A 144,179-nucleotide genomic window follows, 5' to 3' on the forward strand; every position below is an offset into this window, starting at 1 on the left:
AAGATTTGGAAACCTTGATTTAATAAAAAAACATATGTTATATTTATAGTTTAACATTATTTTTGTCTTTGATTAGTGCATTTAGAATAGTGTTGAAATCTGCTGAGACAATATAAGAAAATATGTTAAGTAAATACATTATTTTTGAATAATTAAACTAACCTATAGTAATTTAGATTTAAAATAAATTGAAAAGCTTTATTTTCAACGAATGAATATTTTTAAAGGAAATATATTTTAAGTCATACAAAAATGGATTTTGAATGCAGTATATGTTTAGATAATTTGTTTTCAGTAAACACTGATGTTTCTGTTACGCAATGTGGTCATGTTTACCATAAATCTTGTTTAGAAAATGCAACGCAGATTAACAAAAGATGTCCAATATGTAATACTGAAAACATAAACGTTGTAAAGACCATATATCCAAATGTCTATAAAGAACTCAATTATAGTTGCTGTTCAAAAGATACAAAAGAATTTATTGAAGAAATTTAAGACAACGAAAGAGAAAAAAGAGTAATATTTCTAAATATGATTAAGAAACTAGACAAAGAAAACACAAGTCTAAAAGAAACTAATACAAATTATCAAAACAACCTTAAAAGTGTTAAAGTGTTTCTACAATGCTTCAAGAAAGATATTAAAAACCTGAAAATAAAAAACGGACTAATCACATCAGAGAAGAATATCTTGTTATCTGAAATAAGAAAGTTTGACAATGGCAATGAAAACGTAACCGAAATGTTAAATGTCAAGTATGGAAAACAAATTGAGCAAGATTATCGTAATGATAATCTTTCTGGCGAAAACTTTTATGATTAATGTAATGATAGTTGTTGTAGCGATGAAACTTATTTTTCTTGTAATGATGATTGTTCCAGATGTAAAGAATCTTTTGTAAATAAAGGTTCGTTAGATTTGTAAATATATATAAAAAATACTTATTTTAAATTTTTACTTAGCATTTTTTAGTACATCACACCTAGTTATTGATTACTAATAACATAAGTCTAATAGCCGCTTTTATTAATAATAGTTTTGATTTTGTAATTAAATGATTTTTTGTAAGCAAAATAACTTTTGATTATTAATATGTTTCTCTATTTTTTCTTAACAATTTTTACAGAATTTAATAGCAGTAACGAGAATGACTCTGGTGAAAAGAACAACAAACTGCAAAGTTTTGATGACAAACTGAATATAAGTTTACTTGATAAATATTTAAAAAAGAGTATTTTACACGAAGTAAAAGAATGTTATGTCACCAGTGACGATGGTGTCCTTGTCATAACGGTGAGCGATGACGTCACGAAAGTGAGTCTGGCGTTCTACGAGGATGACGTCAAAGTTGGTGAGGAGAATGTGTTCGAGAGTTTGAACGCCGTGAACAGGATCAGACTGTACCCCCTCATGCCAGTTTGTTTAAGTTTATATAAGATAAATTTAAGGTAAAAAGCTAGTTATTGAAAGCATCAAAATGTTATATGTATTTAGAACAAAAACAATCTGTATTTTTAAATGCTACTGTACATTTTCCCGTTTCACTTCTAACTCATGCAAGGTGTTGAGTAAAAAATATTTTATAAAACACATGAAAGTTATTATTACCTTCAAGTTTTTTTTTAATAAACGTGGACAAAAGAATGCATTTTTATGTCTTTATTGTAAAATTAATATTTGTCTCACTGCTTAAGCTGGCTAATCACTACTTCAGTTTTTAGTTTCAAGTTAATCAAACTGTTCTACTCAAGTCTTGCATCAATAAAGACAACTTTTAAATGTTTATACAGAGACCTCATACAAGATGGTTGCCAAATTTTACTTCAAAGACAACCGAGTCCGCTCCAAAGAAGTCTCCTTCATGACGCAAAAGAAACTACAAGTTGAAATGTCAACTGAGCAACCATCAACAGTTTAAATGTCAACCGAAGGCACAACAGTTTAAATGACAACAAACCAAATAACAACTCAAGGAGAAATGATCTTCGACCTGTCGGTTGAAAACGTCACCGATAGCAGCGCAGTAATACTGATGACAAATAGCAATGACGTCAGAGCTGTTGACGTCATATTCGCGTCATCGGTGCTTCCCCAGCCCATCAGGCAACGACTAACGATGTTCAAGAAAGTTAACGTGTTCCGGTCCACATAGTTGCCTCCCGGTAAGGTTTTGATTTGTTTAGTTTAATTTTAAAAAATACATTCTGTACGTATACTATTGTATTAATCATTAGTTATATATTAGCTACCTTTGTAAAAAAAACTCATTTTTAGGGCACTTTACAGAAGTTAGAACTTAAATGTACGCTAAAAAAATTAAAAGCGTAAAACTTTACACACTACTCTTGCATTTTTAAACAATGGTCAATTTTTAATAAATAAAATTTACGTAAAATAACTCTATTTTTCTAAACATTAAAAAAGATAAATTCGAGGTGTTAAATTCAAATTTTCAAGTTTTTATAAAAGTATATATTTTATATATATTTTTTTATTCCTAAAGGTACTCTTTACAATGTCGACGATGTAGGTGAATTTTTTGACGAAAGTTTCCAGAGAAGAACAATAGAGTTCAACACTTTTGAAGGTAATAATGCATTTTAGACGTCTGTTCTCTGTCTTTATTATTTTTATTCACTTATTTTTGTTAGACACATTACCATTATTGTTTTTTTTAACTTGGTTTTTTTTAGATAAGTCACTTTTGATTATGACGTCACAACCAAGATGACCATCACATTCTACTTCTTGTTGCGCGAAGTGAGGTCATCAATGGTGAAAAATTTCTTGAAGTCGAGTGATGACGTCGTGAGGTACGTCGTCAAGCTGGCGATGGTCAGTGATGACGTCACGGACGAGAGAAAGGAGAACGTGATCGGCAGGGAGATAGAGGAGATGCTCTTCCAACTCACTATGCTTGCTATGTCAAGGTGACCTTGAAGTATATTTTTATATTTTAGGAGACTTAAGACTGTCAACAACAACTTCAAAAGATTTATTTTTAAAGCTTTTTGAAAAAAGAAAATGCATTGCGTACTTAAAGTTGAAAGTTATGGTATACTATCAAAATCCACCCGCGTTCAAAATCCACCCGATCAAAATCCACCCGCATTCAAAATCAACCCGATCAAAATCCACCCGGTTCAAAATCCACCCGATCAAAATCCACCCGGGTCAAAATCCACCCGATCAAAATCCACCCGAGTCAAAATCTACCCGATCAAAATCAACCCGAGTCAAAATCCACCCGATCAAAACCAACCCGGTTCAAAATCCATCCGATCAAAATCCACCCGATCAAAATCCACCCGAGTTAAAATCCACCCGATTAAAATCCACCCGGTTCAAAATCCACCCGATCAAAATCAACCCGACTCTAAATCCACCCGTTTCAAAATCCACCCGATCAAAATCCACCCGATCAAAATCCACCCGGTTCAAAATCCACCCGATCAAAATCCACCCGGTTCAAAATCCACCCTATCAAAATCAACCCAACTCTAAATCCACCCGTTTCAAAATCCACCCGATCAAAATCCACCCGGTTTAAAATCCACTCGATCAAAATCAACCCGAGTCAAAATCCACCCGATCAAAATCCACCCGATCAAAATCCACCCGAGTCAAAAACCACCCGATCAAAATTCATCCGAGTTAAAATCAACCCGAGTCAAAATCCTACCGACACAAAATCAACCAAAGTCTAAATCCAACCGAATCGAAACAAGCACCTTGTTTATTTATTTCTTTTTAATTCAAGTATCATTTAAACAAATCTCACCACTCTAAAGTACCAATCTTAAACAAGTTTTATTCAAAAAACACTTATAAAGTCTTGTATTTTTGTCCCTTATAAATTGACTTAAGAATATAAAAACTGTACTACAGATTGAACTTATTTTGTGAGGTTTTTTGAGTTGTTATTTGGTATATTTGCTTATTATAAGGAATTTTTGACAAAAATTATTTTGTTTTTTTGATTACTGAATATAATTTTGAATAGCTACAGCCGGCAAGCAAATTAAAAGTTTTAGATTAGACAATTTTAAATTTAAAATTTAAACGTTAACCAAAAGAGATTAAATTTTATAAAACCACTCAATTAATCACTTTCAAAACTGGCCTTAACCTATTAATAAAATTAATAATACGATTGTTTAAGTTGATACAGTCTGGTACAAAAATTTATAAAAATAACTTATACTTGAATTTAAACTCTCTTGTCTGAAATACATACTTTTTTTAATGAACCTATGTAAAAATAGAACATTTTAATAATAAATTAAAAATGTTATAAGTTTTTTTTCGTAATATTTGTTATAAATATAGTGTCATTTCTAAAAAACTCAACTTATTTGTTTACTACTACAATTCTAAAGTATATAATTTCCCTAGCTCAAGTCTAACTACTAACTTTTTTAGTTGCAATTTACAAGCTATTTGAGCAAACTCAATGAATTGTAGAGTCGATATTTGTTTTATGTAAAGGACTTTAGAATTCATAGAAAAATGTTTAGCTTTTTAATTTGTACTATTAGTTAAAAACTAGCAAATTAAGTTGTTATCTAATTAAAAATAACTTATAACTTTAGTTACTTTAGACGAAACTATTTTTAGTTTTTTCAAAAATAGATGGTTTATAAAAAAAACATTTAATAAAATAAAATTCAATTAACTTAAACACTTTGAAAAAAAGATAATAGCAGCTAAAATTATTGTATAAATTAAAAAAAATAACTAAAAAATATTTGTAACAAAAATTAGATAGAAAACAATAAAATTGTTTTAAAACTGTTATTGATTTCTTACATATTCCTCATTTATATTTTTAGTAAATTAGTTTTCGTATTTTTATATTAAAATTTATGTTCTGTTTTTAAAAATACTAATAAAAGAAACGTCAATAAATTGTTTACTAAACGACAAATAAAAGCGCTCAAAATATTTGGTCCTAATTCCTCTTGCACGAACATACCTTAAAGTTATCGAGTCGCACACCAAAAATATCTTTTAACGTCTTTTCCACGTCAAAAACAATAATGTTTAAAATATAATTAATAGGTGATAGTTTTTCCAAATTTAACAAAGGATTTTTATTTTATTATCACGTAGCAATTTTATATTATTCTTTATCTATATTTTATTTTTTATAAACACTGTTAGTTGAAATTTTTTATATAATAAAATATTGTATGTAATACTATTTTGAAATTTAAGTAAAGCACAAAACACAAAACTTTTTACATCAAAAAAAAAAAGCTCAAAAATTTTAGATTAATATTTTAATTTTCTTTTTGTAACATTTAATTAACATTTTCCATAAATTTACATTATTTGGTATTTGATTTTTGTAATTTTCTTTAGCTTAATAAATGTTATTAAAGATTCTTCTAATTTATAAACTTCTATAGTTTGGATATTTTAATTTACTATGAGTTATCCTTAGTAAATATTTTTATTTAATTATGATTGACTTTGGGAAATTAAATTAGAAGGAAGTTTAAATGGATTGAAACTGAGCGTAATTCTTTTTTTATTTTTTTAACTTCTTTTTTTAAAAGTAACACCAACACTACTAACATTAATAAATTACAAACACTTTAAATACTTGTAAAGCTACTATGAATTTTTTTTTTAATGCTGTTTAATTATATTGTTTAACTTATTTTTTTAATTATTTTATTAAATAAATTAAAATTTCTTTCTTTATAAATACTTACACTTTTTTATACCAATAGTTGTTTAAACATATAACTTTATTCAATATTACAAAATTCTATTAGAAATTAATTCTTATTTCGAAAAAAAATGAACTCGGGTTGATTTTGATCGGGTGGATTTTGAACCGGGTGGATTTTGAACCGGTTGGAGTTTGATCGGGTGGATTTTGACTCGGGTTGATTTTGATCGGGTTGATTTTAATCGGGTGGATTTTGAACCGGGTTAATTTTGAACGGGTGGATTTTGAACGGGTGGATTTTGACTCGGGTGGATTTTGACTCGGGTTGATTTTGATCGGGTTGATTTTAACCGGGTGGATTTTGAACCGGGTTGATTTTGATCGGGTGGATTTTGAACCGGGTTGATTTTGAACGGGTGGATTTTGACTCGGGTGGATTTTGACTCGGATGGATTTTGATCGGGTGGATTTTGACCCGGGTGGATTTTGATCGGGTGGATTTTGAACCGGGTAGATTTTGATCGGGTGGATTTTGACCCGGGTGGATTTTGATCGGGTGGATTTTGACTCGGGTGGATTTTGATAGGGTGGATTTTGATCGGGTGGATTTTGATCGCGGGTGGATTTTGATTGCGGGTGGATTTTGAACGTGTCCCGAAAGTTATATAGAACTTGTTCTTAATTAAAATTCATAAAAATCGAATATAAAGTAATTACAAATGAACTCTTGCTGTAATCTGTATATAAAATCTTTAAATTTCAAGTTTTAACTATACCAATCAACTCAGCTGTTTTAGTTTTTGTAAAAACTATTATCAAAATTGCCTTTTTTGTGGTAAAAAAGTCTTCTGAGTGACCTTTAATTGTTCTAAGTCAACCTGAGTTTTTTCAGTCCTTAAAAAAGTTTTTATTAAATTACAAAATTACTAAAAATCTAGAATTCAAGAAAAATTGCTTATAAAATAACAAATTATTGCAGCAAAAACTAATACAAAATCTAAAAAATACTGTCCTGAGATTTTTTTTTAATCTTAAAAATATCATAGGAATTTACTAACGAAACAAATCTATGCTAATTAAGACTGAGTTTTGCTTGCTGGTTAAGACAAAACTTCAAAATACCCTGAGTATTATGATTTCAAAAATCGTTAAGTTTTATCTATCAATTTTTAAAACCAAACCTATAAAAAACATAATGACTTTTATAACCAGAATATACAAACATACTAGTTTCAGGGTGACCACATATTAATAAAAATACTTACTAGATTTCCTGATTTCTTTAAGAATATTAATTTCCAGGTTTTGTGTGATTTTTATTCTTATGTATAAATAAAATAAAAGAAAAGACAAAGTTTTTAGGATTAAAAAGTGGCCTTATAAGTTCTGCTATGCTACTTTAAATATTGTTGTACGATAAACAAATTCTTATTAGTATAAAATGTTTTTTATCTTTTATTATGAAACGGTTTAAAATTTCAGATTGTCCAGTTTTTTTGAACAAAAATTTATGTTTTTATTTCTTAAATTAAACTTTTTTATAAAAATATTGACCCTTTAGTTTTACAAAATATTAAAACAGATCAGTTGAACTTATTGATGAAATAAAAAATTTAAATTACATTATTTTAAAAATGAATATAATTTTTATTAAAAAGAGTACGCTTGTAAAATGGGTTAATGCTTTTGTGAGTATGTACAATGTTTTTCTTTAAAATAAGGCTTTCAATGATTTCAAAAAAGTGTTTTCCTGAATAAAAATCAATAATAAAACTCTAATTAATTATGAAATATTTTTTACCAAAATTTCTCGAGGTGAACTTAGAAGGGGTAATTAAATCAACGATTTTTTATTCCATTGCTAAAGTAAACATTTACAAATACTTAGGATTTATTACAGAAACTTTTGCAGCAGTTTAACAATTTTTTTTTCAATCTAAAAGTTTATTTTAAATTTTTTAGTTTGTGAAACTTTTTGGGTCTTACATATGGTTGACTGATTATAGAATCTAGGCAGTTCTACATTTAAAAATTATAAATTTTTCAAAAGTATATATCGAATCAACTAAAGTTATAAAAGATATTCGGAGTAAATCATGAACTTAGAAAAACAAAAATTAAAAACAATTATGAGACATTTGAATAAATAAAATATAGAAATAAGTAATTTAACTTTTGGAATTTACAAGAATTTATGTTAATAAAAAAAAGTTTTGTAGTAATCAACTTTATAAGAAATAAATAGCTCAAAAAACTAAACCACCTACAAAAAAATAATTTAATATGTCTTACGTTAGATTATTCTACCTAATATAGCTAAACCTATAACAATATGACAATTGATGGTAAACAAAATTTTTATATGGCTCCATAAAAAAACATATTTTAGCTATGGAGTATGTGCAAGCCTAAGTAACTGTTTTATAAGATATTAAGTTAAAAAAACTGCCTAAAATTGTTTTGTAGTTTATGATTTTTTTTTCTTGAACTTGTTTTTTTAATTCTGCAGCCTTCAAAATAGCATGATGTAACGCTTATTTAAGAAAGTAATTTGACACTGGGTTGACGTATTACTTCTGCCACGAGTCCACAAAGCTGTCCGAAAAAATCTTATCTTTATATAAATTTATACTTATGGAATTATTATATAATTAATATATTTTTATGATGTATGTAAAATAAAATAAATGTGCACAAAAATTTGCAATTGTTAATAAATTTGTCTCACTACTTAAACTGGCTCATACTTCAGTTTTTAGTTTCCAGCTAATCAAACTGTTTTACTCAAGTCTTGCATCAATACAGACAACTTTTAAATGTTTATACAGAGACCTCATACAAGATGGTTGCCAAATTTTACTTCAAAGACAACCGAGTCCGCTCCAAAGAAGTCTCATTCATGACGCAAAAGAAGTTACAAGTAGAAATGTCAACTGAGCAACCATCAACAGTTTAAATGTCAACCGAAGGCACAACAGTTGAAATGACAACTCAAGGAGAAATGATGTTCGAACTTTCGGTTGAAAACGTCATCGATAGCAGCGCAAGCATACTGATGACAACTAGCAATGACGTCAGAGCTGTTGACGTCATATTCGCGTCATCGGTCCTTCCCCAGCCCATCAGGCAACGACTTACGATGTACAAGAAAGTGAACGTGTTCAGATTCACATCATTGTAAATGTTATAAGTTATTATCCATTAAAAGACATAAAATGCATTTTTTATCTATAAACTTAAAAAATTGATGATGATCAAGCTTACCATATTCCGATTCAGATCGCTGCCTACTGGTATAACTTTTATGATAAATTTATTAGTGTAATAGTTACAAAAATTATAATATAATTTCTTTTACTCATATACTAAATATTTTATTTATTTTTCTTCTATAACTTGCAACAAAGCTAATATTTATGCAAATTAATAGATCTTTCAAAGCATTTAAATGTCTAAAACTGAGGTATTTTCAGTAAAACTTCAAACATATTTCATAAAAATTCTTATTCTTGATATGTTCCCAAAAAACCTTTGAAAATAGTAAAAAATTATAATTTTTATACTATGTGTGTTTAAGTTTCTGCTTGTCTTACTGTTTTACTCCATTACGTATGGTTCATACACACTATACAAGACATTCAAAAAATAATAATTTTGTTATTGAAAGACTTAGAACACAATTTGGCCTAAACTCCTTCAAGTATTTGGGCCCTAAGTTGTGGTCTAGTGTTGTAGAAATTTTTAAAAACCTAAAAAAAGATCAGTTTAAATATAGTTACAAAAAATTCTTGTTGAGCCAGTATACTGAGTAGGTTTAGAGTGCTGTGGTTGAGTATTTTGTGTTGTATGCAGATTTTGATTAATTGCTTTTGGTTGTTATTTTTATCTGTTTCTCTTAACATATGTATGGTCAATTTTGTTTGTGTCTACTCTGATCATGATTAGCTGGTTTTGGTCTGTTGATGGGGAAATATATTGTATGGTTGTGCGTGATTGTTTATTTGCTACTATCCAATTTTTTTTTATAATTATTTTAATTTCAATTTGTTAGCTGTATATATTAATTATTATTGCATAAATATAAGTTTTTTTTCTTCTTCTTACTTTTATTAGACTAAAATTAATTCCACCAATACAAGTTTCAGAAACTACATTTTTCTTAATAGTTTTTATTTATGTTTTATTTATTTTATTTTTATTTGTTGTTTTTTTCTGATTTAGCTTAATTTTTAGATTTTTTTTCTTAGTACCATTTTAGTAAATTAGATAGTTATCAAGCTTTAAGATAGTTTTTAATACTAATGTATTCATTATAATTCTAGTTTTATGCATTTGCTCAACAACTGATTGTGAGTTCACTATGGTGGCGGTAATCACATGATCGGATTGCTGGTGTGATTTTTTTGTTGTAGCGCCGGTGAACACTTACTTGGGGATTTGAGCTTCATGATATTCTCACACTTTGTGGTTTTTAGTGTTGAGATTTTAGCCTTGTGAGTGTTCTCCAAATAGCGTGTCACCAAGGGCTTTTTTTATTTGTTTAAAAGATAGTTTTTGTTTATTTTATTTTTGAATAGTTAAAGTTAAATATTAATGTGGCAGGTAAAATTACATATGATGTAACACACTCACTTTTCCCTAGAAAACGTTTATTGTTGCAATGGGTAGAGTTTGAGACTGATTTTTTTTTTACCATAAAAAAAAAAAAATAAAGTAGTTTTGTTAATTTTGGTATCTGGTGTTGTTAAAGAAAGGTTTCATTAAGTAAAATTGAAATAATTATATCTGATTAAAATACTACAAAACATTTTTAGGAATTTAATAATTATTGAAACGTTAAAGTTTATCTATTTCTTTATAGTACGAGTTTAAATTTGAAGTTGTTAAACTATATTAAAAAAAAAAAAAATTGTATAAACCAGTAATGCTCTTTAACAAAAATAAAACTATATACTTAAGGCGTTGACTAATAGCTATTTTTGCAAAAGTATAACTATCTGCTTGAATGACTTGTATTTTTTTTATTCTTACAATTAACTTCACTATAGTTCATATATATAATAAGTAGTTTTTAAATCACCAAACTAATAAGAAAACTCTGTTTATTAATTGATTTTAGAAAAAAAGCGAGATTTTTTTAAATTATAAAAAATAATGTTGAATCAATTAATAAAAAAATAAAAGATAAAATTTTCTAAACAAGTAAAAAATAAATTGAAATTTTAACAAGGTTAGTACGTAAAAAATTTTAAACTAGTTTTGTTTGTGCTGAATTTTTCAAAATAAATGAAGTTGGCAGCACATACTTCATAAAAAAATAATTAAAAACAAAAAAGGCACATCATATACTTTTGGCCCGGAAATTACAAAAACATTCAAAAAAGTAGCGATGTTTTAAAGATAATTAAGTTTTAAATAATATAAGGTATTAACGAAATCGAAAAAAATAAAATTTGTTGAAATTTTATAACAGTATGACAAAAGTAAAACACACTGAAATATAGTAAAATGCTGTTAGATGAATGTTTATAATAGTTTTGTATTTTTATTGTACAGTTTTTAGGTAGACTTAAAAGCGCTAAAATAGAAGTTATTGAGGTTAAAAACAAAAAATCTCATAACATGTTCTATACTAAGAATACTTTCAAAAAGTAAAGTTATTGAATCTAACTAAAAAACAGTAAATTTAAAATAAAACTTATAAACGTTGAAAGAGCGATTTAAAGTTTTGCTATGACGTCACAACTAAACAACTAGGACTTTTCAGAGCTCTAATAACCATTAGAGGCCATCATAAAAGCTCAAAGGACAAAAAGGCAAGTTCTTGGCACTGCGGCCCCGACCGTAAACCTTTAACACATTTTTATATAAAAAAGTACCGTTGACGAGACGCTCGTTCTGAAATTAATAAGAGAATAAATATTTTTGGAAGAGCTACTCAAGACCGCTTCTTTTTCCTGTCAAGTTTGTCTTCAGTCGTCCTTGGACGATTCCTTGTTGTACTTTGTCATCAGGTTTTCCCACTCAGGCAGCAGGTAATCGGCGAAAATCTCGTTGTCGACTTTGTACGCGTTCAACTCGCTTGCCAAAATCGCTCCTAAAAGTTTTAAAAATACTTGGATGAACGGTATTTTTTAACAATATGTATATTTAATAGCATTCAGTTCGTCTTTAAGAGTTAAATGTATCGAAAATAGGCTGTATTTAAATATTGTATAATAATAGGAGGAAACAAATAAAAGACAAATCTTTTATCAATACAATCGACTAGATTTTAAAAATATTTTTGTAAACCTTTTTTTTCAAACTCAAATAATTTTTTACAATACAATTATAGCAATGGTGTTATTTTTTTTCAGAAACATCTAAATTTTTTTTTTTAATAAACTGAATTGAAAGTATTAAGGTACCTAAAGTCTTAAAACTTTTTTAATTTTTATTTTCTACACTAAAAAACCTTAGTCGTAGGTTGGTTGCATACAAAGAATAGAAGTTTGTAATAAAAATATTAAACTAAATACACAAAAAAATAAGTTAATTCCAAACCTTTAGTCTTAGGTTGGTTGCATACAAAGAACAGGCATCCGTTGTAATCCACGTGCAGCTGCAATGTGACGTCACAATGAGGTCTGACGACCTCTAGTGGACATCTTTCAGGTTGGGGAGTCAAGTCGAGTTCGGTGGACAGTTGGATCTGGTATTTGACGAAGGACACCGCCCATACGTTGAATGTTTGCAATCTATTAGAAATAGAAAAATACCTTGTAAATAGTTTTGTTTAACTTTGTTTCAATTAAGTTAAATTAGGGCGATGTCGCCAAATTTGGGGCTGTCAAGTAACCAGTAAGGCGGCAAAAAAGTAACCAACTAGATATCTAATAAAGAAGGCGAATAATTTTAAACTTCAAATTTTTCTCAAGAAATATAAATCTCTCCTTTAGTTTAATAATTCTTAATTACAATTTCAAAAGTGTAATGTTATTTTCGATCATGGATCTAACTAATCTGTAAAAATTTTGAAAAACTTTAAGTAATTTTTATTTTTTACTAGTAAGTTATTAAGTGAAACATTTTAGAGTGTAGTTATACATATCTCTGTAATTAATTATTATACTTTACCTCCACTTATTGTATTGTTCTCTCCATTTGTTATTTTCATCATTTTCTGTGTACTCTACCATGTTTCTTGCGTTCGGATCAACTTTAAAAAAACAAACATGTTGAAAACTTTATTTCTGCATACGAAAATAAGTGCACGTATAATTTACATTGAAAAACTATTATGATCTATAAGCAAGCAAACTGTAAAACAACAATAAAATAAAACTTACAAAAAATCTAACATACAGTTGAAAACTTGTATTTAATATTTTTATTTACGTTTTTGCTTATTTTTAATAAACTCACAGTCGATGGTGCTGACTTGTTTTTCTGCTCTCTTTGTGACCATTCCGTTAGTTCTAGCAACCAAATTGAAGTTGTACTCTTGTTCTGAAATAAAAAGCATAAGTTTTTGTTTTAGTTTTATGATGGTAGATAGCTAGCGTTCTAAAGTATTTGCCAAGATTCTGCAACATACTTTCTTAAAAGTAATTTAAACTTTAGTATGTTTGTTTCATGGATGTTGATAAATTCTTAAGTTTTGGTATTAAATAGATACAAACACAGTATACACTTTAACAAGAAAATTTTGGTGTATGTTGGTATAAACAAGCTTATGTTACTACTATTTGTAAAAATAAGTATAATCATTTACCAGGTTTGAGGTCATAGAAACAAGCGAACGTGAAAGGTCCTTGCATGGCGTTCAATGTTTGGAAGTCGTCGGAAAATCCTTCGTATGAGTTCAAACTTGCTCTGTCCATGGATACTGTGAACGATTCTTTGGCGTTCTGAAAATAAATTTGTATCTAAAATTTTTCAAAAATATTCACGTAAATTAAAGAAAAACAATCAGAAGACTACACAAAGTATACTTGTGCAAAATACTAAAAGTAATTTACTAAATAGTATACTTTAAAACCAAGTATTAAACTTAATAAAAAAAAAACCTTTTTGTTTCTGATTCTAACACACGCAGTTTCATCATCTACTCTAATGATTTCAAAATCATCTGTAAAAAGTTTGTTACTTATCACTAGTTTGTTACTTATATTACTTATGTTCAAACCAAATGTTTTGTTATATTAGCCACGACTTAATGATTTCTAAGTTATTCGACGTTTATTTACATTTCTTGGAAAATAATAACTAAGTTTTTAAATGAAATCCATATAAGTTTCAGGATTAGAAGTTGTTAATAATTTTCTAGTGTATAAAATATTGTGAATCAATGTTTCAAAGCATTCCGAAAACTTGTGTAAAATACATAATACCTACCAGCTTCAGTTGCAAATGATATTTTTTCTTCAATAAAAGTTCCATCCATAAATGCTACTTTAATTGAAGCAGTGAAGTTTGTGCCTGAGAAAAGTTTTTTTATTTTTAAGAACTTTTTATATACGAAAATCATTTTAAATAAAATAATTTGGTAAAATTTTAACGCATAATAAAGTTATCATCAAATATTTAACTTGTTATATCTCACAAGTTATATAAATATACAGCTGGAAAAGATAAAGACTAAAATATATACTAGTTGACGTTTCCATAAAATGTATCAATAAAATAAACTTGATTAAATTTGCTTTCTTTGTAACTAAACAATAACTGACTTTACTTTCAAATTTTTTCTACTTTAACTAGTACAAGTGTTTAGATTACAAAACACTTTAACAAGTAACACAACTCACTAAAGATTATTATAATTTATACTTTGCAGCATTGTTACCATATAGTGACACTTCAACATTATTTTTAAAAATTTTATTGAAAATACTTTATATTTACACAAATGTTATTTTTTTAAAACTTTTTAACAATATCGTTACGCAATATTGACCGCATTAATTACATTTTCGTGAAAATATTTCAGTACTTCCGATTGCGCAAGACAGTTTTTTAATATAAGAGTTTTTTGAATGCCTAAACTTACCGCTTTAACCAGTAGCTGTACTACCGCTCGACATTGAAAGTTTAAAAAAGTAATATAAAAAGAGTTTAAAGTTGTTCAAACTTAAATAGCCTAAGCTAAAATTGAAATGATTAATACTTGATAATGTTTATATGAAAACCAACATATATTAAGTAAAAATGAACACAAAGTAAAAATGTTAAACATTTATTCTCTGAAGACTTTAATGTAGAAATTTTTACCTGTTATAAATTTTTACTACGCAAACACATAGCAAATAGTAGAATGCTATTTTACAGTTATCCTTGTTTAACTTTATAAATAAAAACAAAAAACTTCAAATATTTCATCCTAACAAATTCTAATACCAACCGGAAGCAAGAGGTCCGAGTTTGACGGGGGTCACCCTTCCCACCCTAGCAACCGTGATGACGTTCGGTTGCGTGGCAACTGAGCTGAACAACGCCACCTGGAACGTTGTGGCCGAACCCTCGGGCGTGGTGACCATCAGTTCCGCTTCGCTGGTTTCCACCCTAGTGATTTCAACTGTGACGTCATCGTATGAGTACGAGGAAGTAGTTTCCGGTTCGATGGTGGTTTGGGCCATGGTTGTCATTTCTATTTGTAGAAAACAAAATATATATTATTCTATTTATAATAATCAAGTGCGCTCGTTATAATTTTCGCTGGATGCAAATTGTTATTTTTTGAACCTTAAATCATAAAAGAAAACCATGACCGTAATACTTTGCGAAACAAAACTAATAGTAATCATTGTAAGAACTTTATAAAAAAGGTTGATAACATAATGATATGTAATATAAAGTATCATTTACAAAGCAAGCACTTCAAAATATATCAATAAAACATCATAATACCTGGATCAAATTCAGTAGTGAAGTTCTGGATGACTGTCATTGAAGTTTTATCAAACTTGTTTGCTACCAATACGACACGGTACCTTGACCCTTTGAACAAACAAAAATGAATTAGTAACAACTTTAAATTTGAACAAACGTAAACTGAAATTTCTTTAAATTAAAGTTTAACCTTAAAATGCAAAGCTGAACTTAGTTATCAAAAAATTACTTCAATTTTTTTCGTCAGTACCTTTTACAAAAAATATTTAGAGTGACTTTATAAAGTTGTCTTAGTAAGTAGTAAACTTCTTTGTTAAATAGCTTCAGTAAAATCAAGCTAACCATAAGTATAATTGATAAAAGTTTTTAGTGAAAATAGTAAAAATTGGGTTTTTGTATCACATCAAAATAAGTACTATTATACAATTATTTTGAGACATTTCTTTACATACATAAATTGCTGTATTTGATTAAAAACTCTTAAAACATTTATATATTTTCTAATAATTTTACACAAACCATGATTTAGAGGCCTCAACTCGAAGGTGGTTACTTCGTCCCTCCTTCTGAAGCTCATCTTGTTCGGTTGAGGGTTTTCCCCCTTGTACAAGAACAAATCGAAATGGTCCACGCGATCGTCGCTGACAGCCAATAAGGTTGCTTCATTCATTCCAATGTTGACAACGCGCATGGAGAACTGAATTTTTATCAAAAGTTTTCGATAAACTTTAAGACATACTTTATTAACAATAACAATTACGATTCAAATTATACAGTTTTAAATAATTTAGAATAAAACAAAACCAAATATAGTGGATAGCCTGATCGAGTTAAAAGTTTTCTTGTCATTTTCAATAGCTTTGTTTTTAGATTGCTCAATAAAACTTTGCCAGAATAAGCTAAAGTTTCTGATGGTTTTTCAAAATTTTCATTTACAAAAATTATCTTCTTAGAAATTTACGACAACTTTATAGTTCTTGTCAGCTGAAAGAAATCTGCACATCTAAGTGTAAATTTAAAACTTTCAAACTTTGACTTACTCAATTTATGATCAGTATTAAAACTTGGCGAATATAATCTTAAGTTATTTACAAGCTTAAAATGGTTTTTCAAAAATTTTATTTTATGAACTAACTTCTTAGAAATTCACTCAACTTTTTAGTTCTTATAAGCTTCTTTTGTTTTAGAAATTAAATGTAAACTTAAAACTTTCAAATTTTTGAAATCTCAATTAATTATCAATATTAAGTTAGAATCAATACTAAAAAATCATTAAGAGAGCTTGATAAATTTCGTCGATTTCAGCATTTAAAAAAATGCAAATTTACAAACAAACTTAAACCTCGATCTCTGCAACTTGAGTTGTTGGTTGCACAGTAGTGACGTCATCTTCCTCAATTACGCCCTCAGTGGTGAAATTCAATTTTATTTGTTTTCTGCTGAAATCGGTGAAATACCCAACTATTTCAATTTCGTATGTTGTTCCTGAATTGACGTTAATAGTTATTGATATTGACGTCTTTAAACTAAAAATAGTTTTACTTTTTCGGTTTGAAAATAACATAGCTGCATAGAAATGATTATCTGATTAAGTTATCTAACAATTGGTACATTCTCGAAGTTCGACTTAAACAATGACTAGGAATACTATAAGCTGTCATAAAATATTTATTTTTTACATTGTTTAAGAGAAACTAAAATTATTTCCCACCAGATTTTAGTTGCGAGATTGTCTTGTCAACGAAGTTCTGTCCCTGCAACATCCTCACTCTCTCCGGTCGGGGGAAAGCCCTCATGGGATCATCTATGACGTCATAGACGAACATTTCAACCCTGGTGACGTCACTTCCGCCGAATATCATCAGGTCCGCGTCGTTTTCTCCAACACCGGTGACGTCGACGAAGAATCTGAGCAAATAAAATTGTTGATTATTAGAGAACAATAATGTATTGGAAACATAATTGAAATCACTCAGTGTTAAACTGTTTAGCACTTTGTTGCACACCAGTATTAAGAGTTCGAAGTTGTTTTATGTATAGAAAATTTTACAATTTTACAAAATGTTTAATATTGATCAGTATTTAAGTATAAATATTTTACTATCACTCTTGGTAATTAGATTGAATTAAAATCTAAAGAGTGTTTTTTTTGTTTAAGCTACCTGATATCCATCATGTTTGTAGTGACGTCATCAGGTGCATCAGTCACGCTTCGGTCCTTCAAAGTGGTGAACCTGGTTTCGGTTGTCATGGAAACCGACCTGTCGCTGAGGAGGCTTCTCACTTCAACAGTGTACTTCGTTCCTGAGTAAAAGTGAATAAAAAGGGTTACTTTTGCATAAACTCTAAATTAATTTTCGATTCTGATACGAAGCTTATCAAACAATATTTTTTTGTTTTACTCGTGACAGGCTGACAATAAAAAACTCTCATGTTTACCTTATAATTTACAAATACCATCTCACCTGCCGAAAGCGCGTCGAACAAAACCATTGTGACGTCACTGTCCCTCGTTACAAATCTCCTGTTGGGAAAGTAGCTGCTTTCTTCGAACAGCATGACGTCATATGTCATTACGTCATCGTCCGAGGAGAAAATGACAAGTCTGGCGCCATCTTGCGTCACTTCTGTTACCTGCACAGCCAACTGTCCGCTAGACGGCGTGGTTTGCGGTTGTTGAGTTGTTTGTGTGACGTCGTCGCCGTTTGTGACAAAGTCGAGTTCTCTGACGTAGGTTTCGTCGCCCATGGCGTACACCTTCAGCTTATAGCTTGTTCCTGAAAATTTTTCGTTGATATAAGTTTAGTTTTAACGAAAGCTTGTGCATGTGATAAATAATTATACGAAAGTAATAAGCTTATAATTGTGGGAAACTTTTTGTAAAAAATGCAGTAAAAGCTTGTTTTAACTAAACTCTAAAAAAGAAATTTTCAAATTAAAAAAAATCCTAAAGCTACCTATAAAACTGTTTGCAGCTCGTCAAAATTAAGTTTCTTCATTCGTACTAATTTTTTAACTAAAAAAAACAACTCTCAAACCTGGCAATAGGGGTTCGAGGACGAACTGGCTGATCCTGCCCTGCCTTGGGAACATTGACTTCCTGATCACAACTGGGGAATCACCCAGATAGTACTCGAGTTGGAAACTGTCAAAATTTGCGGAGGAGTAGACTGCTAACAGGGCGGTTGATGAGGAAACGTTGAAAATGAAGGGTTCGAACAGTTGGAGGAGTTGGGTTGTTGTGGATTGTGTTGTAGTGGGTTCTTGAGCTGTTGATAGATGTCATTGTTAACAGTTAAATAACTATGTAGCTAACAAAAATTTGTCAATTTAGAATTGTTATTTCTTATTATACTTTTATCAATCGATTAGTCAAGAATTGTAGATCTGTAGATAGTTTTAAAAAGATTACAACAGATAGCTTTGTAAGTATCTAGAAACAACTTTTTACACTAATTCAGAAGTATATTCAATTACAAACTAGTAGGTCTTGTGGTTTGTTGCCTGGTCGTTTCCTGCTGAGTGTACATGGCTTGTTTTGATTCGAATGACGAGCTCTCCTTGCTCATAAACACGCTTCCGTCTTTCAAGTAAGCTCGCACGAATATCGTGTACCGGGAACCTGTTACAATGTGAGGTTTAGTTAAGATGTTCTTTTTTAGTTTTGTGCTAATATTATTGGATATACAAAATTAAACTTTAGTACTCAAATAATTCTTTAAAATTTAAGTTTTGGTCTTATCTAAATAACAGTTTATAGTTCATCAAAAAATTTTTATAAATCTAACTTACTTAAATAAACTTCATAAATACTTATTTCAACAAAAAATACGTTTTCTACATAGAATTGACAATAATATTATTTAATTAACTAGCTTTTGATATAATGTTACATTATGGCTTATTTTGAGTAAACTGTTGATTATACATTAGCTAGGTAAAGAAAAAAATGTTATAAAAAAGTTATTAAATACTTATTCAATTTAATGATTTATAAGCATATTTAAACAATATTGTTACAAAAGCTCTCAAGTAGTTGACAAAATATTTTAATAAAAAACCATTTCTACCGGATGTTTACACAAAAGTTGATATTTAAAACTCATTAAATTTGTGGTAAACGACACAAACTTTAGCAAAACTTTTCATGTATTTTGAAATTTGGTGTACCTATAATTTGTACTTAATTACATAAAACACCGCATATAAAAGTCTCTAGGCAATATAAAACTCTTTAACGAGAATTTAAACTATGCGTTGGTATTTTTGCAGATTTTATATTCTCTTAAACTTTAACAACTTTTTTTTCTACTTTGCTTTACTTAAATTTTTTTCGACTGTTTCTTCAAAAATAAAACGTTACGATTTTAAATTTTGCTAGATTATATAAAGTGGTAACTTTTTTACGTGTTTTTATTATTAAAGTGCGATCTTTAATTTTTTATGAAGTATAGTTGTTATAAAAAATAATTGTAAAATTTTTTAATAAATTCAAAAGTAAAACCCAAATGTCTAATTTAAGCCTCTTATGAATTTAGTTACAACTATAACTTTGTTTGAATTCTAAAATCTAATGGGTTTTTTTTAATTACCTAAACCAAACAATTTACAAATACTACATAAGTTTTGGTTCAAGAAACAAACAAGCTTAATCGATACTTAAACTACAAAAATGACACTTCAAAAGGCAAAATTACTAATATGTTACTTAATTAAAATATCATTTTTTCAACTAAAAAAACATAATTAAATATCTAAAATCTTGTTTTGAATTAAACAGTAATATGTATATATATATATATATAGTTTACTCACCAGGTCTCAATGGAGAAAGTGTCTTTTTAACGACAGGAGCCACCCTCCTGTACGACGTGACGCTCGGCACGGTGACGTCATCTTTGTACAGCATGACGTCAAACGACGTGACGTCATCGGAAGTGAACACGACGACGTCGGCTTCCTCTGACGCGACCCTCATCACTTGGACGGTGATCATTTTGGTGGATTGCTGGGTCGATGGGGTGATTGTGACCGGTGCAGTGGTCGGTTCGGTTTCTTCTGTTGAAAAAATTGGTTTTGTTAGATCGTATTTTGAGGTTTGTTTTCTTATAACTTTTTTTTCAGCTTTTTATAAAAGCTTTGTTTTTTAGTTTATGTCAAATAACATCTTAAAAACATTGTTAAAATAACAAACATATTTCTACCTGCTTCTGAGGTCTCGAAAAATTGCTGTCTTGAAACAGAAGTTCCATCAACCATTAAAGCTCTAACCATCACTCTGTAGTTGGTACCTAAAATGAGAATCATTTTAGTATATTGTCGTGTCATATAGCTGTAGTTACTAACTATAACATTTAACACTTATTAATGGTGTAAGTTTTATTTTTAAGTTGGCTATTTTTAAAATATTATCTTTTGATATCTAAACAACAAATAAAATAATATTGAACAACTAGGTAATCTTGCTGAAGTCTTTTTCATAGGACAAAAACTTATTGTTTTAAATGTAATTTGGTGTCTATTATAGACATTATAGAACTTTAAAATTTTTAAGGTAGTAGTTTTCTAAAAAATTAAGTAAATAAATCCAATCTACTGTTAATTTTCAACCTGATTCAAGCGGTTCCACGGTTGCCATGGTAACAGCCCCTGTCCTTGGCAAGTAGACCACGTGGGGTACCGAAGAGTTGTGGTACAGTTGGACCTCGTACATTTGAACCTTGTTTCCTCCCATGAATGCCATCTCGAAACTGCCGAAATTCAAAAGTTGAGTACTTAAAGAAAATAAAAAAAGTAAAGAATTAGAGATATTTGAACCTATCAGTTTTCGTATTATAAGAACTATCTGAAAATTTGTTATAAATTAAGACAATGAAAAATTTACAATAATTATGATTACAAGTAAACTATGTAAAGAGACGTATGAAAACATTTTCTAGTTTTCCTACCAAAAAAAAAACTGAACCATTATCAAACCTGGACTCGCTAGCTCTGGTCACCTTGAAGTCGAATATGCCCTCCAATCCGTCTTCAGAGGTGGTAATTTCGACGCTTGGTGTCGTGAATGAGTCGGGTGTTTCGGTTGTCATGACAACCTGACTTCCGGTGGGGAAGTTTTCGAAAACGGTGCCATCAAGTGACTTCTGGTCATCAGTTCCTGAAAATCGAGATGAATTGTTTTATTTAAACAAAATTGATTTTTGATTCATAGCTGTGATTTGTAGTTATCAAAACTTAATATATGTTTGTTTAACTAGACTTCATCGAGTTGTTCATCAAGAAAAAGTAATTTATTTAGTTTGAAATTTTTTACACTTTTATTTACTCAGAATTAAAAAAAAGTGCTTAAGATATTTTCTTAACAGTTTAACAAGTAATCTACCGCTGTTAAAGTAATCAGTAGTTTATTTATACAAATTTTCGAGTAAGTTGTTCTATCTTAGGAAATTAATTTCCAATAACTTTTAACTTTTAAACATATTTGAGTTCTCTTAACGTCAAGTTTCTTTTTGCTTTACATTGATTATAAACTTTAAAAGTTTTTATAAAACCAGGGTGTGGCAAGGCAAGCTTTACATTATTTAATATATCTTGCAAACTTTTCATGTTTTAATTTATCTTGCAAACTTTACATGTTTTAATTTATCTTGCAAATACCACAACACACGTTTTTATACTTAAATTATTTTCTTAATTTAAGTATATGTAAAGCAGTTTTATAAATGAATTATAGTTTTTGTTATTGTTTTTTTTTACTTGTAAACTAGTAAGTTTGTAAACTATAATTTAGTACTTCAAGTAAATATAAAAGTTAAAATTTTAAAGGTTTCAAAATAATGACTGTAGTTTTATGAACTAAAGAGACATATTTTATTAATGAAAAAAGTCAAGGCAAGTTTAAGAAAGTTTTGGAGTTAGATAATAAGGAGGTTTATTTACTGAAACTTATAATTTTAGTTTTACATTAAAAACCAACTTCATATTGGTTTTTTAAAATATTTACAAAAAAATACGCCTGCTATTTTAAGTATAGGAATTTAATTTATTTGGATTTAAAAGTTTTAAAGTTTTTAAGTTTTCTTTAAAAACTTCAACTTATATAAATCTTGTGTTGACGTTTTAAATTTTTGATATATGAAATTACTAAAAACAAATTTATCTTAATCAGGATGTTTTCACTATAAAGGGTGTGACCCTATTAGATTTACATACTACTAACTTGACTTAACATAAAAACAAGCTTAAACGAACTTTAAACTTTCTAAGCAAAATATGTTAAGAATAAATTGTTTAATTGTTGCACGAAATAGTTTACTTGTTAAATACTAAACAATGACTTGTATTGTTTTTTTAATATCTGCTAATTATTTTATTAAGTAAATTATATCTAGTTAGTTTTGTTTCATAGTTTATTTATAGTATGAGTTTAAGTAACTAAATTTAATTTACAGTAAAAAACAAACTATCTTTTTGCTTATACTATAATACACTTGTAACTTGATAGTAATTGTGTACTTAATTTGTAGCTCAAAAAGTCAACGCACAATTATTGTTGTTCTGAATTTTTAAAGCGTTCCAATTTGAATTATATGGAAAACTTCTTTATGTATTGCTAAGTATCAGGAAAAAGTTTTATTTTAAACTATTTTTAAGAACTCCTTTTTCCACTACTATTTATATGCAAATTATTTACCTGTAGTCTCAAAGAATGAAATTTGGCTAGAACTTGCAGAACCATCAGATACAAAACCTCTGACTCTAACTTCGAATTTGGTAGCTGAAAAAGTTAAACTAATTAGAATTTATATTTTATATTTTAACACAACGTTTCAAGCATAAAAAAACTAAAAACTATTTCATACTATGTTTATTAAAAAAAAAATTTAAAGCTTGTGTTTTTAATTTATAAGCTACTAAATACTAAATTAATCATGAATTTTTTAACGTCCTTTACGTATAAGGTAAACTTGTTAGCAAGACAATTGTGCATTTAACTTGACAAACCAAAGTATAAAGCGATTTGTAGTTATTCGTATTTACTAGTAATCAATAGTTAATAAACCAACCTTTAGGAAGCTTGGTGATGACGACTCTCGTCTTGTTCTCTTCTTTTGGCGCGAAAGTGACGTATGGGAATATGACGTCATCGGCGAACAGCATCAATTGGTAGTAGTACAGATCTTCACCGCCATCTAGCGTCACAAACGCGGTGACGTCATCGATTGTTGTTTCGACTGAGAACTTGTCGTCCACGTATTCTTCTGTTTGTTTTTAATGGGGGTTATTAGTTTGTTATGTGTTGTAAGTCTTTGTTAAATCATATTCTACCTAGTTTAAGGCAGTTCAATATTTATGTTAATTTTGTTATTTTAGTTATGTTGTATACATAAAATTGTTTTACAATTAAATATTTATAAGAAGTTGTTGTCAAAATATTCTTCTGTTGGTGGAAGTTTATTTAGTTGCTAAGAGAATTAAATATTTAATGTTCTTTTTACTCTTTTACTTATACTTTATTTAATTTATTGTGAGTTTAAATATAATTTAATAATTACTTGTATCTATTAATCTTAAAGTTGTTCTAAGTTGTATAAAAATTTTGATTTAAAGTTTATGCTATTGTAGTAACTCAAATGACGAAGCTTATTTTCAAAGCTTTTATTTTGAACTTTTGAACGCACATAGTCATTTTTATTTTGTAGTAAAAGAACTTAAATTTTTCAAGATTTTTGTGTTAAAACTTACCAGTTGTTCTGAAGTGAACTTCTTGTTTCTTAAATGATTTGTCGCTCATTACAACTCCGACTCTCACAATGTACTCCTTGTCTGTTAAAGTTATTTATGAATGAATAATAAAACTATAAAGAAATACAGGACATTAACGATTTACAGTTTATAACTAAACACATATTTTCAAATGCAAATGAACTTCTTAGTGCCAAATAAATATTATAAATTTTTTAGCTTTTCAAAAGTTATTTTAAATAACAGCCAAAACTCTTGCCTTTTATATAAGTAGAATAATTAAAAACCGCACCAAATAACTTGTTATCAAAATTTTGATATAACTCACCAGCAAAGAGTCCTTCGAAATCAACGAATTCTTCCTTCGCCTTCCTGCTTACGAACCTCCTGTCAACAACAACATTCTCCCCGTCAGTTATTGACACCATGTAGCTGATGACGTCATCAGTGGAAGTGATACGCATCCTCACACTAGTGCTTGTGACGTCATACACCACCATGGTCACGTCATCTTCTGTGACGTAGACGGTCGTGTGGTCGACTGTGGTTGGTTGTGCGGTGGTCGTTGTTTTTCGAGAAGCTGTTGAGTTGTTTTAGACTTTTATGTTTATGAATGTAAATTGACGAGGCTCTATTAAGTTTAACCTTAATTTTGGTACGAAATTTTACTTTTATTGTAAAACATTTATTTGAGTATAACTAATTTAATCTTACTGTTTTATTGGCTACTTTACTTAAAAAACAAAATCCTTAAAAGTTTAAAGAAAGAAGTTTTAAACTATTTTCACCTGTCTTGAAAGGCTTAGCTTTAGTATCCACGTTTCCGTTATTGTCCGTTGCTCTGACCAATACAAAGTAGCTAGAATCTGATTAAAATACGTAATTGTAAAAATATAAGTCTTGTTTACATTAATTCTAAGATTTTAAACATAAAAGCTATAACAGTTTTTTTTTATTAGAACTTTTATTTAACTTTTTAGTTTTATTTTTTTTAATGATATACAGTGTGTTTTTATTAGTAATTGTTTGGTAATAAAAAAATTAGTAATATAAAAATTTACATATATCAAATAAAAGCAAAAACTATTCTAAAATTTAACCAAGTTTAAATATTATTACCTTGTTCGAGGTTGTCGATCTCAACTTGCGTAGTTCCACTCATCCTTTCGACAGTCATGTTCCTCACTAATTGCGAGGGACTCTGAATGAACACGTCATATTTGACAACCCTGCTACCGCCCAGTATGACCAGTGTTGCTGATACATCGGTTACTTGCTCGATTTCGAAGCTGAAACCATCTGATAGTGGTGCTGTTGTCATCTCGATCGTTGTTGATGGCATCGTTTGTGTTACAGTGTCATTTCCTCCGACTGGTGAAAATTGAATAAGTTTAATAGTTAACTAAATAGTTTAGGGGATTCAGTTTTAAAGTTAAACTTTTTTTTAAATCAATGATATCTGATATTTTCTATTATTTAAAGTAGTTTATTTTGAAAATTTTCTGGATTAAATAAGTTTGACAATCAAAACATGGTTTTAACAGGTTTATTTTAATCAGTTCTATCTTAAACAGCCGTTAAAGGTTTGATTTTTTTTTCTCCGAAATAAAAGATCAACGTGCGTTATATTAATCATTTTACTTGTGAATATTATCGTGGTTTGTTCAGTCGAGGTCGTTTGTTGCTGAGTTGTCATTTTTGAAGTTGAAGTTTGCGGTTCAGTTGTAGTTTTAGTTGCAAACAAGTTCCACAAAATTTCCATGAAATCACTGAAATTTGAAGCGAAATTTTGAGTGCCCTTTTCGAGTGAAGTGATTACTGTTCTAGAACCTTCTTCAGTCATTGGTTTGGCTGTTTTAAAGGCAACAGTCGTTTCTTTACTAGCAGTTGACATTTCTCTAGTTGTCATTCGGTCAGGTTCAGTTGTAGTGTCGTCATAGAAAGTTGTGCTTTCCTCTGAAAGGCTGTCTTTTTCTTCAATTCCAGTCGTAGCATAAAAACCAGAACCTTCCGTTGTAATTTCTTCAGTAGGTTCAGCATTCAGTTTAGTAGATAGTTCTTCAGCAGCCTTTGTAGAGTAAAAGCCGGAACCTTCTGTTGTCTCTTCCAGAGAGTCTACTACGGTAGTCTCTACAATTGCTTGCTTTGAAGTAACTTCCTCAGTAGAAGTTTTTATTTCTTTAGTAACTGCTTCAGTGGATGAAGTTTCTGCAGCTACTGTTGTAGATTTAGCTTTGTCGAAAAGATTCCACAAAATATTCATCACTTCTTCCAAATCGTAGTCAAAGTCCATGTCTGAATCCAAATCGAGATCAGTTATTTTGGTGTTTGTTTCTTTAAACTTCTGAACAGTTTTGTATATTTCCGTGACAACGGTAGATGCCTCGCTAATGTCAAAAGACGTGGGTTTGGTTTTGGACTCAGTGGCTAGAGTGGAAGCTTCTTTAACACTTGTGGTTGATTCTGGATCAGCAGTAGTGGTTTCGGATTCAGTAATTTCCCGAGTAGCTGTGCTTGAAGGTTCGGTCGTCACAGAGCTTGTTGTGAGTTCAGGCTTAGCAGTAGTTGCTCCTGATGAAATAATGTTCTGAGCCAAATTCCACAAAAGTCCGAAAAGCTTATCTTTGATTGACTGTTTAGTTGTTGCGTCGACTGTGGTGTCAAAACTTGTTGCGGATACAGGTTTAGTAGTGGGAGTCTTTACAGTAGTGCTCTTACGAGTCGTATCTTGATCTGCAGTGAAAAAAAGTTTATCAGTTGTCGCTTCATCTGCTGTAGGTGTAATATCTTGACTATTAGTGGATTGAGTTGTTTCAGCTTCTGTTGTGTGAGCTTGAGTTGTTTCCTCTCTTGCAAGAGTTTTCTTTATAGTCTTCAATGCTTCTCCCAAGTTCCACAGCAAGAACTGCTCATTACTGCTAGGCATTTCATCAGTAGTTGATTCAGGTTTTCTGCTCCCTATCAAGTCTGTTATGTTGTTTATTAGAGTTTGGAGGTCTGTTGCTAAAATAGTTTTCATTGTAGTTGAGTATTGCTTTTCAGACACTTCTGTTGTTTCTACTGGTGCACTTTCAGTTGATTTTGGTGATTCTGTATAATGTTTTCTAGTTGAAACATATTTCAAAACAGTATTAAGTCCATGCTTCTTAAACTTTAAACAGCCTCGTGCAATATTCATTCGATTTTTTATACTCTGGTTAGCTCTTTCAAGAGTTAAAACGCAAAAACAATGGCTACCTTGAAAAGCAGGTAATTTTGTAACGACATTAAACAAGCTTTACTTTCTGTCAATGCTTGGTTAAGAAGCTTTTTTCTTCTTCAATCCAGATTTTAAAACAACATACAAACGGCCTTTTGAAGCTCATTCAATATCAGGAGTGACATATCAATCATAAACAAATCAGTTTGATTTATTTAAACAAATCAAAAGAACTGTGATTAAAGTTTTGAATATTTAATATATATGATAATAACTTGCTAATAATTTCTTTGATTTTAACATACGTAATGCTTTAAGAGTAATTTCAATGTGTTCTATTATAATGATTGTTTTAAAAAACGTTCTCGGATGAAAATTTTGTGCTTGTAAACAACTTAAAGTGACAATGCTTGGTAAATCGAATTAATCGTGATAAATTATGAACACTTTAATAATTCACTTTTCAATCTTTATTCAATGAAAAATTTGCAAAAATACACAGCTGAAGCAGCATAATACGTGCTGTATTGTTACGCAGAAAAAAAAAGAAATTGAAATAAAATACCTTCAGTTTTGAATGCAATGTTTCTGGATATTAAAAGTCTTCCATTTGAAAGAGCTCTTCCAGACATCATGTATCTTGTATCTGTAAGCATAAGCAAATTAAAGTTGTATACAAATACTATCTATCGTACATAGTTAAAGTATTAAGATAGCACTACAACAACATTTAATATACAATACTAATTTATACAAACTATACAACTATTAAATAAATTGATTAAGATTAAATCTTAAAATGCTCTATGTAAATGAATTTTTGAATTTTTTAACTAGAAGACTACTTAATAGACAACAAGCTACAAATATTAAAACAACATAAAACAACGAGACAGACATAAAGTTATAAAATTAAAATGAGATATGGAATATGCTTAAAAAATAAGGATCACAGTGAAGTTTTTCAAGTTTTAAATCATGTTTACACAACCAATTAAAACAATGGATACTTTTAAGTAACTTTCAACACAAGTTAACAAACCAGAAGGAAGATTGTTGAACAAGAGCTCCATTGAACCGGCGCTCTTTGGAACTTTGAACACCTTCGGAACATTGCTTGGAAGTTTGTACAAGTACAACTCGTAGCTGTCTACCTGATTGGATGACTTGAGTGTGAACACCACGCTTGATGACGTCACGTTGCTCTTTGTGAACTGGAACTCGACTGGGAATGTTACAGGGGACGGAGTTGTTTCTTCGGTAGTGAAAGTTGTTTCTGTGTGGAGTTTATTTATTTACATTGTTTTCATATTAATTATTATTACTTGATAATAAGTGTTTATTTATTTTAAAGTTACCGGAGATTGAGTGCCTTGCTTTGTGGTGAAAAGTTTTTTGATTTTTTTTAGTTGTAAGCAAAGTATAATTTAATGTATTTGATAATTTAAAATACTTTGAAAGAATGCATGCTTATGTTTATGCTTATTTTATTTTTCGTTTTAAAATATCTAGAAAAAGTAATCATTGGTTGGTTTAAGTACGTATGAGCTGCAAAAAGAATATAACTAATAATATATAAAACTGATAATATATGAAAAATGTTTTGGAGTCGCTGTTGTTTTTGTGAATGATGACGCCAAAAAAAATCTATTAACTAACTATAACAAATCTATGTATAATGAGAATCATAAACATATTTAACAACTTACCTGGTGTAAGAGTTCTGAAGAAGACGCTGTTAGAAATAACTGATCCGTCCTTCATTACTGCGTCTATTGTGAGCTCGTATGATGTGTCTGAATAAATAGAAAATCAACTTCTGTCTGATTTTTATTTCATAATAAAAACGTAAAAAAAGTATTAGTCTTTTAAATTTAAGAATAAAAGTTATTCAATACCTAAAGTGTTTGTTACTTCAATGAAAAACAAAAGGTACGTTAAACTCCTTAAACTATTTAGTATTGTTCTTATAACGCTTAAGAGATAATAAAATTTCTAAAAACTAATAGATTGTTATAAAAATTCCCAATAATTGTATTAGAGTTTTGATAATAAATAAATATTTTAACAAACCTCCGGGTAGCATAGTAAGTTGGAAGAGCATCTCCTCTCTCTCCCTGCCGATCACGATCTCCTTTCTTTCGTCATTGACGTCATCACTCATCGCCAGCTTGACAACGTACCTCATGACGTCATCACTCGACTTCAGGTAAATTTCAACCATCGATGACGTCACTTCGCGCAACAAGAAGGAGAACGGGGCGGGAGTGACGGTCATCTTGGTTGTGACGTCATAATCAAAAGTGGTTTCTGACGTTTCTGTTGTTGGCAGCTCCGTGGTGGGCGTTTGAGTTGTTGGAATCTCACCTACAGTTATATAAACAGACCTAAAGATGTTTTGTTGAAAAATCTATAATTATTTAATGTGTAAGTTTGGTCATTTGACAAAATGTTTATGAAGTATTCATTACTTAAGAATAATATAAACTAGTCTGCCAACTTTGAAACATCAATCAAAAAAAAAATTTCTTTAATAACCAAGAAAAAACAAAAAATATTACTGAAGTGTTAATTTACTTTCAAGAGTGTTGAACTCTATTGTTCTTCTCTGGAAACTTCCGTCGAAAAACTCAGCTACAGCGTCGACATTGTACTGAGAATCTGTAATTTAGGTCAAGTTACAAACAGACCAAGAATAGGATTTCTTTATGAAACATGTTTGAAGTTATACTTAAAGTTCCTAAAGTTTGAGCATTTAAATGTTTATTTAGATCTATTAATTTGCATAAGTATTAGCTTCGGTGCAAGTTTTTAGAAAAAAAAGAAGTAAAAGCTTCTGTTTATGAATAAAACAAAGTATATTATGACTTTAGTAAATATTAACTTAATGGAATTATTAGATTAATTTCACTATAAGGCAGCGATCTGAATCGAAAAATGTTAGCCTTCTTGATCATCATCAATTTTTTAAGTTTATAAATGATCAAACTGTTTATGTCTTTTAATTTATAATAACTTATAACATTTATTATTTTAATTATTCACCAGAAGGCAATGATGTGAATCTGAACATGTTCACTTTTTTGAACATCGTTAGTCGTTGCCTGATGGGCTGGGGAAGCACCGATGACGCGAATATGACGTCAACAGCTCTGACGTCATTGCTAGTTGTCATCAGTATGCTTGCGCTGCTATCGGTGACGTTTTCAACCGACAGGTCGAATATCATTTCTCCTTTAGTTGTCATTTGGATTGTCGTCATTTCAACTGTTGTGCCTTCGGTTGACATTTCAACTGTTGATGGTTGCTCAGTTGACGTTTTAACTTGCAATTTCTGTTGCGTCATGAAGGAGACTTCTTTGGAGCGAACTCGGTTGTCTTTGAAGTAAAATTTGGCAACCATCTTGTATGAGGTCTCTGTATAAACATTTAAAAGTTGTCTTTATTGATGCAAGACTTGAGTAGAATAGTTTGATTAGCTTGAAACTAAAAACTGGAGTAAAAGCCAGCTTAAGTAAAGGAACAAATTTATTAATTATACAATGCAGACACAAAAAATGTTTTTTTTTTCCGCGTTTATTATATAAAAAACAAAATAAACATGAAGGTAATAACTTTTATGTGTTTTATAAAATATTTTCCACTCAATACCTTGCATGAGTTAGAAGTAAAAAATAAAATGTACACTAGCATTTAAATTTACAGATTGTTTTTATTCTCAATACAAATAAAATTTTGATGCTTTAAAATAACTAGCTTTTTACCTTAAATTTATCTTATATAAACTCAAACAAACCTGGCATGAGGGGGTACAATCTGATCCTGTTCACGGCGTTCAAACTCTCGAACACATTCTCCTCACCGACTTTGACGTCATCCTCGTAGAACACCAGGCTCACTTTTGTGACGTCATCGCTAACCGCTATGACGAGGATGGCCTCGTCACCGGTCACGTTGGCGGCCCTGATGTCATAGTCGGTCATTTTGACTGACACTTGGGTAGTCTTGTCGTCCTGAATTGTGGTTGGCTGGTGGGTAGTTGGTTGCGCTGTGGACACTCCTTGAAAAATTTAAGATGTTTTGGTGACTTTTGAATTAATTTCTACATATCTTTACTTAAATAGTTGTAACTATATGCTTAAAATTAAATTTTTAGTACTTGTTATCCTAAGACAACAAAAATACAGTTAAGAAAAAAGAGTTTGTTATATACCAACAAAAACCAGTCTATGTCATGTCTACAAGTTTATTTATTTAGTTATTAAGCTTTTTTTAAATGGGTTGTTTGATGATTCGTATAATAACTTACTATTAGACTGAAATTTAACTTCTTTTGATTCTGAGCTTCCGTCTTTCAAGTAGAAGATTGCCTTCATTGTAAAGTCTGAATCTGTTTACAATATAAGGATCATAAAACTGTAATCTCAACCAACCTTAGTTTAAGTGTTTAATTATTTATATAAATATATTTTTTTAAAATATGTACTTAAAGTTTTTGATAAAAAATAAGTTTAGTTTCAACAAAATCATTAATGACTTAACCATATGAAAACGACTTAATCTTTAAAATAAACAATGGTTAAAATTGATGAAACAAGTTTTAAGTCTATTTACTGAATAATAAAAAAAACAATAAAAATACTGACTAGGAGGCAGAGGCGACAATTTGATGTTGTTGATCTTCTTGAACTCCGTTAGTTTGTTCTCAATGGGACTATCCAAGTAATCCGCCATGAACAGTAACGTCACTCTGATTACGTCATCATTGGTAGTCATGACGATGATGGCCGAGTCGTCGGTGACGTTCAATAAACGGATGCCGTAGGTTTCCGTGGCAGCATCAGTGGTTGTTACCATGACAACGTTTTCCATGGTCGTGGGCTCAGTTAGCATGTATACGATTGTCTCAAATGATTCGGTTGTCTCTGAAGATGTTATCTTTTCAGCAGTAGTAGATCTCTGTGTTGTTGATTTCTGCGTTGTAGATCTTTCAGTGGTAGATTTTTCTGTTGTCTTTTCATACGTTTCTGTAGTTCCAGGCATTTCTGTTGTTTCTGTTCGTTCAGTCGTTGCTTCTTGAGTTGTTGATGCAAAAGCGGTGCTTGCCACAAGTTTTTCACCTGTTTAATAAAATTAAACTTTTAATTATTATTTTATGAACCTAATATTTGAGTCAAACTGTTTACCAGTGTGCATGATTAGCATATCTAACCGAAATGCTGATATAACCTAAAAAAAATAATAAAAACAATAAACAAATTAAAAGTGTTTTACAAGAACTATTACTTAGATTATCTATTTACCACCAGTTATAAATAAAAACCTAGTTTTCGCAATGTCGTAAAACAGTAAACATCAAAGTTTCATATGCTGATCTCGGATAAAAAAGTAACAATAAACTGCTGATTATACACATATCACACACATGCTTACCTTGTGTCTTGAACTCCAAGTCATCGTACAGATAAGAACCGTCTCTGAGTTTGGCCTCTCCAACTATTCTGAAGTCACTTCCTGCAAAAATATATTTTATCAGTCTAAAAACTCTTTTCGAATGAATCTAGCATTTTTAAATAAAAAAAGGCAATTAATAAAGAAACACCTTGTCTTTATTCGTTCAGCTTATTTTAACTACTCATTTTAAAATTAGCTTTGATCAAGCTTTATTGCAAATGAAAAAAGTGATTCTGCTTATACTTTTTAGTTCTGGTTTGTACACTTGATTAAAACCGTTTTATGCAACTAAAAAAAGCTGTATGGTTTGAGTTAACAGTCACAAGCTAAATCTAACACAATTTTTTTATTTAACTGAGAAAAATAATAATACTGAACCTTGCGGTAATGGGGACAGTCTGACGTTGTTGACCCTCATCACCTGGTCAATGTTGAACACGTTGGGCTCGTCGGAAGTGGGCACGTAAAAGTACAGTTTGATGTCAATTACGTCATCGCTCGTCACAATGGCGATCATGGCGTCTCTCTCGGTGACTTCCTTGACAGACATTTCGAAATCGACCCTGATTGGTGTTTCGGTCGTTTCAACAGCATCTGTTGCGCTTTCTTTCAACTCACCTGATGGGATAATGAAACGTTACGTCTAACATAATAGCTATTTTTTGAAACAAAAGTAATAGTTATTATAAATGATTTTGATAGTGTGATGTAAAAACGTAGGTAGAAAACGATTGTTTTATGCTTTCCATAAGTTGTTAATGACTTAAGAAACTTCTTAGTTTACTGTAGTATTTTGTAAAAACAAACGTGTACCACTTTTTTAGTTTTAGTTTGTGTTTTATCTTACAATTAAGCAAATAGCTAACTCGGTTTTTCAGTTGTAAATTGCTTCTGAGTAGTAGATTCTTTCCGAGTAGAAAACTGTTCTTTTGTAGTTACTTCTGTAGTGAAATCTTTCTCAGTAGTTTCATCCATTTCTGTTGTCATTTCTGTAGTCATTTCTGTCCTCATTTCAGTTATGATTTCAGGATGTGTCATAATTTTGAAATCTGTTGTCATTTCAACTTCTGTCGTCGATTTAGACTCTGTAATCGGTTCATCTGTTGTTGTTTCACGCTCTGTAGTCATTTTAGCTTCCGTAGTAGTTTCTTTGTATGACGTAATAATCTCCATAGACGGTGTTGTCATTTCCATCGGTGACGTAGTTCCTTCTGCTGACGTCATAGACATTGTTGTGCTCTCAACTACAGGCTCGCCTAGAGAGTAGTTTATATTTCAACATATGTTTTACATAACTTGAAAAAAGTTGATCATAAATGTTTTCTTAACCATATTTGAAAATAAATAAACTATACGAACTCTCAAGTGACTAGTATATATATTATAATACACTAATTTTGATCAAAAACGTTTGCTTAAATTATTGTTTATATAAATATAAAGCTTTAAGGCAGCCCGACTTAAATAATTTGTTTTGTACTTACTCAAAGTTGAAAAGAATATTTCTTGCGAAATTTTGTCTCCGTTTTTCAAAGTTGCTTCTCCTACGAGTTGGTAATCAATACCTGAAAGAAATGAAGAATGTTATACAAGTTTTATAATTTTTGAACTTTTAAAATTATTTACCATTTTTGAGTGGTGAGAGCACGACCATACTGAGCTCGTCCTGAGCCGACACCTGTTTGAGTTTGATAAGTTTTTGCGTAAATAATGAGATGTTGAAAAAATAAACAATTTTTATCATAGAGGTAGTCAAAAACAAACAAAGGCTTTAATGCATCCGCAAAAAGACATGCAGTTTTTTAAATACTGATTTTTTTTCAAACAATTTTTTCGATAATCAAAAAATTAACGTTTTATATTCATTAAATAATTTTAGATTGTTATTTAACAACAACTATTAAGCTGAGTGCTTTTAAGTATATATAAATAAATAAATATATATATATATATGTATAAGTAATCGACCCTGTAACCGAACGGAATCGCTCCCTCCTGGTGGTACAGCAGAAGTATGACGTCATCGACCTCGTCGGTGTCGACTCTGACGTAGACGGTGGCGCGGTCGTGGGTGACGTCATCGATCGTCATCGAGAAGCGGTCGTCCGTGACGAGCGGTTGGTCGGTGGGAGGCGCTGTTGTGTCGAGGGTTTCGGTCTGTTGGGTGGTTTCATCCGCTTGCGTCGCTTCTGAGTTGTAAATTTAATTAATTAGATTAGAAAATTGGAACTTTAATTCAGTTTATATTTTTCCATTAGATGCAATTAATTGTTTTTAATACTAGTTTTTTCAATGTTTGTAAATGTTATTCGTTTTGAATACAGTATTGTTGCTACGATTTGCTAAACACCGTTAAGCTGAATAACTGTAATACAAATATTAAGGTGTTACAAAATGATTGAAATAGATTAAAACATAGATTGAAATATAAAGCAATGTTAAAAAATAACCTAATGTAGAAGTGATTGACGTAGAAAATTCGATTTCTTGGGAGAATTTAGTTCCGTTTGTAAGCTCAATTTCAGTTACTAGTCTGAACGAAGTCTCTGTTGAAGTTTTAAAATCACTTTAGACTTCATAAGACAACACTACAGAAATTAAAAATAACAAAGTAATATATCTCAAACTATCTTAAACATTAGCAATCAGGAAAAATCAGGAAAAATCAGGAAGTTACCTGCGGAAAGCCATAATTGACTATCAACAAAATACAGAATACATAAACAAAACTTCTATGATTAATTATATTACCTTAGTTTCACAAGTGTAAATATTTATTCTAATTTCAACAATTTATCATACAGCGTTATATAAAAAAAAATTAAATTTAACCTGCGGGAAGGGGAGCCATCCTGATGACCTCCTCGTCGGCCGGATCGCTCTTCGAGTTGACGCTCGGATTAGGGAAGTTCCCCACGTAGAGATAGAAGGTGACCATTTCGACCATGTCGTTGGTCCGCATCACCAACACCGCCTCCATGTTCGTGAGCGTGTCGATTATGATGCCGAATATCTCCTCAGCTGTCATGCTGGACACCTTTTGCTGTTGGGTAGTTTCCATGAACATGTCCTGGGTGGTTTCCACAAACATGTCTTGGGTGGTTTCCATGACGATTCTGGCTTGCTGGGTGGTTTCAGGTGCCTGGGTGGTTTCTTCCTCTGTGGAAACCTCGGTGGCGGCCTGAGTTGTTATCAGGATTCCAATTGGCTTCACAGTTTCTTCTGAATTTGACCTTTCCGCTTGAGCGGTCGCCATTGTTGTGCTACTCACTTCGATCGGTTTGACAAGTTTTCCTTCAGTTGTCACTCCTTCGCTTGGCCTCATCGTAGAAGCTTCGAACGATTCGGTCGATGATTCGAAAACTTCCATTGTCGACGTCACAGTGGCTGTTATCTCCTTCTCCATCGGTGCTGTTGCTTCTGTGGAGAAATGTATTAAAATTATTCAAATATCAGTTTTTAGTTTTTGAGTTTAAGTTGCCTAGTTTTGTTGCCTAGCTATTAACCAAAAATATTAACAAAGCAGACAAATTAGTTTATTGTTTGTTTTTTAAACTTTACTCAATCTTAAGTTTAGGCGCATTCAATAATATCCGCTAAGCCGTTTAAATTTTAATAATAACTTTAATCTACAATATACAACTTAAGTTATTGAAATTAATAAAGATATTGAAACCAACCTGATGGTGTTTCAAAGGAAAAATCGTAAACCGCAACTTCGGCTCCATTTCTGTTGTAACCGAACACTTTGACTCTAAATTCCATTCCTGTATGTGGTTTTTAACAAAGATGAAACGTGAGTAATTTAAGTATTTACTGGATTAATTTTAAAAAGTTTATATACTTTTTAATTTAATGACACACTTAAACTTGAAAAAACAGGGTACATAAAAGCAAAGAAGGTTTATAAAACAAATAATTTAAGTTATGAAAATTCTAGCAAAACAAAAAGTCCAATTGAAATCCTTTGAGCATTAAGTTTTTACCGTGTAAAAGTTTATTATGATATTAAGAATTTTTTCGTGAAAACAAAGCAATTATAAATTAAGGTAAAGTTACTAACAATTTTCTAGATAAAAGCAAAAGCTTCACTGAAGTGTTTGCGATTGACTAAGTAGCATTTTACGCAACATACACCATTTATTATTATTTATTATTAAACTTTCTGACAACATTTATTCAACTAAATAATAAAAGTTCTCTGAATACCAACCGCTGATCAGGGGGCTCATCTTCAAAGTCGTGACGTCACCGACCTTGTCGAACTCCTGGAACTGCATTTCTCCTCCCATCCTGACCTCAACCCTGTATGACGTCACGCTCGAGCTGCTCTCGATCCTCACTTCGGCCGAGTTCTCCGTGAGATTTGTGACGTCAGCGCTGACGTAAACAAACTCTCTTTTGGTTGTGACGTCATCGGGTTCGGTTGTCGCGTCGTCATCGCTGACAGTCGAAGTGAAGTCTGTTGTTGAGACGTCGAAACCATTGTTGTCTGTCGTGACGTCAAATTCTGTTGTGACGTCAGACTCTGTTGTCGCCGTCGCTTCGGTGGTGAAGTTCCTTCTTTCGCCTTTGTTGTTTTGTAAAATCATAAAGTATACAGTTTGTATATTGTTATTTAAAATTTTAGTTTTTATTTTATAAAAACATCTTAAGACAACGGATAAAACTAAATAAATTTAATTCCAAAAGTTTTTAAAATCTTTATAACTGTGAGTAATTTTTTCACAATTTAATAAGTTACCTTCAGTACTGAAAGAAATCTCTGCAAGTTTCAAACCATCTCCGTCTTTGTCATTTCCAATTATAATTGCGGTATAATCGGTTCCTGTTAATAAAAAAAGTCTTTATGATTCGCCAGCTAGAAATTTTTACATCGTATAAGCTTATTATAACCTTTTTTTAAAGATGATTTTTAACATTTTAATATCCTCATTTATGGAAGAAAGAATTAAATAAACGAAAAAATTAAGTCATATTACGTTTAAAGCGCAATTCAAAATCAAGAAAGCACCATATATTAGAAAAATACTTTGTAAGATAACTTTGGTAATGCCTTTACGGCTGGGTTATATTAAAATAAAAACTTAAAACAAAAATATATTAACAATTCACCCAAAACTTCAACAAGACTTAATCAAACTATCTTGAAAAAATGAAAACATTACAGAGAAAAACATCTAATCAAGAAAATTGTACTATTTATTTAAATTTTTTCTAAAACTCACAGATACCGTTATAATATCCGAAAGTAACATAAATTTAAAAAATAATTCCCCTAACCTGAAACAAGCGGTTGCAGCAACACCACGGTGGGCCGGTTGTCGTTCACGCTGGTGAAATTCTGGTCCCCGCCCCGGTCGTTCAGCAGGTTGACCTGGAACTCACGTATGTCCTCACTGCCGAATATCAGCAGCAGGGCCGCGTTGGGCTGTACCATGGAAACCTGGACGTACATCTCGGTGGTTGCCATGGAATCCGGCTCGTCGGTGGTGGGTGTGGTGGGTTGCGTCGTCACAGGTTTCACTCCTGGGGATTTTTTTATTGGTATAATTAAGAAGCTATAGTTTTGTAAATTTCAATTAATTTAACTACTTGGATTCTTTTGAACTTGATGTTTTCATATTTATTTGTTAAATAAGGGTTTGTTTTTACAGACTTAAAGATTTTTTGTTAAAAATAAAAGTATATTTTCAATGGGTTAGAGATTTAGTTTTCAATTTTAAAATTTCTACTTTAGTAAAAAAACTTGTACGGATATATGTGACACTGTTTAATTTAACTTTTTTACTTAAGTATATTTGTTAAAGTTAACCTTTTGTTTTGAAGTTTACAATCTGTCTTGCGACCTCTTTACCGTAAAATCCGAAATCTACGTCGTCGTAAGCAAGTACTTCGATAGAGTAGTTTGTTCCTAAACAATAAAAAATAAATGTTAGTAATTGAGTAATTCAATAGATTAGTTTGTTCCTTAACAATATAAAATAAATCATTAGTAATTGATTACTTCGATAGAGTAGTGTGTTCCTATATAATAAAGAATAAATTAATTATAATTGATTGATTCAATATAGTAGTATATTGCTGAAAAATTAAAATTTAAACATAAGCAAATATGATCATTTATGGAAATATATTTGCGTATGTTATTTTTTCAAGTAAAGTGTGTGCTACCATTCTGAAGCACTTTATTGTAAACTATTTGTTGTACTCAATTGTTTGAAGCACTATATTACCACTATAAGTTCTACAAAAAGACTATAAAATATCATATAATACTCTACTAATCGAATTATTGATAACAAATTTACTCTATTGTTATTGTTAACTAAGTAATATATTTAAACCTGAACCAAAATACTAAAACGATATTATAACCAATTCATACCTGGTTGCAGCGGAGGCAGTTTGCTAGTTATGACGTCACTGTACTTCGAAACCTGCCTTACCATTGGTTCCTTAACACCCTCTATGTAGAACCTGACCAGGAAGCTCTTTACATTCCTACCTGACAATATGAAGAAGTCGGCATCGTTTTCCCTGATGTTGTCAATTTTTACTAATATGGAGTTGTCTTCGGACGGTTGAGTTGTTTGCGGGACATTTGTGGTGGGTTTCGGCGCTTCGGTCGTTTTTACCGGTTTGACACCTGCAAAAGTTAGTAGATTAAAAAAACATTATTCACTTCTTTTTGTAATTAATGTTTATATGTTTCTGAGTTTGTTTTCTAAGCTCAGGTTACTTTAATGTCCTAAAGTGTGATACTTTCTATAAAATCTTTTAAGTTTTTACAACGTCAAAGAAATAAACGAATAAGTACCCATGGTAACGAAGCTGACCCATTCTTTGGAGACTACTTTACCGTTCATACCATAATTTACATCATCGAACCCAAAAACTTGAACGGTGTAGTTTGTCCCTGTTTAAAAAATGCTTTAAGATACTGTTACGTGAATAACACAGTTTTAAAATAAAAACATAAAAGTAAATTGAGTAAAACTAAATTTATCGAAAGTTTTATAAATAAAAACAAAGTTAGTCGTAACGATTAGTATTTCTTAAGCAAAAATAATTATTGCAATGCAAAAAAAGTTTATGAAAAAGAAAACTAAAATAATTAAAAAATACTTCAAAATCATTTAAAACCAGTTCAAAAATAAATTTTAATCAGGTGCAGAGGGTTATTAGTTGTTATAAAAAATAAAAAAAAACAATTTTTACCAGGTTACAAAGGTTTATTAGTTGTTTAAAAAAACAAAAAAAAAAAGATTTTAACCAGGTTGCAGGGGTTTATTGGTTATTAAAAATTTTTACCAAGTTGCAGAGGTTTATTAGTTATTAAAAAATAAATATAAATTGTAACCAGGTTGCAGAAGTTTATTAGTTAATAAAAAAAAAAAAATTACCAGGTTGCAGGGGTTCAATTATCTTCATACCGCTCGCCTCACTCGTCTTCTCGACCCTCATCACTTGCGGCATCGTGCTGTCCTCACTATAAACGTACAGCTCGTAGCTCTTCACCAATTGTGACGACACGATCATCACGTCCGCGGACGTGTGGTCCACTCGCGTCATGTACGGGATCATGGAGTAGTTCGGCTTCTCGGTCCGCTCTGTGGTTGGGAGGGGGGTGGTGAAGTCGATCATCATCTCTTGAGTGGTTGCTGACACGTCTGCGTTTATTATTGTGGAAATTAAGTAAAAATAAATTAGTTTTTTTTCTTTAACTTGTAAAAGGTTATGTGCTTCGACGTATATTTGTTTGCTTTTTTGTCCATAAGTAAACGAAAGTTTACTGATATTGAGAATTATTTTTTTAAATCTTTTAAATGATGATCTAAACTTAAACTGCTTTTTTTGTTCTCTTCTCGTTTGTATCAATATATGCATGCAACATATTGAGTGGTGGCGGACACGTCTGGATTGTTGTAAGGTTTAAGTGAGAATAATTTAGTGCTTTAGCTTATAAACATGGTTCTATGCTTTGACGTATAATAATTTGTTTTGTTTTCCTATTCAGTATACAAAGGTATACTGTTATTGAGAATTTGTGTGTACTTTGTTTTATAAAGTCACTAATGGTCTTGTTTTTTAGTTTAATGGTATTGTTGTATCTTATAAGCTTCGTATTACTTTGATTGAAAAGCATTTTGAAAAATGCTTGTATAAGTGAAATTAATTATGATTTATTAATGCAATCTTACCTTCCTTAGCGGTGAACCTGATTGTTTTCATTGCGATTTCGTTTCCGTTCTGCTTCAACTCGTCATTCGCGAAAACAGTCACAAAGTACTTCACGCCTGAAAATAATTCAGTTCGTTTAATTTCAATAACAATAATTAATAATTTAAAACATAAGTTTTATTATTATTAATATTAACAACAATAATAAAAAACTAAAAAAAAAGGCACAAAATAACCTTTTCTAATCTATAACCACCTAAAATCTTAAAAAGTTAAATGAACTATGCTAACATACACGCTGAACTTTGCTTAAAAAACGGCAGCAAGCAAAAACACGATAAATTAACCTGGCGTGGCGATATCGATCTTGACGATTGTGACGTCACTCATCTTGTCCATTGTGATCGACTCCCCGTAATCGGTGAAGCTTGACACGGAAATTTCAAAGCTCCTGACCGACTCCCCGGCCAGTATGAGCATCTCGGCGCTTTGCGATCCCACGTTGACCATCCTGAGCTGGAGGAAGTCTCCGGGGATGGTTGAGGTCGGCGGTCGCACGGTCGGTGACGACGTTCCCAATACCGGGTCTGTGAAGTTGTGATGTTTTTTGATCAATTAAAAAACAAGTTATCTTTAGATATATTGGGCAGGATAAAGTTTTATTTTTTGTTTAATTTGATTGCTGTTGTCTATATATTTTTGTTACACAGTCATATCGTATGCTAATACACTAGTTATAAAAAAAATATAAATAAATATATTTGTTAGTCTGCATGTTTTTACTTCATTTGGTGTAATTTAAGATTTTATTTTGTTACTATACAACTATACCTACCATTCGTTTGGAATTGCACAGAGTACTCATCTACGAAATCTCTCAAGTCGTTGACGTAACCACGTACAACTAATAGAAAATTGGTGGCTGAAAAAAAAGTTTAATATTTGTACGGGAACATTTTGCTGTTTCAATAGCGTTTCAGAATCTATCACGTATATTACAACTCAACTCTAAATTGCATTTAAGTTTTAAAGTTTTTTTACAAACTCAAATTAGTCTAGATACCAACTTTATAAACCGTCAATAAAAGTTACGCAAAAACTATCTAAAAACTTTTTTATTTGTTTTCATTTTTTTGATTGAATATTGTTACAATGCTTGCATGCAGCTTGTTTCGAAAAAGAATTTCGAAAAAAGCTGTCTTTGAAACAAAATACAGTTTCTATCCTGAAGTATCACATATAGTTTTGCTACACCAACCTGCGTCAAGAGGCTCAACTTTGTAGTAAGTGACTTCTCCGATGCGGGGAACCACCTTCTTTTGCGGGTACTCGCTATCGCCCTTGTAGATCAGCACCTGGTACTCCTGGTAAGTCTCCCCTCCCAATATGAGGATGTCAACGCTGTTCTCTTTGACCATTTCCACCTGGCGGTAGGAAAATTAAATTTGTTAAGAAGATTCCGTATGGAAGTTGTTATTATTTCGACCTAGATATACGGAAAGTGAGTTTGGTCAGAAGTATTTCAGGGTAGTTGTTAATATAATTGCATTAATTAATTCATGTAAGAAGTCTAAAGACAGTGTGTTGGAAAAATGTAGTCTAAAGTAAAGAAGCAATAGAAATTTTAAACAATGGTGTGTTTTACGCATAGTTGAAGCTAGATTTTAGATTATTATAGAACCAAACGCAAAATTCACGGCTTTTCAAACCTGTACTCTGAGATGCTCAGCCTTTTCGGTTGTTGCTCCAGTTTGAGTTTTCATAGTTGTCTCTGGTGATTCTGTTTTAAAATAGTTAGTCATTTACTAAATTTTTATGCTTTTATTTTAAATTTAATATTTTATGTGTCTCAACGAAGCGTATGTGTTTAATGTTTTTCTGTAAAAAACGACAAAGTTTTAAGAAATTTAAAATACAGTGTTTTTAATTATTATGTATGTTAAACTACTTTAGCTTATTTAGTTTATTCAAGAATCTTGTTTTATAAAGTTTAAACATACAAAACTTTAAACAAAGAATTAAACGAACCATCAAATTTTAATGTGTTGAATTCAACAGTTAATCTCAAAAGTTCGCCCTCTTTGGTTCTAGCTTCAACGGAAACCATGTAGAATGTATCTGAAATATTTTACTTGTAAATATATATATATATATATATATGTGTTCCCGAGAACACAGCTTTTTTAAGTCAGGTAAGATATTTAGAGAGATGATTGAGATTTAAAAATTTTGATATAAATATACTATTGAACTTAGATGTAGTATATATAATTTATTTTAAAGTTTAAATGCAGTTTATATAAAAAATTAAAACCAATAAAACATTTTTATCTGAAATATTATACCAGTTTTTACATAAATAGCCGCACAGGTATTTCTACCAAAACAAATTTCTGTTATGGCTCATAATTAAGTAATTATAAAAACACTTTTTGTAATAGTTATCGAACAAAAATAGTATGAATTAAAACCATTTGTTTACTACTTTAATATATATACTTCTGCATTAATTACGAAATATAAGTATAATAGAAACTACTTTTACTGAGCTTGTTCAGTACAACACTATAATACCATGTTAAAATCTACCACAGAAAAGCCCATTACTATACACTCAATTAGATAAATATGTATAAAAAAAAATTTTCCAACCTTTTTTGAGCTCATACAGTATGAGACTTTATTATCACAATTAAAGAAAATATCTTTACTATAAACGCAAATAAATAAATGTATATATAAATTGTTAAATCCATCAAACCTTTTTTCAGTTCGTTCAATATGAGCTTCATCACCTCCTCTTTCCTGTCGAAACTCATCTCCAGCACTTTCTCCCTTCCCCCCTCCAACACCTCCAGCTTCATGGTTGTGACGTCATCGGGTGACGTGATGGCCAACACCACTTCCTCCGATTGCACGTTCATCACCTGAGCTTTAAATGTTCTCATCTGCCTGGTCACTGTAATGGTCTGGTAAAAAAATGTTTGTTAATAACACTTTAAATAAAATGTTTTAATATTTAAATTCGGTTTTTGTTTGCGCTTTGAAAGTTTTTAGTTTTGAGTTACTTTGGTAGTCTGTGTAGAAAATTCGTTTTAATTTTAATAACAATTTGTATATTGATCTAGGATGTTTTATCGTATTTGTTTTTTGTCGTTTATGGTTGTATTGTTTGTGTTCAAGCTGCTTTAAGTCATTTATGTTTATCAACATAATTGACGATGTTAACGACAAGTAGAGGTTTAACTTTGTCGGTCTAGTAAAGAAAAGCTTATAAACATAAGATATATAACAAGCTGAGTTTATTTTTTTCACGTAAAAACTAACTTCTTCTGTGGTGGACCTTTCAGGGCATTCATCGGAAGTGATGCACCTTCCATCATGCAGGACCGGCTTGTCATCGGGACACTGGCACTTTGACACGAAGTTGAAGGTGCACGCGGGGTTGGGGACTTCGCAGGTGATCGTGCAAGCCGTGGCCTGGTTCGAATACACAACTCCCTCGTTCTCACAACCTAGAGAGTTGGTTTAATTTCAGTTTACTTTAAATTGGTTATTACTTTTCTTAGTGATCTAGTTATGAACATTTGATAAAAGTATTTCTTGCATTAATCAATTGGTTATTACTTTAACTCTTATTCCATTATAAATTATAAAAATCGAATTTTAGCCATTATAATTCAGTATGCTAGCATTTAAAACACGTAATGTTTGCCTTATGATCTATTAAAAATCAGTGTTTTGTATATTTATTTTTATATTTCTCAACTCTCACCTTCACAATTGGGTTCTACCCCGCTGAAAGACATGCTGTCAGGATAAGGAGTTCCTGTTTTCGGGTTGACGCACATGCACACTGTTCCAACCTGTAAATAGTAAATATATATATATTACTAAACAATACGGAGTTAGCATGCACACTGTTCCAACCTTAAAAAATAAATTTTTACAACATTGTTTTTCAAAACTCAAATTTTTTTTATCACTATTGTAGTTTGTATGTTTGTATACGTTTATAAAGCTCGAGAATTTACACAGAAATAATAAATGAGTAGCACAACAATATTTTGATTGTTAGTTGTTTATTTTATTACTTATTTCAATGTTACGCAAATAATTTCTACCTGCTGCGTTTGACCGCACTGTACAGCTTTGTAGTTTCCTGTTTCGTCACAGTCAGGAAGCGTCTGACCAGGTTGCAGGTCTTTACTGACTACGTCATATATTTGCTGGCACGTCATACCTGTAATCAACACATTATGTTATTAGATTTTATTTCATTGACTAGGTTGCAGGATTTTAGATTATATTTCTTATTTTACATTATTAGTTCGGGGTTTTCGCTAATTACGTCATATATTTACTGACACGTCATATCTGTTGAAGTGTTTTTTTTTGCGTATTTTTTACTATCAGTAATAATTTTAAACTGATACATTGTTTGCTTTAGAAATATATATTTCAAGTCAGAATTTTCAGTCAGTCTGTTTTCTAAACACTTTTAGCTAAAATAAGTAGAAATTTGCTGTTATTTAAACTCGTACAGATAATTGATCACCTATTTACATTTTAACATCAATATCAGATATTTTTATTAATTGAATAGTAAACTAAATGTATAAGTCATATAAATTTTTCTTAGAATCTAATTACAAAAATTAATCTACACTTTATTACAAAACAGCTTAGTATGTTAATTGTAAACAACTAAGTATAATTGATAATACGTACTATCGGATTAAATAAACAAATACTTATTAATCATACTTTTGACTGGGTGTGCTCGGTTCAAATATGATTTGTTTTGCTATATTTCAGAAAAATTAGCTCTATATAGGTTGTTGCTAAAATACAATACTGTTACGTATAATTTTATAACAAACGTGTGTAACTGGTTACTGATAAAAATAGGCATAAATGAATAGTTATTTTTATTAAAAGGAGAGTTTAATTTTAATTTTTATAGGTTACAAACACCACTAATTATAAACTATATCTTAAAGGTTAAAACGCAACCACCCTTATTATAAATTTATCGAAATTACTACACATGTTCTTAAAACTGGTTGGTACACATTTTAAAATGTAAAACTCTATCATAAAATGCTAAATTTTGAGTGATTTAATGATATTTTTCGTTCGCAATTACAATTTTTTTTATTAGAAGTTTAAATATGTGAAACTAACTTGATCCGACATTAGTTGTTTCATTTAATCCTTCCATAGATGTAGTTGAATCAAATGTAAACATATCTGGTAAAAAAAACTTCTTAATTGTGGGTGCATGAAACATTAGACTATTTTATAAAATAAAATTTATACTATTAAACTGCTGTTTTTTTTAAACAATTAACATATAAAAGTAGATGAAAATTTTATATAACTATAAAAATATTCACTGTAAATAACATATCTACAACAAACACTTTTTAAAATATTGTTTAATATAAAGTTTTAAAGCAAACAACTTCCAAAATGATTCATAATCAGTATTCTTAAATTATTCATTTTCTACTTAAACTAAGGTGAGTAACCATAATATTATTAATACCCTTAAAGTTAAATATTTTCTTTTATACATATAATATATGGGTTTAAGTTTAAGTTTAAGTAAAAAAATTTAGACAATTTAAAGACTATTTATTTACCTTGAGTAAAGTCGGTTACCATTTTTGGAATCATTGTTGTTGTTTGAAGTTGCTTGTAAGCTTCATAAACGTCTATAAAAGTTTTAAAGTTATTGAAAAAACTAATGTTTTATAATACTTTTCATAAAAGTTTTACTAAAGAATGTTTTCATTAAGAAGCAATCAATTGTCACTGAAATTATTATCTGATTGAAGAATATTTTGCTGAGCTTAAACCGGTCGTGTTATTTACTACGAATAAAACTAAAACAGTTTTTTAAGTTGAATAGTAAAGTTGCTACATTAACTACAGTTTTGATGATTTTAAATGATGTTTGCATTATTATTTTATTTAAAAACATTTTTATAAAAACTTAATTACCTCACTTTAATTACTTATTTAATTTACTGTAAGCTATACAAGGTTAGCTAAAATTGAGCAGTTTTTTATAAAACTGTCAATTATATAAGTATATATGTATATATGTATATATATATATATATATATGTCAACTAAAAAACTCACCCTGGCAAGGAATGACCCTTCTGCTCCCGTATGGAGCTTCGGTGTTGGGAATCTCCCTCCCTGTGTTGATATCCACACAAAAACAAGTTTGAGTGAACTGCAGGCACTGCTCGAATGCGAAAAGTCCATTGTCGTCGTTACATACGGGGTACTCCGGTCCGTCCATGGGTCGCTCGGGACTGGCGATGATCTTTCCGACCTCCATGAACTCACGCTGGCACTTGGTCAGGTCTGAAAAAAAAGTAAATTAATTTTAAAATTTAGTAAGACAGTTTCTGTCTAATTTGTATAGGTATAATTTTGTAATTTGCTTAGTTGGTTGCACTTAGTAAGGTATATGTAAAAACAATAACCCACTTGAAAAATCCAAACTTTTTTTAAAGCTAAGAAGTATTATAAACAAAAAACAGTGATCAGCAGCTGGAAACAACATTTGTGTACGTATTTAGTCATGTACTTATGTTTAATATATAGTTATGAAAAAAGCATTGCGTAAGCTTCTCATCGTTGCAGCCTTTTTCTCAGTAACAGTTTATGGTTGTTAAAAGAAAAACTAGAATAAACAAATACGTATAAACAAAATAAACTCACACAACATCTCCCCATTGCAGTCTTGTTCTGTGCCCTCAGTTCCTGGCACAGTGTCACCCAAGAAAGGCTCAACGCACCTACAAACATTCAAGAAGGTAAAATATTTATGTTAACCATATTAATAAAAAAATACAATATTTTGGGTTATTTACTTTAACAAACAAAGTCCATACTAATTCTTAAAAAGTATACTTAAACTTGTAAACTAGTTAATGGTTCTACGCACCTGAAAACACCAGTAGATGTTATAATATTTATAATAAATATTATTGAGAAGTAGTATAACTGATTTTAAGAATATTGATATTTCTTTTGTTATACATAGTGTATACTAACAAGAGCATTTTACAAAAATGATAAAACAGTAAGATCTGAACACGAACCTGCAAACGCCAGTAGTATTTACTACTGTTTGTAATATGTATCCAAACGTACTAATTAGTAATACTATTTGATAACTTTAATTTAGTTTTTATAAAATTCTGTACATAAAAGCTTCAAACCTGCAAACACCAGTGGCGGGGTCGCACTGCTTGGCCTGGTAGTTTCCTGATGACGCGTCACACTTCCTCGCGAACATTATGTTGGTTCTGGCATCCACAAACTCCTTCTGGCAGTTTGTCAGGTCTGAAAAGGATGACGTAAAAGTTATACATTGTTGCCGTTATAAAAATATTCATAAACCCTTACATTGGTGATGGTGTAAAATTTTTTTGTCATTTATAGATATCTACAAACCTTAACACTCATAAAAACAGTAAGTTATAGAACCCTAATTAAAACATTCAAACCTTTTCTTAATTATACAACCAAAAACCTTTGTAATTACTATTTTAAAGAATTATAAAAAATAGTTTAGTATGTTGCCATTTAAATAAAAGCATAATTCTTTTATTTTAATTAAAAAATATTTTAATCAGTCGCAAACCTTCGCAATCGTACCCAACTTGGTTTCTTTGGTGGGAAGTTCCCGGAATTTCAAGTCCCTCTGGAGTTACGCACCTACAAATGTAAAATTATTTAACACTTATACAATGAAACTTAATACTTATGTGCTGATGATTGTAGTGATAGGCTGCATAAAACTTGTTTTTATGAATGTTCATTTTAAATAAAATATTTAAAGGCCCATCCAAGCGGGCTTAGGAAAAGTTTATTTTGTTGAATAAATCTTATATATACAACTGGTTTCAAAAAGTACACTTCAAACAAAAAACAGTACAATTATTTCATGTAGCGTGTTGCTACAATTTACAGCTATTTAAGTTTGAAAACTGGCACAGTGAAAATTGATTTAGTTAACCAAATCTAATTCTATTTTAACAAACAAATATGTATAGTTTATAAGTTATATTGGATATTGACTCCTGAACACGAATGGGGCTTTATTTCTACAATATAAAATAATATAATTTATATAAACAAATAAATATTAACCTGCACACGAATGGGGTGCACTGCCTGGGTTGGTAGCTGCCACTAGCGGTGCAGTTGGGCAGCATGTCGAACAAAGCCTGCCTGGTTTGTGGGTCCTGGATCTGGCTGAGTTGGCGCTCCAGCTCGCGTCTCTGGTCCGCACACAGGGGCTCGGTACGCGCTGTTATAATTGGTTATTCATAAACCAACTAGTGAGTAGCTAGTTAGTTTCGTTCAAGTGTATGGTTTATTCCCGACTTCGTTTAATTTACTATGACTCTGCTGTGTTTTTATCACACTAGATAAAAGTTTACCGGAAGTTTTTAAATATTTAGTTAATAGATGCGTTTTTTTTTTTGTTTGCATTCTGTTTAGTATAGTGATATGTTTTATATAAAATAATTGATTACTGTTCAGCGTTATTTTTTGCGTTTGTAGTTAACTAGTCGTAACATTGTTTTCTTAAATATAAAATCATGTAATACATTTAATTTATAATATTTTTACTATATCTACTTTTTTGTAATTAACAACACAAAGCTATAAAAATAAATGCGGTAACACATATAGTTCATCGATAAACAACAAACCTGGTTTTGTAGTTTCCACTGCTTGGGTTGTTTCTTCAGGTTTTGGTGTGGCTTCCCAAGTGATGATAGCCTCAGTGGCAAACTCAGTTGTCAGGATTGGCTTAACAGTGTTGTACAGTTCTAAAAAAATATTATATTGACCAGTGTAGTTAGCAAAATTTTATAGTTTTAAAATATATTTAGTTAGATACATAAAAGTAGTATTAATAATTCAGTTACACAATGTTGTCTAATTCAGAAAAAAATTCCAACAAAACAGACATATAAATAACTTTTAAGTTAGATAAGAATTCAACTATAATTTTCTAAACTCAAACATAAAACCTTGAGCATGTTAGAACATCCTCAAAACTACTAAACTTATACTTGATGCAAAAAGTGAGAAAACAATAAACAAAAAAGTCAAACATACATTGAAGGTTAATGTATATTAGTTTAATGAAACAGTTATCTCAAGATTAACAAACTAACGTTCGCAAGTGAAAGATCTTGTTCTTCCCTGGGGAAGTTCAGTGTTAGGAATCATCATCCCTGTTTTGATATCCACGCACCAGCAAACATTTGTGAAGTAGTTGCACTGTTGGTACTCGTATAAACCTGTTGATTTGTTTTTATTAATTGTTAACTGTTTTCGTTCAAACTTGTTGTTAAGGTTGTTTTATTATAATTAATAATTATTTTCCTAATATTGTGTTGGTGTTGGCTTGCTTACAATTATAATGAATCGTTTAAACCTGCGGTTTTATTGGTTAAATAGTATTTGTTATTTTTTATTTTTTTCTATATTTACTCATTATTATTGTCGTACAAAATATGTTTTTTTTGTTTGTTTATTATTATCAGTTATAATCACACATACTTTTCTTTAGATTGTGTTATAATTTTTTAAACTAAATATCGAACACACCATGTGTAAAATTGCATGGTGGGTTAATAGTACAAACAAGAACATACCTGTAGTTGCATTGCACGATGGCACGTTTGGTCCGTCCATTATACCTTCGTTCTTGTTTCTCAGGATGAGGTCTGAGGTTTCGGAGTACTCACGTTGACAGGCGGTAAGGTCTGGAAACATTTGGGATTAAGTACTTTAATTTTTTATCTTTTTGGGTAAAAGTTGCTTTTTTACTTTTTAAACTTTTAAAGTGTGCTACTTTTTTTGCGTTAGAAGGTAGTTAGATATGGAGAAAATTAAAGTAAGTAAAAAGTTTGGTATAAAAATATTCGATATTGTTAATATTCTGTAATCAAAAGAAAATCTCATTAGTAAAACGAAATGAGACAATTCATATGACTTGCGTTGAAAATTGATCGGTGAGGTCTGTAGTAGGAAATAGTCACTTGAAACCAAGCTAATAAATCAGAATGTCAAAAATACCTATAACTTTGTATATTTCAAAAATATAAACCGAAACACTAAAGCCTTAATAGTTTAATTTAAACATAATAATTCACAGTGCTCTTGTTTACAAGCCTTCAAATCTATGTCGAGTAATTTAAATAGTTAATTGATAAGTTTACTATCTCTCTAAAACTAAGTGTATTATTTTCTTCTACAAATAGATTGAAATATTTATTGGTTTGATTGTAGAATACAAACAAAAAGTAATGTAACACACACTGTTATTTGCATATGCAATATTGTTTTTAATGAAAACAGATTAGATTGACCTTCGCTTCAAAATAGAGCTTTATACGTTCCTATAAAATTTTAATAAGCTCTGTTTTATGTCAACAACCTTAATTCAATTATTTAAATATTTCCTGATGTTTGTAATTGACAAGGTTGTCAAAAGCGAATTAATCTTAACGAACTTTTATCTCAAACGAACACTGTTGCTCATTTTTTCTTCAGTTAAAAAATTTTTGTGGTGCACCGGTTTAACACCATCCTGTTTATATTGAGATTGACTTGTTTTTAACAAAAAATTTAAGCGAAGACTTCTCTTGAAGCTACAAACTTTTCCAAAGACAGTGACTTTGGTTAGTTATAATTTAAAAGCATCTGAATAAATAGAATAGTTAAAATAAAAAACTTGTTAAATTTTATTACTAAAAGTTACGCTTCTTAAAAAAAACATTAAAAACATCAAAAGTAATCTTGGGTCAGTGCATTAAATGCCGTTAGCGTAAAAAACGTTAATTACTTAATTTAAATTTATTGTCATTTCAACTGTTAATAGTTTTGTTTAACGTAATATGACATGTACTTAACTAATCCAAAAGAGCTTATCTTATTAACGTTTTGTCCAAGTCTTGTCTTACGCTCTGCTTTATCAAAAAAATTAATTGAAGTATATACTTGACGCTGTTAAACAATTTTAACATCGGTCGTCTTTGTACACCATAAATTGGTAAAATTGTTCATACAAGATATACATTCTAATAGGTGTAACTGTTTTGAGATGTAAAACATTTAACGTTACAACCGAGCTGCGGATAAAATTAATATACTAAAACAAAAACTTTTTTTGGGAAAATGTAAATGTTTTTCTAACCACTACAATCGAGTTGTGGGTTGAAATACCCGGTGACGTTGTTTCCTGTGACGTCATACGGCGCAACTTTCCCGGGAATCCCCACGCCGCTTTCCGTGGCGACGCACCTGCACACGTCATCGGTCTCGTTGCACTGCTGCGACGCAAAGTGGCCGCTTGGGGGCGCGCAAGTGGGAAGGAGCGACATCATTTGTTCGGCGCGGTCCGGGACGGTGCGGATGAGGTTGGAGGCCTGGTCGCGGTACTGGCGTTGACATTCCGTGAGGTCTGGTTGGAAAAATAAAAATAAAAGTTAAATACACTATTTAGTATTTATGCATAGTGAACAAAACTAGTTCTACCTTATTTTACAACAAAGGAAAAGTATTTTGACAGTTCAATAATATTACAACCTTCACAGGTATAAAAAGGGTGCTCAGTAACATGTTTAAATAGCTATTAAACAAATATTCAAAACAGTGCAACCTTAAACGTTTTTTCATCAGACAAAAACATTAAAATAAACTAAAACAAATAGTAATGTAAAAGGCAAACCTTCGCAATCGTAGTTGTTCATGTAAGGAGGATGCTCCGTGAAGGGGATCCTAATCCCCTCGGGAGTCATGCACGTGCAGTTGCTGTTGAAGCACTGCCTCGGCAGGAACATGCCCTCATTGTCGCACTTGGGTCCGTACTGCTCGACCAGATTCGCCAGCAAGGTGGCGTCATTAATTGCCCCTCCTCGCATGTTGGCCATCATCGCGTTGGTGGCTAAAGTGCACGGTCCCGGTACTGTGGGGGAAAAAACATGTTTTTTAACATGACTTTTGTTGTTGTAAAGTGAGGGCATAGTGAAAGCTTGCAGTGGTTTTTGATTTGGAAGAGTGCTGTACTTAAGGAAAATAGCTAAAAAATGGTCATTTTAAATAAACGTTAACACTTGCACACACTATTGCAAAAAAAAAATAGCTTATTATGAAAATACAGAAATTTGAACTGTTAAAGTCTCATATTTCAACTGTCAATATTAACTAGACCTTAAAATCCACTAATGCAAAATGTTTTAAATTTAAATTTTACCAGTATAGTTTACTTACCTTGCGTAGTTGCTTCTTCCGTAGGTTGAGTGGTCATTTCTTGAGTTGTATATTCGAATGTTGATTGTTGGGTAGTACCACCAAATAAGTCTGTTAAATTAGATTGTTTACATCTACAAATATCAAGTTGCTTCTTTTTAACTCTTGTAGCACAAAAAAATAGCATTTTGTGCACCTGAATTCGAAACTTTTGTACATGATTACATTAACATACGTAACATGACATTTAAAAAAAAAAGAAAAAGCTTTATTTCTTGTATTGTTTATTCTATTATACTTTTATCATTATGATGAAATGTTTCAAAACTCTCACTTCCAAAGTACATTTCTCCGAAGTCGCCACCGTAGTAATCCCCATCATAATCTTGGGCGCACTTCTCCATACTGAGTTTGATGTCGTCAATAGCAACAAACGATCCCGCGTCCAAACCGCTGCTCTCCCCATTTATGCGCACCTAGTGGTTGAAAAAGTTGTTGAGAAAACTGTTTCTTTAGTTCTAATCGTTTAAAAAAATTTGTTTTTTTTCAAACATAAAAAATCTTTCTGGTGTTTTGTAATAAACTGTAATCTGAGACATAGCAAATTTATTTCTAGCTAAACAATACAAACATATTTCCAAATCAAAGCTGTTTTTACAAAAACAAACCTGAAACTGCCTTCCTGGTCCGACGTAGTCCTTCATGTTGATGTTCTGTTGAACCCACTGTTCAGGGTTTTCCCCGGGAAGCACCATTGAAACAGTGGTGGGGGGAGTCCCGTCGGTGAATACGACCTCGACGTTGATGTAGACGGATCTTCCGTTGGCGATTGCCGCAAACTGGAGGCACGCTTCGTCTGTAAGGAGAAATAGTTATGAAGATGGGAAAACAACTGGTTAGTGTTTATGAGATAGTGTTTTTCAATTTGATATAAAACACATGCTTACTCTTCTTCTTCGGTTAAGCGTAATAGTTGTTACTTTTCGAGATTAAAGTTGATTTATGGCAAAAAAAAATCTTTTATTTTGTCATTAATAGTTCAGGTTAACAAAGCTGTTATTAGTATTTTTAAAAACTAAAACATTATTTAAACATTGGTAATTAAATAGTTCTAAAATTATACATTAAAAGTTATAATTTAAAAATTACCTGAAAATGAAGTTTTTGGTGACGTCATAATTGAAACGGTGTCTTTGTCTGAAGGCATCATGACGTAAGCATACCTTCCAGCTGCAAAAAAAAACTTAATGAGTTACAACAAAAACTATAAGCAAGTCGTACATAACAAATAAGGAATTGTTCATAAAACTTTTTATAAACTCAACATCACATGTTATATATTATATTTATGTCTGAACACGAATTAAATTTGATTGTAGTTCAGCTGTCGAAAAAAGAGATAAAACTTGTTTTTAATACTTGCTAGAATACCAACAAAACTTTTAGTGACTAATTACTTTCTTTAAACAAGTGAAAGTTTATTTATCAAAGTGACTGCAAATAGTATGAACCAAGAAAGTATTTTTGTAAAAATTTAAAAGGCATTCAAGCGTTACTTGTAGTACAACTTATGAAAACTACTCACAATTATCTTTTAATGAACTAACACCAGTTTATTCGTAAATGTCAATGATAAACTGAACATACATTTATATAGTTCTTAATACAACTTACAATTGTCATTGGTTGAATTGTCACCGCTTGGGCCATTCATAATTTCGTCCCTGGTAAACTGCCAATCCACGTTACTACCCTGCACTGATTTGTGCTCCCAGCCTTTAAAAAATAAATAATTGTTAGTACTTGTAATCTAAAACTTTCAGTGTACTAAATCGTGCTTTGTTGAGTGCAGGCTAAATTCAGTTTTTGAGGTGGTGAAGAATTTCAAGTTTTGTTAAAAGTAAGAGTTTGCTAATTTACGTGCATTTTTTAAAAGAGCGCATTTATTTTCGCTTAAATAAACAGCAAAGTATTTCAAACTTTTAAAAAAGCTACGAGGTCAAAACAAAAATGTAATATACTATTTTATTGCAACTAAAAACATTTAATTTACAAACAATTACGAGTCATAACAGTGAAGCATTTAGTTTTGCTTAAATAAATATAAAAGTGTTTTATCTATGGAAAAAGCTATAAAGTCAAAATAGTAATTTTTTAAAATCCAAAACACTTATTTTACTAACAACATTAGTCATAACAGGGAAGTAGTAGTGATTGTTTACAAATAGTGGCGCTACATTGGTACTTACAACAAGCTTTAATACAAATACAAGTTTCTTACTGATAAAATAAACTTTAAGCTATTATTTCATAAATGACAAAACTGTTCTGTTGAGTTTTATTTTCATTAAATAAACAAACTGGCTTAATCAAAAAGACTATATACCTTATCATAAAAGTCAAAATTATATTAAATTTTAAGTTATTACTTTTTTTCTCTTGTTTCAAAAATAATTTTAAAGTTTTTACTTCATAAATAAGAAAATATATACAAATATATTCTTAGCAGATTGTCTTCTTAAGTTACTATTTTAATGTCAGTTAAGTATAATTTATCATACACTTCGTATGATGCTTAAATAAGATATGTTGATGATTTATCTAAATTTTAATTAAAGTGTATTTAAAACTCTGGTACTGCGTTGTTATTTTTTCATGTTACTGGGAACTACAGGGTTATTTCTCAACACAAAAATAAACGTTAAATCATCAGATTTTTACTGTGATGTCATAAGCCTTGTGGTAGGGCAATGAATTGAACGTTTGTTAACAAAATCAATTTATATTTTACAGGTGAATGCTTAAACATTTTTACTTTTACATTAAACTTAAGCGAACTCTGGCTTCTTTTACTTCAACAAACGTATCTTACCTAATGGTATCAGCTTATTTTAATCTAAGAGAATTATCAAAGGTGTATAGCTTAGAAAAAACTTTTATAGTTATTGTATCTAAAAGAAGTGACTGTTTTTATTTTTTTAGTTCAATTTACTTATCTTTTATGCACTTACTTGTAACTAATGGCGCTACTAGCTTTGCTTATTGTTTTTTTTTGGTATAACTTGTGATTATAATTAAAAAATAAAAAGTATATTAATAATTTATTTTCTTTTTTTTTTCATTTGGTTTATTTTACCTGCGCACATGGGTATAGCTTCGTCAAAAGTGCAGTCGAAAGAGTCCTGTCTGTTGTTGACATCGATCGCATACCAGGACACGTTGAATCTGTTCTGCTGTTTGTTGAACGCAGATTCAGAGTAGAACTTTATTCTGAAACGTTTAGAGTGTAAGTTATAAAGCTGTTTAATAAAGTATCAAATAAACTGCTGTTGTGCAAATATATTATTCATTTTACGACAAAATAAAAACACTCAAATTTTTTGGTTCTAGGAGTTGGTGCACGAAAAACCTTTCGTCTTCAAACGCCTTTTCTAGGACTACTAAAATCTTTAATATAAGATAAGAATCTAATAGTAGAATCTTTAAGATAAGATAAGAATCCAATAGTACAATTTTTAAAATTGTATTGACTTGTAAAAAATCTAAAAGTTTTTAGGTTGTATCACGAAACATAAAAATTAAAACAAAGTATGAACTAACAAAAGCTTGTTGCTGAAAGTGTAATCGGGGTAGACGCTTTGAGCAGCACAAAGTTTTTCGCCGAAATCTTTTTCAATGCCTGTGTATGAAAACTGGAGGTATTGTTTCGTGCAATCCTGGAAAAGCTGTCCCTCCAAATTGATGTTGGCGTCGAACTGCGTATTATATTTGTTTTAGGTAAAGTTAAATAAACTATTTATTACCATTTTTTAAGCTAAATTGTTTTAAGTATTTAATAACACCGACTTTTGCTTGCAAAAGATAACAATTTTACTGCTAGATCAATTTGTTTATTTACAATAAGAAATACTCCTGGCATTTATGTTCAATATTTTACATTTCTAAGTTTAAATTTGCTTCGAGTTTTAATTAAAAAATTTATTGCTAAAACTAGAAAGCTTGTATATTTACAAGATATTACCAAAACTAGTTTAAGTTATGTTTTTTTTCAAGACTAGTAAAAATGTCATAGTCAAAAGTTTATGAAGAGCTACTGTTTAATCTCACTGTTTTAGTTAATTAATCGCTATTGTTCTAAACAAACCTAAGTAATAAAAAATAATTTTAGCTTCAAAAGTGACCAGTTCCTTTAATCATAATTATTAAACGTTATTTAAAAAAAGATTACTTTTAAACTGTTTAATTAGACTTAATTAAACTAAATTGGAAAGTTTAAAAGTTTCACTTAATAACTCTTTGACTGTGTAAATTTTAATTTGTCTACTTTTCAAAGAAAAACTTCAGAGAGAAAAGTCACCTAATTTAAAATTCGTGACCCAATATCTAATTTAATTTATTACCCTAATGGCTTTTATAACTTGATTTTTATGCTAATATAGTTTTACAAGCGAGGTTTTTTTAGCTATGCGTAATTTTTTTCTATTTGTACATCAAAGTGCTAAAACAGTGATAACTATCATATTGACAGCAATACAAAATGTTTATTTCTTTTATTATTACATTAGATTTGCGCCTAACGACGAATTACTATACTTGTTTTGTTAGAATGTCTTTAGTAGCTATTATTATGTCAATATATTAAATTTTTGTATGAAAATTTTTAAAGTTACTATCGAGATTAATTATCAAGATTAATTATCAAGATAAAGTATTTGCAATTTTTCTTAAGTAAAGTGTTTAAAAGCTTAAAATTATCAAAACTCTTGTTTTATAACTAAATACAATGTCTTTCTATAAACTGAAATCACTCTTGACTTAAAAAATCGCATAGAGTCGTGTTTAAATATTATAGGATAAAATAGTAAATATTTTCCAATCCAAAAGTTATAAGCTTGTAAACAAAATGTTTACAAAAAAGCTGATATTGTTTCACTGATAAAAAGAGTTTGTTTATAAAAAACAACTTTTTATTTTTTTTTGATAAAAAAGGTTAGTTTTTTGTAATTACAACTTAAAAAAAAAAAGTTACTTAAAGACATTTAATTATGTTCAAGTAGAAGTCAAATTTTATCAAAGACTATAACTTTATTTAATTTGAAGTTTATCACTTATTTGTCAGCTTATAACGTAACAACCGAAAAAACACATTTAAATTCAAAAATTCGATGCGGTTCATCGTACGTCAAGTTTTTAATATTTTTTCATAATTTTGTTTTGGGCGGTAACATTTTTTTTTATTCCGTTGCTTTTTAAACATTTTAGCATTTTTGCATGACAATTTTATTTACTAACATCATTATTACTAAAACGATTTGTGTAGGAAACAAAAAAAAATTTTTTTGTACAAATTAAAGTTTTTTTTTTAAATTTAAATTAGTTTTTTTTTAATTTTTTTTAGTTAGTTTAAAAATTATTAGGTTTTTGATCTTTTTGTTTAAGAATCTAACGTTTTTATTATAACTGTTGAAAACAGTTTTTCTCAGAAGCTATTAAGACAATTAAAAATAAAAAAAAGGTCAAATACGGTTGTCTTCTCACAATAAAAAAAATAAATGCATTAGAGATGTAATGTGGATACAGCAAATAATACTTCAATGTGTGTTTAAATGTATGTGTAGATCATTTGAAACTAATATTTTATCTTTAATCTTTTTTAACTGTGCAAACCTGACTCACATTACAGCGAAAACATATCTGAAAATTTAACATAAAAAACATATAATGATTAAAAAAAAGTAAGCTTTTTTTGACTATATAAATAATATTGGGAAGAAGCACAAAACAATCGACTTTCTGCTCAATTAACAAAAGGTTCGTTACCAGAATTTAACTGAATTGAAACTTTAAGTAAGATTACTAGTTGTCTAGATAAATTTTTGAAAAATTCTAAGTTTTTAGAATATAAATACTCCTAAATATTTAGAAATTATTGAGACACAGGTTCATCCTTTGTACTTTTGGGCGGTAACCTAGATCGTTGCAAGCAATTTTTAAGCGTAAAAACGCATAAACACAGCAGGAAAATTCAAACATAGCGCGTTATGAAGGCATGGTATTTTCGCCTTAGGGAAATTCTTCAGTGCTGCGCCTATTTAGAAACGCACATAATGTCTCTGTTGAAATAGAAAAATTTTTGTGAGGAATTTTAAACATTCTATTGTGCAACATGTACAAACACCGCAGTGTTTCTATGGAAGTTTGAACTTAAAGTAGGGATTGTTTCAGAAAGTCGTGTAAATGTTTGTGTTTTCTATTTTCGTAACTTTATATTTATCACCAAAATGCCTTTGAGATTAGTAAATACTTTTTATCATACGTTATTTAGGTATTTCAAAACATACATATACTTCCTAAAAAATGATTTAATTATATTGTATTGTCTAATAAAGGGCCGCGATAATTGTAAGTTACTTAATAGTCGTGTGAATTTTTGGCTCTACGTATATTAATCTTTTTCCATGTTTATCGGTTGACAGCCACAATACAAAGTTTTGCGCTTATTACTTAGTTTCAATACTTGACTTATCTCATTAATCTTTATATTCATGTTTGTTCTAATTTAGCTTTTTTCAATTATGATATGGAGCCCTTTTTATTTAAGGTACAAAATCAACCAACTTGTGAAAAAATTTATGCAAAATAAGCTTACACTTGAAAATTTAACTTGCGAAAGCAAACAGCCTTTACAAAAACAGAGAAATGTGTAGCAATAAGCCACAAAAATATTTTAAAGTTCCGACTCCTACAATTATTGCGTAATAAAACCGTGTCAAAATTTTCCGCAAAGTATGAAGAAAATTAAACAATTTTGCGTTACAAAATACGTTTTAAGGTGTCTTGCATCTATGCGAAATTTTATCGAAGCATCTTGTTCTTATACGTGTTTAACCGCGAGTTTGTTACTAGGGGTGCATGCTTTACATACTCGATAACAACTTTTGTAGACAACTTTGTGTTTTCGTTGAAAACTATAATAAAATTTGTAAAAGTTGTGTGAAAACTGAAAATGTTTATACGAATTTCGTAAACTCTGTTTAAAAAACATGGTAATTTTATTTTGAGGACAAAATACAACGTTTAGTTTTATAAATATTTTGAAATTACTTATACGGAAAGAAGTGAATAAAATAAAAAGCACATTGTTTAACGAAATTCTTCTAACAACTTTTATTTTAGTAAATTTATTTTTTAAATTATAAGCTCATTTGCTTAGCAACGCACCTGTTTGTCTCATATAAGATTAATGTTTAACAAATGTCATAAAAAGTTAATACAAATAAAACTTTATTATAGTGAAATACTTGTTCTATTCTCAATTCACGTACAAATTTGTTTTATGTTTATCATATTCACTAACTCATGTAAATGTTTTTGTGCAGCTACGAACGAAATGAACTTAAGTCTTTTAACTTAAGTGTTTTTAAAATATTTATTAGTTTTTTTTCTCATCTAATTTTACTATTTTATACACTAACTCCAATAACGGATCCTTGCGCAACTTCGAGTTCAAACACGCAGTCCTTTCCTCCTTGTTGAAGATCTCCGAAATCCTCAGCGGTGATCGTGCCACTGTTGAACCCACTCCTCCTGAACCTGCACTCCTGAGAAGCTGTAGCTGTTAAAAATTATTAAGTTATTTACTGTAAAACTTTGTTATAATATTAATATTTCAAACTTTTTAAATACAATAAAACTCGGGATTAATGATTCACAAGTGTCTGTAATCACTAAGACGATTTCGTTTTAATTTACTACTAGTTGAACAAGTTCACTTTGTTTGAATATAACTGATTGACAATTATTTTGCTCTTACCTCTTTCTTAAAGATCAATTGAACCTAAGTGTTGTTTGAGAACACTTTTTCAAAAAATTTTATAACTAAATTGTAAAAAATCCCCCTTCAAGTTTTTAAAAAAGTTAAGCAAAGTGCAACAAACAGAAAAGTGTGATAAGCACGTTATAAAAAAATTGTGTGTTTTAGTATAAATACCGCAAGGTGTTTAAATAAACAATTTCGTACTACTGTAGTATTGCAAGATTTTATTTTATTTATGTGGTAAAAGTTTTATAGATGCTCAAAAAAATTGAAGTTTGTTTTAACAACATTTAAAAAAAGATCCAAAATCTTAACTTTAGTTTATGTTTCATTTTTTTAAGTGAACAAGTTTACTTGTTTTCGTAAGGCTTGCTAAGAGATATACAAACACTGTTAAAGTTGCTGCAATTAAAAAATCTGTTTATTTAGTAAATAAATTAAATTTAATAACTCACTTTGTTCCACAGCAGTAGTCGGTTGAGGGGTGGTAGTTTGCACCAGTGTGGAGAAAATTTTACCGTCGGAAGTTTTTTCACGACCGTCTTTTGTCGAAAACACCCGTACCATGTACTCAGTATCTGTTATATATTTCATTAAACAATGCTGCAAGTGTTAATACTTAATGTGATATAAGGCATCTGTGGTGTGCGACTCGATAACCGAAAGGTTTTTTTTGTGCACCAGGTTTTTTAGTGCAAAATATTTTGCGCGCTTTTTTATCGTTTAATAAGAAAAATATTTGATAGTTAGTGCTTGTTTTTTCTTACTGCTTTGTACTTGTAAACTTTGTTGCCCAGCATTCGTTGTGTATTTGTTTTTTTCAGTGAAAACTTTTTTGTTGGGGTATTTGTTTTGTAGTTTTACCTTGTAATATTAAATTTGTTACTAAATGCTTATAAATCATAAATAGTCTGTGGATACAAAGCTTGATTTTTTACATTTACCACAATACTTAAAAGGCATTTGAAAATGTATATTAGGATGAACTAGAATAGTTTCAAAAAAAGTTTTAATCTTAGTCTTAGTAAATGCCTGAGCTCTTACATGATTACTTATGTTTCTAATTTTAAACGAAGTTTAGTATGTTTTGCTGATGTTTTTAACAAAACTTCATAAACATTTGTTGCTAAATTTTGTTAAATAAACTAAGATTCTTTATTTAAGAGAAGAATTTTCGAGTACTTAAACAAATGATTTAAACTCTAATAAATTGAATCAAATTTCTGTTGAAATTAAATGAAGACAATAGTTATATGGTTTTTATAATTAAAACTCGTGCTGTTGTTTACAAAAAAGTATTTGTTTTGTCTTTTTTTGGTATTTGCTATCTTAGGTGTACTAAACAAAGAAAGAACAATGCCCATGCAATTTAATGATTGTTTTCAACTCAATTGACTTGTATTTAATGTTTATAAACGCATGATATATAAATAACTTATTAATTATGATGTGACTAAAACCGCAACTATGCTTATTGTCGCCTGTAAAATCTTTTACGTTTTTGTAATTTGTCATAACAGATATATTTTCAAAAAGGTCATAGTAGTTTATTTAAAACTTATCGCAATCAATTACAGGTTTTAGTACATCAGAAAAAGTTTATCAAAGTTTTATATAAATATATCAACACAAAAAAATTTGCGCTACATAGTAAAACGTTATCTACAAAGTTAATCTAAAGTAGATAGCTAATCAACAAAAATATGTGACTTTAATTAAATCTACACTTCTACAAAAAAATCTATTGTACTTTTACTAACCAGAGTTAGATAGCAATTTTTTTTACTTGACTTTGTCAATTATTAAAGTTAATAAACAACTTGCATCAAGTTAATGTTCGCAAAGGGAACATTTATTTGAATAAACAAAGCAAAATTACAAAATTATTTTATTAATATTTTACTTGAGTTAGTAGAAACATACAACAAATGATGAGAATAAATTAATTAAAAAGCACCTAAAGAGTTAAAATGAAGTCAAGTTTTAAAAGGATTAATTAAATATGTAACATCTGTTTGCACAAGAAAATAAAGCTACGATTTGTTCTATATTGTCTTGGCTTCAGTAAAATCAATAAGCCTTTACTATAAATAATAAACATAAATAATAAAAATCAACCTGGTGTGAGGTTCTCAAAAGAAACTTGGTAAGTGACGTCGTTGAACCGGTTGTTAATGGCGGGCCTGACGACTTCGTATACTTGCGAACCGGGCGCGTACCTCTCAATTGTCACTCGGTAGCGCTGCACGCCCGTAACACCGATGAATTCGATGTCGGCACGGTCGTGGTAGGACTTGATGGTGAAGTCCTCGACTATCCTGAAGTCGGCGATTGTGGTTGATTCGACGGTTGTTGGGCAGTCGTAGTAGCTTATGCAGCTGTAAATTAAGTTGAAATGTAACTGATGTTTTTTTAACGAAGATTCCATTAAAATTGAGTCAACAAATTTTGAAGCACAACTTTATTAAATTCATTTATAAGTATTTGAACAGAGGTATTTGTTTTAAATTTTCTTTTATCAGTTTTAAGAAAGCTTACATTTACGCATACAGTAGAAAAATAACAGAATCATTTCAGGACATGTACATTTGGATTCACATGTCTTAATCATAACTACTTCTACAAAAAACTCAAAACAATACTCAAAATCTCAACTAACGCTCCATTATAAAGCACAGGTAAATTCTCGGGGTAAGCAAACTAAAACTCGCATACCTAATGTTACTATATATATAGTATAAAATATATTACATCAAAAATCTCAACTTACGTTCCCTTGTACAGCACAGGCAAGTTTTCAGGACAAGCACACTTGGGCACGCAGGTCTGATCGTCGCACACAGGTCCGGTATCAGCATCATCGCACGTGAAATTGCACGGTGATGCGCAATTGTTGAACACCAGGTTGGATGGACAAGATTGTGCTGTAATGTAGTAAAAGTAATGCTTTGAAACTTTTTGTGGATAATTTAAGTTATAGTATTAATTTGTGAAGTTTTTTCTAGGCAAAAAATAAAACTTTTGAAGTCGTCAACTTTTTGAATGTGTCTCTAAACTAATTGACACTTTGTGAAAAGTAAGTTACGATTAGCTTCAAAAAATAGTCTCTAATCGTAACATGACAATTTTATACGAACTTGAGGTACAGTCATTTAGATTCTACATAATTTGAAAATTTTAATACAAACCTTTTTCACACTTAGCCTCATCGCTCCCATCGGAACAGTCTTTCACCTGATTGCAAACAAATGATTTCGGAAGACACAATCCATCGCACTCGTGTTCATCAGATGTACAGGCTGTATAATTGATATAATAAAGTTTTAACGTATCACTAAACATTAATTAAAACAAATGATTCTGGTAAACACAATCCGTCACATTCGTGTTATTAAGTGGTAAGAGCTGTAATTTAAAATAAGTAAAGGTACTGTCATACCAAATGCAAACTTCTTATTTACTTAAACGTGTTTGCACAAACCGTCATATTCATAATCTTCAGTGGTACTTATTTATTTAAATTCTCTTTAGCTCTGCTTGCTACTACTTTATACTTGATTACAGTACGTAAGTCGAATAACAATAAAGCAAAAATTCCTAAATAAATTAGGGTAGGGTATTTAAAACCTACTTTTTATTAAAATTAAAAGTTAATATATTTTCACGCCAAATTTTTTATGAAAAACTGTCTAAGCTTCTACACGTAGAACATTGTAAAGTTTCTATTTGTTTCGGTTAATACCTACCAATGGTATCCAGGTTGAAGTCGTAGTTGTCGTAACCGTAGTTACCGTAATCTCCCCCCTCCGTATTTTCAGAGGAACTTTTGCACGCTCCATCACTCAGTTTGATGTCGTCGATTGCTAAATCTGATTTGTAACTCTTTCCGCGTTGACCGTCGAATCCGAACTGTTTGGAATTTTTTTTTAGTTTGATACATACTCTTATTTTAGGTTGTATAACTTTTTTTGTATTAAACTTAATTTGATCATGTTTTTATCTTAACTTTTTTAATCAAAATTTGGACATAAACAAATACACTAAAACAACAGCTGCTATGTCAGAATAAATAAAAAAAGAAACAGAAAAACAAACTATGTTCTACACTACACATCCAAACTTATCTACGCCTAGGTTTAACTAAGTGTTAATTAAAGCACTTTAAGTTGTTTGATGAAAATAAGGTTTATGATACAGCTGCTTCCTAGTCTCTTTTAAATTGTAAATTTATCCTTATTTTAAACAAAATATTGAAAAATAAAAATAAGTAAAAACAATTTTTAACCTGCACTCTAACATTATTCTGCTCAGTAGTAACTTTAGCTTTTTTATAAACAAAACTACATTAGTATATAAACTAATTATTACCTGCACCCTAACACTACTCTGCTCTAATAATTTAAATCCTACCTGCACTCTTGTCATGCTCTGCTCTATAGTGACTTCCGTCTTCTTCCACTGTTCGCCCGTCACCTCGTCCGTGGAGTAGATGTCCCTGGTCTCGTTGTTTCCCTCCTTCCTCTCCATCACGAACAACCTTCCTCCCAGGTTTCCGCTGTCGTCGTTGTCGGCCCGGTTCAGAAACCAGAAGGACAAGCAGGACTCGCCTGTGGAAGAAGTTAAGAGTGAAACAGTTTTTTTAAGTTTGTTTTTTTTTTAATTTGGTCTCGCCATTGGAAGAAGGCGAAGTTATTAAAAAGAGGTTAGAAAGTTTTAGAATAAAAAATATTTTAGAATGTTTATTCTTATATTTTTAAAATTTGAGATGTTTTTAGATGTTTAATAACTTATTTATTGATACAATATGTTCATGGACTATAAACTAAAACAGGCAGATTTTGAAAAAAAGGATTCGCCGTTAGAAAGTTTCTTAAGAGTGAAGTAGTTTTCTACGGTTTACATGTACGCTAAATTTTGTTTTAACTTTGTATAAAGACTTTTTTTGAATTTTGCTTATGCGAGTTAATCTAGTATTAACTAGTTGACGTAAATTATACAACTAAAGATACTCAACAACTTTAAAGTTTAGTACAAGACAATTAACAGGTCTTAATGTAAGATTTAAAGTTTAAATAGTCTATGTTTTAGCATTATTATGTATAAGTTTAGAGACTGATACATAAATAAATTTACCTTTCATCATAACAAGTGGAGAATACAGGATTGCATTATCCATTGGTTTTCTTTTTGAAGCCTCGATAAAAGCATATCGTCCCTCTGTGAAAAAATTTACAAATTACAAACTACTAGAAGTAATACAATATTTATTTACAGCACAATACACCGATGCTATCTTGTAATTGCCGACACTTGTAAACTTTACACATAAATACTGAAATTCAAAACAATAAACGCAACCGTTAACATCAAAATTGTTTTATGCATAGTTTCAAGTTTTACTAAAAAAAGCGATAAGTCTTGTTTCATGCTTGGAAAAGTAGTCAAAATCGTTTAAAATAGTTTGATTTTTCTTTTAGTATTTTTGTGCAAAAGTAAAACGCTTGTTAAAGTAAGCTTTTCAATTTGGCTTTAACGCCGAATGTGTAATTTACTTTAAACCATAAAGTCCTTAAATTTTGTTTATCGTGTTTATTATTCTCTTAAAACTGATTTTTGTACCGTACGTAACTTAGAACATTGTTTAATTTATACCTAACTGTGTTCGATTTTTTCTTTAAAGCTAACCTTTAGTGCCAAATGTGTGGTCAACTTCCGGTCCAGTGTATTTAGAAGGGGTCGGTCCTCTGTTGACTATCCAGTCCATTGAGTCCTGGGAACTTTGTGTGTATCCTAAATGAAAATTTTGTATACAGAATGCATCATGTTGCAAGGTCAAACACTCATAAATTTGTGTTTAAAATAACGCAATATACCTAAACTAATAAAGTAGATATATTAAATAATCTAATATTCATAACATCATTGCCAACATTTTACAGTTTTTCTGGTTTACTTAAATTTTGATTATTTAAATTTTATACTACTAAATTCTAACCTGGACACAGTTCCAATGGACCATCAAAATCACAATCGACGGTTTTCGGCAGATCTTCAGGTCTGAAAGCTTTCCATTCGATCACGAATCCTGATGCAGTGACTGAATCGTCAGAATTGAAAATAACTCTGAAGTAATAATAACAAAATTAATATGTTACAAACATTTTACTTTATTTCAATTGATAATAGCACGATTTTTATAACTAAAAACTCCAGTTAAAGTGATTTAAATGAATAGTGAGCACTTAAGATAGTTACGAAATACATCACCATAATTTAATGTTCACTAGTTTAAAAATTACAACACTGTAACTTTAAGTTTATAATTGTAACTGCAAAAAAGTTTGTTGATTTCGTCATAAACAAAACGTTGATATAATTATCATAAGAACAATCTAAATTTACTGTCTTTTTGTTTTCTACGTATGTGTTTTTATGGAACAATGCTTAATTTCTTATTACATTGTAGTTTTCAAAGAATTAATTTAATTATAGTTTTAGTTAGCTGTCTTAAAGTTTTGTTAAATTATCATTGAATGAAGATTAACTTATATGCTTTCAAACTCTTATGTAGTTCTAAAACATATTATTAAAAGACTAAAATTTGTGGGAATACTAGCAACAGACATTAAAAGATTTAAGCGAACCGCAAAACACATTCAAATAAATCATGTGGTTTTATAATCTGATGTTTATTAATAATTAAATTTTTATAAAAGCAAACATTGAACTTGCGGTTGTAATTACTTCTTGCTATTCAAATGTACAAACTAGTAAAATTTTAATCCATGAAGCTAACTAATAATGCAATATTTCTGCTCTTTTTTTGTTCAGTAGTTAATAACACGAAAATATCATGCTATAAAGTGTTGACAGCTACAATAAATAACTTTAATAATGCTGATATATTTTTTGTTAAGTGCAAAATCAGCCACCAAACTAGCTTAATGATTGTTTAAGCTGGTTTACTACATAAAATCAGGGTTATAGTTCGTTTAAAAAACTAAATTTTAGTCACTTTTTATTGTGGATGCATCTAGTAAGTTAATAACTGTGTTACCTATTAAGTAAATCTTCGAACAATAAGTTGTTATTTAGAACTTTAATACATTTTTATTTGTTATAAAATACCTTATTAATCGTGTTTTATTAGTATAAACTCCACAAAATTTGATGAAAAACTAAAAATTGCTACAAACAAGTTTATCCAGTTTTTGTTTCATAGTTTAACAAAAACACATTTATCATTTAATAAGAAGTCTGAATACACCACACACACATTTTGAAAACGTTTTAAGTTTTTTTTTTCTGAAGAGGCCCAAGTGGTGTTATAAAAACACGTTAACCTAATCAGAAAACCACAATATATTCTAAATGTTTAATCTGCTTTTAAATAAGATTAAAGTGCGTTTAAAGGGTTATATAAATAACATGTGGTGGCATTTAATGTAGCCGTTTAATTCGTAAAACCATGTAACAAGCTTATTATATTTTCACATAATAAACACTTTACTACTTCTGGTAAAGTATGATATCTTAGTTTCATACCACCATACTAGCTTATTAATAATTCAAGCTGGCTTACTACATCAAATCAGAGTAATGTTTCGTTTACAAAACTACAAGTTGCAAAACTTAATAAAAGAGGTTATCTAAGGTTAGTAGTAATAATAAAACTAAAAACGCTTTTTTTAAAATATGTTAAATTATTTTAAGTAATGAAATAAACAAAAAGTTTTAAATGATTTGTATTTTGAATATTTAAGTTAATTGCATTTTTAAAAACATACAAAATCAACATAAGTATAATTATACAAAGTTATTTAGAGCATAAAGTTAAACGAAATGTTTCTATTATTTTGCTGAAAACAAAAACTGGTTCAACTACAATTGTAAGAAAGTAAGAAATATCATAAAACCATGCAACGCCCTTCTTATATGTCTTTTGATATCCGGTAACCTCAAAATGTATCTCTTTGTAGTAAAAAATCAATTTATTTCACTTGTAAGTTGCAAAACTGACCTTGTTTTGAAAAACTGAAGGATGTTAATGCTTGTGGTGTCAATATTAGTTTTTAATTGAACTAACTTCTGATAAAAAACTTACCTGAAGCGTAATTTTGTTACGTACTTGAAAGTTAGATAACTATTTTGGTAATTTAAAGTTTTGTTACTGTTAACATTTTTAGTTTTATCTATAAACTTCTTTTTTAAGTTTGTCATGCAAAAGTAGTTGATAACTATATCCAGTTTGTGGAAATTGCTTGAGTCAATGGACTTAAAGTAGGTCCTAAAAAGGTTATAAGTGGTATGCGAGTGTATGGTAGAATTGCCACAAAAAAAAAAAAAAATAATCACCATTAACTAAAAACATAACTACATCAAAGCATGTCTATCAGTTTTTTGTGAATATATGATTGAATTATCGAACATAAAAGAATAAGGTAAAAAACTTGATGCGGTTATACCTGTAGTCTAGGAGTATATTGTACAGTAATCGAATAAATATAAACTTAAAAAATTAAATGAAGTAGTTACCTCAGAGCTGGTCTATCAGTTGTCTGTGAATATATGGTTGAATTATCGCACGCTCTGATGACTTCGTTAGCGTCGTTGGAGGGCGCAATCGCGATGAAATCCGTGCACCCTGATTGGTCCTCTGGCTCCATATCCATGTATATCGACTTGAACTGTAAATAAATTTTAGTATAAATATATTTAATCATGTATATTGGTTTGAACTATGGATAACAATAACAATACATCCATATAGATCGACTAGACTAGAACTGTGTTAATAAATATTATAGTTTTATATTCAAGTATTGAATAGTCATTTAAAGTCAACAAAAAAACAAAACAACATCTATTTGGTTTAAAATGTAAATTAGATCAAAAATTTGGTTTAACTTAGTTCACTATGAAGCTAAAAAGTACTACTTCATACTATAAGATATTTGTGTTTGTAATTTTAAACTTAATACTTGAATGTATCTATTGAAATTAATAATTGTTACTAATAAAAACAAAAGTTTTATGAGAAAACTTTTTAATAGTAGTCAGTGTATAAATACATAAAGCATAAAAATTATATAGTCTGTGAACTTTATTTTTTCACCAAAATGTAGAATTTCACAATCTTTTGAATTCGTAAGAACACAAAGTGACAAAAGCAATATATGTTTAGTTAAAAACTGGTTTGAACTATAATTAAACTTAACATAAACAGATGACTAAATTGTGGAATAAAACCTCATTAAAGGTTGTTTTACACGATAAAGTGTATTATCTAATAATTTAAAATAAGCGTGAATTGACAGGGTTTTATGTTTACAATTAGTTTTATCTCTTATTCGGTAGTAATTTACTACAGTTTCTGAAAATCGAGTTTACCAATGTTTTTTGGAACTAAAAGAAAGCTATATAACATCTTTGCAATAAAGTTAACAAAATTCATGTGAAACTTAATTAAATAATGCATAAAACAAGTTATACTAAAATTTCAAGTTTTCAAGTAAAGTTTAATAACTTCGTGACTAATGTATAATGGCAAAACAAGTAAGTTTAGCATGTAGTTGTTTAAATCATAATAAACTTTACACTGATAAGAACAGTGAAAGCGTAGTTATAAAAATGTAAAAAAAGTGTTTTATGATAATGAAAGTGCTTAGTCTTAAAGAGATTTTAATAAAATATTCATAGTAAACTACTAAAAGTATCCAAAATCGTAGATATGCGATATCATACGAAGTTTATTAAAATTTTTAAATAATTAAAGCTACACAAAAACCTAAAACTAAATACATTTTCTAATTTAAAACAAAAATACGCATCACTATCTAACTATATAAGTACTATACTTTAACACTATGCCTGCCTGCATAGATAAGACATCTAGCAATTTGACATTTTGATGTAACCATTTGAAGTATTTTATTTTTAAATGTTTAAATTTTATTTCAAAGATTATAATAAGTATACGGTTAAAAATCGGTTACCTGGCATAATAAATACTTAATATATATATTTTTTCAAAAACTCACAAAGGTAAATTACCCATAGAATTTATATTTTTGTTTATTCAAATAACCACATAAATGATTTCCGTATCTTTGATATTTGTTAATATTTCTACAACTCACAGAAATAAGGTATCCAGCTGGGGCGATAATCTCGTATCTGCACTGCTGGCCATTTTTGTAATTGTTTAAGGGAAATCCCGGACTTGCAATGCGGCCTTCTAATTGGTTCTCATAAATACCGCCGCATGTTCCCACTACGTCGGCTGTAAAAAGTTTTAATCGGTTTGTTTTTGTATTCATTTAGTAGAAAATAATTAGAGAAAAAGTAAAATACTGTTAATTATTTATATATTATTATGGACTAAAAAAACTTTTAGTTAGTTGTTATCAAAGAAAGCTATATGTGTAAACCAGTCTTAAAAATGAAATACGACAAATATTAGATAACTACTTTATAACCTTTATAGAACTTGTAAAAAATACTAATATTAAGTTTGTTGAAAAAAAGTTCTTTACACAGTTATATTTACTAATATACTCAAAAAACTTGAGTGCTTATACTTTGATTAAACATGCCTAACAAAGGTTTTGAAGAGATTTGAAAACTTCAACCAAGGTACATATCTAGCATAAAATTACATGTAAAACATAATATTCTAAATACACAAACTAATTTTACAAACCGGTGTATCTGTTCCTATATATATAACATGATGTATCCTTGTATAAAAAACAATTACAAAAGTTTTTATGTTACTGAATAGTATTTGATCGTAAATTACCATATAAGACGTAACGTACGTTTTTAGCTAAATTTAGAAAAATTTAAGAAAAAAACAACTTTCATTAGGTCTGCTTTTGTGACAATTACTCATTTGTTTTTCCCTTTAAAGTTCAAAATACTTTGAAAGACAAAAATATGTTACAACTAGTCTTAAAACGTTTTCTTCTATATTTGGGTAAACTATAACCAGTAGAAGTTTTATAAAAATAGGACAAACAAAAATAGCATAGTTTAAAGTAAACTCTTTTTCGCTAACATTGATAAAAATCAAACATTTTCTATTTTAAGTTGTTTTTGAGCCTTAGACAATAAATTCACTTATTTTACATGGACCTTTGTACACCATGAAGAACTTTATTGTTTAAAAGTACTTATATTTGGTTATAAAATATCTAATTTTACATACTACTAATTATGTATGCGTGTTAATAATTAAACTTGTTTAGATTAATCGCTTAAAGAATTAAATTACACCAAGAAGTTATTTTTCTTATAAATAAATATCTATAGAAAATTAGAAACTATTTTGTAGAAGAGGTTTATAAGTCGTCGAAATGTAGAACTTTATAATAACAAACAAGTGTATTTTTTGTGAAAGTTATTTAAGCAGGGTTATTATTATTTTTTTGTTATGAAAATCTAAAAAGAAAAATCTAATTTTCAGAAAAAAACTTCAGTTTATTTTTGACTTCCTCTGAGACAATCTTAAACCCTTAATAATCCGTCCTGCACACAGTAATGTCAAAACTCAAACAACAAACTTCAAACGCTGGTTTATTGAGAGAGAAACTACTTTCGGTCTTTTAAGGTAAACACCATAAGTCATAAATTACAAAACCAAATAAAGACTTCATTCTTGAATTGTTGCACAAATGTACGTAAGTAGAAATGTATACGCCGATATTGTTTGTATATATATAAACAGTTTAAATTTTTATTCTAAAATTAAGCCTTATTAAATTACGTGCTGTATTATCAAAAAAAAACAAACTTTAAAAAATAATCTTACTTTTTTGTTTTTGTTTCCAAACAAAAATTAAGTAGAACTGTTTATTAAGTGAAAACTAACAAGCAAATATTTTTCCAAACATGGGTACATACTAGTTTTAAAATTTAGATTTAACTTTTTATATTCAATAAATTCTGAATATAAACTAACGTTTTTGTGCATATATGGTCGAAATGATTGTAGTTAGGAGAAGTAAACTTATTGCCCGCCTACCCATGACTGTGGGGGGGTTTTTCATTGTTTACTAATATTAAATTAATTCTATCTGAAAAATAGTTAGTGTGCTTATTATTAATTTTTTATTTATTTAAAATAAAAGTTAGTATAGTTAGTATTTTATTAATAATTTTGAAAATATTTTACATCATTTAAGTATGTAGTTGTACTAAAACGCTATATTTTATTTAAACTAAATAGAGAAAATAAAATGTTGTTAAAAAATTTTTAAACAAAAACAAAATTTAAAGGAGGTTCTATGTAAAACCATGTAAATAAAACTAAACCTAAAAATATTTTTAAAGACAAAAAGCTGTATTTTGTGGATTTTACTGTCTGTTTGTTTACTTTCGATAAGTGTAGTAATTTACAAAATATTTTAGATAAAAGCAAAATTGAGATTTACGATAAGACAAAAAACCGGGTAATAAAAAAAAAATCTTTTCAGACAGTATACTTAATGAAGTAATATGTTAAGCTGAACAACTTTTATGGAAACATAATAAGTACCGAACAAAACAAGTTTAAACTAATTTTAAAGAAAGAACATCAAGAAAATTCAAATTTTTCTTTGTCTTAATTCGCGAGATTTTTACAAAAGTTGTTGATTATTTCCGAATCTGTTTGTAAGCAAAAGTTTTGTAATATAAAGCAACTGGAAGAATGTCATAATCAAAAAGCAAAAAAAAAAAACAATAAGATAGAAGTTATCAAAATAAAAGTTTTGTTTTAATTTTCTAGGACCTAAACATTGTTTCAGTACTGTATTTGTAGACAATATAAAGTAATATAAAACACAAAACTTTTAAAACACTAAAAATTTTCATGACACTTTTATGTGAAAAAACCAAGTCTACTTATCTATCTACTATTTAGTTTATACAGCACTGTTAAGCACAAGTCATTTAAGTTCAAGACAGGTTTTCCAAACAAAAGCAACTGAAATTCAAAAAGCCGACTAGTAAATTCTTGAGAAATCGTTTTCGGTGACAAAAGCGATTAATAAACAAGTGACACTCAAAAAACTTAATAAAGTTTACCTTCAGTTTAATTGTGTGTGTACAAAAGCTAGAAATAAAAAATCTCAGCGTTAAAAGATAAAGAAGATAGCGTCAAAATGAATAACAGCTGTTCTCACTTAAGACAAAAAATAGCATGAAAAACAAAAAGAACTCAAAAAGTCATAAGATAAGAAGTAGCATGAAATTTTCAAAACAATAAATCTGTTTGTTTGTTGAAATTTAACCGTTTGAAATCTATTTAACTTGTGTTGCTAACCCTCAGGCACATTTAAAACTAAAGCTAAGATTGTGTTTAGTGTGCTAAAAAATCACTTTTAGTTTCGGTTTAAACAACGATTGTTATTAATGACATAAATAAACTTTCCTTGGAACTATTAGTACGTTAAAATTAAAGTTTTGATTTATTTTTAATTTCAATATAACCAATACTAATTGTGGTGCATTTAATTTAAAACATTTTTTCGTTCACCTGTAAAAATTCAAAGATAAACAAACTACAATCTTTAATTGTTAAGTGTACATTAAATATAAAAACTAATGATTTTTTAAAACTAACCTAACTAGCTATAGAAGTTGTTAAAGACAAATGTTTCTTTTTATACTGTTAGATTCAATAAAAAAATGCAAAAAAAATTAACCTTTTTTTAAATGTAGTAAATAACAAAAATTTTTTAATTTTTTAGATATATGTTATATATTAAACAAAAACTTTTTAAATCCAAATACCTAAGGTTTTTATTCAAAAAAAAAAATTAACAGAATTTAATAGAGAATGCTAATATTACATTGAACTATAAGTTTCAAATGATTTTACTTTAAAAGGAAAAAAAAATGTCGAACTAATACGTTACTGGACAATTACGTATTTGTAATTACATGATTTTGAGTAATATTTACATAACCAGGGTTATAAAAACACCGTTCTTAATTAAAATGAGATAGTAAAAAACCTACCCAGTTTATTGATATAAATTTAAATTGTTCCCTTTCAAAACATTTTTATTTGCACTTTTACACATTACCTATCATATATTTTCCTTTAAACTCAACAGTTATTGATTATACAGTAATTAATCTTTATAAAGCTTAAAACGAACTTGACATTAAACTTATAATCAAACTGTAACTAATTAAAACAATTATTAGAGGTTGTTTATAATACGTATTTTTAAAATCCCATAAATAACTGAATAAGTACATGGAATAGCTGTACAAAATATAAAAGTTTGCTTGTGCTAGTTAAAATCAGATAAATAATACTTATTTTATCAAGATAAACCGACGCAATTTTGCGCTCGACAAAAAATAGATTATCTTGTAACCATGAATAGATAATCTGTCTTCAGTATAATAACACCTAGTTCTGCGTATATAATAAATTATCTTTTAAAAGTGTGGTTGTTTGAGTATACTTGTTGGATATTGCAGTGTTGTAATAAAATTGTAAGGTTTTAAAAGATATAACAATTTTTCCTAAAGTAAATTTGATATTTTAGCTTCAGTGTACTTTTAAGTAAAAAAGTAATATAAGTCAATAAAAACCAAGTTTTGTAGTAGACTTAACTTTAGTAGTAGAAAAACAAGCATTTTCAAGTTTTAAAAGCAAACTATGGTTTTTGAAATTATGAAAGTTGTTATAAAGTACGTCTAAAAGCTTAACTTCTAAAAGGTATAATCACAAAAATAAAACTTATATTGTTAAACTAAAAACTTTTATTACAACATCAATGAAACTCATGTGTAGTTAAAAACCCTTCTGTGTAAGTCTTCGTGGGAAAAAGCAATTTAAATGTTTACAATTTCTAGTAAGAAGAACTTCCCTTTGATATAACCGAAATTAAATAATTCGATAGTTTGCGTTCGTTGCAATTTCGTTGTTTGATTTTGCTTAGTAACAAAAAACGCTTGAGATTTAATCAAACAAAAATGTTTAGCGACTTAATTGTTGCTTAGAAACTAACTTGTAACAGATTTGTAATGATCTTTTATTTTTAGCTCAACTTTACTTTTAAATTACTCATTAATAAAAGAGTAATATTAAATTGGAAGTTTTAACCTGAACTCTCAAACGATAAAAACACTGAAAAATAACACAGCTGAAATAAAACAAGTTTTTTTTAAAACAATTAAATTAATTTACACTATCAAAACTCGAGCTAAAAGTAGTATAAAGTCAACCGTAACTGTTGCTTAGTTTAGAAACCTTTTATGTTTACTAAGCCTTCATATTAAACCATTTTTAAACAATATGTTTAATTATACGTAGTAGCAAACATATATTAATTAAATTCTACCTTATATCTTCTTAAAAAATAAATATTTTTTGAACATGTAACTACTTGAAATAAGAAGAAAACAACAAAAATAATGACTAAGAAGTAAACCGAAGACTATTATAAACTTTTTTCACACAATTCGTTATTAATTAAACTAACTTGTGTTTTTGTGTGTTTCAAAATTAACACATAAAAACACATGTTAAATTGATAAAAAAAGAGTACTTTAAACATTTATTGTTTCATATTCTAGTAAACTTGCTTCGCTAGGATTTTTATTAGAAAACGGTTAACCTAAAACTTACAACATCAATAATAAAACTATAATCATTAATTTTAACAAGCCTTACACATAAACAAATTGTATTATATTAATGCTGTTACAAGCAAATTTTATATTCAAATTTAACACGTTAACTAAAAGCTTTAAAACAAAATTCCATCTAAGTAAGATATTAATTTTATTTTTTTTAAAAACAAAACACTGAGTTTATTAAAACAAGTTTGTATTAACCTATAAAAATTTGTTTCAGATTTTGTAACTTTAAAATGAAAATTCCAAAAGTAAATTTTGAGTATCAAACAAATTTTAAATCTGTTTAAAGTTTATTAAAAAAATTTAAGTTTGCTTTGTTTTAAGGTTTGTTTTCTAGTTCAAAAAATAAGTGTAGCAAATAACAAAAGTTTATAAAATATAAACTGATGTTAGTTTCTTATCAGACTGTCTTCAACAAAATTTAACTAAAAATTCGGAAAAAAGCTAAATACCTAAAAATACTTATATCTAACTACTTTTCTAAATATACCAACGGTAAAATTTTTTAAACATTTTTCTTATAATCATAAAATAAATTGTATTCAAACAAACAAAATGTAAACATTTAAAGTTCTAAAATGTAAAAAAGGTAGTAATCAGATTTATTTAAGAAAAAGTAATAAATTTACTTAAAAAGTAACAAACAAGTTAAAAGTTTCTTATTACTTTCCAAAGTCTCATTAAAAAAGACTACACCCTTCTAATGTAATTACCAAAAAAAAGAGAACAAAAATTCATTAAATTCCACAAAGCATATATAAAATTCGGCATTTTATTTGGAAAAAGGCCTCAAGCTAAAATGACTACTTCGAACATAATGAAGTAAAGTGTTAAATAAGCTTTATATCTGACCGTTTAATTAATAAAAAAATTGTGTATAACATAGAAACAGAAAACTTTTGCAGTTTTTTTGGAAAAACAAATTTGTGTAAACTTGTCCATCAGAAAAATAAACAATAAAAAAGTACTGCTTGTTAAAGAATAATTTTTTTGTTAAGTACTCAATTTTTTACCAATTTGCTTAAATAAAAAAAAAAAACACTGTACACTTTTCACATTTGTTACAATAAACGACTTGCTGTATAAAATAAACACTTTAGAAAATAATTTTATAAAGTAAGTTTAGTTTCTCCGTAAATTATTATTCCTAAAATTCTGCAGCACACTTGTGATAGTATTTGTACAATTTTAATAAACTTCTGACTTTAATAAAAACTAAATAAACAAGCAAACTAAAACAATTTTTTTATCGAATATCTTACAGCCTTACATCGCAATGCCTCGACGTTACCTCGCTAAACCGCCTGGGGCTACCGTGTTATCGAGAAAAACGAGAGAACGGTGGTATGTAGCAGCTCTCTCGAAATAGAACAATTCTCTCGGATTACCTGCTTTCAGTTTTATATGTTTGTTTATTTATTTACAACTCTAAACGCCGGCTTTGAAGCGTTCAAACATTCGAGATTCGATCAATCGTATGTAGTCCTTGTCAAGGTCAAAAATGAACTTTTTTCGCAAAATTTTAAACTTAAACACTTTTTTAGTATGTATTAGTCCAAGCTTAAACTTTAACAGGAAAACTTTTGTGTTCAAACTCGACCTATCGATTTGTAATTCTTCCGTAAGAGTCAAAAATTGGCTTCGATACGTAAGATAAGCTTGGTATAATCTTCATGTTAGGGGATTTAATTTAAGCCTATTTTTTTTAAGTTATCTGGTGTTTCCGTTCAGGGTCAGCTTTAAACTCTAAAACCGGATTTAAATTTATTGGACACTTGAGTTAACTCTGGTCTGAAAATAAAAACTTATGAGATTACTTTAAACTCTTATTTAAATTTTGTTATAATTTTATACTTGATTTCTTTTAAAATTAATCTAAAAAATTATGAATTGTCCTAACAAACTTTAGGTTTTATCGAAGTTAACGAAAATAATTTTATTCTACTCAAAACACAGCTTTAACATAAAACGTGTAACAAACTGACAAAGTTATGTTGTAAACTTTGTGTATTTTGAGATAGAACTGTTCTGAAATTAAGCTAATAAATAAATGTCGATATAAAAATGCTTCACAAATGGTTATAACATCTAAAATCAGGGTTTAACTAGTTTTACAAAAATTAAATTTTGTCAGTTAAGTGAAAAAAATCAACGCTTAGTTTTAAACACACAGTTTAAAATTCTACTTGAAGATACAAACAAGCTGTAAAATCTAAATATGTTTTATTTCGATTACATCACGTATTTCTTACACAACAAAAAACATAACAAAAAAGTAAAGTTGAAATTATTAGCTATATAATATCTAAAACCAGTTGCTTTTACCAATCATTGACTTGAGATATGACAAGCTTATTGTAAGCTTTCTTTAACCGTAAACTATTTTTATTGTCAGAATTTTAATATAATTTTGAGTGCTTACTTTAGAAAACTTGACAAAGTTAGACCTCTAAAACAGTTTTACTTTGATATTTTTCATGAACCTCATACGGTGTTTGTTTACTCAAAGATAAACAGTTAAGAGAATAAACTAGATATATTTCGCATGAAATATTTAAATTGGTATATATCTCATATGCATTATTCATTAGCAACTTTGCTTTTTGAATATTTCGTCATTACAGCTGACACTCCGGTTAAAAGTCAAAACTTTTAACTATTAAGTGGCTTAGAAGATGCTTATACAAATATACACTTGTTGCAAAAATTACTTGGGTTTTTGCTGTGTGTGAGAGAATTAAGAAAACTTTAACTTTTTTGTTTCAAACTATTCTATTTAATATTCACTTGGTATTTACTATTCTAAAATTTTTAATAATTCAACTTAGTATACATAACAGATCACTTGTAAATATCACGTAATAAAGACCGTAAGAACAGTCTTGTTTTAAAAAGTTTAATGAAATGATAGTTCGATTCTTAAAATTAAATAAGAATAAATAAATAAAAACATATATACATATTATTTTGTTTTTAAATTATATAACGGTTTGTAAATAAATTAGTTTGATGTTGACAAAAATAAACTTTGTTTAAATTAGTAATGACTAACAAACTATAAATTATTAAAGGTACAAACCTATTTATCCAAAGCAAGTAAACACAAGTATTAATTTACAAAATTTTCAATTATATAAAAACTTGCAAGCATTGTAAGCAATAATTAAAAATGAAAATAAAACGTTTAATTTGTTAATACAGTTGGTTTGTACTTACATTTAGTCAAAATACTTAAGTACATCGTTAAAAAGTATGCTTAACAAGTATAAAAATACTTAAGTACATCTTGAGTATGTATAAATTATGTTTAAATCTTGACAAGTATGTTTTGGTTAAACTTTAATTTAAAAATCACTTATATTCGGGTTTTAAGTAAGTTTTATTAAAAGATTATTATTAATCAAAAATAATGCTAAATTAGCGTTTATAAGAAAAAAAAAGAATTAAATACGTATAATTAGGCTTTTATAGATGGGTTCTTTAGGCTGAACTTTTAAATTATATAGTAAGTTGTTGAAAATTTGTAAACAAAAAAAGTCCACTGATCAAATTAGTTAGGTTAGGTTTTTAAGCAATTTTTATTACTTTATGAGTTTTAGGTTTACCTCGAAAATTTTATCGTAATTCTCAAATCTCAAAAATATATAAATTGAAAAAATAATTTTAACTTCGTTTTTGAAATATTTGTGTGCAAAACATAGTTATGTAAAAAATTATTTGCGGTTTATAGGTTGAAGTTAAATAAAATATTATTTTAAGTAGTTTGAATTTAGTAATAGAAGTATAGAATAAATACCAGGTTTTTTAACTTTAAATATAATAGTAAAAACGTATTATTGCTTTACATAAAACATACAATAAGCTTTTTGTTCAACTTTTGAAATCTTAACAAATTAATTTTTTTTTTTGGAAATAAATTTATATCAAAAGTACTTTATAAGAAAAACTTATAACGTTTTATATGTTAAATGTTATATGAGTTGACTTTGTTTTTAAAAAATAAGCTTTAAAAAAGCTAAAAAATATGTTTTGCTTAATTGTTAATTATTAGAAACAGTTTTATAGTTAATAAAAAACAAATTTAAATCGTAATATAGTCAGTATAAGAAATTGCTTTAGTTTTTGTTTTTATACTATAACTAAACAATCAAAACCTCGAAACATTAGTTACAGTTCAAATTTTATTTAATACTATATCCTAGCTTATATCACGCATAAAAACATCAAGTTTATGAATTGAGTCTTTTTTTAATACAAATAATTCTAAGATGAATTTTGTTTTATTTCAAAACTATATTTTAAAATCGACGAAAAGTCCTTAAAAAAGTATTAAACGAACAATATAAGAAAATTTAAAACTCTTTGAAAATTAAGTGCATTGAACGATAAAAAAATCAAATCAAACTAAGATGTTGATTGTGTTAAATATAAGACTTAAAGTTGTTTATTATCTCTTAATCTTTTAGATCTTAAGGACTTGTAAACTATTCTGTGTATATTAAGCAATTCAGTTGTAATTTTAGTATTGATAATTTTCCTGATGATTAGAAAAAAAACTGTTTATTAATAAACAACTGCGCGTTATCCAACTTTTTTTTTTGATTTTACTGTTTCTAACAATTGCGAAACCTACTTAGCACACTTTTAGTTAAATTTACTGATTTTCTTAATACTTTTCATACAGTATCAACCTTCACGAAATCACCACGACATTTCAAAGTATGCACGTATCATCGTAGGGCGTGTCATTAACTTCAATATCTCCGTTGGCGGTTTTTATGAAATATTTTCGACGTATTCCTACGAATTCTCTATTGTGGCTTCGAAATAAAAATTTCTATACATGTCGACTCTTTAGCGCGTCGTGTGGTAAAATAATAACAGTATGTAAAAAAGATTAATAGAATGAGTTAAAAGTTTAAGCTATTTGATGTTCTTTTAAATAACTACAAATTAAATGATTTAGTCTGTTTCTATTCACCTATTGAGTTAATAATATGACAAATTTAAAAAGTAACAAATTCTACACATGAAATGACTTTATTTGACCAAAAGACGTTTAAAAACACTGTTTTGAAAAAAAATCATAAGCTATCGCAAACACAGTAAAACTACAGTGAACAACAAAAACAAATAGGTGCATAAACTTTAAAAAAGAAAACCTCAGTAGAAAGTTTAATAAAAGTAACACTGTTGTAATTGCTGTTCATTTAAGTTGGTTATATCGAATTCATAATTAAAATTAAATGATAGAATTAAACATCAAAAACGAAAATCATATTCATAGTGATTGTTAATATGTTGCAAAAAATAGTTGTGGCACATTAAAGTGAAGGGCAGTCTAGTTCACACATTGGGTCCACGTAAGAATCGCAGGTTGAACATCTCGAGTATACTGAAACTGAAAAAATTATTAGATTGAAAAATATGTATATGTTGCTATGAGTTCTAAGTAATATAAATATTTAAAACCATAAGTAAATTGTTACACTTGGTGTATATAAAAACCTTTTTAAATAAAGTTGTTTACTAAATTAATTTGTGCATAAAGGTCAATAAAAGACAGATAAAGCATGACGTTTAATCGCAAAAAGATTTATTAAAACTTGGGAGATTCATTTGTTTAAAGTTTTTCTGTGATCATTTTCTAGCTTTTAAAAACGTTAACATAACAATAGTATTATTATTATTACTAAGTGACTAAGTCTTTAACATTGTCCTACATCAAAACAATCACAAAAACTTGATTATTAATTGGTTGTTTTATAAAATTGTTACCTGCTTTTTTTTCTAAGTCGGGATAAAGGTCATGACTTAAGAATTACATAAGTACAAAACTAAAGTATTACCATACTTTAAGTATGTTGAAGTGTAATAAAAAACAGTAAAATTTAAATACTACTTGTTATAGAATTGAAAGTTTTTAGTATGTGCTAATAACCTATAGTAAACTTATTTTTATGATACTGTGTCTGTAAACGGTTTGTTTATAGCTCATAAAATAAAGCTAGTATATGCTACAAAACGTAAACTTCTGAATTTTTTAGGGTTCGACAAAATATTGATCGCTAATACTTTACCTAAAGTATACTTATTAAAATCTTTTTATCTTAAACAAATATAATAAAAAATAAAAGCATACTTTTAGTTTTTATATTCGTTTTTTAATAAAGATTTGATTTATTTAATAAAATGCTTCAAATTTATCGCTTCGGAAAATGCTTTAACAATTGTTTAAACGGTTTAAAAACCATACATTTATAAACAAAGTTATTGAAGAGTTTCAGTACTTTAATTGTCGTACTGAAACAAAAAATGTATGTAATAAATCAAAACTTTTGCTGACTCTATATAGTTTGGTATTTAATTAATGCCATAAAAAAAAAATTAGTATACTATACCAATGGATAAAAACTTCTTTGCAGGGTAGTCGAAATAATATATATCCATTAAATTGATACAAGTTTTTAAGATTAAACATTGTAAAACAGCTATAAAGCCACTATTAATTTTGTTAGTTAGGTAAAATTACTTTAAGCAAACTAATTGATGAGCTACAATTGATAGAAATATTCTTCAAGCAACATTTACTATTCATAAACTCTTTATAAAAATATTTTAGCGTTAAATTATTATAAGCTATCTTTAGTTATCTAACAGATACCAATTTTATGTGTTACAGAAGAATAAACTCAAATATGCTTTAAGTTATCTTGTGTATGAATCAGCTAAGACTTTTATAATATTTTTAAAACTAAAATCGGTTCCAAAACAACAGACAGAGTGTTTACTTCAAAATAGTGCCACAAAAGTATGTGTTAGAATCAATTATAAGTTAAGTGAAAGTTTTTCACTTTTTATTGAATTTTTGTTTTAACTACATATTTTTTGATAATAAAAATTAAATAATAATACTTCATTGTAAATAGAACTAATGTTTTAAATTTTTAATTACTCTTTTAATGTACTAAATATGAAGTATTTTAAATAGCTAACAATAGATTTTCAATAAGTATAATTTTTTTACAAGACTTTACATTTTACAAAACTTAAATAAAGTATTTTAAAAATGCTTACAATTGAAAGTAATATCGGTAAAAAGTTTAACCTGATAACCTTTAATACTTTAAATTACAAAAGTTTTCTCACCTTTTATCATAAGTAGGACTTCTGTTGCAGTCATACTAATTTATTAGCTACTACTAAAACTATCATAGAATTACAACAATTTGAAATTATTATTATCATGATTTTAAATACTCACCTTTATTGTAAGTGGGACTTCTCTTGTAGTCGTACTTCCCAACTCGCTTGCAAACTCCGTACTTGATTTGCTTGTGGACATCTTCTGAGAAACATAAAGTGTCGATGTACTGGTTCAGTGCCCTCCTCAGTTGCGCTTTTGCTTCCGGTGTTAAGTGCCAGTGCTGTTGGTAAATAAATATTGTTTTTTTAGCTAAACTTATACTAATCACAAAGTAATTATACTAATTTGTTTTAGCTACGACTTATTTTATTTTTATTTTAACCGCTTGAACCTAACATGTTTTAGGGTTTTCGTTCATAAGTTTCCTAAATATAGCACATCTATAAGCTGTGAAAAGAAACATTGTTTTATATGAGAAACCTTCATCTGGTCTAACCCAGATTTACTTTTAATTAAAATCGCCACTCAGTCAAAAGTTATTTTTATAAATTATTAGTTAGTCCTATATATTTTTAGTAACATCTGAGAAAAAAATGAAAGCATTTATTTTAAAACCAGTTTACGCATTTATAACAAAACGTTTAAAAGAAGTACTAAGTTTTGTTTTTAGCTATAAAATTTAAACTATTTTGTCAAACATTGTATTTTTTACTGAAACTATTTTTATTACACTAAACTACTTTTGATCTTGACAAAACAAAAAATCATTTAAAAGTTTTAAAAAATAAAGATATTAAGAATTACTTTTTCATTGTTCCTTTTCTGCCAAGTCGCATCAGAAAAATTCAACAACAAAACCAAAACCAAAGCTACTGATACAAACTTCATAGTTAACTGTACTCAATAAAATTGTATTTGAGTGATAAACTTTAAACTTGAGTGTTTTATAAGAAACTTGTTCAAACGTCGTAAATTTAATTTTTTGAGAAAATACGTCGTAAAGTCAAGGAACGTGATTAGATTTACGATTTTGAGATTAAACAAGTTTTATTTGCATTGTCTTTACATTATAAGGTTTACGACTTGTTTTATTGGCGTATTTTCGCTTGTACAGACTTGGCAAATAGTAATCTCGCGTGTAAGCTTTCTTGGAAGTTTTTTATTTGTTTGCACTGAGATTTTAACTTTTAAAGTTTGAATTTGTTGTTTATTGTTACAATTAAATGTCTCCAGTTTTCCTAAATCAATAACCAGAATGCCAACAAGCAACTTTGATTAAAACTTTGATTAAACTCTTTTGTTTAGAAGTGTGTTTCTCATGATAATGATACAATTATATGACGAGTAATTGTTATTTTCATAAACTTTTTCTTGAAAAATTGCTTTTCTTGTTAACAAAAAATTATCAAATTTTCTGAATTCTTCAAATTATCATAATGCTTGTAATTTTTTATTCCTTTCTTAAGGCTCTTTATGCCTTTTATCAGTTTTGGTAGATGTGTTTAGTCGTCTTTGAAAACAGTATACAAGGATAATCTATAGTTTGTTGACGTTTTAAAACTTAAACAGTCGCATTAAAATGTTATGTTTAGTATTTTAAATTTATTTTAAAAATATCACCTTTTATATGACAACTGTAAACGTTTTAGTTATGTTTTAGCCTAAAGTTGTATAACAAAATTAGTATGTACCATATACTTCTATCAATTCTAGTATACAATTTAATTTTTAAATCGATTAGCACAAAAACGTTATATAAAAACTACACAAAAAAATGTTCGATGCGTTACAGTTTCGAATTATAAAAGGTTTGTTAAATTAAAAGTACTTAAAAACATAAATTTAAGTAGTTATTTTTCATTTATCAGTTTCTGTAGTTACAAATTTCAATGCCCATTAAGTGTTTATACGTCACATCTGAACAATGTACCAAATGTGACGTCATAGTTGTTTAAAAAATAATTTGACCTGTAATAAATTAAGGCACGAGTTTCGCATCTACATCAAAATTTTGAATGAGAAATCAGTTTAAACCTTTATAAAAGTACTGTGCAAACTTATGAATTTATCTTTAAAGTTTTCTAAAAAGTTGATTAACTTTTTTAAAATTTATTTAAAGGCTTTGAAGTTAATTTATAGATAATTTCAAATAAGAACTTTAAAAGTTTAGCAAGTTACAATAATATTACACCAGGTGTTGAAAGTTAAATATAACAACTGAAACTGTACATACAGTTAAAGACAACCTGTTTGATTAGTGTATTTATTGCAATAAACAATTTAAATTAATAAAGCTCATTAGTCTAAACGAAATAGTTATTCAAAACTTATGTTATTTTAACATAAACTCTCTACGTATCTATTTATTAATACTAACGGTCATTGATAATTGACTTGATTTTTTTTGTAAGCTTATCACTTACATACGAACTTCAAAAACGTTTGTATAGTATTTATAATCGATTATACTTTTAATAAATTTGTCCTACAAGCTGAGTTATATAATTTTTGACCGATTATAAAATCAAAGTTTAGGTAAAAAACCGTGTGTTTTTTTTAATGAGAATAAAATAAGTATGCAGTATCTAAATAAGTTTTAAAACGAAAAACCACATCTATAAATTTATATCGACACAATTTACTTAACACTTGAAAAGTTTATGTGCACATGCGAAACAGTTAATACATATTTTACTTTGACGCTTTAAGCTTGATTTATTTCCAAATTACAATTAGGTGTTTGTATGTATTTGTATATAGCTTAACTTGACATTTATTACTAGAATAATTGACTACATATACAAAAACAAACTTAACGCCTTTGTTTATTTGTTGAGAACAAATATTTTTTAAAAAACTAAATGTTATTTCAAGTAGCTTTTTATAACTTAAGTCCTAAATGAGTTCTAACTAAAAGGTTTATTTAAAAACTTTTGTTTAGCTTTTTACTGCTAAAAAAATTTTTAAGTTACAAAACAATTTTTTCATTAGTTTGCACAAGTTTTCTATTTTATAAGTTCTAAAGCTAAAAAATATATTTTCTTTTTAATAAAGCTAATAATGAACCATATTAACAAGAATATTAAATTTTAATGTCATGGCAAAACTATGAAAGTTTAGTTCGTTGTGAGGCCAGTTTAAACATTATACAAATATTTTTATGATATTGTCAACTTAAAACAGCAGCTATTAGTTTTTTTCTTCTTTATGCAAAGATGAAAAAAGTTATTAGCGCAACAGATTATTTATGTTAAAGATAAAATAATTATTTTCAATGACATGTAATTAAGTAATTCAGTTTGAAGAAACAGTTTTTACGTACCTGCTAATAAGAAACATTGTTTTTGACCAACATAAAACCTTCTATATGACTATGAGGTGTTTAAGCTGTAGAAGTAGATTTGTATCAATCTACTTAAGATAAATATGAAATGGCTAATTTAGTTATTATTTTATAATAAAGTTTACAGTTTATAGCAAATAATAAATTTCATAAATAATAAACGTTTAAGATTCTCTAAGTAACTACTTCCTATAAAGTTTAAATTAACTACAAAACTTTTTTTAATGTTACAAGAGAATTAAATTTCGTATTAGTATATATTATACTATTAAAAAAGTTACATTATATAAAACTTATGAAGCTAAAAAATAAGTTTTTTAAACCATGAAAATATTCAAAACCTAAGTTAAATTAAAATTGGCAATTCTATGATCAGTATTTTTTAATTGATTTAAGTGTTATTACGTTTATTTTGAGTTATATTTAAAAACAAAATTATTTTAAAATGTTTTAAATTTAAGATTTTTTTTTAAATATTATTATTTAATGCTTTTATTTTATTAGCTTAAAAAAAATTTTTCAAATTTGATTTAAATATTACAGATTATTATACCTTTTCTTATTGTTTATTTAAAGACATTCTTTTTGACGGGTCAAATATGCACGAAGACGCTTGTGCATGAAACACGAAGGGTTGTTTTTGCACGAGAGTAAAAAAAAAAGGTTAATAAAAAAAAAAGAAAGTATAAAACCAAAAGACAATCAAAATAAAATCGAGTGATTATTTATGCTAATGTTATTTTATAGCAATTTTTTATTTTTTCTTATTTACTATCACTGTGACCCGTAACCCTTAGAAGAAATAGAAAATTTCTAAAAAATAAAAACATTTACCGACCAAGGCTTAGAGGTAACAATGATAGACAAAAAGATAAAATACCTTGAAAAACTTAGAAATCAAAAAGATTTTTAAACCCGTGCAAAAATGTCTTTGTGCACATTAGAAACCTACCCCTTTTTGACACATTCTACTAACTAAATTTAGATCTTAATGCTAGTTTTTGCTATAATGAATTGATTTTCGTTAGCTTAAAAACCTTTGTACTTGTTGTATTTTTATATTTTAGACAAGTAGTATTATTTCTAAAAATTTTTCAGAACAAAATAGAATTCAGATAGTTTCTTTTACTTTAAAATAAAACTTAACCTGATTTACTACTAATAACTTTAAAGTTTAAACACGTTATACTAACATTGTTACAGAAGATGTTTTTCTACGAAAAAAATTAGATGTAACATTAAGTACTACCTCTAAGTTAAAGTTTACTGTTAAAATTGCCTTAATGGTAAGAAACAAGTATTTAAACTAGATAATACTAAACAATTGTAGAGGTTTTAGTCAAATTTATTAAATTCTACGATCAGTAAAATTCGTATGCGTTACAAGCCGAAAGCAATATCTAAAAATATCCAATAATTAAGTACAATTTTGATATCTGGTTCTGAGAAAATATAAGTCTAGGTGTAGTATAAAGAAGATCAGTAAGAAATACTTAATAAATCCCTTAAGAATCAGCATTTCATTATTGTACTTTTTTCTCGTATATCAGGAGTCCTCATCAACTATTTTCTATCGGAACCAGCTTTCGGTTCACCCGAATCTTTATCTGGATACTTCAAGGCAGATTGTCTCGATGCGTTAGAATGTACTGGCGGAGAAAGTATCGCAGGTAATGCGGCTGGATCAGCTCCCAAAGGCAGATACAACTGTAAACAATTTGCTCCGGTCAGCATACGGATATCAAGTACTGGATTAGGCAAAGTCGCTCCCATAAAGGTAAATGTGATTCTAGCGTAAAATATCCATTCTTCCTGCACTCTTTGGTAGAATAAATACAGAACTGTTATTGGGTTTAATAACCTTATTTCTATTCTCCACCAGGGAACAATAGTCAACTGAATTAATGGAATCAACAGGTCGTTGTTAAAGCCTATTACAGGCGTCAGCACCAAAGCACCGGGTCCCGGAACGTTCACAATAGTCGTGACGTGCACTACTCTCCCGAACGGAGACAAGTCCAAGTAGTCGGTCGTAATTTGATTAGAGTTAGATCTGAAGCCAATTGCAGGTGCTTTTACGACAAAAAACACTTCTCTTCTGATTAACATCCATGCATTATGAGTCCTTAGGTAAAGTGACACTTCAACTATTGTTAGAGTGCCTAAAGTTAGTAGTCTCAGTATTAGGAGTCTACCATCTATACGAATGTAAAATCTTCGAATGTTGTTGCTGTTCTTGATCTGTTGCTGATCGTTTGCCATTTTGTTTTCTGTTTTTAAGTTATAGTTACTTAAATTAACAATATAAACAGAAGAACAGTTTTTTAAACAAACTTACTATTTTAAATAAACTTTTTATGATAATGAATTTTAGTTATACATCCTCACAAATATTTTACTTTTAAAATGTATGAAATTTGTTTGTTTAAACATAATATAAATAGATTTTTTTTCCTTGATAACTATAGAAATTTGCTTGTACATAAATACTTTCAAAAAATTTATTTGATAAATACTAATATTATCTTACAAAAATCCGTTTTATTAGACTATACAGTTTAACAAATGCATTTTTTTATATGCTAAAACTTATCTCTGTTTTTACATACCAGCAATGAAGAAATTTTCATGAGTATTTTAAATAAATATTTTATTTGAAAGAAATTTTACAAACTATTATAACATTGACAGCATAAAACAAGTGAAAGTTTAATTTAAATTAATACTGTCACAAGTATTTTTAAAATAATTAGAAAAACATGTAATATATATTATATGTAACAATAATTTATACAATCGTATAAAAAAAATTAAAAATGCATGTGTTGACATTCAGGTATACATAACAAATGTTAAGAATCTAATACTTACTTGTTAAGTTTAAATTTTATGATAATATCTTCATTTGACGAAATTGATATCTTACAAAATGCATCTATATTTATACTAAAGAAACTATAAATATACTCAGAGTTGTTATCAATGATTTTATAATGTTTACAATTATACAAAAAAAGCCATTATTTTTTTTTTATTTCGTATGTAGCTTCAAACCAAGTTCATAGAAATTGAAAAAACTCGTAAAGAATTGAAATTAATAAAATAAAAAATTCTTTAAAAAAAAGTACTTACCAGTTCATGATTGTATTTAATACTTATAGTTAATTTCATGAGTCAAAAGTGTTACAATAAAGAATGAAAACTAAACCTAAATAACATTTCAGTAATAGTGTATAGTAAAAATTTTTGAGCGAATATTTTCGAATTGATTTCAAATAAGAATCAATTACATTTTAGTATGAGTAAAAGTTTAAAATATGTTGCTTTTAGAATTTAATAATGTATTTTTTAGGTTAAACTTGTACTAGTTTAATAAATATATAAGTAAAATTTTACGTTTTACTTTAAGGTAAATTTATTAAAATGTTTTTAAAAACCAAGTATCTTTAAAACTCTTTACGTACAAAAATGTGTTTTATTTATTTTTAATAAATATATTTAAGAGGTAAAAAACTTAGTAGTAGCTTAAACTGATATTAATTTATTATTCTTAACTTGACTGATTTATTTTAAATAAAACTTGTGCTTTATTGGTAAATTGTCAATTATATTTATTTAAAAAGAAAAAAATTGTAAGTTTTTCTGTAATAATTGTATTTAGTTATTGGAAGAAAGCAATTTTCTACAGGTTTAATACAGTTTAACATGCTTTGGTATTTAAACAATTCTCGTAGAAGCTATGAACGAATCTTTATAATTTTAGCATAAAAGTTACAGTTAAAACTTTATAAAGTTTAGTTAAATGTTGTTTTACGTTATTAATACTTTTCTAGGCAAATTTGCTACAATTTTAAAGTCTTTTTAGCTACTTTTAATATTTATACACGTAAAGTTTAGTACTAGGTAAAAATTTTACTACTAAAAGTTGTTTCAGCATAAATAAATGTTACTTTTTTATTTACGAAAAGTAATTGTTATGTTTTAACTATATTGAAATAAAATTGTTTTTTTATCCTACACTATTCAATTTAAGCTAATTGATTTGTTTAAAACGATATGTGTTTCGTTTTAAGTTAGCAAATTTTAAACAAAGTAACAAAAACATCTATTTTTTCACTCTAGTTATTTAGATAATGTAGATAACAACTCAAAATTTTTCGATATTTATTAATAGGTAATAAACTAAACCACACGACCATTAACAACAATCCACGAAAATTCGTCCTAACTAGGACTCAACAGGCAGAAAAAATATTTTAGTTTTGTTGACGACCGCCAATCTGTTTCTACTAGTTTATATTGGTAAAAAACGACATAACTTATGTAAACTAAAGTTAATTTAAATGCTTAACAATTTAAATGACAAAGAACAATTTTAAAACGCGAATAGTTCACATTGCTTTAAGTTTTACGACTGAAACAAAACTTTGAAAGTTTACTTTATAAAAATACATAAAGTGAATAAAAAGTTGTGTTGTTCTTGGTTTGCTTAACCAATTTTATTTTTAAATAAAAAAACAATAAATCAATTAATTATTAAGAGTTATTATGTCTACATATACAAACATCAAACATACTAAAAGTAACATAGTTTATAATGAAACAGTATAATCTAAACTACTAAACTTATAAAACTTGTGCGTGGATTTTAAATAAAAACTCTTTATAATCGATGAAGATAAATAACTTAATACTTTTTTATATTTTTAAAAATTTATCGAGTAAGTTTCTTTGATTTAAAAATTCAAAAACGTAAACGTTTTGAAAAACTTAAAATACTAAGACGAAATAAAAACCTTTATTCGTCGTTTTAAAGCTGATGAAATAAAACCAAACTTTCTTTAAGCATTATTATAGCTAAAACTTAGTAAACAGTTAAAGTACAGCTTTATACATTTGTATTAATAAGGAATAACAACTTATAACAAATACTTATTTTAACAATAATAGGTATCAATGATAAACTAGACAAGTTTGTTATTATCACCTTAATAACATAATTATTTACGATTTTTTAAGTTACAACACTAGCTATAAGCCATAGATAAAAAGTTTAGAAAATATCGAGATACCAAGTAAACACATTAGCTAGAAAACAAATAGTAAGGCACATTTATGAACATAAACTTACTCTATTTTAATTTACACTTAAAAAGTCTATGTATACAGCTAGATCACTTAATTTTAAGTATGATTTACTACAATAATTCAATTAAGTGTTTATACATGTTTGTACATGGCTTAAATTGACATTTATTACTAGAATAATTGACTAATTATACTATAGTCAACTTAAACACTGTTCTTTATTTGTTTTGAACATATTCTATAAAAAACTGAACGTTTTAATTTTTAATTTGCCCTGTATAATTTTGGGCTCTTTATGAATGATGTTTAAAGAGTTTTCAAACTTTTTGGCTATCTCGGGTTTCTTTACATGAATTTGCTAATAACTTTAGATTTTTAACCTCTTAAAACGAACAAATTGTTACCTTGCTAATGAAGCTTGTCAATAAAACTTAGGTTAAATATAAATAGACAAAACAACATAAGTTTAAATTGTTGTGCGAACTTATAATTTTGTAGATTTTTTGAAGGTTTTCAACATTTACTAGCAAACAATTATGCTCAAATAGTTTTATACATTTTCAGTAGTATTTTTTATTCTTATGTGTAAAATGATTTTAATTAAAAGATTGTAATTATTTTCTATACACAATAAAGTTTCTTTTAAAGTTTTAATACTAATAAGTTTAACAACTAACCTATTTCGTTAAAAAAAATTTAATGCTTGCTCTTCCAATAATAATTATTCAAAAACAAAGTAATTAGAATGCATAAAGACTTTTCAACAATGTTTTAATTTGAGAATATACTATATTTCAACACCGGTTCATTTCATTTTTTATTCCAATATTTTAGATTAATACGGGCTTGTAAAAGCGAAAATAATTATAGCGCCTTATGTTTAGCAATAGTTTTCTAACTACAACAAATTTATCTAAAACTTTCTAAACTTTTAAGATTTTAAATAAAAGTAAATGTTAATATTATGAACATCAGGGTTTATACCTCGTTTAAACAAACTAGTTTTAGTTTATTTTAATTTATTATCTTATGTGTTTATTATCGATTGGTTACAGATATGTAATTTTGCTGTGAAACACAACCTATAACTACTTCTTTGCTAAAACAGACTGTAAATAGCAATATACAAAAGTATTATTAAACTAAGTAAATATTTTATATCAAAATTTCTCCAGTTTTAATTCTTTTTTATTGTTTGCGAAAAGCATTAAATTTAAAATCATACATAAGCTGAAAATCATCAAAAAGAAATTAAGTTTCATAAAACTAGTTGAGAAATATATATGCCTAAAAGTAATAAAAGAAAAAATTAAGTATGAAATATCTTATCAACCACTAAAAAATGAATAATTTTCAACTTCGAAAATTTCTTTTTTCTTACAAATCAGAAATCCTCTCCAACATCATCTTCATCTTCTCTTTTAGAGTCTTCTTCAGGTTCGCTCGAATCTTTGTCTTCAGCTCGAGCTGAATACGTCAATGCAGGATACGTCATAGTTTGATACGTCATCACAGGATACGTCAATGCAGGTACGTTGTTGCTAATAGCAGGAACACTCACAATAAAGATACACAATAAAAGTAGGAGTATCATCAGAGCCGCTCCTTTATACGTGCCGGTCAGTGACCACATGCCACGGATTCTCTGGTAAAGTGAACCAACAACTGGGATACCATTAACTAACCATACTCTCAGAAACCAGTTATTACCTAAAATAACGTTCCATTGACCGTTACTTAGAGAAACAATTACGAACAGGTTGCTGTGGAGTTCAGTGGGTGTTGTTACGGGCACAGGCATTAAAGCATCAGGTCCTGGAACGTTCATAACAGTCGTGACGTCATGTCCTCTTCTGTATGGAGAAAAGCCCAAGTAGTCTGTCATATTGAGAACCAAGTTAGGTCTGTACTCAAGTGCAGGTAAACTTGGAAACATTATTACTGTTCTAGTTTGGGGCAATACGTTTTGAGGTTGCAACTGGTATATATAACGAACTCTAACTGCTGTTCGTCTTCCTACTGTTAGAAGTTTTAGGTGTATGTGAGTTCTGTCGATAATAATCGTCATTAAGTTTTCTAAGACGTCGCTGTATGGAGGTTGACCGGTAGCCTGAACTGTTACGAGTACACCAGGCGTTGTTGGATTACCGTAGCTCACTTTGATTTGTACCTCCATTTTCTGTGGAAGAAAAATATATTAAACATATTTACTTATTAAAAAAAGTTTTTTAAAGTTATTTATTTGGTTGAATCACTTAACAAAAAATATGGTTGTAAGTTTAAAACAGTTCAGTTTTAGATTAAAATATTTTTGTTAAGTTAGTTGCTTTAGTATTGCATCAATAAAATATCTAAAACAAGTTCACTTCAATAACTAAACTTTAAACAGATTTGTATGATTAACTAACTTACAAAAAAACCTTACTACTAGACCTAAGTTTTTCTTTTATTGTTAAGGACTTTTAAATCAATGTTTATATATTATCAATGAAAAAATTTAAATGAGATGCTTGCATCATAAAAAATCTGGAAATTTTTAGACATTATTTCAATTTTACAGTACATAGCTATAACTAAAAATCTTATAATTTATACTTTTACATTTGTCTCTACAAGTAAAATAACTTTAAAAAGTATACTATAAAAATTCTGCTTTGTTATGAAACAGAATTATGGAGCATAATACTAACTTGTTTAATTTAGTTTCTTATTTTATCTTCAACTTTTCGTGTAAAATTTTGAAATCCTACTAAAGTTCATTGTAATAATCTTACATTTATACAGCAACAACTATCAATATACTGTAACTTGTAATCAGTTAATTTACAATGATTAAATAACAGTTCACATTATACAAAAATGTATTTTTATTTCTTTCGTTTGTAGTTTTAAAGCAATTTTCTAGTTTTAAAAACTCATAAACCATAAGTAGTTTTTTTTGAAAAGTACTAAAATTAATGTGCCTAACATTTTATGATCGTATTTCAATACTTATAGCTTTTTATATTATACGTTTTACTAAGAACTAAACTTTATTAATATTATAGCAATATTGCATAGTAAAATATTTTTTAAGTGATTTTTTTAATATTTCCATACCATTACATACTTGCACGAGGTAAAGTTTTAAAGTAGAACTTTAAGTCTTTAAAAAAATATAAATAAAGTGTTTAATTTTTAAACTGGTATACAAACGTAGTATACGTATTATTTTACCTCAAGTTTGAAACAAAAAAAATTAAGTTTTATTTAGCAACACAAACTTTATATAAACAAGTTTGTTTTAGAGTTTTAGACTATGGTTTTATCAAACAAATAAAAAAAACCTACTAGTTGCATTAATTTAAACTGGTTACTAAATAACATAAAAAGGTCAATTTTTAATCCCCTATCATTGACATAGCTATTTTTTTTTATAAAACTTGTGCTTTACTCGTAAACTAGTCAAATATATTTACATTAGTAAGAAAAAAATTGAAGTTTTATTTTGTTAAAGAATAAAATCAGTTTTTGACAAGCTCAATTTCAGTACGTTTGTTTTGATATTTCAAATGAACGATTAAGCTACTTTGTTTAATAGTTTTTTTTGATAAAACTGCTAATTTTGAACAGTTTAGCTTGTTAAGTGCATATTTACGTTATAAATAGTATTCACTTGGCAACCGTGCTATGACTTCAAAGTAATTTTAGTAATTTTCCTATTCAAAAACGTAAAATATTATAAATGAATGAAAATCATTTAGTTTCTAAAAGAAGGTTTTTGCTTGTCTAAAATCAAGTTTTGTTTTAATAGATAAAATTTGCTTAATGTGAATTTATATCTTAAGTTTAGAACTTGAATTAACTGACTAATAAACTTTTTTTTTTATTTGCGCATTTTTAATATTTTATTTTCAAAACCCTGGTAAAATACTTGTATACTAAGGAAAACAACTTACAGGTTTTTCATAATGATCGTTAAGCAAGAAAATGAACCGCACGACCATTAACAACAGTCCACGCGACATTCTACGACCTACTTTCGTTCTCATTTGGACTCATCAGGCAGAAAAAAGTCCTTATTTTGTGAAAAATAGACGAACTATTATAATTAATTCCAGTTGGTATAAACATAAACCAACGGTAAAACTATTATAAATTAATGATAGTTTAAATGTTTTTCAATTTAAGTGACAAATAGAAAAATTATATAAAGGAAAAGAATTACTTTACTTGAAGCTTTAGGAATTAAGAAAACTTTTTACAAGTTTTAAAAGATATAAACGTTTTTTATTAATGTTTGCTTGACAAAATAAGTGTACTAAACAAAAACAAGCAAACATTAACACTTATTATGTCTGTTTGTGCTAATATTGTTTGTATATACATAACTTAATAAAGCTAACTAAACTATTAAAAATATTGTAATAATTGACAACAGAACAGCTTTATATAAGAATACGACTAATTTACAACAAATTTTACCTTAAGGTTTAAGTGGTATAATTCGTGCGTGGTTGATAAACAGAAAAGTTTTCTAATCGATTAAAATAACTTTAGCCTTAATATTTTCGATTTTGTTTGTTTAGTACACACTTGTATAACAATCTAAAATATTTTTTAAACACTTTTAATACTTTTAAATGCACGACAATGCTCTTTTTATAATTGCAAAATCTAAAATGACAATTTTGAAAAACTCTTACATTTTCTATTCATTCATTGTAAATTTATATTGTAGTACCATAGACCTATATTAAACTAATGTAGGTCCACTTACTTTAAAGTAAGTAAGTTGTATGACTAGTTTTAATATAAAACTTATCTAATCTGTAAATCGTTTATAGCTAAAACCTTTTTATGAAAAACCAAAACTAATAGTACTTAATAAACACACCTTACAAAGTATGTAAATACTTTCTAGTCTAAAGTACTTGAAAAAAACACATTGCGTACTTACTTTAGGAATAAAATTACTAGTTTAACTGTAAAACCAGCTAATAAAGATTCTATGACAATAAAATTTTTCATTAACAATAAACTAGTATTATGTTGTGGATGTCAAATCTCACCGTAGGACCTAAGTTTGTGGCTTCATAACTGTTCAAAGTCCGTAACTATCATATTTAACAATACTGGAAAAATCAAAAAAATATTTTTATTGAACAAGTAAAAACGTTTGATGTTTTTAAAGTTTCAAATGTTTTCATTTAAATGTTAAGAGAAGTTTTATTTTTTACTAAAGATACCAAGATCATTATAGTTTGGTTTGTAACATCTGTGAATCCAAGGTTTTTGATTTACTTGAGACTTTAAAATTGTACGTACATAACACAAAATGCGCTTAAAACATATTTTACTTTGTCACTTTAGGTAGATTTATTATGTTATTTCGATTATTTTCTTGTACATATTTGTACATAGCTTAACTTGAAATTTGTTACTAGAATAATTTAACATTTGTATAAAAACAAACTAAAACTTTGTTCTTTATCTGAAAGAACTGATACTTTAGAAAACCAAATGTTTTGTTTCAATTAACTTTTTTATAACTAGTATTTAAATCAGTACAATTTAAATGGCTTGCTAACGATAATGGTAATAAAGTCTTGGTTAATAAGGTAGTTAAAATGTTTTTTTTTAATTCCAAAGAATGATAAAGCCTTTGAAATTTTTTAAAACAAAAAAAAACATATTGTCTACGAAGCCCGGCAATATATATTAAAAACAAGTATCAAAATACAGAACAGAGAACAACAACACATGTTCAAATCGTTGGATGACCTAATAAAAACTGTTTTTAAACTTTGCATAATTAAAGAGCAGTTGTACTATAATCTTGTTAGTAGAATTGAAATGTATTTTACTTATTTATATATACACAATTTAATCGTTTTTAATAATATTTTATGGTCTTTTTATTGTATTATACTAATTTTTTTTTAAATCTTAATTCCAAGATTTGAATATGATGACAAAACATTTAAAATGCCTTAATTTTACTTTTATTTACCATAAACTTTTACTTTGATCGTTAATTTTTTGAGATTAGACTCTGTTTAAAAAGTTTAATTATAGTCTATAAAAGCATATTCAACTGTTAACAACTTATTACTTATATACTTTGTTTTTAAACATTACAAAGCATAAAACAAAAGTTTTCATTTTACTAATATTAAACAACTAAACCAGAATCAAAATATAGTTAATGTTAATCATAATCTTTAAATTAAATTTTTTCAAAATAAAATAATATATTAAGCAGACATTTACACAAAAACATGATTAATTGATCAAGATTACTAGATGTCAAACTGACAATCAGAACAAGTAACTAATATTAGCAATATAAACCAATGTAGTAAATCTATTAAAAAATTGTTAAAACTAACAATTATGTTTTAATCTCTCTCGATCTTGATTAATAATTTCAAGTTTTTTATATTAAGTTGCTAAATGATTTATAAATATTTAGTACTACATTCTATTTAAGAAAAAAAAAGTTTTATCGTACTTAAAACAACACGCTATATATTTTTATTTCGCTTTTAAGCTAGATTTCACACGGTTTTGTAGTACATAAATGGAACTTCAAGCATGTAAACATCAATGGTTTGTTCTACTAATAACCTACTTTTAAACTAAATAGATTTTTTTTAACTTAATATTATTTACTATCCTAAGGTTAAGGTATAATTACAGGAGCTTGTTAAAAATATCAAATACGATTCCTATTGCGCAGCAAAATTAAAATTAGTTAGGTACTAGTTTAAATGATCTTTATTTGATAATATACAACTTAAATTGAAAATAAGTATTGACTTTACAACAAAATTCAAGAGTTTTAGTTCAACTTTATTTAATATCACAACAAGTATAATTGAAGTCATAATAAAAATGAAAAAACATTTATAAAAATCACTAAACTAAAACAATTTTTAAAGAGCAAGTTGTGAATTCCTAGGTGTGAAAAAAAAAAACCGTAAAAATACTTTTTTTTATCAGTTACTTAGAAACTGGCAATCAATATTGACCTGCGAGACTCTGGTAATGCACGATCACTTAATAGTCTGGAACAACAACATTTCCATCATCGTCATCTTCAGCTTCATTTTCGGACTCATCATCACTTGTCACAACGATAGTTCTACACGTCTCTTCGTCATCATCTTGATTTTGATACGTCAACGCAGGTACATTTCTAATAGCAGGTACACCCATAAAATTCAGGAAAGGAATTAAACTAGCCAAAGTCGTTTCTGTGAATGTTCCAATTAGTACCCACGAGTTCGGTGTTCTCTTGTAAACTGAAACTCCAACCGGAATACTTTCTTCATACCAAACACTTAACCATATGTCGTACGCCACAACAACGAACCACTGACTGTTGATGAATGAAGCTATCGTCAGCAACGAGTCGCTGTTTGATCTTAGTAGTGGGAACATCACTAACGCACTTGGTCTCGCATGAGTAACGTTTATAACATTCGAGTCGTTCTCTTCTCTTCTGTATGGAGACAATCCCATATAATCTGCAAAGTTGATGACGAAGTTGTTAGGTCTACGACCAACTGCAGGTAAATTTGGAAACATTATTTCTGTTCTAATTTGCAAAACTACACGGGGTCGCCTTTGATAAACATAACGAACTATAGCGACTTTTCGAGTGCTAACTGTTATACGTCTTACCCATATGTTAGAGTTTAATAAACTATCAGGGTAAGTTATCATAATTGTATCCTCGCACTGGAAGCAAATGCATGGTATCTTGTTAACTACCGCTATGACTAAACCCATCATCCCATCCTGATCTTTATCGAGGTACATTGTGAGTCCATTTGTAAACTTGATGTGACGTGTTGGTACGTTCTGATATGCCCTGATTACACCCAGCGTCCCATCGAGCGTTATTTGATTGCCATAGCTCACTTTAACACGTATGAATTCATCTGCCATTTTTCTTTCCTGTTAACAAAGTTTACTTTTAATGACAATTGAAAGAAAAAAATAAAGCGAGCTCAGATGACGAAAAAAATATTTCAAAGTTTTTGATTTTGGTTGGACCACAGTTAGATATTATTAAATATTTATAACTTTAGTTGCTTTAAGCTGCTAAACAAAATCAATTAGTTGTTATTGCTTTAGGTCCTAGTACTTGACTAAATAAAATTTTGAACGATTTATCTACAGTACCTAATAAAAATTGTTTCTACTAGATTTCTTATGTTTTTATTTAAATTTAAAAAATGTGGAAACTAGTAAAAGTTTTAATACTATAAATAACTCTAATTGAGATGCTTACGTCTGAAAATGTTTTACTAAAATATTAATAAGCATTTTTTTTATATTAAACCAGTAGTAAACATCAAGCTCATGTTTCAAGCCTTGAAAGTTATCGTTGAAGTTATAAACTAGTAAAGGACATAATACTCTATCAATTTTCTATCAATTAAAAAACAAATTCTAAAATTCATAACTTACTTGTAAAATACAAACTTGTAACAATATCTTCAACCTTCAGTGTAAAATTTTGCAATCCTACTAATTGCATTAAAGTAATGTTATATTTATACTACAGTAAATATCAATCTACTCAAAATTGTAATCAATTATTTTACTTTAATTAAATAACTACTTTCAATTATACAAAAAAGTCTTTTTAGTTTTTTTCCTTTGCAGTTTCAAAGCAAGTTTTTAAATGTTTAAACAGTTCATAAACTATAATAATTGTTTTTAGTGAAAAGAAACAAAAATAGTGAACTTATAAGTTTATGATGGTGTTTTAACATTCATGTTAATTTATACTATAGTGTTAAAACAGGAACGGGTCAAAAAAGCACTAAGACATAATTACACGAGATTACTAAATTGCACGTAAAAAATTTTGTACGGAAGGTCTTTTCTGTACGAGCGTAAAATTATATGCGTATATAAAACTGAAAAACAAATAAATAAAAATATAAAAAAGAAAAAAAAAATCTGACCGAGAGTATGGGTTAGGGGTAACAGTGATAGAAAAAATAATAACAAAATCACTAATATAACAATTTAAAAAACAAATAACAATATATAAAACTTAAATGATTTAAAAAAAACACTACCGGCCGAGGGTAAAGGTTTGAGGTAACAGTGATAATATGTTAATCTATCTAAGTGTAAATTAAAATAGAGTATGTAAATACCTCACTCACTCAATTGTCACTTTACGTATGATTTAATACGATATTTCAATTAAATGTTTATACATATTTGTACATAAATTAAATTGGGATTTATTAACCGAATAACTGACTAATTATACTAAAGTCTCTTAAACGCTGTTCTTTATTTGTTTTGAACAAATACTTTAAAAAACGTAATGTTTTTATTTTCAATTCGCCCTATATAATTTTGGGTTCTTTTATGAATCTAAATGAGATGCTAACATAATGGTATTTTACTGAACATTAATAAACATCAATTTTGATTTTATGGTACAAAGCAAGTAAACATTAAGGTTGCGTGTAAAACTTTTACATTTTTTGAAAATACAAGAATAACAAAATACATTATTATTATGCTATGTTTTAATAGAAACTTTAAAGTTATTTGCTTACATGTTTAATACACAATTGTGGCAATAACTTCAACTTTTGGTGTAAAATTTTGCAATTGTACTGAAGCGCATAATAACAATGTTATATTTATACTACAGCAATTATCAATATACTCAAAATTGTAATAATTTATTGTACAATAATTAACGACTAATTTCAATTATACATAACAGGCTTTTAGTACTTTTTAATTTGCAGTTTTAAAGCAAGATTCTAGATGTTAAAAAAGTTCATAAATCATAATACTTGATTTTAGTGAAAAGAAGTAAAAAAAGTTTATCTAAAACTTTATGATAGTGTTTTAGTACTCATATTTACTTATATTATCTGTGTTAAAACATGTACTGCACTAAAATCTATACTAACATATTTTTACTAACATATTTATAAGAGTAAAAGATTTGAGTAGAATTTCAAGTTTTTTATAACTTTAAATTCAAATAAAGTGTTTTATTGTTTAAACTGGTGAAAATTTATCTATTTTTTAGCCTTCAGTTTATTATCTTCTTTTATTTAAAGTAAATTTTAGCCATACGATTTTTGTGTATACAAGTTTGTTTTATATAATAGATTTATCAAACAAATAAAAAATCTACTAGCTGCATCAACTTATAGATAACCAAGGGAAACAATTTAAAAAGCTTATTAGTTACTTCACTTTAAATTTAAGAATTTCATTCACTTTTTGCAAGTTTTCAAAGTTTTAAAAAGTTTGTGTTCTTTTATGTTTGCTTGGCCGAGTTAACAGAATAAATAGAACAAAGCAAAGATTAATACCCGTTATATATATAAATTTCTACAAATAAAGAACTATAATTTGCATATAAGAAACTTAGTAAAGCAAATTAAACTTTTTTAAAAATCAACATTGTTGATTAGTTTAATCTAAGATTACAACTAATTTACTTATTGAGGTTAAACTGGTAAAATTTGTGGGTTATCTATAAACTAAAAGCTTTACAACCTAGTAAAAAATCTTTATTTTTAATATTTTTTCATGTTAAAAATGTTATGTTGTATAACTGTGCAAATTTAAGCATTGTTATTTACTGGTCGAGTACAAGTACTTTAGAGTTTAAACATTTAAAGTTGTTTTTATAACTTTTGGTTTTTCTGAAATGCTATTGAAAAAATCGATTAAGATGGTATTTACTACTCATAGGTACTTATGTTATATTTGTTAAATCAGCTACGATTAAAAATTTATTTATAATAGTATTATCGCAGTTCTGTTCAGTAAAAGATACTTAAGTGAATGTTCTCTAATTGTTTTCATATCAGCTATATATTTGCATGAGTAAAATTTTTAGAGTAAAGTTTTCAGTTATTTTGCTTTTAAGATATATTTTGAAAGTTTTCATTGTTAAGTTGATACAAATTCAATACACGTATTATTTTACCAAAAAGTTAGGTTTAAGTTTATTTTTTACGGAATTATTAATAACTCATCAATAACTTAGCTCTTTTTAGCATTAATTAAACTATTTATTATTTTCGGTAGCCTATAGTATTTATGTTTAAAATAATAAATTCTCTAAGTTTATTTTGTAAAACTTTTGTGGTGTTGATAAAAGTTCATTAGTTTGGTTTCATTATACGTACTTTAGTTTTTACAATCACAATAATATTACTTCTATAAATTCAAAATCAAAACAATAAATATAAGGATTTTTTATAACGAATATTTTCTTCGTCGATTGTGCTATAACAGGTTTCGCTAAGGTTTTAAAGTGTTTAGTTAACTCTAGAATTAATTAAGTAAAACTTAATACTAATAGAGAATACACTTTATCAAATGATATTGTTTTAGTTAAAAGAGACAAAATTAACGTATCTACAACATTGTTTTATTAAAATAATTTGTATAATCGTGAAGTTTTTATATTGTATAACTATTCGAACGGTTTGAACTACTTAAAAATAAAATTATTTGGAAAAATGAGTGTTTAAGTATTTTATCAGAGTAAGAAATATAAGTGTAAGTAAAAATAAAATCAAAGTTTTGTTATTTTTACTTATGCTAAAGATTTATAAGTACAATGTTTTTTAAAATAAGTTCTAAAAGAAGTTTTTGAGCTTTAAAACTACCTTAATATAAATTTGATTAAACTTCATTTTCACATAAAGCCTTGATATAATAAGGCAATAAATATTATTTAAATAAAAATAAGTGTCCTCAAACTTGTTGTAAGTTTTTTTAACATTTCTAGCATTTATAAAGAATAATTGTTATTATTGCAGTTTCATTTTTTAAATTTAAGCATATTGTTATATAAATGTTAAAAAAATTAATTTAAATAATCAAACTTCTAAACCAGGTGATATTTTCAACTAAAAGTAAATATATACATTTAAAATAGTAAATGCATTATTCGTTTATATCACTACCTCGTTTTCTATTAAACTAGTTTCCTTATGCTAATTCAATTTGAGTTCTAATCTTTTAGATTGAGATGAAATTGTACAGCTTGTCATTCTTCAGCGGAAAAACCGTTTAATTACTACTCTGCTTCAAAAGCGTTATGGTATTATAGAACTAAATCAATAAATCAGTTTTTTTTTTTAACAAAAAATTTCACGCTTTAATTTTATTTTATTGTTTGCGACAATAAGTAAAAGTCAAATCATTCATAATCTGGAAAAAACATGATATAACAAAAATAAATTAGAAATAATACTACTTTGCAAGAAAGATATCTGCTTAATAAGAAGACTAGCAAGAAATACCTGATCTGAAAAAATCAAAATGTTTTTGTTCTTCTTCTTGTACGATCCTAATGACATCACGAAAGCACCCTGGAACTTTCATATTTGTCGTGACGCTCCCTTCGGAATGGAGACATTCTTTCTTCGAAAAGGAGACAAACCCAAGTAGTCTGTCGCATTGAAATCCAATCTGTCAAATATGTTGCCGATTGCGGGCAAACTTGGAACGTTAAATATTTCTCTTCTGATAAACATCCATGCGTTAAAAGCTGCAAGGTAAAATGACGCTACAACCATTTTTAGTGCGCCTATTGTTAGAGGTCTCAGTATAACGAGTCTGTCCCCACTTTCAAAAAATATAAGTCCATCTTCTATCGTAACGTAAACTGTTAGAACGGGTTTGATCGCTACAATTTGTCTCTGTTTGCTTGCCATTTTCTTGTCTGTAAAAAAAATAAATATCAACTTAATAATTAATTAAGACTACTTCTGTTTTTTTTCATTGAGATTTTAATATTTAAATCAGCGATACTTAACTTGGTGTACCCTTGTTTCTAGGGGTACAAGCTGTGCAAATTATGTTTATTTGTTGGGTTTTTATTTTATAAGTTTGTGTTTTTAAAAGTTTTATTCTTCTTTTAGTTAAAATAAACTATTTATATTTTAATGCTTTTTTTTAGTATGAGACTTAAATTTCAAAAATTGTAGTTCCTTTCTTCAAAATAAAGCACTGTTTAACTAAATATTATGAGTAAATTTAATAATTGCCTTCCAAAAAGGAGTAAAACATGAAAGAAGGTTATGAACCGCTAGATAAACACACATGTAAAAATATTGCTTTAAAGTTCAAAATATTTTGCCTATTTCCAAAATTAATAAATTTTACTTTTTTTAAGCTGAAACAAAGTAAAATTTGAGAATTTACTTTTATATTTTTAGTAAGTATACTAGCTTTAGCAACTTTTCAAATACTTAATAGTCTAAAACAAATATAGTACTTATATTAAACTCTTTCCACTAGATTTTATATAGTTATACTTATTCTTTAAACAATGTGTAAAAACAACCATTAAAAGTTTAAGTAATATGTGTCTAAACTTTTGTATTATTCTTATATTTTGCTTGCATTTGTTTTTCAATTAAAATTTGAATAATTAAGACTAAATAAAATATTTTTATTGTTTTTTAATTAAGATACTAAAATTTGGATGATATTAAAACTCTGCTGTAATAATAAGCACACATAACAAATTTTAAGCTTACTTTTTTAGTTTGATTTTGGTCAAAATCTTTAACTTTTGGTGTAATCTTCTACATAATCTTACTAAAGTGCAGTAAAGAGTGCAAAATATATACTGAAACAGAAATTAATTTATTCAAAATTGTAATCAATAATTGAAAAAAAAAACATTTGCTTATTAGTTATGAAATATAAAGCTTATGATTTATGAAGCTTAAAATTTCTAAAGCAGTTGATATATAAATATTTAAATTATAAAGTTTTTAGTAAAGTTGTAATGATAAATAAGACAGTTATAATAAAAAAACTAAAATTGCGTTTTAAACTTTAGTAATTTATTTAGAATTGAAAAATAAATGCTTCTAAGTTAATATAATGTATCTTGTTTTGGAACTTAGCCATAATTTTTACTGAAAAAAATCTATTTATAAGTTTTTTTTAAATTATAGCAACCACTGCATTTCTGCATTTACAAAAACAATAATGTAAAGTTTCGATTTTTGTTTGTAAAAACTGAAATAAACTTTTATAAAAATTGTGAAGTGTAGTAGTATAACTGTTGCCTATTATTCTACCCTTAATTTTTTTCGACAAATTTATAAACAAAAAGCCTTGTTTAGCACTGTAGACTACACTTTAGAACTTTTATAAATAAACAGTATCATTAAGCATAGTATTAAAAAACAATCTTTTTTTTTAAATCAAATTTTATTGCTTTATGTCAAGTTTATTACATTTTGACTGTATAGTGTGCAGTTACGAATATCTTTTATCATTTGAATTTAGTTTAATGAAAACAAAATATGATAGAATTTTAAGAATAAGTGTTTTTTTACTTAGAAGCCTAAAAAAACGAAATTTTAAACAGAGTTTTGGTTGATTTTATACCAGTTTAACTTTTCACTTTAAGTATTCAAACGATGTTTATCATCTTGAACTAAGTTTTTGTTACAATGTATGTTTCTTAATGGTTGTTTTATATAAACTAGTCTGAATAATAAAAACACTGTACCTAAAAAAAACAGTTTAATTTTTTAACTCAAGTACAAATATATAAAAAATAGTTGCGCAAGTTTTTTAGAATATAATGAATCTAAAGTTATTTTATCAAAATAAGCTACATTTAGAAATTTTTTAATTACAAATTTTAAATTCATAGTTTGCTAACACTTGAATTTTAATTAACTACAATGTTTATTACTTTCTATGCATTGTATAAAACTAAAAGGTTTTTTAAGTAAAAAAGCTAAAAATTTAAGCTTTATTGTTTAACATAGCTTTGTGATTTCTTGTAGTTTTATGATAATACGAACTTGATAATAATTTTAAAATATGTGTTTAAACATTGATAGTTAATCGTTATTTTTTATTTAAAGAAATTTCAAAGCTGTCGTTGTTGTCGACTGCAGTTCTAAGGTCGCTTCTGATTGGCTAAAGTTTTACTTTTCTTTGTACAAAGCTCCAAGATTTTTTTTGTATACTTGGGTAAGGTGGGTTAGGGATAGTGTGTAAATTAAAAATTGAAAACATTTTGGGTAATGTGAGTTAAGGAAAATGATAAAGATGTTGTTAATACTCTACTGTATTTATCGATATAATGTTATGAAGGAAAACATTTCCAGAACCCTACAACTGCGGCCGACCCGTGGAAAAGCGATAAGAATAACTCAAAGTATTTTCAATAGATGGTTTTTTAAACAGATAAAAGTTGAAAGTAAATTCAATAATAACTACTTAAACAATAACAAAGTATTCTTTTTTAAAATGAAAAATGTTATACAAAATAGTTTTAATTCATCTTGAAATTTTTCAAAATCACATTTATAAGTAGTTAAGGTTTCTTTAAATATCTGTCGCAATAAATTCTACAAAAAAAAAGATTCTTTTTAGTTTAGGTATCACTTTACGCAAACTAATTTTACTTTTATATAATTATAATTTATATTTGTTTACAATTTTCAAAAAAAATACTTTAATTATAAGTTTATACCTAAAAATATAATTTTTATTTAAGAAATGGTTTCTTCAGAAATAAGCGTTTTTTTGTGTACTATATTTGTTGATAGGTGAACAATATTTTAAAACTAGTTAAGATTAAGCTAAAATAAGTCATTACAAAAAAAAGTGTCTTTACTATTAAATTTTTAAAACTTTATGATTGTGGTTACCAAGGTAACAATATTTTTGTAAGCAGTTATGTTTCTATAGTTGAATTATCTTCAACATTTTGTTTATAATGAATTGTAAAGCTAAAAATTCAACAGAGAGTTCAGAACAAACTTGTAATTTAACTGAACTTGTTAAGAATGCTGAGAATTTAAATAAATGCACCTATTTTTTTATGTAAGATAAACAAAAAACCTTAAACAACCATACATAGGTTTAAATATTTTTGAATTGATAAATATTTTCATTTATATTAAAAGAAGTTTTATTACATTAAATTTTTTAAGATATTAACTTGTTGGTCAAGAAGTGTAATTTCAAACATCAAAATAAATATATTCTGTTTTTAAAAGTATGTAAACATGTTTTAAAACGGGTTAAAATAATTATACAGTTAGATATATAGAACAAAAAAAAATACAAAATTAAAAATAGTGAGTTTATTTTACAGTAACTGCACAGTGAAAAATTATATTAAGAACTGCAGAAAAAATAAAATCAATAGAAATTAATAATAAAATTAATAAAAATAAAATTAACTTCATTAATAATGGATTCATATACACATAATTATAAAGCACAGTTTAGAAATATGAAAATAAAATATTTTCATTCAGTGAGTAATTAACTAAAGCCATAGATCACAGTCAAAGATGTTTTATAAACTATAAAAAGAATAAAAAATAGAACTAAAATAAAACATTATAGATAGAAAATACAAAATAAATATAACTAAAACTAAAAGCAAAGTTTGTTATAGCAATTATAAATCATTAATAAAAAATAAAGTAACTAATTAAATGTATTTGACTTATCTTCAGTTAAAAATCTTAACATAATTTTTATGAATAAAGAAAGAGACAAACAGAGTTTTGCATATATTCAAAATAAACAATAAAGCTTAATCATAACATGAATTTAATATTCTAAGATGCATTGCTAAGTTTTAAAAGTTATTCGTTTGAAAGACTTTGTGTGATAAAAACTGCAAGTATTTTAATTATTTTTCACAAAATTTATTCTGTCGATTTGTTGTTTATTTTTGGCGATGAACTTGTAGGCTGGGAAGAACGGAAACTGAAATAAAATAATAAATATTTATTTTATTTTATTAACTTTCATGTTTTTGCTATTAGTATAAATTCTTAAGGGTAAAAATAATATTTTGTTGGAACAGATTCAAATAAATATTGTCAAATAAAAAAGTACTACATCTTTTGTTGTTTAATTGCTACTTTGCTTACTTATTTTAAATGCATAAAAAAATAAAAAACTTTACCACACGACCGTCAACAACAGTATCCGAGACAACCTACGACCGGTTTCGTACTTATTAGGACCCATCACGCAGGCATATTAACGAGAGACCCTTATCCCGTTTGCTTAGATCTCAACAGCGGTTTCTCGTGACTATGCCTGCCTGATAAGTCCTAATAAGTACGAAACCGGTCGTAGGTTGTCTCGGATGCTGTTGTTGATGGTCGTATGGTGATGTTTAATATTAATGGCAAAACATTTCAACTTTGTTGATGATGGTCTAAATATATACTGGTTATTCAAATTATTAATAAACAGGCAACTAATCAGAAACAGTTACTTACAATTTACTTGTATATGTTAAGTAAGTAGTTTAATTAAACTAACTTATGGATTATTGGACTTTCATTGGACAGAGTGACTTTTTTATCTGGTGACAAATTTCTAATCGGTGACAAATTAACTTTTCTGTCAGGCGACTTTAGTGAACTGCTGAGTTGAAATTTGCACGGAGATTTGTTCAAGTCGTTCTTAATTGTTTCCATTGTGTCTCTGTACCTGGAAAGTATTTAAGTGATATAATTTGAAAATAAATACATAAATTAAGTAATACAGTTCAACATTTGTTTGTTCTAAAAAAATTTTATAAGCTCAGTTTTCTGCTTTTGGGTCGTATGTATATCATTAAAAGTATAAAACTATGGATTAATGCTAACAGTACTACAAAAGTATTTTAGTTATAAAACGAACATAGTTAATCTTAACTTTTTTTTAAATTAATTTACCCAATCAATTTTGGGGACATTAAAAAGCTTTAGTTTAACCAATGTGCATTTTTGATAAGTACTTACATAAAACTACATTTAGGTGTGGTTATATAATACCACTCTTGTTCACAAAAGATACTTAAGCAGATAAAACTACACATATTTTAAAAATAGGATTTAAACTTACATAAAACAATAGTACTTGTAGATAAATTTTACTAATTTATTTGAAAAAGATAGTTATGTGTTATATAAGGTGAAACTTAAACAAAATTTTTAATTAAAACATAAAAACTTTAAAAAACAATTTTAAAAACCAAAAGTTATCTAACTTGCAAATTTCTTTAAATTAACCAAGCTATGCTAAAAGTTTAAGTAACAGTAATACTAAATTTACCTTTAGTAATTAAAAAATCGTAATACAGTTAACCTATAGTATTTAAAAAAATAATGAAAAATACTAAGTTAATTACTTTACGTAATTTAAAAATTGTAATACAGTTAACCTATAATATTTAATCAAATAATGAAAAAAACTAAACTTACCTTTTGTATCTTTCTGATATCCTTTCTCTTTCTTTTCTTGATTCCTAAAATGTTTTATATGATTACAGGCTTAAATGTGATATAAGTATAAAGTGTTTTCAAAGACATAAAATCATTTGTAACAACTTTTCAATCTATAAAACAATAATTTAAAACTAAAACTTCACTTCTAAGCTGTAGTGTGTAAATTATTTTGGACTGTGCTTACATTAATTAAAACAAGTACTTTTAAGAAATTTAGATTTATATTTTCAAAAATCTGTAATTTAAAAGTTTTATAATACTTAAATTGCTAGCTACGCACTTTAAAAACTTACTAATAATCAATATAAACTACAGGCAATTATTAAGTACTTAAATTACACAAACTTCTATTAAAGTAGAAGAGAACTTCTTGTTTTGGTATTTAGATGGTGAAAAATTAATTGTAGATGAGACATTCGATAATTGGTGAATTGTATCTTCATGCTAAAAATTATAATTATTTATTATAATTAAAAACAAATAATAGCAAGTATTATTTGAAGTTTTATACAGATTAACAACAATTACATAACTACTGTTAAACTTTATTCGGTTTTGTAGCACAATTGATAACTCTAAAATTATCGTAGTTTATTAATTTAATTAGGATGAGCTATTTACTTTTAGTATACATAGAAGTGTAAAATACATAACTAAATAAAAAGGTTTTGGTTTAACAATGTTTGACAATTTTTATTTAAAACTCTATGTTAAATACGTTTAAAAAAACATAGAAAAAGTTTAAATGGCTTATATAGTTTTCTTTATAAGATGAAACATTACTTCGTATAATATATTCTTAAATACATAAAAAAGATCAGCATACTTTTAAAACAGCTTATGTTCAACCTAAAAATTTTAAACAATATCATTTTATAGTAAGCATTAAAGTATTTCATTAGAAAACAACCAACCACATGTAAATCCTGCGTCAAATTTATAACTTTTTCTTCCAAATCTTGAACTACAAATCTGACTTCTTTGTTCTCCATTAGAAGAGCTGATAAAAAAACAAACTAAGTTCAAAACTATTGATGCTTATAACCAGTTGCTATACTTTATTTTATTTAGATTTTGTTTAATAAGTGCTTCAATTCTAACAAATTACAAAGTACATTCTCTTTATTTTCATAAATGATTTTAATAAACACATATTAGAACTTAATCTTATTATTCTCAGTAAACTAACAAGTTCTCTCTTTATTAAGCTCATCTAAAACTTTATTTTGATCAGTAATTTCAATCATCAGTTTTCTATTTTCGTTTTCGAGCGATTTGTATAGCTTCTTACTCTGTAAAACAACAAATAAGTATTTTAGAGATAAAACTTTTTATATAGGAAAACCTGAATAATGTATTTACAAACAGTAACCTAGTTAGCTTAAAATAAGAAAACTTTGCCAGAAGTATTAGAAAACTTCCATTAAAACCGTGTAACAAGTTTGTATATATCTGGTAAAAATTAATACTTCTTAAAATGTGAAAAATTTTTAATATAACAGTATATTTCTTAAGGTAAGTTTATTTAATAATTTTGCATCAAATTTATTTAACAAAGTTAATAATACGCTTCTATTATTCTTTAAAATAAACTATCTTACTTGGGTACTCTGAAATTTTGCATCATTGGCTTGCTCCTTGTAACTCTTTACTTTTATTTCCAATCCTTGTTGAATTGAATACATCCTTTTCTGTATTTGTACAACTTATTTACATATTTAATTTTTTAATAAAAATCTAACTGTATGGAAAAAGTTTACAGTCCAAGTCAACATTACCTTAAATAAAACTTTTTACAAATATTTGAAACCTCAAGGTAATGAATGACAAATGTAACTTTTTGCATAGCTCTTAGACAATAAAAAATGTTTATAATGTTGTTTTTAATTTTTTATAATATAGCTTTTTTGTTTAAAATTATGTTAGTGTTGTCTTTTATATTATTGTTAAAAATACAATGCATGATTTTCACAGGTACAGTTAAAAAGATCTGATTCAACTCTTAAAGTAAAGTTTGAACCTATTGAACATCTACTACCAATTTAAAATTACGAGACATTTAACTGTAATCAACTATTAACTGTAAATCAAACAATTATTACGTCATAATACCTGCACGTTGCTGATCCAAGCCTGAACGTTCCCGTCATCCCTGAACCTTTGTGACGTCACACCCACAACTTCCTCCATGCACTCGAGCCGCCTGTCTACCAACTTTCTCACTTCATGGAGGGAGTCCTCCCACTTTTTACTCCTCCGCTGGTGAATCAGACTTTCCTCCTCGATTCGGAGTAACTTGTCCGCAAGTTTGGTGAATTCCCCGTTCTGAAAAAAAAATTATGGAATTTCAATGTTGAGAAAAAAAAATTGTCAGAAGTTCATAAATATGATTAAACTGTTTACTGGAAAAAATTAAACTTTTTTTAATCTTCTAGCTGAATACTTAAAGGCTAGTAGGTTTTCAAAATATTTAGTTTATTTTTACTTTATTTAAATTAAAAGCAAACTGCTTTTAACGCTTGTCAATATACACATTGAATTTAGTATTTCTTTGACCCTGCTTAGTATTTCATAAAGAATTTCCCTGTACTGTAACAATAAACTATTTTTAAACATTGAAACCTAGTGCTTATTCAATTATCCTCGAAATTTTCTTTTAACAAAATCAAACCAAAATGTTTGTGAAAAAACGTTAAATGCTGTAACACCTCAAGGTCAATTTTTAAACAGCAATAAACTACCAATTTTCATACAAGATTACCTTCAAATCTAACGACTCTTTCAATTGCTCATTCTTGTCTTGGGTATTTTGCAGTTTATTTCTTAAATGAATATTATCGTCTTGTGTTTTGTTCAGTTTTATTTTTATTTCTTCAAAATCAACTTTTGTCTCGTGGACTTGCCTCTGATATTTGCTAATTTCCGACTGTTAGAAACAATTGCTTATTAAAACATTGTAACTGTTTTAAGACTGATTGTATAAGGGTTTGTCATTGAACTAATTCATATTTATGTGCAACTACAGAAATATTTTGTTAGTAGGAAACATCGTTGTTAATATAAAAGATACACAATCAAAGATTTTTGCATTTAATTTAGAGAAACTCTTATTAAAGTTATTTAAGTTGTAATGTTATGAATTTTAGTCGTTGGTTTGAAGGGTAATGAAACATTTACAAGGCTAATAAAATGATTGACGAAACTATTATGTTTTATAATAAAACTTAAATTTAAATCTAACCTGAAGATTTTGAATTTCACTCTCCAATATATTTCTCTCATCATTGTGATTTTTGCACATGTTTCTTATGCTTTCAGAATTTTGCTGATCTTTCTCATACAGTTCATCTCTTAATTGTTTCAATTGGCTCGTGTTCGATTCACGTTCCTGATTGGATAACATAATTCGTTATGGTTCAGTTGGTTCATCGTTATAATTCGTTATGGTTCATATATACTTACAAAATATTAAATAAACTCTTTTTTTGAAAAAATAATTCTGAGAAAAAAAAAGATGATTAAGTCAAGTATTTACCTAATTCTATATAATTTTATAAAACTAAATATCTTTATAAAAGGGTAGTATGTTTGTTTAATTACTATTCTTTTGTTATCTTAATTGAATTCAGGTAACAAATGTAAAATGCTTTAATTTAAAATTAGTAAAAACATGTTAACTTATTAAAACATGTTTTTTTAATTTTAATATTTTTAATTTGCGTTAACTACAGTGCAAAACTCTATCACTTATTCGAGTTAACTAATGCAATTTTAAGTAATTAAACAAAAAATTAACAAAGTAGTTTATGTTAGAAACTTAGGTGCTTTAAAACTTAAATAAACCAAATGTTCTTTTAGTATGATAAAAAAGTAGTTATGAATTCAAAACGTATAACACTTTAGTTTTAAGTTACTAGTACCTTTACAGTGAAAAAATCATTCATTTCTACCATCTCTACATCTACCAATCCAGGCTATCTACAAAAATTAAAGCAAATAGTAAATCAAACTCTACAAACAAAGTTTTAAAACAAAATTAGACTATTTTTTATAATTTTTAAGAAATTTAACAGTATTAATATTCAGATTCAGTTACAAAAATTTTGATTGTGAAAATTTAAATATGTTAAAAAGAGTTATTTACTTTAAACATAAAAGAGATTTTTTTGATACTAAGATATGCTAACTACAATACTCATTACACCATTCTATTTTCATACTTTCTTATAAAAAATAAACTAGTTTAAACTAAGAAATTTATTTTGGCTTTTAAAGTCTATTAATATTTTAAAAAGTAAACAGTAAAAAAATAAGTTAAAAAACAGTATTTATTTGAAAAAACAGACAAAAATTAAAAAAATAAAAGCAAACCTCTACTATTTAGTTTTCAAAACTAGAATAATAACTACCAATTTGTTTTAAAAATAAATGTTTAAAATCCTAAACAATAAGCTATTCGTGCAAGTGCAAAATTACAAAATCTAATTAACCAAAACTAGACTACTAGAAATATTATATATGATATATAATAAATTAACACAACATAATTATCAGTAAATTAACCGAATTAAGTTGTGTTTTTAGTTGTTCCAATTCAATTCTAGAATTTTTTGAAATTTCGTTGTACAAAGTTTCAAAGTTTAATTTTTCTGATTGCTCTTTACTTAATTCGGACTTTAAGTCGGAATTTTGAGACATCAATTTATTTTCGTTAGCCTTTGTATAAGTGAGTAACATCATTAGTTTTAAATAATGTGATACAAACAGAATAATTAAAATTTAAAAAGGTAATTTACTAAAAAAACCTAAATTTTAAACTTATGTCAAATTGAGCGGATACAAAACAGTGTGTCTAATTGATTTTCCAATTATTAGGAAAAAACAGAAAACAGTGAAATATAAATCAGAAAATTGCTATTTTAAATTACTAACTATTAGTTAACTTCTACAATTTAAATTTCTACCTGGAGTTTATTATTAAGATCTTGAGCCATTTTTTCAGTTTCTTTTAATCTTCTATTGTCTTCTTCAATAATAAGTTGTTTGCCTTTCAGTTTTTCTTTTCTAAAAAAATGGTTAACAAGTCATGTATAAAGTTTATAAAATTAGTGAAACATAGACAATACTAACTTCAGTTAACATTTTATTAAAAAAAATATATACACACTAGCTCTAACAAACTAAATTCTTTTTTTAATTAATGAAGCAGCTTTTTCCACATAAAGATCGAAGTGAAATTAAAATCTATTAGCAATGAAAGTAATCAGTGGGCCTTTTTTTAATTTTCAATATAACATCTCAAGTTTTAAACATTATCACTTACTCTGATTGTAGTTCTTGTATATTATCACTTTTTTCAGATATTATTCCCTTCAGTTTGCTAATTTCTTCCAATAGAATGCCTCTTTCTTCTTTGTATTGCGAAATTTGTAGTTTATTTTTACTCAGTTTTTCTTCACAGTCGCATAACTTTCCCTAAAATGTTTATCGTTAATACCTTTGTATATTAAGGGCATAGGGGGGGGTAAACACCCTTTTTTGGTTTTTGATCTTATTTTATATAGTTTTTACTAAGTTACAAGATGCTTTTTACAGATTTTAAAAATTCAAAATAATTTTTGAGATATAGCCGGTCAAAGTCGGAGGCAACAATAGGTTTCTTATGGGAGGCGCAAACTAAAACAGCAAAAATAGACTATTTCACTAAAAATCTATCTTCTCCTACGTTTTTTGAGATAACTACCTCAAACTTTCAGGAAGCGTTCCTTGATATATTTAGAAAATTCTGTCGGAAGGAATTTTTAAAAAATTGAAAAATAAAAATTTTATAAAAAAAATAAACAAAAAAAACAGTTTTTTTTTAGTTTTTTTATTATAAAATTTTTATTTTTTAATTTTTTTAAATTCTGTTCCGACAGAATTTTCTAAATATTGCAAGGAACATTTCCTGAAAATTTGAGGTAGTTAGCTCAAAAAATGTAGGAGGAGATAGATTTTTAGTGATTTCTAGTTATTTGCCGTTTTAGTTTGCGCCTCCCATAAGGATCCTATTGTAGCCTCCGACTTTGACCGGCTATATCTAAAAAATTATTTTGAATTTTTTAAATCTGTAAAAAGCATCTTGTAGCTTAGTAAAAACTATATAAAATAAGATCAAAAACCAAAAAAGGGTGTTTACCCCCCCCTATGCCCTTAAATAGTATATATATTAGGATAAGTTGTATTTTTAAGTTATATTTTAAAATATCTTAACCTTTTTAAAACATAAATATCCATATTTACAAAATCTTTAGAAACAGGTCACAATTATCTATTTTATTTAGTTTAAACTAAGGCACTTATAAAAGTAAAAAACCCTTTGTAACAACTATTAGAACAAGTAACTTTACTTTTTATCATAATTTTTACTTTAATGAGAATCTAGTTATAGTCTTTTGTTTTTAAGAATAGTTTTTAATGGGTCTACTAAACTTCATTTCACATTTAAAGAAAATGAAACAAGTTATTATTTTATAAATAAAACCAAAAACTGTTTCTGAATAAAAAATTATGTATCTTTACTAAAAGCTAACCTTTAAAGCATTGTTTTCAGTCTGTAGATTTTCTTTTTCTAAAATTTCTGAAAAAATATTTGACATCTTTTTGAAACTAGTTATACGACATTATTATAGTGATAACTTGTTAAAAAACTAAATATAAGTACATTAATATCAGAATCAGTAATTTAGCTTTTGGAGGGCACTGTAGAAAAAAAATGTTTATTTTACGAAAACCGCTTTAGAAGTTCACACTTTTGTTTGTTTATCAATACCATAATTTGAATTTCATAAATAAACAAAGATTAACCTTCATTTTTAACGGCTTGTTTTCTGATAATTTGCTCGTTCCTAATTTTCAGACTATCAACTTGGTCTTGAGATTTTTCCAGTTCCTTCTCAAGTTTCCTACATCTGCTTTTTAAACTGAAAAAAAAAATATAGTGTGAAAGTCTAATAAAAAATAGTTTTTAAAAATAATATAATTCTGATTATTAATCTACAAGATATAAAAAAGTATGTTTTTTGAGTGAGTTCATATACTGTTATAAACATCTGAAAGCGATTAGAAATTATATAAGAAACTTGAAAGTAATCATGACTACTATAACTATTTTAATTAAAATTCAATAATAACAGGGTTTCCAAAGGTTTATGAGCAATTTTTTCTAGGTTATCTTAATTTCTTCCACATCTTTAAAAGTACAAGTTTTTGGTTCTATTTTTAGTATAAAGTTAAGTTTAAAGTAAGATCTTTCTTGTATTAAACCATCATTGAAATGTTATTGCAACCCTACTCTATAAATGTTTCTTAATTAAAAAAATAAGGATAGCAGCATAATTGTGTCTATATGATTTGTGCAAAATAAAAACTTCACCTTTTGCATGTAAAAATTATTTAAAACTCCAGGTTTTTCTGAGTTTTTTAGTATGTTTGTTTAAAATTAAAATTACATTTTTAATTTCCCAAATTCAATTTTTTTAGTCTAAATAAGCAAATTCCAGGTTTTTATAGGATTCAAGGTTTTTCGGCAACATTGAAATAAGAATCTTTATCAAAAACATTTTTTAAATACTCATGATAACTAAGTCTAAACATTTAAAAAGATACAATTTTTTCCTCAAAAAGAACAAATAATTAAACATATTTCAACATTACATTATTCACAATTAATATAATCATTAATTATAAAATTAATTACTGTCTTATATTGTCTTGTGCTTTGTTTCTAATAATTACATTTTCTTCCTCCAAATTTTTATTCTCGTTTAATTTTTCACTCAAACTACTTTTCATTCTTTCCTTTGTTCTAAAATATTGAAACTAATTGCAAATTACGATAATTAAATTTTGAATTATAACAATTAGTTTCTACTGGTTCCTTGATACTTCATATATTGAAACAAAATCAGTTAATTATAAAGTTAATAAGCTTCTTACAATCATTGCACATTAGTTATTTGCTTATCTAAAATAGATTTCATAAACAGATATTTTAAGTGTAAAAATTTTTAAAAACAATTCGTCTAGTAAGTTAGTTAAAAATATTGTTACTTAGAAACTTCTTTTATAATTACAGCAATCATACCACTATTTTAATTTATCGATGTCAAGATTAGTTACAAATGAGTAATTAGAACAAACATACTTTTTATATTCGATAACCAACAAAACAGTTACGAAACTATTGGTTACCTACCTTAGTTAAAGTAAGCAGCTAACATCAATTAATTTAATTAGATCAAATGCAGATTTTATTTTTTATGACACAAACAATAACTAACTTATCATCTTCCTTCAGTTTATCATACGCATCATCGAGTTTCTGCAAAATCTTGTCTTTGTCACGCGACAATTCCGTCACACTCCGTTGCATTTCCTTGTTCTGGTTGAGTAACCTCAAATTCGCCTGTTCTTTCTTATCTAGGTCTTCAGTTAATACCTGAGCAAAAGTAGTTAGATACTTAATGTTTGTCCAAAAATATATTGAGTTAGCAACATTTTAGCTAAGAGACCAATAATCTTTATCTGAGATAGAATTAAAAGATGCAACAATTTAGCGTCTCTTAAAAATCAAATCTCATTTTGCACTTAAATAAAATAAGGTTTCAACAATCATCAAGTCTGCTTTACACGCAGAAGGTCGCGGGTTCGAGCCCCTTTTGAATCCCTTTTTAAGTCTTTACTGTTACTTTTCCAAATAAAACAACTAATTTTTGATATTGATAATTAAACAAAAATGATAAACATAATTTTTTATATTATTAATTTTTTAAATTCATAACAAGCTTATTTTGTTGATAATTAAGCTATACACTTTTATCCAACCTGCAAATGATCGGACAATTGATTTCTTTGTCGCTCGCTTTTCTCCAAACTCCTCTTAACTTCCTCCAACTGATCTTGTGTCCTCAGATCGTTTCTCCTCACTTCTTTGAACTCTTCCTCCATCTTACGAGATCTCTCTTCTTTTAGAGATTTTTCTTGCACTAAATACGTCAACTATTTAGCTATTTAAATTCAAAAAAGTACAAAAAAGTATTCATTTATATATCTGAAAAGAAAAGATATTTATAAGTTATAGTGAGTTTAGAAAATACTAGTTAGTTGGCAAACGAAAGACCTTCTACTTTTTAAATAATAAACTAGCTATCAAATTCAAATAAAATATAGCATCTTTTTTATCTTTTTCTAATGTTTAGCTTTCAAACTACCATCTATATGTATAACAACTATAATTATTCTCAATACTTATGTGTTAAAATTACTCTGAACGCATTTAAAAATTGCAAACAAAAACTTTGAACGTTTATTAAATAGAGTTCACATAATGAAAAATAAGAAAATAAAAATCAGTCTTACAGTTAATTCTTCTTTGTTCGGCTTGCTTATTTTCGTCGATATATTCAATTTTCTTTATCAAATTTGCTTTTTCCTTGTCAGATTTCATTACTAAGTTTCTTAACTCAGCTGAAAGTATCAGTTTTTTTACAGTATTATTTCTTTTTAAACATATTATAAAAGCCACCTACAGATTGTTATTGTGCTTCATGCATACAATACAACACCTTACTTATACATGATACCTCTGATACATATTACTAAATATTACATATATATAAGTGCATATATTATACTTGGTATAAATTAAACTTTCAACTACACATTTAGTAAATGAGGGATCCGTTGTTACAAGTTTTTAGTGTCCCTTCAGAATTATAAAACTGTCAAAAATAAAAATTCAACCCTACACAATCCAAGATAGTATGACACTACTCAATTTTTTTCTTGTATAACAATATTTTTTATTTTATTCACCAATTTGTTCCATCAACGCTTCTTTCCCACCTTCACTTTTCTGATATTTACTTCATACAAACAATACAAACAAAACACAATACCTCAAACCACAGACATACAAATAACACAACTTATACAATTTTATAATGATACATATGGTAATCAACTAACCAATTTGTTCCATCAACGCCATACATTCAACACATGATACATACATGTGATACCTACCTAATACCTATACATATACTACACACATACTAATATTTTACTAACCGATTTGTTCCATCAACGCCTCCTTACCACCCTCTGACTTCTGCAGCTTGCTTCTTGTTGCCATCAATTCGTCTTCCACTTGCCTTTTGCCTCTCTCAAGATCCGTGAGACGAAACTTGTCCTCTCGTGGTTTCTCCGGTGACTCTTGCGCCCTGTGAAATAAGTAGTTTTGAAGGTTTTTTGTTCAAAAGTAACCCAGACAAAGGTTAATAACTGAAAAGAAAACAAAACTTTTTAAAATGGTATTTAACTCTTTTTAAAACAAAACCAAAATTTTATTATAAGATTTAGTTTTTTTGAAAGCTAGTAAAGTTAAACAATACTTGTTTGTTTTAGAAGTTTACGAATCCATACCATTTAAAGATAAAATAAAAGATGTAAAACGATTTATGAAAATATTTATTTAAATAAATTTAAAAAAGTTTAAAAAAAAAATAAACTTTAAAAAAGGCCTTCAGCTGCCTAACAGAATAAAAAAACATTGGATACCAAGTTTTTATTTATTTTTAAAATATTTATATAAGTACTGAAGTCTAATGTAAGTAGACTGAACTGCACGACCATCAACAACAGTACATATGACAATTATTAGTCAGATTCGCCCAAAGTATGACAGGCCCAAAGTAGTAATCAGACAGGCGTAGTCACAATGAGATGCTGTATCAATCACAACCAACGATATTAAACTGAAACGTTCTTTTGTGGGTACAACCAAAAAACATTTCTAAATATCACCTGTTTCTCTCTATAATTTTCTGAACAATTTCATCTCTACTTCTTTCTTCGGCTTCTCTTCTTTCATCTTCCATTTGCTTCAACCTTAAAAATTAAATAATATAATCTAAAAACATAATATATGATACAAAACTACAATGCATGAACAGAGTAAGTTTAAGCATACATGCTATGCACTCAGGTATTTCAAAATAATATTTTAGTTTTACGGATAACATTCTAGTTGTTAACAAAGACAATTTTAATTGACTTGTAAACTGTTTTATTTAATTTCAATGACTTTCATTTGTGTGTGGTAAACTTTACAAACTCAATTTTTAAAACTTCTAATAAAAAATTACTTATAACTACACATGATAAGTAGCAAAATCAAACCTTCTTTCAACCCTTTCAGCTGCTATTTCATGTTCCAAATTTCTCCTACTTCTACTAGTAGAAGTTTTCTCTGCTTGGGGTTTTGAAGATCGTCCACGATTAGAACTGGATCTAATAATCAGTTTTGATAAACAACTATTATGTATTTTTTAAGGTAAGTTTTTAATATTTTAATAAACTAAGAAATAATTGTAAAAATAAATAATCATCAAATCAAAGTAAAATATATATCAAGGTTTTCCAAAGAGGATAATACCATTCCATTGGGTACGATTTTGTCTATCAAGGGGCAATAGTTAGCTAGGACACGAAAAAGTAAATGGGTAATTAGACAAATTAGGAGGATAATATTAAATTTAATAAATGGAGGAATTTATATCTAAAGTTTGTGCCAGGGTGGCGACTTTAAAAATGAGTTTAAGAAACCCTGGCCTATACACTTAAAAACTTAGGTAAATAAAGTATACTTTAAATGAAAATACAGTTGCAATCAAAACTTATATAAACTATTACAAACCTTAAAGGTCGAAAAACAACATACCTTAGTAAAACAAATACTCATGGATACAAAAAAAAAATTTCAAATAAATACATTTCAACTCAATACTAATATAAATTTAAAAACCTCGAAGGCCGATAATCGTCAATGTCGTCATCTCGTATTGAGTGCCTTCCATTTCTGTTTTCCTATAAAAAAAGTTGATATAAACTTTAATTCTTTATAAATTTTTATTTTTATAAAACATCATTACATTCATTTGTTTATAATAATAGTAATTGTTAAAAATTGTCTAATTAAAATTAAAATTTTGCAATAAAAGAATAAGTCTTCCATTTCTAATTCCCAATAAGAATAAAACACTAAAATGAATTTTAATTTTTAATATTTTAAATTTAAAATATTTCTATTTTAAATTTTAACTATAAAATGATTCTGTAGCATACCAGGTGTCAAAAGTGTTAAGTTGTAATAATTTCAGTAAACTAAAAAAAATATTCCGATGTTTTATTAACTTATATAAAAATGTTTTAACTAACAGTAGAACGGTGGAGATTATTTCTGCTTGATCTTTTTGAGAGGATTCCATGAACATTTGATGGTAGTTTTCTTGCTCCTACAAAAAATAAATGTGATAAAGTAAAATGTACAATTAGAATAAATATTTTAAAAAGTTCTAATTTCTGATTCTCATATTGATAAACATTTCATTTTGACTAATGCAACTTTCAATTGATTTCGTCATTTAAAAAAAATAAATGTTTGAGTTATTTTGTTGAGAAATATGATAACTTTTTGCTAAAATTTCTAATAATTAATGTGTAAGAGAACTAAAATAATATTGGAAGCCTTGTAATAGGTTTCGAAAACTTTATTCAAACTATTAAAAAAAATTAAATGTTTCTCATTCATTTAGTTTTTATTTACTTTAATATGCATACAGTTAAAAAGATTTCAAATTCACTTTTTTTTTGAAATAAATTGCTTACTTACAATAATTTTTTGCCATAAAAATAAAAAAAAACATGTAAAAGTTCTGCTGATTATAATATGTTAAAATCAATTTTTATTTACAAAATTAATTAAAGTGAATTCTAGTAGGCGAAGTAAACACTTCTAAACTAACAACGATTGCATACAACATTTATTAACAAACGCTATATTTTTAAATTAAATATTAAAGCAAGCTACTTAGATAAAAACTTATACTATTAAAACAAAAATAATAATTTTCGAATATAATCAACTTCAGCTTTATAATGCACAAAGTTATACATCTTTTTTTTTATTGCTACCAATATTTAAAAGATAACAAGTATAAAAATATAAGTAAGAAACTGAATTTATAAAAAAATCATAATATAGAAAGATTAACAATTATACAAATTTGAGTAATGAACATTAAAACAAACATTTTTCAAGCACAAACAAATTACAACTCAGGAATGTGTATGAAACATTTATTTTGAAAATTTTTCAAAAAATTTATGTTTGATGATTAAATGACACACAAATAAATTATTTATGAGAAAAATATAAATGTTTACAATATGACATATTTAATTATATTGCGAAGGAGCGTTTTACGACTTTTCTTGACACTATGAATTCTTTGAGAAATAAGAATAAGCTATAAATACTGGTTAAACCAATCAAAATTGCTGAATATACTATTTTTCAATAAATAAAATGAATTCTTTTAAGTAATTCTTGTATATTTCATTTAAGCTAAGGTAAATAAAGTATGTAGTGCATAATAATTAAATAATAGTAAACTAACAATGAATTTCAAAAAAAAAATTAAAAGCTACTTTTTAAAGTAAAATAGTATTTGAATTTATTAAATTTTAAAAAACACATTCGTTTTTTTTTTTGATAATTGAGTTTTACAAAATATTATAGACAATAATTCAATTATTAAAACCAACATGTTTTGAAAAAACAAAAACATAACAAAATAGATAAAAATACAATATTTTCAAAATAATCAATTATAAATCTGATGTCATAACATAGGAATTTTACAAATAATTAGTTACTATCAGGGTTGCTACTAGTTTATAAGATTATTTTTCCAAGTTTTTGAAAGTTTGTGATTTTGAGTCTATTTTTAGCTTAAAGTTAAGTTTAAGTTAAAAATTTTTGTTAAGTATAACAACATTGAAAAGATTTTGTAAAGCTTCTTTAAGTGTAATTTTTAGTACACAAAATTTTTGATGATGACAGAAAAATTTAATCTATACGCAAGATTTTTTGTAAATCGAAAATTTATTATTTTTTAAAATTAAATTAAGTATTCAATTCCAAGTTTTTTCAGGTTTTTAAGTTACTTTTGTTCAAAATTCCAGGTTTTTCCAGGATTCCAGTTTTTTAGCAACCCTGTATGTAAAACTACATAACGTTTTCATCAAATTAATGTAGTAATATTTGTTTTATATTAATAAAAATCCTTATTATTTTTATTATGCTACAGACAAAAATGATTAATCCAAAATACTACTTGATACAGGTATTTTATAATTTAAAACAGGTTACAAAAAAAAAAACTATTTTTTTAATTTACCTGCAGTAGTGCCAGTTTCATCGCTTGAGTAATCTTCATAATTTTTGTTCCTCCTCGTGGACAATGATGAGGACCTTCTACTTGGTTTCCTGTTTGATCTTTTGGAAGAAGACTTGTGTCTGCGCGAGCTCTTTAGTTCGTGCAAAGAGTCATTCAGATTTCCTTTGAGCTGTTTTAAATTATAAAGATTAATTATTTTGTTCTCTAAATGAAAAAATATAAAGGAACAAAAAGTTTTTAGATGGTCTTAATTATTTCATTATAAATTGTTTGAGCTATTTAATACTTGAAATCTATTGAAAAGTTTCAATGTGTTGAAAATATGTTAATTTTGTAGTTTTTTAATATGTGTTTGCAACAATATTCTTGTTAAAACTTGTATTGAATCAGTTGTAATTGATAAGAGTTGCTGTGTTATTTTTATCATATTAAAAAAGTTATGTCTTGATATTCACATATTAGGTTAAAGCAAGTTTCCCAAAGTAGGCCATACGGCCTCTTGGAGGCTATAAGCCTTAAAATGTGGGCCCTCAAAAAAGGGACTGTAGGCCCATGAGGTTGTAATTTGAAACTTACACAAGATAATCTGGAGTTGATGATGAAGAGCCCAAAAAAGATCTCAGGCGTATTCAACACTAGTTTTATGAGAAATGTTGTTGGAGGGGGCCATAGTTTTTTCAATTTCTTAAAAGGTAGCCTTATGAAAAAAAAAACGTTTGGGATACCCTGATTTAAAGTCTTGTTACTGACCATTAGTCCATTTTTACAAAATATAATATACTTTTATTTTCAACAATTACAAAGATTGAAACAACCCACTAAAAAATGCTTTTTAAAGTCTACCTCATTATGGTTAAAAAGCAGGTTTTCCAAAAAAAAAATATTAAGGTCCTCTTCAAAAATAAAAAAAAGCTACGGCCTCCTCCAACAAGATTTCTTAAAAAACAACCATATAATACGCCTGATTTTTTTCTTTTCATCATCAACTGCAAGATATCTAGAATAAGTTTTGAATTATAGCCTCGTGGCTCTCCCTTTTACAGTTTATGACCCACTAAACTTCTGAAAAGTATCCTATAATATTTAGTATAACTTTTAAAACTACCCTTAAATACACCTAAGGTTTTTTTTTTTGCTCATCATCATAAACTCCAGAACATTTAGTGTAAGTTTTGAACTATGGCCTCATAGCCCCCTGTGGCCCCTTTACTACTCACGGCACCCTTTTGCTGCTTATGGTTCCCCAAATTTCAAAAACTACCTGCTATAAAGGAATCCAATATTTTTAAAATAAACTATCTTCGGCTTTATTTGAAAGTTAAAGTGGTGTAATATAAGCTATTTTTTACTTATAAAATACACAAAGCAATTAAAACTTCAACAGTTTATAAAACTAGTATTTGACAATACATTCTAGGGGCATAAGGGGGTAAAGGCATTTTTCTAATGAGAAAATTGGCGTTTATATCAAAGCGGCCTTCACTTAAGCTATTGACCTGAAATTTTTAAGGAATGTTCCTTGCATTACAAGAAAAAATATATTGTAACATTTCGAAAAATTAAACAAAAACTTTGTGACTACAAGAAAAAAAATAATCAATATATTAATTTAGAAATATACTTTTGTTTTGTTCAAAACTTTTGATTATGGACTTATTTGTAAAAGTAGAATTAAATTAGTTTAAAGAAAAAAAAAGATAATCTTTTTATCTAATTTGAATTTTAGTTTGAGCCTTTTATAAAGAACCTACTAAGCTCATCAATTAATTTAAGTTTTAAAGAGTCATAAATGAAGTGTTTAACAGCTTTGATAAAATCTACAAATTAAAATTAAAATACAAAATAAGTATTGAATATGGCCTATCTATGATATTAGTATTACAATGGTCCTTTGGCCTTAAATCAAACTTTAAAGTTAATTATATATTTAAATTTTATATCTAAAAATATACCTATAAACACATTTTTAATAACTAAAATGTATGATAATTTTCATTAAAAAAAAAAACATAGCAATAAAAATTTTATGTAGTTACTTATAGTTTTACCTTTGCTTTCAGTTATAAATTATTAAAATGATTTCTTGATTTTTAAGAAACTAAATATTTAATAGCTAGTAAAAATAATTTGTAAAGGTAAAAAATTAAAGCTAAGGAAAATTATTACCTAAGCATATGTTAATAAACAACTCTTTTTTTAATAACTTTTTAAACGAACATTTTTCATTATAAAACATAACAAGCTTATTTTTTAATAAAAATTGATTATCATCCTATGGGCAAACATTATAGTAAGTAAATTCAAATAAAGAACTTGACTAGCTGGTACAAGGCACATCTACATATATTTTACAAAGGTTAAAGCACACTGTTGTAAATTAATAAAATTATCCTGAAGGTTAAAAACTTATTCTAAACCTAGTTATTATCAAAACTAAAATGCAAAGAAAATAAAATTACTAATGTAAAACTATAATTTGTTAAAAAATAAAAAAAGTGATACAACTACTAAATGAAATATTTTAAATTTCTATTAAAACAAGTACAAACCAAACTTATAATATTCATAAGGTCATTTTATAAAACTTAACATTAAATAAAACATTTATAAGTACTTCTACATGCAGCATAATAAAATAAAAATAAAACTTTAGGTAGAATATAGCTCAATCTTTAACAATAGACATAAAAACTAAAATATTAACTATAATACAACATAAAACCAAACACTAACTATTGTCAGCGCATCCATGGAGTCATTGTGCAGATCCCTGTAGTCACTCAGTTTCTCACTTATTCCCTCCAAGTTGTGATTGGTGTCATTTAAAGATTGGGCTAGTATGTCAACTTTTGATGAGATCTCATGAGGGTCGACTATTGTAACATGCCTGTTGAACAAAATGTTGTTTATTATTTATTTTTTTATTTAGATTTTTTTTTATTGTTATCACTGTATTACTTGGAGTTTTTTTTAACAGATGTGAATAAACCATTGTTTAAGGCCATAGGGGGTAAACACTTTTTATACAAAAATTAACTTTGGCTTTTATATGAAAGCTTTAATTAAATTACAAACTACAAGCCAGCTTTTATAGAATTCAAAAATACTATTTAACTTTTGAGATATTTTATTTTTTGTAAAAAGTTTCAAATACAAATGTACAACAGCAAATTTCTCAAGGTCAATTTTCTAGGAAATTTTTAAAATCACTAAAAATCTATCTCCTCCTTCATTTTTCAGGAAATGTTCCTTACGTTATAAGAAAAAACGTTACTTATGAAATTTGATAATTTTAAAAATTTCAAAAAAAAAATTATATTTATTTATTTTTAAATTCACAAGTAACATATTTTTTTTGTTATTGTATAAAGATTAGACTGAAATTTTGAAGAAGATTGCTTGAAAAATGTAGGAGGAGATATATTTCAAACAAAACAGTCTTTTTTCACTGTTTTAGTTTTTGCTTCCCATAGGGAACCTACTATGCAGCCCAACTTTGACTGGTCATATCTCAAAAAATATTTTGAGTTTATTAAAACCATAAAAAGCATCTTAAAGCTTTGAAAAAATTCTATAAATTAAGATCAACTTGTAAAAAACATGGCAACTCCCCCCCATGGCCTTAACTTGGCAAACTTCTTGTAAAATTTTAAATTTTTCAATAAGCTTAAAGTGTAGTAAAAATTAATGTTGTAAAATAAAGTATACCTGCTTCTTGTTGTTTTGTACGGTGGAGGGGAGGGCAGCTTCCTCTTAGTTGGTGAGGAGTATTTCGAAGGTGAGGAGTATTTTGTGGAGGTCAGGGGGTATTTTATTGGGGGACTTTTGGTTGGGGTGGAGGACCCACTTGTTGAGGTGTAGTGGAGGTTGTTGTAGTTCATGGCTTTATTATTTTATACATTTCTCTGAGCAAAAACAATATTATGGTTATAACTATACAAATATATAAATTCAAGTGTTTGTTAACAAAGATCCAAGCAAAACAAGTTCACTGGAATATATGATAATATGAACAAATTAAACAGCATTCTTTCTTTATTACACTGACATTTATTTCTGTGTGTTAAAAGAGTTAACACACTTCAACTTTCATAGCTCCCTTAAAATGTGTTAACTTGTTTGAAATACAGAAACATATGTCAGTGTAAAAAAAAAGATACTGTTTAATTTGTTGTTATAATTATTATGGTTATTTGTATTTTTGATAATAAAAAAAAATTGTTGAAAAGATATGAAGTACAACCTAGTTATTTTTTCTTAGTAGCAATGTTATTATAAAAGACAAATCAAATCTTGATGTAAGTTGTTATATTTAATTTTTTTAACTTTGTACAATTTTCTTTAAAAAACATTATAGAATTATAATACAAATTTGACATTTGATTTTACTTATCAGATAAAATTTGATAAAAAACATTTCAAATGAAAGATTTAATATGACATATGAAATACTTTATACACATTTTATATAACATTTTCAGTTGAGTTTTTTGAGGTATAATAGAGTTGAAGTAGTTTATATTATATAAACTTGTTATATATAGTGAACTTTCTACATAAATGAAAAAACAAAAAATAAATCAGAAATGAAATAGCAAAAACATTTTTAAAAACATAATTGAGAGCTATTTAGAAACAACCTACATAAAATTCATTTTAGCAGAATGTCATAGCTAATTCTTTTTACTGGCCTATATTAGATAACACATAATAACAGGGTTTAACACTGGTTTTTTTCGAAATTTTTATTAGGTTTATTAAAAGACAAGTTTTCTAGTCCTTTTTAAGTAAAATTTATATCTCACAAAAATGTATTAAAATAGTATAAAGTTATTGAAAAGATACTGTAATGCTGCTTTAAAGTGTTTTTTAGTAAACAAATTAAACTCTAAATAAAACATGCGTTTTATTTATAATAGTAACTTCTTATCTAACTTGAATTTCATTTTCTACATATAAAAGATGAAAAACTTCTACTCTTTTATTTTTTGTTCTAAAATCAAGGTTTACTTCAAAAAATTTCAAAGTCCAGATTTTTCCAGGTAAAATGGTCACCATGTAATATGTAAATTAATATTGTTTTGTTAAAGTTTAAACATTTTAACAGTCTATTTCATGTTGAACTTAGCGGTTCTCTAACATAAAATTTTCAAAAAGTAATAAAAATTAGCCATGTGTTGGTAATCAAATAAATTAAAATTTTTGATCGAACAACATAAGACTCATATGATTATAAAAGTAAAAAATGCTGGTTATTATTACATAACAAATAAATCCTGCTCAGTTAGAAACACTAGATATTAGTGTTTTTAGGTGCTTTTTGTGAGAGTTATAAAATTTAAGTTAAATTGGCAAAAATTAAAAATAATTTACAAAGTAGTACAGTTGAATGCTTTGCTGATAACTGTAAAACTTCAAGTTTGAAGATAAAAACACCTGCTAGTCAACAAACTATATGACACATTTTCCTAGGCACATATAAGCAGTATAACTTTGTAGAATAAAACAATTGGACTTCTAACACCAATAATTCTAAACAATAATTGGACAAAAAAGAATATTCTACAGTTAAAAGCAAATACTTTGTTGGAATTTTTTAATCTTTTACTTTAGTATAAATATTTTGTCTGGTTGATATTGAAGTAATATAAGGTTTATATCATTTAAACTTTACCTAAAATTAACCATTTTAGTTATTTATGTTACTTTAAAAGTATAAGCTAAAACCATTTGACTGCTAATTCAAACATATTCTCTATAAACAACTAAAACTTTGAAGACATTTGTTTGTTCAATGTTATATTTTACTGAGACCATTTTATTTTTAGATGTAATTATGAGTTTATTATGATAATTTTCATCATAATCACTCTATAAATCAACAAAAAATTTAAATAGTATAACAAAATGGTCTTCAATAGTGCGGAAAAAAAAAATTCGTAGCTATATGTGCAGTAAGTATACCAAAATAAGGTTCTAGTTTGAAGCCTATAACAGTCCTCAGTTTTACTGTCATTCTTGTACAGCTTACAAGTGTTTTATTAACTGTGCAAATAAATTAAAATATTTGGTTTTTATGTAATAATACCAACTTTTTAATCATTTTTTTTTTGTAGTATTTTTAAATGTTTTGTTTTTTTGGTTTTATGAATCTCTTTCAAGTTTTTAAATGCACAATATTTTTGCCATTTTAAGTATTAAATTAAACTTAAGGTAAAAAAATGAATATTGATAATAGTGTAAATAAATTAAAATATTGAAAAAATATAAAAGAAACTTGAAATGTATGATTTTGAAAATAAAATTTCAAATAATGCAATAAAAAACATTATATTTGAAATATTTTTTGTATCTAATCAAAATTTTATTGTTATAAATGTAAAAAGTGTTCAAATTTACTGGTTTACAGTTTTTTGGCAACCATGTTCAAACCAATTTATAAGCTTTATTTTATATTAAACAAACTAATAGTTTTTGAATATACCTTTACCTCCTTTTTTCAATCTTAATTTGAATATTACAGTTTTCATTCACTTTCATTATAAAATTAAAAAACATAAAGTTGCCTTTTTACCTAATTTTAATAATATATAGATTTATTTTCAAGCCAATTTTGAGAAAACTATTTGCAAAATAGTATAAAGTAAAAAAAACATTAAAAAATTATATAAAAAAAAAACTTAAAACTGTCATTTTTACTTCAGTTTTACAGTTAAAAACAAAATATTTTGCTCTTATATATACAATAAGTATATTTATAATTCTAGCTTTAAAATAGGATTACTGCAGTATAAAGTTTTAAGTTTTTTCAAGTTGCTATCATTGCATTGTACTTTCACATTATAACACTTGAAACAAAATCTCATTGTTTACAATTTCAAATCATGGCGGCTTGGGAAACCAGTAATAACGAGCAGAGTTACTCAAGCGTTAAATAAGAAGGTAATATTTATTATCAAATAAGTTGATTTGCTTACAGAAACACAAGTGTTAGATGCAAATTAATAGTAAATTATTTCAATTCAAATAAGCAAAATAGACTATTTTGATTTTAATTACAACTGTTTCTCAAGAGTAATAAGTTTAAAAAAAAATAGGTTAAAGCTTTTTTTTAAAACTGATTAGTTAAATAACAATCGTTTCAAAATAATCTCATGTAATAGTTTCCTTTTTGTTACTGAATTGTTGTCAGTAAACGCCAGGAATAGGTATACGGTAGACTACACTACATTACACATTTTAAGAACTACTAAACTAAACAGCTAGTTAAAATACTAAATCTTTTATGAATAGATTTATTAACTACTATGATGAGTATTTTCTATTTTTATCTAATTTAACTAAAACATATTTTATTATCTATTCATAAAAATTTTTCTATAGGGTTTACATTTCTTTTTGAAATAAGGCCCACCTTGAAAAAGTTAGAAAAAAGCTATGGCTCGTCAATAAGGATTTTCTAAAAACTAATCTCAAATTGAGTAATATTTGTTTGCTAAAATGAAAAAATACAAATAAAATTATTATTTTAAAAGCTGTAATTTTATCAACTTTAATGCAATTTTTATATTTTTTTATGTCAAGAAACTTTATTTTCTAAAAAAAAACTAATTTATTATAAGCATTAATAACAAACTCGATATTGTTTTCTACTTTATATCTTAAACAAAAATTAAGTACACAAAAATGATTTAACGGTAGTGCTTTTTAAATATATTAATAATCGAATAAGCTATGTGAAATAAAGAAAACAAAAAATTGAATACTGAATTTTATTTTACAAGAATGTCACTTATATAAAACATTATTCTATTTAAATTGTAAAAAAATAGACTGAAACTAAAAAGTAGTTTTATGTAACTGTAATTTTATAAAATAAATTAGGTTTGTTTTTACTCATAAATTTTTTTGCTAACTAATTCTTTTGATATTAAAACTATAAAACTGATCAGTTTTTTAAGAATATTTACAGATGTACCGTCCTCACCACTGGCTGTTTTTAGATATAAGCCTTTAATATTATAACTATTAGACTTTTCAGCTTCTGTAACATTAAACAACAAAAATATTACTAACATTTCTTAGATTGCCACTTTAACATAGGGGGTTATCTTTTTTGTATAGGTCTACTTTTCAAAGCTAAAAAAGTTTGTTTTTAGTTTGTTTACTATAACTACGAGGTTGCAAAAAAACCTGAAATCCTGGAAAAATCTCAAACTTGACAAAATAGACTAAAAAAACTGGAAAATAAGAAATTAAAAAAAAAACTGGTATTTTGAACAAAAACCACTAAAAAACCTAAATGATCTAATAAAAATTACTAAAAAACCTGGAAAAACCTGAAATTTAACTAAATTTTACATGTTAAGTAGTAAAATCTCGATCTGACTCAAAAAACTGTCATATAGATAAAAAAAATCATCTTATTTTATTTAGCCAAAAGCACACTTTAAGTAGCTTTACAGTATCCTTTTGATGTTGTTGTACTAGTCAACAAAGTTTTTTTTTCTTAAACTTTATTTAAAACTAAAAATAGACCCTAAAATGTGAATTATAAAAAAATGGAAGAAGTTTTGTCAACCTGGAGAAAATTTGCCAAAAATATTTTACAACCCTGTATTTATTAATTTTGTATTAGATTTTTGATTGTCATCTCGTCTAAGTAGAATAGCTTTATTTTATCTGTCTATCAAATATGTAAATTATAACTTTTCAAGTTTTAGTTATATTTTCATAAGATTTTCTTGCATGTTTTCATAGAACTTTTTTAGAACTTTTTATGGTTTTTGAAAGTTTATTTCTATATTTTAAGTGTTTATATAGTTTAACTTAGTTAATAAATTGTTTTTGAGAAGTTTTTTGTAGAACTTGTTATTTCTTTTTATTGACTTTAGTATCTTTTATATTATCCTGGGTATAAATTTTATCTTTAATTTAGTATTAGAATTCTTTTAGTTAGTACATTTTGGTCAGTCATCTCTTTAATTTTTGTCTATTTAGTAATTAACTTATCAATCAATTCCATTTGTTTAATATTTTTTGAAAATGTGAGAAGCATCAGTTAAAACTTTTTTGGTGTTAATTTTTAAAAAGTCTTGAATATAATTATTTTAGTTCTTAGAGTTATTTTTTAAAAAATTGCAACTTTTTAGCTCAATATAAAAAAAAAAATTGGTCTGATATATCTGATAGTAATCCACAAGAATTACAGTAACCTCTAGCTTATTTACGCACATTGTGTCCACAGAAAAAGTGCGTAAATATATGAGATATCGTAAAGATACGAGAGATACCAAATATACTTACTATAATGGCTGTATTTTGGTATTGCTTTTAGTTAAAAACAGACTGGGGCTTCCCACTTTTAACAGTTTGTTTACTTTATTTATGAATATAAAAACAAATGATAAAACTATAGATTTAAAAAAATGTATTTAAATTTATTTAAAATAATAATACTTGTAGAAAAATGTTACTAATTTTTATAAAAAGTAGATATTATCTTTATTTAGATGTGACTTATTTAATACTTGGCATTTATATTATATCCTACTTAGCAAAATAAATATATAATTAAGTATTTAATTACAATTAAGAAATAATGTTGTGTCTATATTAAACTCTGTGTTGCTCTATTTATATATAGGGCAAGAGTGCTGTGTTATTTATTTGTGCTTTATACTCTCATTATTTCATTACACTTTCATTATTTAAGACAGTCATTATTCTTTGAGAATTTTTGTTTAATCTCTTATTGTTAACATAATTTCTGATATACTGAGGTATAACTAAATGTTTATTAATTAATCAAGGAACATAAGTTTACAAAGTCTAAAGATATAGAGAGTTGAAATAGCATTTAAAAACACACTTCAAAATAAAAGAATAAAATAAACCTAATTTGTGCACTATCAAAATAAACTAAAATTTTAGTTTTTTGAATTATTAGAATTCTAAAATGCGTAACTAAACGAGAGTGCGTAACGTCATGAGTGCGTAAAGATGCGAGAGGTTACTGTAATTACTTTTCTTGACATGAACTCTTAAATGATCAATCAATGTATTTTCCATACTATATGTTTTGGTTTGTACTTTGATAAGATTTTTTAGAACAAAACTATTGACTTTATTTAAGTAAGTTTTAACTAAGTTAACCTTATCATTTAAAGAGTTGAAACTTATGTCTCCATACCTCCTTATAACTATTTATCTAACTTTTTTCTTTTTAAAATAAATCAATGGAGTATCCTAAATTTCTTTATGTTAGCCCTTCTAAAATTTTTTTACTGATTTAGTTGTTTATTTCTACAGATACTTCTAGCCAGAGTGGTTCATATTTACTGCAAGTAAACTTGAGGTCTTCTCCTCCATAAAATTTCTTTCGTCTTACACATCTCATCTCTCATTTAACTTTTTTTAAACCTGCTTGTTCTTGCAAGTTGCAATTTTAATTTAGATTGTTTCTCATATTTAAATAGCTCCTTATTAAAATAAAAAATAGTTATATTATATCTATTCATTATTGATTTTCTCAAAATTTCGGTAAAAGTTTCTGTTACTCAAGAATCTTGAAAAAATAAGTTCTAAAGAATTATAATTTTATAAACAAACATCTTGATCAAACTATTCCTAAGAAAACTTAAATTTATTAGCGTTTTTTGAGTTGATTGAATTTAAGTAGTTTAAAAGATAATTTTTTTTTTGCAGCTTTTTATACAAATAAATAATTTGTTAGCGATACATCTTTTCAAACTAAAACTTTAAAAACCTGAAGCATAAAGCTTATATGAAGATAGGAGATATTTTAAAGATACCACAAGATCGTAGTGCCATTATGAACTGTAATTTTGTGAATGAATGCAGAAAAAAGTATACAAATAATACTGAAAACACAAACTTGAAACTTGTAGATGACGGTAATATGAAATGTAAGTGCTTTTTAATACTTTGCTTTACACATACTAAAATCGAAATATTTGAATAATATTTTATTAAATATTATCAAATAAATGTGTTTTTCAGCAACTTTAGAGGTCTAAACAGCACTGATATATATAAATATAAATACTTTAAAACGTATTATGTAAAAGTATTTCAAACTTGCTGTACTATTTAGCGGGTAGATTGAAAACTCGTTTTATTTTTGTGATCTTTTGAAACTAACTTTAAAGTAAGGTTTTCCATATTAATGTTCATTATAAATTTAACACCAGGTCCAAACATCTACATATATAGGGTGCACGACTACTCAAATTAGAACAAAAAACTTTTTTTTTTTTTAATTTTTATTAATATTTTTTTAATGTTCACTGTTATCCCTAATCCTTACACTCAATAAGTAGCTATTTTTTTTATTATTTATTAATTTATCTTTTAGTTTTCTTTTATATGATAAGTTTAATAATTAGTTTTATATTTACTTTTACTATCACTGTTACCCCTAACCGTTACCCTCGATCGGTAGCTTTTGTTAAAATTCATCTCTTGTTATTTTTTTATTTGTTTAAATTTTTTTGTATCTTTTTTACTTCGTGCAAGAAAGACCCTCTGTGCAAAACATTTACTCGTGCATTATTGACTCTCCGTGCAAAACTGTCACTCGTGAAATTTTGTCTTCTTGAAAATTTGACTCGTTCCTATTCTTATTATGTACGGTTTAATTAGAAGTGTAGCTTATCTTGTTTGTAGTATTTATATCAATTCAATATTAAAACAGAAGCAAGAATTTTATTATTTGAAAAGATAAAAGCAGCTTAGTTCTTATTGGCTTTATAATAAAAAAACTGAGTTTTTAATCCACCCCTATTTAGCAAAATAATTTTTAATGTTATTGAAAAACTAAACGCTAATAAATAAATAGAAATAACTTATACAAATGAAATATATATAGTTTGCTTAAATTGTTAAGTTTTTACTTATAATTAATATTTTTTTCTAATTTTGTATTTATAACAATGTTTACTATTTTATTGATATTCTAAACAAAATCAACTGCTTTAACAATGCACTAATCCAATGAATAATTAATAAAATATTATAAATAGTAATCAAAGAGGCAGTCAGAAATCAAAACTTGAGTAAACTAGTTGATCAAACTACATTTTAAGAGTTTAAACAAATTCACGTATTAAAGTAATAATTCCTAAATTGATGATTCAGACTTTTATTAAGTTTATTAATTTCATTCTACAGTGGTTTTGCGTTTTTAAATGTGTCAACGTTATTTGATAACTTAATTAATTTATAGTTTATTATTATTTTTTTGTATTTTTACAGAAAAAAAAGAACTGGACTAACTTAATATTTCAAAATTGAACATATAAAAACAAACATTAAGAATTAAAGTTGAAAAAAAATAAATTAAAATAAACAAAAAATCAACTTGTAATCTAGAAAAGTGCTTAAACAAAAAAGAATCATAATCTGATCAAGCTGCCTAAAAAAACTTTATCATATCCTAAATCAAAGAGCTTTCACTTAAAGACTTAAAATTCAATCCGATCAACTAATTTATGCAAGCTTTAATTTCTAACTGGCTCTTTAAAAATTATTCGTTTGCTAAGCACGGCAAGGACAATGCTTACGCCACTGATCAATACCACCAAACTGTTGATTTATGTGTTACATAATGAATCGTTTGTAGATTGATGACTGTAAGTCTTTCGGTTGTGACTGACTGATGAGTCTCAATCAATACGAAACCGGTCTTAATCTACCGAAAGCTTGTGATTTGATGATCGAATTTGTATGATTACACTTTTCATACCAAATTTCTGAATGATTTTAACCCAATTTTTCTCTTTTTATTGTGCAGATTATTAGTAGTTTTTGATAAAAAGTTTTAAGTGTTTTTATAACTAAAATTAAAATTAGTGTAAGATTCAGCTAACCGGTTTATCTTAATTATACATTTTCTTTTATAAAAATTGTCAGTTATAAGTATTACTTAATAATTTAAAAATTACTGTTGTAATTTTACTTTTTTTCACTAGACTAACTTTCTGTTTTGTTTATTCAGCCAAATTGAAAAAAGGTTATGATAAGCTTGCCTCACTCTTGAAATCAAACCTAATTACTCCTGATGGAAGAGTGGAAGATGCGGTGAAAAACTACGTAAACGATAAAATGCTTCCCGAGAACGTAGCTACGTATTATGAAATTTTTAAAGTGTTCAAGCTTTCAACTTTGTCCGAATTGGCGGCAACGTACATCCAATGCTGGTTTACGACAGTTGCCGAAACCGACAACTTTTTAGAGTTGGATTTCGTTTCTTTAAAAAAGATTCTCTCAAGTTCCGAACTGCATGTTACTTCGGAGGTTCAAGTTTTAAACGCCGCACTTATTTGGATGAATCACGACTTTTGCAAAAGAAAGAAGCGCGCTGGAGATATTCTAATGACAGTTCGAACCCATTTGTTGTCTGAGATTGCGTTGGATGAAAAATTAGCTGAAATTGGTGGAAAGTGTGAAGCATTGATGCATGAAGTATTGAAACACAACGAAACGTCTTTCAGAAACAAGAAGGGGATTGACTTTACAATAAAAAAGCCAGGAACAAGATGTTTTAATAAAAACAACTTTGATATTTTGCTCTGTGGAAATTATTTAACGTCTGCTTTTGATGTAAGACCTCTTTCGCAGAAAGATGTCTTCGATAAAATTGATGGTGACAATATGTTAAGCTCTATGAGTCTTCAATCCCTGCCAAAAAACAGTCACTTTAATATACGTTGTTCGTCAGTCATTAACTTGAAAGGGGATGTTTACTTATTCAACTGTTTTAATTCAATACATAACAGTATTAGGCCGGTTCAAAAGTATTCAGTTGTCAACGACTCTTTTGAAACTGTAGGAAACATGAACTTTGATTTGAGTAATCATTGTGCTTGTGGTTTTATCGACGAAATTTATTTAATCGGTGGCTATCTACAAGATGAACCAACGGCGAATTGTATGTATTTTGACACAAACGACTACACATGGGTACATGTGGCAAGCATGAAAGAAACTAGATTGAGAGCAGCTTGCGTGGTGTTTGAGGAGCGAATTGTTGTTTCCGGTGGATATGATAACGGTGGAACTTTGAAAACAGTAGAGGCGTTCGACCACATGAAGTATGAATGGTCGTACATGCCAAGTATGATAGAAGCAAAATATTGTCATAGACTGGTGGCTGTTAAAAACAAACTTTTCGCAGTAGGGAGAAAGCTGGTTGAAATGTACGATTCTTCTTGTGAGCTTTTTGTTGCCATCGCGCAGCCTAATTGGCATGAACATGAGACATTTGGTTCGATATACATTACTAATGTTGTCTTTATTGAGAACAAACTTATTGTTTTCTGTCAGAGCATACCAAAAGTACTTATTTATTATGTAGATAAAGATAAGTGGATAATAAGTCCATGTTGTAAAACTTATAATTTTTCAACTAAAATTCCAAAGCTTATGTTATAAAAGTTTTTTTTAGAAGAACTTCGACAAAAATTTTGTAACGAATCATAGTAAAACTTTATATAAAATTTATGTTTTACAACTTTACTTATAAGGTTTAAATTAGTGTTTACTTTTTTTTATAGATCTGATTTAATCTTATTAATTTTCATTGTTTTATGACTGAAGTATTTTTCTACACTCCAGGTCATTCGACTAAAGTTTAAAGCTTCTATTAATTTATCATGTTAAATAAACTTATATTATATCATCAAATAAATCTTTAGAATTTGTAATATGTTTTTTTTTTGTTTAAACACTAGATGAATGAAATTTAAATTACTGTTGTAGTTATAGGATATTTAGATTAGTATATATAAAAGATTATAAAATCTGTTGTTTGAAAGTTTATTGAATTATATTATATAGTTTTTAGTATACACATAAACATATTTGTGCTTGACTATTTATATTCCTACTTTAACACTTATGTTTTGATTACAAAATATAAAACCATAAGTTAGCTAAGTTAAAACTTGTTAAAATTGATGTAGTATTAACATTAAAAACTTTTTATAAATAAATAAGCTTATATTTTAGTAAAAGCAATAGGATAAAGTAGTATATTAAACGTTTTTTTCAAGTTACTAAATAACGCCTCTAGTCAAAACAACAGACTCCATCTAGTCTTTAAGATTTACAAAGCTAGCTCAATCAAGTTAATCTTTATTTATCGACGTTATCAACAACTGCCTACCTGATTGTTTAAACTGCTGATTGTTTAAACTTTTTAACTACTGCAGATAAATTGTGACAAACTTAATTTAAATATCGTTAAGACAATTGTTTACTATCTTCGGTTTGTGCGAAAAGACAAACAGTTATGTAGTAAAATGACAAACGCGACCACTTCAACTTCATATCGTTTCGGTGGCGCTTATAATCATCACTTCGGGAAAACAACAGTTTTGCTTTCGAAAACTGTAAAATCTTGGCCACGCCTTTTTATGTAATTGTACGATTTTTGTACACATTTTATCGTCAACTTTTAATTTTTAACCAATGCTTCTACAATTACCGTTTCAAACAAGGGCCAGTTACATAAAAACGTTTTTATAAAAGCACATACACTAAAATGTTGATATTGTCAAGTTTTTAAACTTTTAGTATTTCCTGAACACATTTCAACAAATATTTCATACTTTCATCACATTTATCATATTAAGCACATAAACATCAGTACCAATTACAACCAATTAGCTAGTCAAAATTGGGGCCAAAACTTTATTCAGTTTTACATAATTATTTTTTTTTTCCTTTTAATTGACTAACTTAATTTGTAAAACCATTTTATTACTACCTCCACAATCCACGATGTCATATTCATCCTGATTGCAATAACTATTTTCATACAAAACTGAAGGCTTTTCAATAAATTTTATTTTCTTCATTTTCGCAAAGCTATGACAATGGGTATCCTAAGGAAAGAATATCAAAAAAAAGTGCAAGTTTTAAAACGATGTTTTAAATTTAATTTTAATTTGTACATAATTGATAAGTTAATAACTTTTTATGGGATTTTCTGAAATTTTTTTTATTGCGAGAAGATAATTAATAACTACTAAATATTAATAAAAGTTTTAACAAGTACAAAGTTTCAATTACATCAAAGAACATTCTAGTATGTATGATGTTCGTAGTTTTCTCATCATGAAATAAAATTTTCTAAACAAAAAAAAATTACAGTTTATCTGCTTAAGTATTTTTCTCTTTGTCTATATTAGATCAATGACAAAATACAATTTCAAATATTTTCATTTCTTACTTTGAAGTAGTTTATTTTACTCGATTTTTTTATGTTCGAGTATTTAAAAAAAGTAAGTAAAAGTGGTGTATTTTAGTTACAAATTAAATAAACTTAACATTTAATTATAATTTTATAACTATAAATTAATCAGACAGGCTCTTTAATAAAAAAACTAAAAAGTTGAATACTAAATTTTATTTTTCAAGAACTTCTCTCTCATATAAAATTAATTTTCTTGTAGCAAAAATAGCTTAAATACTAAAACAACTACATAATGGTACTGCTGACTAACGTTAATAGTTTTACATACTTCAAAATTATAAAATATTTAGTTATATTTTCTATAGGTATTTTTATTAAACACCCTTGTAAACTAGCTGTTTAAAAAAAAACCTACAATCTTTCAGCAAATGTAAATTCTTATTTTTAATTATTAACTTAAATTTTAGACTTGCTTATTGTATATATGTAATTTAGTAACATTATTTAAAGCCTCATAGTTTATTTTTTACATCTTGTTTTTTATCATATGTATAACTAAGAAAAAATCAACAAAGTATTAAAGTACCAAGAGTTTCAAAGTTTTCTAGTTAACTATATGTAACTATTTAAGGTTTTAAGAGAACTGTAAAGTTTTTCATTTTCTAATGTTTAATTAAGTTAATAAAAAACAGTTAAAAAAGATTTAGTTTATAAAATAAAATAAAAATAAAGTAAAATCAAACACTATTTAAATAATAATCATAACAAGTTCTTAGTTTAACTTATCTTTAAATTTAAGAATAATTAGTTACTGATTGTGACTATTAACTAAATACTATACTACATTCAACGGTTTAACTTCCTTTTACTTGGTTTAATTCTATTTTTGTGAAACCACTAAGTGGACATAAGTAGCTATAAAGAGAATACCCACTGTAAAAACTTATGTTTTTTCTATTTTTTTTTTTAGTTTAAGTAAACTATTAAGAGTTTAAAATGATTAACGTACAAACATATGATGAAGTATGTTTCTTACAAATGGTTTTGCTAAAAACTTATTCTTAAGCTCATGCTAGCAAATTTCGTAAAATATTTATTTTATTTAATACTATAGAACGTTCGTTTAACTTTAAACATTAAATGTAATTTTAATTATTCGATTTTCTGCAGTAGCTTTTATTAAAATATTATTTAACTTCTAATTAATATTATTAATTATTAAAAAAACTTCGAATCTTATTGTACACTTCTTGTTTAAAAATGCAGCAAACTAAACTATATTTTTAAATCGCATAAATCGCTAAAAACATATTTTTATATAAATCTAGCTAACTAAAAACTTGCTTTTTCCTATATTAGATCTAAATGTTACAAATAATTTATCAAAATTAAAACCGATGGCTTAAAACTTTTCAGTGTTAAAACTTTTTATTAGCGACTCAATTTGGTTTTACTTAACATTTGGACTAATTCAAAAAAATATATTTAAAATAAGGTTTAATAACTTTTATAAACTGTTTTTATTTCACAATAACAAATAGCAAGCATTTTAATAAACAATAGCTCCCTATTGGTGAGTGAGACAACTACAGTTGTATTAAACAAACCTGATTTGGAGACGTAATTATTTAAATCAAATGAACAGTAGCTTAAACAAACTTAAAGAAATTGAAATATCAAGTAACAGTTGTTTAAAAAAGTAGTTAAATCATTTAAGCTATTTGCAAAGCAACTTGAACACTGCTCATAAATAATTCACTTTAATAACTTAATACTTGAATTTCGTTTTCAAATTTAATTTTTTTTTATATAACTGTTTTTTAAAGCTGAAGGATTATGAAATATTTTTAAAACATAATATAGTTAAATATTCATCGAATCAAAAACTAATAAATTTTAGTACAAATTTTTTCACATAAAAAAACACGGTTCAAGCATATAAATGAATATATAGACCGTAATTGATTTAAATAATTCGGATAAAAATGTTTGAATAAACTTTTTAAGAATTAAATATACAAGTTTTCAGTAAACAAATTCTTATTTAAAACTAAATATGTTTTGTTAAATTACACTACAATTGAATGTTTTACTTTCTTAAACATAATAACAAAAAATAAATAGAACGGCAGTGACTGCTATTATTACTTTTTTTATAAGGTTAAAAAAAGCTAAAAAGTTTATTAATGATAAACATTGAATAATTGAAAACAACAAAACGAAGCAACAAAACACGAACAAATAGTTAACAAAAGTATTAAACTAGTTTAGTTCATGATAATTCATAGTTAAACATGTATTAGTCTAATAATGTTTTTTGGACTATTTTAAAAATCTATCTTTCACGCGGTCCCAAAAAGGATAATATGTTCTCTTTAGAGAATTTGGGGGGCTTGGATGTATTACTCATTATGCTATACTAAGAGTTAGGTGTGGCCCACTAGTTATTTAACTAAATTTAGATATTTTAGATATTTAGATATTTTAGATATTTAGATATTTTAGATATTTAGATATTTTAGATATTTAGATTAATTAAATTGGGTTTGTAAATTTCAGAGATTATTAAGAGCACCAAGAGCAGCTTGTACTTCTTAATTAATTATCCACAACAAAGCTTATTTATTCAATTTTATGTAACCAACTTACAGATAATTTCAATATAATGATCTATTAACACCAAAGTTTAGTTATTTAAATTTATGCAAAATCAAAAGTACAATTAACTTCAATTTAATTTTATCAACAGCAGAGTTTATTTATTCAAATTTATGCAAACCAAAAGTACAATTAACTTCAATTTAATTTTATCAACAGCAGAGTTTATTTATTCAAATTTATGCAAACCACAGTAAAATTAACTTCAATTTAATTTTATCAACAGCAGAGTTTAGTTATTCAAATTTATGCAAACCACAGT

The 144,179-nt window shown here is 27.5% G+C and overlaps 4 protein-coding genes across 5 annotated transcripts; 1 reads left to right on the forward strand and 3 right to left on the reverse strand.

The window, feature by feature from the left end:
• Positions 1-11,402: 11,402 nt before the first annotated feature.
• LOC145842134 (uncharacterized) lies at positions 11,403-30,696 on the reverse strand. Of its 2 annotated transcripts, XM_082949523.1 has the most exons (32): positions 30,546-30,696; positions 30,078-30,161; positions 29,574-29,867; positions 29,210-29,296; positions 28,543-28,776; positions 28,066-28,146; positions 25,421-25,672; positions 25,090-25,167; positions 24,630-24,881; positions 24,302-24,382; positions 23,623-23,817; positions 23,250-23,333; positions 21,533-21,713; positions 21,167-21,306; positions 20,761-20,847; positions 20,372-20,614; positions 19,038-19,178; positions 18,595-18,825; positions 18,022-18,333; positions 17,719-17,860; positions 17,268-17,464; positions 16,899-17,041; positions 16,076-16,253; positions 15,575-15,664; positions 15,069-15,314; positions 14,063-14,146; positions 13,735-13,796; positions 13,440-13,575; positions 13,091-13,174; positions 12,803-12,884; positions 12,230-12,423; positions 11,403-11,780 (listed from the first exon to the last, which is right to left on the reverse strand). In XM_082949523.1, the coding sequence occupies exons 1-32, from the start codon at positions 30,673-30,675 to the stop codon at positions 11,656-11,658; spliced, it is 4,950 nt and encodes a 1,649-aa protein (XP_082805649.1). In that variant the 5' UTR covers positions 30,676-30,696; the 3' UTR covers positions 11,403-11,655. The 2 variants fall into 2 exon arrangements, with proteins under 2 accessions (XP_082805649.1, XP_082805650.1); XM_082949524.1 differs by lacking the exons at positions 28,066-28,146; positions 28,543-28,776; positions 29,210-29,296; ... (1 more) ...; positions 30,078-30,161; positions 30,546-30,696 and adding an exon at positions 25,943-26,066.
• Positions 30,697-30,706: 10 nt separating this feature from the next.
• On the reverse strand, positions 30,707-42,556 carry LOC145843268 (uncharacterized). Its single transcript, XM_082950732.1, has 25 exons — positions 42,397-42,556; positions 41,974-42,060; positions 41,486-41,725; positions 41,159-41,254; positions 40,361-40,627; positions 39,775-39,873; positions 39,343-39,603; positions 38,770-38,868; positions 38,238-38,483; positions 37,699-37,782; positions 37,168-37,524; positions 36,635-36,721; positions 35,787-36,374; positions 35,405-35,500; positions 34,923-35,143; positions 34,581-34,632; positions 34,439-34,519; positions 33,821-34,210; positions 33,333-33,572; positions 32,934-33,014; positions 32,147-32,620; positions 31,810-31,890; positions 31,297-31,560; positions 30,788-30,917; positions 30,707-30,734 (listed from the first exon to the last, which is right to left on the reverse strand). Exons 1-25 carry the CDS (start codon positions 42,554-42,556, stop codon positions 30,707-30,709), a joined length of 4,809 nt encoding a protein of 1,602 aa, XP_082806858.1.
• Positions 42,557-42,841: 285 nt separating this feature from the next.
• Positions 42,842-86,429, reverse strand: LOC145843269 (uncharacterized). The gene is made up of 38 exons (XM_082950733.1): positions 86,424-86,429; positions 84,164-84,326; positions 71,397-71,539; positions 69,793-69,944; positions 67,253-67,380; positions 66,943-67,047; positions 66,391-66,474; positions 65,668-65,864; positions 65,004-65,166; positions 64,446-64,556; positions 64,028-64,181; positions 63,376-63,635; positions 61,713-61,835; positions 60,917-61,056; positions 57,042-57,196; positions 56,578-56,711; positions 55,116-55,217; positions 54,110-54,297; positions 53,776-53,917; positions 53,463-53,552; positions 52,921-53,157; positions 52,387-52,653; positions 50,843-50,953; positions 50,360-50,485; positions 49,889-50,008; positions 49,320-49,479; positions 48,811-48,884; positions 48,386-48,509; positions 47,883-47,959; positions 47,292-47,522; positions 46,787-46,858; positions 46,326-46,391; positions 45,263-45,381; positions 44,914-45,004; positions 44,466-44,653; positions 43,900-44,107; positions 43,167-43,256; positions 42,842-42,918 (listed from the first exon to the last, which is right to left on the reverse strand). The coding sequence occupies exons 1-38, from the start codon at positions 86,427-86,429 to the stop codon at positions 42,842-42,844; spliced, it is 5,178 nt and encodes a 1,725-aa protein (XP_082806859.1).
• A 51,239-nt stretch (positions 86,430-137,668) lies between these two features.
• LOC145843270 (kelch-like protein 26) lies at positions 137,669-139,801 on the forward strand. Its single transcript, XM_082950734.1, has 3 exons — positions 137,669-137,675; positions 138,059-139,327; positions 139,794-139,801. The coding sequence occupies exons 1-3, from the start codon at positions 137,669-137,671 to the stop codon at positions 139,799-139,801; spliced, it is 1,284 nt and encodes a 427-aa protein (XP_082806860.1).
• Positions 139,802-144,179: the final 4,378 nt, after the last annotated feature.

The sequence above is a fragment of the Thalia democratica genome, chromosome 8 (assembly GCF_965202585.1).
Source record: "Thalia democratica chromosome 8, ktThaDemo2.hap1.1, whole genome shotgun sequence".
In the NCBI taxonomy this organism is placed as follows: Eukaryota; Metazoa; Chordata; class Thaliacea; order Salpida; family Salpidae; genus Thalia; species Thalia democratica.

Bases quoted from the DNA above. Each gene is read 5' to 3' on its own strand.
- LOC145843268 (XM_082950732.1), bottom strand. From the start codon at position 42,556: ATGGTCAAAGAGAACAGCGTTGACATCCTCATATTGGGAGGGGAGACT. The intron at 38,869-39,342 runs GTATGAATTGGT...TTTATTGTTTAG, and splicing joins ACTGCCTCCGCTGCAACCAG to GAACAAACTACTCTATCGAA. The intron at 31,891-32,146 runs GTCAGTATTTTT...TATTGTAAACAG, and splicing joins ATTGTCGCCTCTGCCTCCTA to ATTCAGACTTTACAATGAAG.
- LOC145843269 (XM_082950733.1), bottom strand. The intron at 53,158-53,462 runs GTAAGTAAACTA...TTTCCCCCACAG, and splicing joins GGAAGAAGCAACTACGCAAG to TACCGGGACCGTGCACTTTA. The intron at 50,486-50,842 runs GTATGTTCTTGT...ACAAATCAACAG, and splicing joins ATCGTGCAATGCAACTACAG to GTTTATACGAGTACCAACAG.
- LOC145842134 (XM_082949523.1), bottom strand. From the start codon at position 30,675: ATGACAACTAGCAATGACGTCAGAGCTGTTGACGTCATATTCGCGTCA. The intron at 25,168-25,420 runs GTAATAATATTT...TATTTTAATCAG, and splicing joins GATCGACAACCTCGAACAAG to ATTCTAGCTACTTTGTATTG. The intron at 20,848-21,166 runs GTTGAAAATTAA...TTCTCATTTTAG, and splicing joins CGTGGAACCGCTTGAATCAG to GTACCAACTACAGAGTGATG.